General features: G+C 44.7%; 1 protein-coding gene and 1 long non-coding RNA gene across 2 annotated transcripts; one reads left to right on the top strand and one right to left on the bottom strand.

Moving 5' to 3' along the window:
• The first annotated feature begins 23,209 nt into the window (after positions 1-23,209).
• LOC137373248 (ral guanine nucleotide dissociation stimulator-like 1) lies at positions 23,210-100,326 on the top strand. Its single transcript, XM_068038099.1, has 9 exons — positions 23,210-23,298; positions 23,875-24,031; positions 28,374-28,433; positions 28,977-29,153; positions 52,852-53,057; positions 84,842-84,919; positions 96,845-97,205; positions 98,581-98,796; positions 100,132-100,326. Exons 1-9 carry the CDS (start codon positions 23,210-23,212, stop codon positions 100,324-100,326), a joined length of 1,539 nt encoding a protein of 512 aa, XP_067894200.1.
• Positions 100,327-107,479: 7,153 nt separating this feature from the next.
• On the bottom strand, positions 107,480-142,131 carry LOC137373099 (uncharacterized). Its single transcript, XR_010975583.1, has 3 exons — positions 142,007-142,131; positions 113,807-114,035; positions 107,480-109,048 (listed from the first exon to the last, which is right to left on the bottom strand). It is a non-coding gene; the product is annotated as an uncharacterized lncRNA (long non-coding RNA).
• Between the last annotated feature and the right edge of the window lie 2,048 nt (positions 142,132-144,179).

Raw genomic sequence — 144,179 nt, 5'->3', positions numbered from 1 at the left:
ATTTCTTAAAAATATGAAAGCAAGGGGGCGAATGCCAAGCCTATATAGATCCTGCAAAATTGTATAATTGCATCTCCAAGCCCATAAAAATCAAAGCCATCTCTTTTTCATGGCTGTTTTGGGAGCAGCGTCCAGTGGCCTCTTTAAGCAAAACTGGTAAGGCGTCTCTATGCCCAGTAATACCGGGCAGAGTGTCATTACACGTATGCCTGCCCGCTGGTACTAGAAAATTGAGCTGGGTCCTACAAACAGCACAGGGAATCGACTGAAATACTGTTGCAGAGACGTGCACTGGCCCCCTCTTTCAAGACCCTCTTGAAAGTCAGGTCAGGTGGGCCTTAAGGCCATAGGGCTGGATTTTATTCACACGCGGGCGAGAAATGGCGGCCTGCACGTGCAGGCCGTGTGCTGCTATGCCGCCGCGATGTTGTGCACGGTGGCTCATGTAAATGCGCCAGTCGGCCCGTCCTCCACAATCACCTGCAGGGGAGGGGCTCTCCGATGCCGGCAATGCTACAGGGAGGCGGTGGCGTAGTGGTATTGTCACTGGACTAGTAACCCAGAAACCCAGGGTATTGCTCTGGAGACATGGGTTCAAATCCTACCACAGCAGAAAGTGGAATTTGAATTCAATTAATAGATCTGCAATTAAAAAGCTAGTCTAATGATGGCCAGGAAACCATTGTCGATTGTTGTAAAAACCCATCTGGTTCACTAATGTCCTTAAGGGAAGGAAATCTGCTGTCCTTACCTGGTCTGGCCTACATGTGACTCCAGACCCACAGCAATGTGGTTGACTCTTACATGCCCTCTGAAATGGCCTAGCAAGCCAATCAGTTAGGGCAATTAGGGATGGACAATAAATGCTGGCCTGGCCAGTGTCGCCCACATCCCATGAATGAATTTTTTAAAAATGACGTCAGTTGCCTGTGTGAAGGTGCTGCCACATTGGTAAGGGACGGCCAGCACCTTTGGGTCATTTACATTTTTAAAGACGTACCCTCCCCAATGTATCGATTAAAAATCTATTGCCCCTTTCCCACCCCACAGTAACAATTAAATTCAGCATTTGCCCTCTCCCCCCCACCCAAAACATTTCCATTCCACACTTGAACTTTCCCCCACCAAACTGAACAAAGTGCAGAGGAATACCGACCCTCCCCTACACCAGTGATGTAAATCTGACCCTGTCCCCTCACCCGCACTAAAAACATAAGATGCCCCCCTACTCCTCCACGGTGGCACCTGCTTTCCCTAGATGGGAAAGTGAAGGCACGTGATTATTAGACAGAACATGAAATGGGAAATCATTGGGACATTTTAAAAAGGTAATGCATTAATTGTGGGGACTTTAATCTGCATATAGACTGTGACAATCAAATTGGCTACTGTGCTCGAGAAGATGAATTTGTAGAATGCTTTTGTGACAGTTTCTTGAGGCATGTAATGAGCAGGGTTAATAAGTAATAAGTAATAAGTCATAGTAAAAGATCCACTGGGAAATAGTGATCATAATACCATTAAATTTCATGTTTAAATTTGAAAGTGAACACATTTCAATCACAAACAAGGATCTTAAACTTCAAGCCAATTGCAAAGGCATGAAGAGAGAACTGGCTAAGGCTAATTGTGTAAAAAGACTGAAAGGTATGATGGGAAATGAACAGTGGGAAACAGTTAAAGAAACAATTCAAAGGGTGCAACAAAAATACATTCTGTTCAAAAACAAAAACTCATCACCAAAGACTCACTCAGGAAGTTAAGGAGAGTGTTAGACTAAAAGAAGAGGCTTACAATGTTGCAAAAAATAGCAGCAAGTCTGAGGATTGGGAATGTTTTAAAAACCAGCAAAGGTCCACCAAAAAGTTGATAAAAAGGGAAAATAAAGAACATGAGAGTAAACTAGCCAGCAATATAAAAACAGATTGTAAGAGCTTTTATAAGTACATAAAGAGGAAGAGAGTGGTTAAAGTAGACTTTGGTCCCTTAGTGGCAGAGACAGGAGAAATCATCATGGGGAATGAGGAAATGGCAGAGGCGTTGAGCAGATATTTTGTGTCTGTCTTCACAGTAGAAGACACAACGTCCGTACCAGAAATGGACAGTAACCTAGGGGCTAAAATGACTGAGGAAATTAAGGATATTGATATCGGTCGAGAAAAAGTATTGGAGTGACTTGATAGACTAAAATCTGACAAATCCTGGCACAAGATGGCCTACAACCTAGGGTTCTAAAAGAGATAGCTGCAGAGATAGTGGATGCGCTGGCTATGATTTTACAGAATTCCTTATATTCAGGAATGGTCCCATCAGATTGGAAGTTGGCCAATGTTACACCGCTTTTCAAGAAAGGAGGTAGAGAGAAAACAGGGAACTACAGGCCAGTTAACCGAACATCAGTAGTTGGGAAAATGCTGTAAACTATTATTACAGAAGTCTTAACATTGCACTTGGAAAAGCATAGTATGATTAGATCAAGTCAGCATGGTTTTACGAAAGGGAGATCCTGTTTGACAAATTTATTAGTTGTTTGAGGATGTAACTATTAGAGTATTGGGGTAAATTAAGGGAAACCAGTAGGTGTAATAGACCTGGATTTTCAAAAGGCATTTGATAAGGTGCCACATAAAAGGTTAATTGGCAAGATAAGGGCTCATGGTAATAGGGTAATATATTTGTGTGGATACAGGATTGGTTAAACCGGTAAGTGTTGATGTTCAGAAAGACTTGGGGGCACTCGTACAAGGAACGCACAAAGTTAACATGCAGGTGCAGCAGACTTTTAGGAAGGCAAATGGCATGTTGGCCTTTATTGCAAGGGGATTGGAGTACAGGAATAAAGAAGTCTTATTAAAATTGTACAGGGCTTTGGTGAGACCACACCTGGAATACTGTGTGCTGTTTTGGTCTTCACATTTAAGAAAGGATAGACTTGCACTAAATTGGTGCCTGGGATGAGGGGCTTGTCCTATGATGAGAGGCTGAGTAAATTGGGCCTAAATTCTCTGGCGTTTAGAAGAATGACAGGCAATCAAATTGAGACATACAAGATTCTGAAAGGGCTTGAGGGGGTAGAAGCTAAGAGATTGTTCCCACTGGGCAGGGAATCTAGAACATGGGGAAACAGTCTCAGGATATGGGGTCAGTCATTCAGGACTGAGATGAGGAAAAATTACTACACTCAAAGAGTTGTGAATCTTTGGAATTCTCTACTCCAGAGGGTTGTGGATGCTCCATCAATGAATACATTTAAGGCTGTGATAGATAGATTTTTGGTCTTGCAGGGAATCAAGGGATATGGGGAGAGGGCAGAAAAGTGGAATTAAAGCCCAAGATCAGCCATGATCATATTGAATGGCAGAGCAGGCTTGATGGGCCATTTAGTCTACAGTCATAGAGTTTTACAGCACAGAAACAGGCCCTTCGGCCCACCGCATCCATGCTGACCATAATGCCTATCTATACTAATTCCACCTGCCTGCATTAATTCCTTATCCCTCTCTGCCTTGCTCATCCAGATGCCTCTTAAATGTCACTACTGTTCCTGCCTCCACCACCTCCTCAGGCAGCTCATTCCAGATACCCATTATTCTTTGTGTGAAAAATTTACCCCTTTGATCCCCTTTCAACCTCCTCCCTCTCACCTTAAATCTGCGCCCTCTAGTTTTAGTCACCCCTACCATGGGAAATAGACTCTGGCAATCTACCCTATCTATGCCTCTCATAATTTTATACACCTCTATCATGTCCCCTCTCAGCCTCCTTTACTCCAGGGAAAACAGATCCAGCCTATCCAATCTCTCTTTATAACTACTTCTGCTTCTATTTCTTGTGTTCTTAAGTGCCGGCCGCTGCTCTGCATATTGTGGGCCGAAGGTAAGATAGTTGTTTATTGGATTAAAATTTTTGCATTGCCCTTATTTAAATATATTGATCCGGGTCCCGTCGCCCAGCGGCGGGGGGGTGGGGATTGCGGGGTGGGGGCGACCATGGAGCCTCGCTGCCGGCAGGAATATCGCGCTCCGTGGCGGGCTACTGCCGGAACGATCTTCCGCACCCAACCCCACCAACATACCCACCCCTCCCCCTCCCAAATACCCGTCACGGAGTTCAACGTCAGGAGCTCAGTAAAATCCTGACCATAGAGGTATTTACAGTACAGAAGGAGGCCATTTGGCCCATCGAATCCATGCCAACTGTCCACGGAGCTATCCAGTCAGTCCCACTCCCCAGCTCGATCACCCTAGCCCTGTGAGTTTATTTCTCTCAGGTGGCTGTCCAATGTCCTCTTGAAGTCATTGATCGTCCCCACTTCCACCACACTTGTGAACAGCAAGTTCCAGGTCATTACCACCTGCTGTGTAAAAATGTGCTTCCTCATATCCCGCTTGCATCTTTTGCCTAAAACTTTCAATCTGTGTCTCTGAGTCTATCAGTTATTTGTTAATGGGAATAGTTTTTCCCTGTCTAACATATCTAAGACTGTCACAATCTTGCACACTTCGATTAAATCTCCCCTCAATCTCCTTTGTTCTAAGGAGAACAAACTCAGCTTTTCCAACCTAATATTGCACTAAACTTTTCCATCCCTGGAACCATTCTGGTATATCTACTCAGCAGCCTCTCAATGACCCTTACATTCTGCCTGAAGTGTAGCCAGCCAGTGAACTGTCGTTTCCCTATTCTTCAATGTGAATGGGGAGGTTTTAAATGATTACTTTTCATCGGTGTTCACTATAGAGAAGGACGATGTAGGTGTAGGGATCAGAGAGGGGGGATTGTGATATACTTGAAAATATTAACATTGAAAGGAAGGAATGTTTAGCTGTATTAGTGAGCTTAAAAGTGGAGAAATCCTCAGGCCCACATGAGATGTATCCCAGGCTGTTGTGTGAGGCAAGGGAGGAGATAGCAGGGGCTTTGACACAAATTTTCAAATCCTCTCCGGCCACAGGAGAGGTACCAGAGGACTGGAGGACAGTGAATGTGGTACCATTATTCAAGAAGGGTAGCAGGGATAAACCAGGTAATTACGGGCCAGGAAATGAGAGTCTAACATCAGAGGTTGGGAAAATATTGGAAAACATTCTGAGGGACAGGATTAATCTCCACTTGGAGAGGCATGGATTAATCAGGGATAGTCAGCATGGGCTGAAGGGCCTGTTTCTGTGCTGTATAAATCTATGACTCTATGACACCCCAATAACTATACAATTAATTACCTGCCCTTTCCCCCGCCCAAAACACTTACCTTGTGCACCTGACCTTCCCCTCCCAAAGTTCATAAACTGTCAATTTTACCCCTTCCCACCATTCCCTACACCAATGAAAGGACTCTGACCCTGCTCCTCCCCTGCCGCACTGAAAATGTACCTGCTCCCCCCATCCCCATCAGTGTTCCACCTTGGATCCCTGAACGGGAATCCTAAGGCACGGAAGTGCAGGCCACCGGCACCAATATCACTCTGGGACAGACGGCAGGAGTGAGAAGGTAATTTATTTGTTCATTTAATATATTTTACATATTAAAATCTGGCTGACATCACCAAGCAGCGGGGGTGCCTGGGATGGCAGGTGGGCCGCCACGAGGTCTCGTCGCCCCTGGCAATATCGGGCCGGGCCTCCCCGGAGCCGAGGCCTATGGCAGGGCTCTGCCGGAGGCCAACCCCCATTATCCGGGAGTCTGTAAAATTCAGCCCAATAGGGCAGTAATAATGGGGGATTTCAAAAACATGGATATTAACTGGGATAGATTAGAGTGAAATGTGCAGAGGGGGCAGAATTCCTAAAATGCATTCAGCAGAACTTTTGTAGCCAGTACATAGCAAGCTCAGTGAGAGAGGGGGTGGTTCTGAACTTAATTTTAGGTAATGAAACTGGGCAGGCGGAAGGGCTGTCTGTTGGGGAGCACTTTGCTGGAAGTGATCATAATTCAGTTAGATTTAGAGTAGTTGTGGAAAAGGACAAAGACAGGCCAGGAATAAAAGTTCTCAATTGGGGAAAAGCTAATTTTACTTGGCTGAGATGTGATTTAGCTAAAGTGGACTGGAAACAGCTACTTGAAGGTAAATCAATGCCAGATCAGTCAGAGGTTTTCAAGGAAGAGACAGTGAGGGTGCAGAACAAGTATGTTCCCTTAAAGAGAAAGGGTGGGACTAACAAATCCATAATCCCTCGGATCTCAAGGGGTTTAAAGGAGAGGACAAAAAAGGGAAAGTTATGACAGAGACCTCGGTCTCAATACTGCAGAAAACCAAGGGAAGTATAATAAGGGTCGGGGTGAAATTAAAAGAAGAAATTGGAAATCAAAGAGAGGACATGAAAAAATATTGGCAAGTAAAATCCAGGAAAACATAAAGATGTTTTATAAATACACAAAGAGCAAGAGGATGGCTAAAGAATGAGTATGGCCAATTAATGACCATAAGGATAACCTGTGTGTGAGGAGGAGAATGTTGGTAGAGTTCTCAATGAATGCTTCACTCCTGTTTTTACAAAAGAGAGGGACGATACAGACAATGCAATCAGGGAGGAAGAGTGTAAAATATTAGTTGAAATTAACATAGTGACCGAGGAAGTATGAAGGGGTTTAACATCTTTGAAAGTGGATAATTCCCCAGGTCTGGATGAAAGGTATCTGGCCATCATTTTCCAATCCTCTTTCACTACAGGTATGGTGCCTGAGGACTGAAGGGCAGCTAATGTTTATTGTTTAAAAAGGGAGAAAGGGATAGACCATGTAATTATAGGCCAGTCAGCCTAACCTCAGTGGTGGGAAAATTATTGGAAAAAATTCTGAGGGACAGGAAAATCTTCATTTAGAAAGACACAATTTGTTAAGGGAAGGTCATGTCCAACTAACATGATTGAATGTTTTGAAGAGGTAGCAAGGAGGATTGATGAAAGTGCATTTGATGTGGTCTATATGAATTTAACAAGGTTTTTGATAAGGTCCCAAATGACAGATTAGTCTTGAAAGTAAAAGCCCATCGGATCCAAAGCAAGTTGGATCAAAATTGATTCAGAGACAGGAAGTAAAGGGTAATGGTCGGCAGGTGTCTTTATGACTGGTTGGTTGATTCCAGTGGGGTTCCGCAGGGCTCAGTACTAGGTCCTTTGCTTTTTGTGGTATATGTCAATAATTTGGTCTTGAATGTATGGGATATGATTAAGAAGTTTGCAGTTGATACAAAAATTGGCCCTGTGGTTGATAATGAAGAAAATTGTAGACTGCAGGAAAATCTCAACTGGCTAGTCAGGTGAATGGAACAATGGCAAATGAGTTCAGTCGGAGAAGTGTGAGATAATAGATTTGAAGAAGGCTAACAAGGCAAGGGAATACACGATAAATGGTTGGATACTGAGAAATGTAGAGGAACAGAGGGACCTTGGAATGCACATTCACAGATCCCTGAAAGTGGCTGAACGGATAGATAAGGTGGTCAAGAAGGCATATGGGATACTTGCCTTTATTAGCTGAGGTGCAGAATATAAGAGCTGGGAGGTTATGCTGAAACTGTATAAAACACTAGTTAGGCCACAGCTGGAGTACTGTCAGCAGTTATGTTCACCACACTATAGGAAAGATCTGATTGCACTGGTGAGGGTGCAGAGCAGGATGTTGCCTGGGCTGGAGAATTTTAGTTATGAGGAAAAATTGGTTAGGATAGGTTGTTTTCTTTGGAACAGAGGAGGCTGAAGGGAGATCTAATTGAAGTGTATAAAATTCTGAGGTATCTAGATAGAGTGACTAGGAAGGCCCTGTTCCCCTTGATTGGGATGGGCGAGGGGAGTGGTCCATAACCAGGATTTAGGATAGGACTTGGCAGATTTAGAGGGGATTCAAGGGGAAACCTTTGCACCCAGAGGGTGCTGGGGATCTGGACCTCACTGCCTGAAAGGGTGGTAGAGGCAGAAACTCTCATAACATTTAAAAAGCACTTGAATATGCACCTGAAGAACCTACAAGGCTATTGTGGGCTGGCGTGGATATTATGAGTGGAATGGCCTCCTTCTGTGTTGTAGATTTCTATGATTGTTTGAGGCCATTTGGCCTGTCATGTCCATGCCAGCTCTCTTTTTGTAAACAGATTGCTGCTGAGAAAACGTATTTATTTTTTCTTTGACCCATGTGTGTTTGTGTTTATGTGTGTGTGTGTGTGTTTGTGTATGTGTGCTTGACTAATTTAGAAGGGAACTTTCATATTTCAATATGTGTGTTAATGCTTTGTATTTTTACTGAATAAGTATTGTTTTATAACAAATTAATTATTTCGTTGTTTATTAAAAAAACCTGGTTTGTGGATTTTATTCTGAAATAAAAATAGAGTCTTTAATTGGCCACATCAGTGTTTGGGTAAACATTTAAATATAGGGCGGCACAGTGGCGCAGTGGTTAACACCGCAGCCTCACAGCTCCAGCGACCCGGGTTCAATTCTGGGTACTGCCTGTGTGGAGTTTGCAAGTTCTCCCTGTGTCTGCGTGGGTTTTCTCCGGGTGCTCCGGTTTCCTCCCACAAGCCAAAAGACTTGCAGGTTGGTAGGTAAATTGACCATGATAAATTGCCACTAGTATAGGTGGGTGGTAGGGAAATGTAGGGACATGTGGTAGGAATATGGGATGAGTGTAGGATTAGTATAAATGGGCGGTTGATGGTCGGCACAGACTTGGTGGGCCGAAGGGCCTGTTTCAGTGCTGTATCTCTAAACTAAACTAAACATACGTTGTGACCTGTGGAGAAATGGAACAAGAGAAAAACAGTGCACTCCTCCAGCCTCGGTCATAATATATAATTGGGGGCTCTGTGTGGGATAACCCAAAGCCGACAATGTGCAATTATAAGTGGGGTAATAATAATTGAAAAGGGGAAAAGGAAAACACCAGGTTTCCTGTGCATTAGAGTAAAGTTTACATTACCGGAATGGCTTTGTCAGTTGCTACAACCTTTCTGGAGAGGGAAGATTTATTCCTGAGTGATTTAACAATCTTAACCAAGGCTAGGCTAAAAGAATTGGCAGAAAAGTTGGAGTTAGAGTTAAAATCATTTGCGAAGAAAGCAGACTTGTTTTTTATTCGTTTATGGGGATGTGGGCGTCGCTGGCCAGGCCAACATTTATTGCCCATCCATAATTGCCCATGAGAAGGTGTTGGTGAGATTTCTTCTTGAACCATTGCAGTCCATGTGGGGTAGGTACACCCACAGTGCTGTTCGGAAGGCAGCTCCAGAATTTTGACCCAGTGATAGTGAAGGAATGGCAATATCGTCCCAAGTCAGGATGGTGTGTGGCTTGGAGGGGAACTTGCAGGTGGTAGTGTTCCTATGTATCTACTGCCCTTGTCCTTTTAGGTGGCAGACGTCGTGGGTTTGGAAGATGCTGTCTAAGGTGCCTTGGTTTGTTGTTGCAGTGCGTCTTGTAGATGGTACACACTGCTGCCACTGTGCGTCGGAGGAGGAGGGAATGAATGTTGGTGAATGGGGTGCCAGTCAAGCGGGCTGCTTTGTCCTGGATGGTGTTGAGCTGCATGAGTGTTGTTGGAGCTGCAGCCGTCCAGGCAAGTGGGAAGTATTCCATCACACTCCTGACCTGTGCCTTGTTAAGGGTGGACAGCTTTGGGGAGTCAGGAGGTGTGTTACGCGCCACAGGATTCCTAGCCGCTGTCCTGCTCTTGTAGCCACAGTATTTATATGGCTACTCCAGTTCAGTTTCTGGTCCATGGCAACCCAGGTGATAGAGGGGGATTCAGTTATCGTAATGCCATTGGTCATTGCCTGGCACTTGTGTGGCGCGAATGTTACTTGCCATTTATCAGCCCAAGCCTGGATATTGTCCAGGTCTTGTTGCATTTCTACACGGACTGCTTCAGCATCTGAGGAGTCACAAATGGTGCTGAACATTGTGCAATCATCAACGAACATCCCCACTTCTGACCTTATGATTGAAGGAAGGTCATTGATGAAGCAGCTGAAGCCTAGGACAATAGCTGTATAAAATGCTAGTTAGGCCACAGCTGAGTACTGTGTACAGTTCTGGCACCACACTATAGGAAGGATGTGATTGCACTGGAGAGGGTGCAGAGGAGATTCACCAGGATGTTGCCTGGGCTGGAGCATTTCAGCTCTGAAGAGAGACTGAAAAGGTTGGGGTTGTTTTCCTTAGAGCAGAGAAGGCTGAGGGGAGATATGATTGAGGTATACAAAATTAAGAGGGGCATTGATAGGTTAGGTAGGAAGAGATTTTTTCCCTTAGCGGAGCAGTTAATAACCAGGGGGCATAGATTTAAGGTAAGGTTCAGGAGGTTTAGAGGGGATTTGAGGAAAGGTTTTTTCACCCAGAGGGTGGTTTGAATCTGGAACGCACTGCCTGAAGAGGTGATGGAGGCAGGAACCCTCACAACATTTAAGAAGTATTTAGATGAGCACTTGAAATGCCATAGTATACAAGACTACGGGCCAAGTGCTGGAAAATGGGATTAGAATAGGTAGGTGCCTGATGGCCGGCAGACATGATGGGCTGAATGACCTGTTTCTGTGCTGTCGAACTCTATGACTCTAAAATCCTGAGAAACCCCAGCAGTCATGTCCTGGAGCTGAGATGATTGACCCTCAAAAACTACAAGCATCTTCCTTTGCGCTTGGTACGACTCCAACCAGTGGAGAGTTTCCCCCCGCCCCCGATTCCCATTGACTACAGTTTTGTTAGGGCTCCTTGACGTCATACTCTGTCAAATACTGCCTTGATGGTCAAGGTCAGTCACTCTCACCTCACCTCTTGAGTTCAGCTCTTTTGTCCATGCTTGAACAAAGGTTATAATGAGGTCTGGAGCTGACTGGCCCTGGCGGAACCTAAACTGAGCATCACTGAGTAGGTTATTGCTGAGCAAGTGCCGCTTGATAACACTGTCGACGACTCCTTCCATCACTTTACTGATGATCGAGAGTAGACTGATGGGGTGGTAATTGGCCAGATTGGATTTGTCCTACTTTTTGTGTACAGGACATACCTGGGCAATTTTCCACATTGCCGGCTAGATGCCAGTGGTGTAGCTGTACTGGAACAGCTTGGTAAGGGGTACAGCAAGTTCTGGAGGTAATAGCACACCATTTGAAATTGGAATGAGGAAAAGGCAATCCAGATGATAGTTCAGTTGAGTTAATTAGAATTCAGTTGCAGATGAAGCAGATTGAAGAGGAACAAGAAATGAAAAAAAACTTGGGAGCAAGCAGGGTGGCAGGAGAGAGAAAAAGAGAAAGAGAAGAAATGGAGCAAGAAAGGATATTGAAATTAAAAAAGCAAGAACTAAAAAAGGGTGGCCTTGACCCGGATGAAAATTCTAGTGAAGAAAGACCTGACTCCAACCCAGGACGCCACGGAGGGTTCTTGAAATTTTGTACTCGCCCACCCAATGATTGAGGAAAGGGGTACAGAGGCATTTTTATTTCTTTTGAAAAGATAGCTAGAAAGATGAAGTGGCCGAAGGAAAGCTGGACACTGCTCATCCAAAGCAGATGGATGGGCAGAGCTCATGAAGTTTATGCCATGCTTTCTGAGGGGGCTTCTGCAGATTATGAGATGGCAAGAAAGGCTATTCTCGTCGCTTATGAGTTAGTCCCTGAAGCTTACCGGCAGAAATTTCAGAACTTTGGAAACAGCCTGGGCAGAATTATACAGAATTTGAGAGGGTAAAGCAAATTAATTTTGCTCGTCGGATGCGAGCATGAAAGGTCAAGGCCACATATGAGACCCTTAGGGAAATAATTCTCTTGGAAAATTTACAAATTCACTCTCTCCGTTAGTACGAACCCATGTCGAGAACAAGAAGGTTCCAACAGCCAGACAGGCAGCTGAAATCGCTGATGATTTTGAGTTTGTTTACAAGCCCAAAGCCTTTCTCTAGCACCCTCACAAACCTGAGAAGGATAGAAGGTGAAAGGAAGGCAAGTAGCTGGGGACAAGAAGGGACAGCTGGGAATGTCCTCAGACCAGAAAGGAAGATGCCGAAAGTGGAAGTCAGGTTCGAAAGCCCAAGTTTTCACAAGGTGGGACTCCTTCATGCAGGGGTAAACCCATGGGACTCAATGAGGTACAAAGCTAATGCGGAGCAAGGGGCCCTGACAGAGAGTATGACAGATCAGGCTGAAGCTCTGACTGCAACTGTAAGGCCAAGTACAAAAACTGGTGTGAGTGCAGGGGACATGAACAGGATACCTGAGAGGTATAGGGAATTCTTGTCAAAAGAAAAAGAAACACCTTGGGCTGGATTTTATAGAATCTCCGATGCCAGGAATGGTGGCGGAGGGGCCATGATGATCGCAATAGATGAGGCTTGCTACCGACCCCGATGCCGGCAGGCCCCATCCTGATCTGGGCGGCGAGGCCCAATGGCGCCGCCCCCCCAACTCTGGCGACGGGACCCGCATTAAAATATGTAAATTGTTACTTACCGTTCATTAATATGCAGGCCGCAGCGATCCAGGCACCAGGTTGTGATCGTCATTCGAAACTGCAGCACTGGCGTGCCTTCATGTTCACATCTGTAAAAAACTGACGGCATTGAAGCATCAGTCCTTGGAGCAGGCGACGGTGGGTGGGGTTCTCTGATGACCAGGACATAACTCTGCATGAAATGGGGGAAGTAAGTGGGGTTCTCCGATGACCAGGACATAACTCTGCATGAAATGGGGGAAGTAGGTGGGGTTCTCCGATGACCAGGACATAACTCTGCATGAAATGGGGGAAGTGGGTGGGGTTCTCCGATGACCAGGACATAACTCTGCATGAAATGGGGGAAATGGGTGGGGTTCTCCGATGACCAGGACATAACTGCATGAAATGAGGGAGGTGGGTGGGGTTCTCCGATGACCAGGACATAACTCTGCATGAAATAAGGGCTGGGACATAACTCTGCATGAAATAAGGGAGGGATCTTCTAACGTAAAGGGAGTCACGCAACGCACGCTAACATTTGTTGGAGGGGGGTGGTGATGATGGGGGCTGACCCTGCAATTGGCTGTTTGGGGGAGGGGGGGAGCAATAGCACTTCATGACCCCTTTTGTGTGGGGTATGGGCTAGAAATGGTATGGGGTCAAAGGTCATGTGGCCGATGGTTGCATCCTCGCAACATCAATAACATGACCGTGTTCATGCTTCTCCACTTTCATGCAAAGCTAGTATGGCCGATGTCATACCATACAGGTGATGATGGAACGAAAGTCTCTATGACCCTATGACTCGGTTATAAAATTAAAACCTGATCCAACAACAGCCAACCCGAACCGGACCTAAGCCTGAGTCCTTTAATTTTTTTAAATGCCCGACCCGACCCGAAAATAACAAACATATTATTGAAACAGATAAAAATTGTAGATTAAAACAAAAACAATACAAAACAAAACAGTCCAGTCCAGCCCAACCCGACCCGAGCCTGAATGCTGGATGCAGAATACAGACCCGACCTGACCTGACCCGAACCCGATAGATGTAGTCGGATTTGGTCGGGTTCGGGTCGGGTAGCCAGGCTTTAGATGGAATGCAGTTGAAGCACCAAAGTACATCACTGTCAGGCCTGATATTTGCCGTTGATCCACTGAAGGCACCGAGTTCACCTGCAGCGTTCAGATGGGGCTGGTCCATCCTGACTCTCTTGATCCAAGTCCCGTGAGGAGCCAGCAACAGGCAGGTACAGCCCACGTAGCAGCTCATGGAAGGGAGCAACAGCAGCCACCAAGGCACTCTCGAAGCCTCAGAAGATTGCAGGTCGACAGGCCCCATATGATATACCTGCACATGTCAGAGCACCAGTGTCAGAGGCGGCTGTGGATGTCCAGAGATGCTGAATGATGACCTGCAGCCAATGGGTTTTGCTGAACACCTTATGCCTGTGGCCCTCAAAGTCACCACGGCTCTTACCTTCTGAGCTTCTGCAACATTTGTGTTGAGATTTGGCTCTCATTCACAGTACTATTGTCCGTGGGGGTTGGGGGTCCTTCCCCATACTCCACAAAGTCCAGGTTTAAAGTCATGTTGTGGAGGGGGAGGGGATCGTGATCTTACCTCTGCCCCCTTTAATATCTCTTTTCTACGAGAGATATTACTTCCAATGAATCTTCTGCCGTGATGAATGTATTGTAAGTTCCAGCCAAATTGTACATTTCTATAAAGTCTTTCTTTAAACAGTCTATACATTTGCATCCATCATCCCAAATCCCTTCTTACACAATCTTTCCGATTTTTCTCTGTTTACTTTTCCTTTTAACTTGCATGATAATTTTAACACATACAATATTACAATCAATTGTGCAATTACTAGTACATGTGAAGCAATTCGAATCCAGGAAGGGATTTCAGTATTAAACCCAGTATCCCACTCAGGTGGGGTAGTTCTTCTGCTGATCCCATCTCTTGTGTCCCTATTTTTCTGTTCCAGAGTGTAATAATGCTTATGAGAGAGCTCCACTTCCTTTACCAGTTTTGTCAAATGCTCGGGTAATGATGGATATCATACCCAAAATGGACTATGTATTCGTGAAGGTTTGGTAAAGCATCAGTCACTGTTAGATTTACTGAGCTATGGAAGGACTGAGATAGGGATAATCCTTTCCTGTGAAATTGTACCTCGATCTGGGGTTTAAAACAAAAGATCGAGTCGTAAACTGGGCACCATGTGTCATTGTGTATCTATACTGGTAGCAGCACAGTAGGTTCCATTACCCTGATATGCAACCTGGGGAGGAATATGGTTCTGAGCCATCACCTCCATAGCACAGTCGATGGGCTGTGTACTTTCAGACTCAAACCCAATACTGGTCGGTCAGACTCATTGAGGTGATACTGATACAGCACTTCATGTGCGCCCCTTCCCCGACACCCTTTCAGATCAGTGCCAATCATAAGAGTTCCCCCACTTAGCCACATAAACCCTTTGCTCTTCCTTCCACCACTTGTTCTAACACAATTTCACACCCTGCTATCTCCCCATAATCCATCTGTATGTGTTGTTCCCCAATCTTTCCCAATCCCCAAATTCATCACCCTTTGCCTTGTCTGTCTTATGTAACCACTACCACCATCCCACGGGGATGCGTCCCTGACATTCTAGGTCACCTGCCTTCCCTCTGTCACCTGTACCTTGCTGGTTGTGATATATAATTTTGGGCAGGGCACTGATGATTCAACGAATATACCCAGTGTGATTGGAATACTTGGATGAATTTGACCCCAACCTACCCAGCCACCTTCCCTCAAGGAAGTATGTAGCTATCCCATCAGTGACCCATGTCTTACCCCGCTGTGTTACAGTGGGCCTGGCTCGTCCCATATACCCGTAAGTGAAAGACATCTCGGTGCGCCTTTGATCCGTCTGTCCTGCTCCAATCAGGATTATCATCACACTCAACCACAGGGTACTACCCGTCTTGTGTTCCTGGCTCAACTTTGCTTCTGCAGAAAAGGAAAAGAAAAGGAAATAGCACCACTCTGTGAGGAGTCTTCCCTCCACAGGTCAGACTTAGGTTATGTACAAATTTACACTACCTGAGAGATCTGACCCTCTCCACAGGTGAGATTTCCTGTTATGTTACTTTCCACTGTGCCGCAATCACCGTGTCCCCTTTTGTTTTTTCCCAGGTTGGTACTTTTTTGCGGTTCGTAGTCAGTGTGCGAGGAGGTGTCCAGGGCACCTTGGATCGGCGTGAGCGACTACCACTCCTTACCGTCCTGCTCACTAGGTCTTGCCTTTAAATAAATGAAACTCCCTTTTCCAAAATTAAAACCCTTTTATTTAAATTTTTCCCCCAAATTGTCCTATTCCACCCTTTAAATTCCTTTTGGCAAATGATCCTTTGTTCTTCCCACAGTTTTATTTTATATTTTAGAGATACAACACTGAAACAGGCCCCTTTGGCCCACTGAGTCTGTGCCGTTCATCAACCACCCTCATACTAATCCTACATTAATACCATATTCCTACCACATCCCCACCTTCCCTCAATTCCCCTACCACCTACCTACACTAGGGGCAATTTACAATGGCCAATTTACCTATCAACCTGCAAGTCATTGGCTATAGGAGGAAACCGGAGCACCCAGCAGAAACCCACGCGGTCACAGGGAGAACATACAAACTCCGCACAGGCAGTACCCAGAACTAAACCCAGGTTGCTGGAGCTGTGAGGCTGCAGTGCTAACCACTGCGCCATTGTGCTGCCCAAGCCGTCTGAGTTTAAAACACACAGTTTGAGCATGTTTTTTTTTCCAGTCTCTAACTTGCATGTGTGAATTTCTGTCTGGAATAAAATCCCCACAAGTTTAACGAAACAAAATTCCATACGAATTGAAATTTGGATCCGAAATTCCAACTCAAATTTATAACTTCGAACAGCTACTCATTGCCATTACAGTTCCCTTTTAACAAGGTCACAATTCTTATTGTGAAATCCCCTTTAACCCAAAAGTAGTAAAACTTAGACTACAAAGTCACAATTTCAGAAAACAAACTTAAAACATACATCCTCCACACAGAACCTGTATTACACACACACATTCTCCTGCTGGTAACTTCCCACTTGCATTCTCCATTCACACACCTTAAACTTTATCCACTTAAATCAATCAACACATGTTATACAAAGAAACAAAAGAAAATAACTTAAGTTCTGGATTCTAAGGTCTTCTTTCTTCAAGGTCCCCTTTGAAGCAACTGTAAGTAGGAACTCAAGACAAGGTGAATTTTCAAAGTACAACTTCAGACGAAATTTAAACCTAACAGCAGCCTCACACAGCATGGGAGAGAACCCCCTATATCTCTATCTCTCAGAACAATGAAACAATCATTTTTTTCAGTTCAATATCCATGTTATCATAACTTCTTTCTCACTTTTACATCCATTAAAAAACCTCTTGAAACACATTAAACAACCAACTGTTTCAAAATCACATACAAAAACAGATCACAAGGGGTTAAACAACCTTGAAGTGACACAGACTCAGAGAAATCAGAGACATGAATCACGCTTGCTCCCTCTCAGCACAAGAGCACAGCACAATTACAGTTTAACACTTTCAACATCCATTCAGTGACAGACACTGAACACTGGAGCACAGCCACACAAAATCAAACAGGACACTAATAAAACATACAAACAGAAAACTGAACCAACTCACACACACAAGGTTTTCTTTTACTGTTCATGCAGTGTTTTAAAACCTGCCATGTGACTCTTCCGATTAACTTCCTCCAACCATTATCTTTCAATCCGAGCATCTTTCTCTGTCCTTTGCCCATAACCTTAGTTTAGTTTAGAGATACAGCACTGAAACAGGCCCTTCGGCCCGCCGAGTCTGTGCCGACCATCAACCACCCATTTATATACTAATCCTACACTAATCCCATATTCCTACCACATCCCCACCTGTCCTTATATTTCCCTACCACCTACCTGCACTCGGAACAATTTATAATGGCCAATTTACCTATCAACCCGCAAGTCTTTGGCATGTGGGAGGAAACCGGAGCACCCGGAGGAAACCCACGCAGACACAGGGAGAACTTGCAAACTCCACACAGGCAGTACCCAGAATTGAACCCGGGCCGCTGGAGCTGTGAGGCTGCGGTGCTAACCACTGCGCCACTGTGCTGCTGTAATGCGGCCACCAGAAATTTCACTGGATCTTCTGCTTGCTCTTTCTCTGCCTCTACTGCCTGTGATTTCCACCCTGAGGAACTCCCGCTTCCTGATTTCCCCCCTTTCGGAGACTTACACTCCCTACTCCAGTGTCCCGTTTTCCCACAATTGAAACATGACTGGGATCTGTCTGCATTACCCACTTCTTGCTTCCATTCCTTTCCACCACTCACACTTCCCTTTATTTTGAGTACCTTTCCCTTTTGTTTATTCTCCTCCCCCCAGTCAGATTTAAAAGCCAGAGTCAGTTTCCTGAACACACCTGCCTCTGTATTTGTCTCACCCTCAGGGTCAAACCATGATTCTGCCCTTGCCCTGAACCGTGGCAAGCTGTTAGCGACTAGGGTCCTCAACCAATGATTCCTGGGAGCCCCTATCAGCTGCACTTGGGCGAGATTTCGTCCAGCAGCTTTCATTTATATGGGTCATAACCTATCCACAAATGCCTGCAGTGCCTCGCCTGCTAGCTGTCTGGTCTGCTCAAGCTGCAAGAAAGGACTGCTCTGATTATGTCCCAGCACCACGAACATTTCCTCCTTTAAACCGTCCCTGGTTCCCCTTCCCAACTTATTAGCTGCAGACAGACTCTGATACAGCTTCCCATCTCGGGACAACAGGATCAGTTTCTTCATTTCCTCCTCATCACAGTTATGAATTCCTCCTATCTGCTCTATGCTAACGAAATGGACAAAGGCATCCCCTCCAATCTTCAGTTTCGGCACACTGGTTAGTATTTCCCGCAACTGAAGGGTCGCATAGGGGAACACATAATCGCTCTGCAACGGCAGGGGTGGACCGAAGTTTTGCTGTCGCGGGGGCACATTGGTCTCGGTGGTCCTGGTGCCTCAGATGCCGGCTGACACTCTCTATACTGGGTCCCATCATCGGATGCCCTTCTCTCCACATCCCAGTCTATCCCAACTTCCCCTGGTGCCGTAAGACAAGCCATGCCCCTGGTGCTGGATAATCCTGGGTCAGCTTACAAATTTTCTCATTACATGGCCCGTGATCAGCCTCTTCATGTATCCGACTCTGAGCTACCCTGTATGCCACCTTGATATCCTTCAAATGCCCCTCAGCCTTGTCAGCTCTCTCCAAGTTCTTGGCACTTTCCTCATGCTGAGCCTGACCCTCCCTTTTACACTCTGTGACCTGGCACTGTAGGTACGCTATCGTATTCTTGGACATTTCCTCCTGTGCCTTCCTCTCTTGCATTTCCTTACTTAGATCTTCCATTAGCCGATTCACTACAGCCTCTGTCACTCGCCCAGTTCTCTGATTCCCTTTTTCCGATACTAACTGTTTAACCCTTTCTGTGAGAACTTGAATTTGTTTCTGCATAAACGGGAGCCAAATTGCTTTTCCTTTTGATTTCTTGTACTTGCTGCTACCTGTCCACTCTGCTGCCCTCTCCTGGGGACTGCCAGAATGCATCATTTCCAGCACCCATGGGTCAGAAAGGTTTAATTTGCTACACACATACTGAGATACCCTATCCTCCATTGAGGGTTTCTTGCCTATGACCCTGTCCATAATTTTAATTTTGTTCTTAACCTAAAGTCTTGCCATGGTCGCTAAGACATTCCGTTCCCGTACCCCCTTACGACAGTTCTTGGACTTTAGGAATTACAAGAACAAAATTGCACACGACACAGGGTTTGGCTTAACCATGAATTGTTGTTTTATTGAATCCAATAATATCCCTAATACAGACGCCTCTCTGGTTAGTTGAAACAGAAATAAAACAAAACTGTCCTTCGTACAAAGCATTCTGCAGTAACTTAAAATTGACACCTCAATTCCGAGCTGAAGCCCTCAGTGATTTGACCACTGTTCCCAGTTACCCAAAACAAAGTCACTACTACTTGGCTCAAACTTCCCAGTTACCCAAAACAAAGTCACGACGACTTGGCTCAAACTTACAAATTTCAGGCAAAAACACTACGCTTTTGTCCCAAAACCCTCAGACTAAGATCACTACGATTTGGCTGAAAACACTTACAATCACCTACATGGCCGGTCGGTCCCGGTGTTGATTGTAGGTCCTGAGTCAAGATAACCAACTTTGACCCTTCTTCCGACTGCAGCCCCCACAGTACAAACCGCTTGAAGACTTGACTGAAAAACTTACAATCACCCGCATGCTGGTTATTGCCAATGTTGATTGTAGGCCTGGATCTGAGATGACCAGTCCCCATCCTTCTTCATATAACTGCAGTGCCAAACCCTTCGAGGAGGGGATTCCAATCCTACAGTTGTCACCTGCTAACATGCGTCATTAACACAGTAAAAAGTAGAAACACATTTAATGAGAAGTTAACAAAACATGTACGTTGCGCCCGTGATAATCCATATGTGTAAATGTGCCTTTGTTTAGGCGCTTGCAGGTGCCCATTCGCCGTGCAACCTCTGCACCAGCAGCTTGACTGGAAGCAGGCTGCTGTTCAGGACGTCCTTTTGCTTTAGATGACTAGGACGGTCACCCTCTGGGCTCACCAGGCCTGGAGGGCCCCGGCTGCCTGAGTGCGTCCTGCACCAGTGCAGGGCTCTCCTCTGACATCGTAGCTGCTGGAGCTGGACTCACTGGCAGAGGGGCTGAGGAGTCAGTGTCCACATTGGAATCGCCCTGAGGGGAGAGCCCACATATAGATGAATGGCTCTCCTCGTCCCTCTCAAGGCGTGTAGGAACCTCGCTATTCTCCTGACAAAGACCAGGTGCAGAGACAGTGTCCAGGCCACTGGTCCCTCTCTCACCTAGCCACTGCTGCATCCAGCTTATGGCCAAGGCCCTGGTTTTCAGGTCAGCGCGCGTCTATGTGATGTGACTCTCCATGAGGGTCGCCATCCTCTCCATGGAGGAAGCCATGTGTTCATTTGCTCGTCCGTGGCAGCTGTCATGGCCTGGATGGATCATGGCTGCGTATGGCATGTGGCATCTCTGGCAGATGTTGTCTTACCTCTCCCTGCAACTCCAGAGTCCTCTGTGCTGTCGACACCAGAGGGTCATCATCAACCTGGGGCTCAGCATAGGCCTGGCCACCCAAAGTCCTCCGACTGTCAGAGGCCTCAGCTGTCTCAGCTTTAGCCAACAGCTCGGGTGCATGTGTGGAGTTCTCACTAGCTTGTGACCCAGACTCTAGAGCTGAATACATTCCCACTGAGGTGAGTGTCTCTGCATTGGTGGAAGGTGCTGGCACTCTCCGGGACCTCCGATGCCACCTCAGAGCATCGCCCTGCCAGATACAATTGAAGAGCATAGTTTTAGGTTCACTGGTGTACATATCATTAACATGATGGCATTGTGTCCAATAATGACATATTTCTGATAATAACTGCGTTTGTCAAAGAGATGAATGTTCACCCTGGAAGCCAAGCTCCACCTCTGACATTGGACGTCCTGCACGTAGTTTGAGGATCTCTTCTTCAGGCTGGGTCAGTGGTCAGATGTCCGGCACAGCTCCTCCAGTCATGGAGGACTCCCTCACATTGTGTGCACTCTTTGCCTGGAAGAGCAAGGATGCAGATGTTAAACATTGATTTACACTATATGACGCATTGCACAACAGAGCCGCTGCAATAAAAGGCGAGTGACAGTCAGTGTGTCAGACAGACTCAGCCTGTCATGTAGGATCAAGCTCCGGGGCGCAAATGAGGGATTGACTCTTTCACATATGCATACACCCATGTGGCATCAATCCTCCCCGCCCGGCCTCTGTGTTTGACACGACAATGGCACTCACCTGCCACTCCAAACACGGGTCAGATGGGGCCCAAAGAAAAAGTGCCACTTACCTTTGCCGAGCGAATGAGATCGTTCATCCTCTTGCGACACTGGATCCAGTCTCGGTGGGTGATCCAATGGCAGTTTACCTTCTCTGCAATCTCCATCCAGGCTTGCTTGGTCAGGCGGGAGGGCCTCTTCTTGCCATCGCTGGGGAAAAGAACGACACGCCTCATTCACACAGCCTGGAGGAGGCTGAGCAGGGAGGCATCGCTGAACTGTGGGGCCACCCTGAATCATACCACTGACATCTTTCAAAGTTGCAGGGGTGTTGTTGTCAAGATGTTTCTCTGGATTCAGCAGTGTGCAGACAAAATGGTTAGAGTTCACCTTTGTAAATAATGCAGGGCTGGCTGCCATTTAAACCTGGCGCCAGCACCTGATTAGTCGTCAACTGACGCCATTTACGCCATCGTTCAGCCCACCCCCTGTGTCATTGGGACGGGTCAACGCTGCGGCCATGCTAATGAGCTGCCACGCTTGGAATTGCCGATTCCGGCAGGAGGGTTTTAAAATACAGCCCCTTATCCTTCAAGTGATGCATGTAGACCTATAGTAATACTTACGGATACAGGAGCCACCCAAACTCTTTTGTTGGGTAAAGGCATAACATTTCCAACAGGGAGCACACCAAATGCCAAGGTTTTAATGAATGGTATCGGCAGAGAGTATGTACCTGTACCTTTGTATCTGGTGCACCTGGAGTGTGACCAAATGTCTGGAACAGTAATCGTAGGAGTTGTCCATAGTAGTAACTTCTCGAATAGTCACGGAAAGACCAAGTGACGTCAAAGAGACAGAACAGTTGCAGGAAAAGGTTCCAGGAATTTTTCCTTCATGTGTAGTGATCTGAGCAATAGCGAAACAAGTTCCAGTGACGGAGGTCAATTAGCACCACAATATCTGAAACTTTCTTTGAGAATTTAGATAATCCACAGGAAATGCTCCGTAAGTCTTCTCTGAACAAGGCTCAGCAAGCCGATCTCGAGTTAAGTAAAGTGGTACAAATGGCTCCAGATGAAGCTGAAGCAAAGGGAGTTCCAAAAGGCTACTATACTAAAAATGGTGATGATCTTTAGTGTGGCTTTTTCTTTGTCACACTGGAGAGGGAGTGATTGGAAAGGAATCAAAAATTATTAATTGAAGCAAAAAATGTTGTAATCCAAAACATTTTAAGGATTTTCCCGAAGTTTCTGTGCCTGACTTAAATCCTGTTGAGTTCATTAGCATCATATCAATGATGTTTTAGGTTCAAGAAAATGTGCAGAGCAAAAGGGGCTGTGTGTGAACATAAAATTGTTTTTTATTTGTTTTGAGGCGCTTCACATTTAATTACTGTATGTTTGGCTGGAATGTTTACATTCTCCTCGTCTGTTGTCATGCTCACACAAGGGGTAATTATGAACTATAAAGTAAACTGAAGAATTAAATTCCAAAATGGACACACTTTTGCTACAAGACAAAATGGAGTAAGAGGCCAGGTGACCTCTCCTGTACTGAGAATATACTTGGTGACTTCTGGAGACTGAACTCATCGTCACACCTGGACCAGCTTGGAGAAAGCTTGAAATGCAATCAGTCCATTCGATGTTCATGGTACCTATCTTCAAGGATTGGGTTGACCATGACTTCACAGAGACTCCAAACTCCAAGCCAAGATAATAGGTGTGAAATACCACCACTTTATCAAGATGGGCAACATTCAACACCATTGTCTAACAATTGCCACACGTTGAGAGACATTGTATGAACATATCAGGGGAGAGTAGTTTTGGCCACTTGAAAGAAACCAAGCCTCATAAGGTTCTTTATTATAAAAGGGACTTTTATGTGCAGTAAGCCAGAGAGCAGGAGACGGAAAGCCAGCAGCCAGGAGGCTGAGAGATATCAATTCTAGCCAAGAAGAGAACCCTGCCAAATTACGATCTTTAAAACAGAGGCAGAGGCTGAAAAGTGACCCTGAAAATTTCCCATCCAAGAAATTGTGACAGGATTTTATTTAGAGATACAGCATTGAAACAGGCCCTTCGGCCCACCAAGTCTGTGCTGACCAACAAGCACCCATTTATACGAATCCTACATTAACACCATATTCCCTTCCACATCCCCACCATTCTCCTACCACCTACCTATACTAGGGGCAATTTACAATGGCCAATTTACCTATCAACCTGCAAATCTTTGGCTGTGGGAGGAAACTGGAGCACCCGGCAGAAACAAACGCGATCACAGGGAGAACTTGCAAACTCCGCACAAGCAGTACCCAAAACTGAAACCGGGTTGCTGGAGCTGTGAGGCTGCGGTGCTAACCACTGTGCCACTGTGCACCAATGAATTTTGACTGTATCTTAACCAAAGGAGTCAGCAGTAAAGAATTCAACAATGTGAATCTTTCCATGTTCCGACTTCAGTAACCAGGAAAAGGAAAAACTGGCCTGCACGTTTCAACATTTCCTCCCAGGAAAACCATCAAGGGTTCACAGTGAAATCTTTTTAACCTATCGGACTTATCGGGGGAGACGGTGGCGTAGTGGTATTGTCACTGGAGGAGTAACCCAGAGACCCAGGGTATTGCTCTGGGGACATGGGTTCAAATCCCACCACAACAGAAGATGGAATTTGAATTCAATTAATAAATCAGGAATTAAAAGCTAGTCTAATGATGGCTATGAAACCATTGTCGATAGTTGTAAAAACCCAGCTGGTTTGCTAATGTCTTTCAGGGAAGGAAATCTGCTGTCCTTACCTGGTCTGGCCTACATGTGACTCCAGACCCACAGCAATGTGGTTGACTCTTATATGCCCTCTGAAATGGCCTAGAAAGCCATTCAGTTGTATCTAACCGCTACGAAGTCAATAAAAAGGAATGAAACCGGACGGACCACCCGGCATCAACCTCGGAACTGGAACCGACAATGGCAAACCCAGCCCTGTCAACCCTGCAAAGTCCTCCTTACTAACATCTGCGGGTTGTGCCAAAGTTGGGAGAGCTGTCCCACAGACTAGTCAAACAACGGCCTGACATAGTCATACTCACGGAATCATACCTTACATACAAGGTCCCAGGCACTGCCATCACCATCCCCTGGTATGTCCTGTCCCACCGGCAGGACAGACCCAGCAGAGGTGGTGGCACAATGGTATACAGTAGGAAGGGAGTTGCCCTGGGAGCCCTCAACATCGACTCTGGATCCCATGAAGTCTCATGGCATCAGATCAAACATGGACAAGCAAATCTCCTGCTGATTACCACTTACCGCCCTCCCTCAACTGATGACTCAGTACTCCTCCATGTTGAACAATACTTGGAGGAAGCACTGAGGGTGGCAAGAGCACAACATGTATTCTGGGTGGGGGACTTCAATATCCATCACCATAAGTGGCTCGGTAGCACTACTACTGACCGAGCTGGCCGAGTCCTAAAGGACATATCTGCTTGACTGGGTTGCGGCAGGTGGTGAGGGAATCAAAAAGAGGGGAAAACATACTTGACCTTGTCCTCACCAATCTGCCTGCTGCAGATACATCTGTCCATGACAGTATTGGTAGGAGTGACCACCGCACAGTGCTTGTGGAGACGAAGTCCCACCTTCACATTGAGGATACCGTCCATCGTGTTGTGTGGCACTACCACCGTGCTAAATGGGATAGATTTCGAATAGATCTAGCAATGAAAACTGGGCATCCATGAGGCTCTGTGGGCCATCAGCAACAGCAGAATTGTACTCAACCACAATCTGTGACCTCATGGTCTGTCATATCCCCCACTCTACCATTACCATCAAGCCAGGAGACCAACCCTGGTTCAATGAAGAGTGCAGGAGGGTATGCCAGGAGCAGCACCAGGCACACCTCAAAATGAGGTGTCAACCTGGTGAAGCTGCAACACAGGATTATCTGCATGCCAACCTGCATAAGCAGCATGCGATAAACAGAGCTAAGCGATCCCATAACCAACGGATCAGATCTAAGCTCTGCAGTCCTGCCACATCCAGTCATGGATGGTGGTGGACAATTAAACAACTAACTGGAGGACGTGGCTCCACAAATATCCCCATCCTCAACGATGGGGGAGCCCAGCAAATCAGTGCGAAAGATAAGGCTGAAGCATTTGCAACAATCTTCAGCCAGAAGTGCCGATTTGATGATCCATTTCGGCCTCCTCCTAAAGTTCCCAGCATCACAGATGCCAGACTTCAGCCAATTCGATTCACTCCATGTGATATCAAGCAATGACTGAAGGCACTGGGTACTGCAAAAGCTATAGGCCCTGATAATAGTCCGGCAATAGTACTGAAGACCTGTGCTCCAGAATTTGCCACGTGCCTAAGCAAGCTGTTCCAGTACAGCTACAACACTGGCATCGACCCTGCAATGTGAAAAATTGCCCAGGTATTTCCTGTACACAAAAAGCAAGACAAGTCCAACCTGGCCAATTACTGCCCCATCAGCCTCCTCTCATTCATCAGTAAAGTGATGGAAGGTGTCATCAACAGCGCCATCAAGCGGCACTTGCTTAGCAATAACCTGCTCAGTGACGCTCAGTTTGGGTTCCGCCAGGGCCACTCAGTTCCAGACCTCATTACAGCCTTGGTTCAAACATGGACAAAAGAGCTGAACTCAAGAGGTGAGGTGAGAGTGACTGCCCTTGACTTCAAGGCAGCATTTGACCGAGTATGGCATCAAGGAGCTCCAGCAAAATTGAGGTCAATGGGAATCGGGGGAAAGCCCTCCGCTGGATGGAGTCATACCTAGTGCAAAGGAAGATGGTTGTGTTGTTGGAGGTCAAACATCTGAGCTCCAGGACATCACTGCAGGAGTTCCTCAGGGTAGTGTCCTAGGCCCAACCATCTTCAGATGCTTCATCAATGACCTTTCTTCAATCATAAGGTCAGAAGTGGGGATGTTCACTGATGATTTCACAATGTTCAGCACCATTCGTGACTCCTCAGATACTGAAGCAGTCCATGTAGAAATGCAGCAAGACCTGGACACTATCGAGGCTTAGGATGATAAGTGGCAAGTAACATTCGCGCCACACAAGTACCAGGCAATGACCATCTCCAACAAGAGAGAATCTAACCATCTCCCCTTACATTCAATGCCATTACCATCGCTGAATCTCCCACTATCAACATCCTAGGGGCTAACATTGACCAGAAACTGAACTGGAGTAGCCATATAAATACCGTGGCTACAAGAGCAGGTCAGAGGCTAGGAATCCTGAGGTAAGTAACTCACCTCCTGACTCCCCAAAGCATGTCCACCATCTACAAGGCACAAGTCAGTAGTGTGATGGAATACTCTGCACCTGCCTGGATGGGTGCAGCTCCAAAAACACTCAAGAAGCTCGACACCATGCAAGATAAAGCAGCCCACTTGATTGGCACCCCATCTACAAACATTCACTCCCTCCACCACCCACGCACAGTGGCAGCAGTGTGTACCATCTACAAGATGCACTGCAGCAATGCACCAAGGCTCCTCAGACAGCACCTTCCAAACCTGCGATCTCTACCAACTAGAAGGACAAGGGCAGCAAATGCATGGGAACACCACCACCTGCAAGTTACCTTCCAAGTCACACACCATCCTGACTTGGAACTATATCGCCGTTCCTTCACTGTCGCTGGGTCAAAATCCAGGAACTCCCTTCCTAACAGCACTGTGGGTATACCTACCCCAAATGGACTGCAGCGGTTCAAGAAGGCAGCTCACCACCGCCTTCTCAAGGGTAATTAGTGATGGACAATAAATGCTGGCCTGGCCAGCGATGCCCACATCCCATGAATGAATTTTAAAAAATGCATGCTATCCTTTAATCTCTATCTTTTCTTGTGTGTGTGCGTGTATGAATGGGTGAAGTTGCGAATTTTTGGATATTGTTTCAGAAATATTTATGTCTTTTAATCCTGCGGCAAAAACCTGTCATTTGACTGTTAATTTGACCAATAAAATGCTCAGGGTTGAAAATACTTTTGAAAACACTTTGTGTGCAGTCAATTGGGCGGTGAAAAGTGGAAATCATCCCTATCATCTTTCACCTGTCCATACCACCGTAGATGTTTTTCTTTCTTCATAGACTACTGGGTTGTGCAGTGTAGATAGCTCAATTGAGTTGGTCTGATTTTAATTTTTCATGCAAATCTACACAAGCAGCTAATGATGCCTGAAAACCCGCCTCTCTCCAGCACTCCTTCCCTTTGTTCTAATGCTGACAGAACATTCTTTTTCCAGCTCACAATTTACTGGGGTCTAATCTTGCTTCTGAAATTATATGTCGATAAACAGAGTATGCGAAGGAGATGGGCTATTGTGTGGCCAGAACAGCGGTTAGAATTTTTTGCAGAGGACGTGGAAATGGACATTGGAAACAAAGGTTTAAGTTTGAGAATACAAACAGGAAAATCGTTGCTTTACATACAGTGGGAGGATTTGCAGCTGAACTCTGTGCCAGAAATGGACTTGTTCCACTAAGTTACTGTGTTGCTTGGCTTTGGTGTATGTAACAGGATTGCTAAAACTTCAGATCAGAGTGCTTCAACATCATGAAGAGGAAGATAACAAGTGGTTACCTTGGAAGCATAAATGGTAAAAGTTGGTTATGCTTCTCTTTGTGTTCCATTTAAGCATTGGGTCTAAGGGAACCAGTACCAAAGCACCTTCTGGCTAGCATTCCTTGTCACTTAATAAGTTGGCCTTAGTGTAGTGCCATGTCTGAAAAATATTACGTTGTCCTTTCTGCTGACTATAAATTTTAAATGAAATTGATATTCCACAAGTTTTTTTTTCATGCTTGAGCTACAACAAAAATCCTTCATGATCTCATGGGATCCTTAGTAAAGTCTGAGATTAAATTTTTAATTGATTCCTATTGTGCCAACATCAATTCGGCTTAATTTGCTTCTAGCCAAAGGGGAAACTGAAGCAAAAGATTTTCAACATGTGTCCTCGAAATGATGCTGTTTCTGTAATATCCATTTGGTACCAAAATTAAATCAAGATTGAGCCCTCGGGGTTTCCCAACATGTTCTCAGGAAGATGCTGGGTCATGAGTTGGGAGAGGATAGGACACTTTTCTCTCATTGGCATCTTGTACATTCATTCATGTATGTCATACATACTGTGTCGTAGGTAACTAACTCCATATCATCTATCTCAGTTAGTTTAAACACTGATATGCGGATTTATATTGATTCTAAAACTAGAAACTTTTTCAACCTGTTTCACTGTGTGAAGGGATTCTGTGTTCTGGGTGTCAGGAATAACATGCAATGGGGAATGGCAAGTGTGTTGAATGTTTCTTTGCTCAAACTTTGAAATGGGAGCAGTTTGCATTTCTTGTCAATTTAATTAATGTCGCAAAGACTCCCTAAAGTGCTTGAAGTCCCCATGAGCTTTGCTGCGGAATACTTTCCTGCCATTTTGAGAGCAGTACATGGAGTAGACCCAGTTTCTTCAATTCTCCCTCCAGGGGTCTCTAATTAGACACAGCACTGTATTTGAATTCTAGCTGCAAAGTTTCAGCAGCTTCTCCAGAGGGATTTACTCTGTTTTGGGTTTGGTTCTTCCACATCGCAATTCAATCCAAGACAGGGTAAGAGAGGTAAAGGAAGGAGTGGTTTATAATGTTACCTTGAAGGAAGTGCAGATACAACAAGCACCCAACAAGAGTGCAAGATGGTTGGGGGTGAATACAGTTTTATCTCCCTTCTTCCTTTCCTCCTCTGCAATAACTAATTTACATATATAGAAATGCCAATATCAGGATTACGCTGGGACCGAGATAGTTATGATATAGAGATTACATGACAATTGTCCATTCGATAACATCTGGAATACATTTACCCAAATTTGGTAAATAGGGTGTCGAGGACTAAAGCAAGGGAAAGTTGCAGCAAGATGTAACATCAAATGTTAGCAATAAAATTTAAGCTTCGCCATCTTCGGTAAATGCTGTAAATGTACTTGCATTCATCTTGTTGATGCTCTTTACCAATAATTAATTATGGTCATGTTTACATGTGTGTTTTCATATTTAATCTAAAGCAAACTTCAGATACATCCTGTAAGCACTATTGCCCGGACGAGTGATCCCACAGACGCTTGCGTGAAATGTGCCTGTACAAATTATTTGTGGAAACATTTTTGAGCATTTACAGGGACTGGAGATGCTTATTCATAATCAAAGAAAGGCCTTTTTGTTGCCTTTGGATTCAATTTAGATTATTTTGACCTGGAGCTGTTCTTTCTGGTGTTTCAATTTTTTCCACCAAAGTAGTTTCACATCTGATATCTAATTGCAGTTGGAAATGATCTGCTGGGATTCTGGCCCAGCTGTTTACAGTCGGTCATTGCAAATCAGTGCTGATTTTAAGCTCAAATAACCTAACAGTGTAAAAGAAAAAAAACTCAATCAACACAGGACCACAGCCAAGATCTTTGGAATTTGATAAAGTTGCTGGTTATGTGGGCAGTACAAGGTTTGAAAAATAATATCATTGAGGCAATCTAATTTTATTTATTGATGGTTTACTTGCCTTACAGTATACCTAATGCTTTTGAACATGGTAGTTAATGTGCAACAAATTCTCTACATGGAAATCCAAGTTACAGCTGTGATGCAGAAGGGTACTGGGATGAAGGAATATTGAGTTTTCTGATAGTGGATGATCACGACTACATAGGCTTGAGGTTGAATGTTGAACTGGAAAGGCTGTGTTGTGCAGGTCATTTCAGGTTTGTTGGGAACCTTATTTTGCCCACAATACCTACTTCTTTCTCTCTTAACGCCATTGCCATTGAGCTGCTGTTCTCCGAACACCTTCCTCAGACCCATCAGAGCTGGCGTTGCAGATCATTCTCTCATCCAGCATTATCCTTGTCATCATCATGGAACTCCCCAAACAAGTGTCCCTTTGAACCCTCTGTTCTAGTTAACAATTGCCCTATCTCTCACCTTTCATTTCTACCAGAGACTTGAATGTGTTGTTGTCTCCGAACCCTGCCTAACACTCCAGCTTCTTGTTGAATCCCGCCAATCGGATTACTGCTCCACTCACTGAAATAGCCCAAACCAAAGCCATGAACAACATTCTCTGTGCTGTGGCAGCGCATTCTCCCTCCTAGTCCTCCTTGACCTGCTCCCTGACTCTCCTGCAACCTTTGACAAAGTTGACCGTACCATCCTTCTCTATCACCTTTCCTCTGTTCTCCGTATTAGTGCAACTATTTATTCACCACTCTCTCCACTTCTCCACTCCCATTATTATGTCCAACTACTTGCCTGACATTCAGTCTTGCACGAGCCATAATTCCTCCAGCCAGTCATTGACCCCTGTCACTCCATCATCACCCATTCTGTGAACCTCTCAGGTTAGTGTCCTGGCTGTAACCATTGTTGACAACTTTAGAGTCCAGTTCAATCCCATATCCTCTCCATGACAAAGACTGCCTCCACCCCTATCTCAGTCTAACTGCGCTAAAACCCTCATTCATATTTGTTCCCTCCAGACTTAACCAGACAAAATCTTCCGGGCCTGTTTCCTCCAGAAACTTCAGGTTTATCAAACTCTGCTGCATTTATATCCTGATTTTTTCCCAAATATATCAGTGTACAAAACTAATGGTCATTAACCAATTAGCATAAGAATGTGTTTGTTGATAACGCAACCACTGGATGGTGTACTACTCATGCCTGACAAATGTACAGTATCATTGACTGAAATGCCGCTGTCAGTGATGTCAGCTGCCTGTAATAAAGATGGCGCTGCTCAGTCTCACACAGAAAAGTGCATGCACTCCGCAATGGCTTCTCTTCCCCGCTCCCTCCTGCCCAACCGTTCACACTTCCCTCCCACCCAACCACTCGGACAGTCGGTTAGTGGTGATGTCAGATTAATGTTGGCAAGTGTTCTGACACTCGGATGACGTCTGCGATCACTCTGCATTGTCAGGAGACAGTTTGTTAGTGTAAGCTAAGAACTAAAGAGAAACAGGAATAGGTCTTTCAGTCTCTTTGAATTATTCCTCCATACAATTCCATCATGGTTGATCTGTGTCTAATCTCCATTACCTTCCTTGATTCCGTAACACTTGCCTAGGACTGATTTAAACCCAGGATTCTGAGCTGTCACTAAGCCTTTTGCTGGGGTAACACCATAATTTGCTATAAAAAAATAGAATATACAGAGAAACTGATTTTTTTTGTTACAAAAGACTGGAATAGTCAACCTCTAAATTTTCTCCAGATCCAGAAAATCTGAAAGAGGTTGTCATGGACTGAGAGAGATAGGAAGTTTACAAAGTCCGACAGCACAAATATGCAAGTAGTGTAAGTTTTTTGTGTGTTTGTGTGGGGTGGGGGTACAGACTGTGTTATTCTTAATCAAAATAGAGTTTATTCAGCACAGTCAGAATTTACAATGCAATATTTAATAATGGCAGTAGTTATATAGCAGAGTGCAGAGTTTCCTCAGTCTTGCTTCCCGAGCCGCTGTGGCGCAGTCTCCTTTCTTCAAGTGTGCTGCTGATTGTAGTCTGTTTTTTCCTTCGAATCAGTTTGTTTCCATGGTTCTCAACCTCCTTCTTTTATCCTTCTCTGTGGTTTCCTCAAAGTCATATTAGTCCACAATCCAACATAGCTTATATGATTAGTTCAGAGTTGATGTCATTGTCCATACCTTGTCTCTTTCTCTGCCAGCATGTACACACTAACAAATGGTTCCTGTTTATTTTAACAAGTTCTTACAAAAGTTTAAAAGATCAGATTTTTACCAGTAGGGGCACAATTATGGTTGTCATTAGGCATCCTGCCTTATCTCAAAAGCCACTTCTGCTATAACTGTCAAAGCCATTTCTGCAATCGTACTACAGCAGATACTCTCTTTAATAATCTTTGCAATATAGCATACAAATATACATTTCATAGCTTAGCAAACATAATTTCAGATATAAGGTATACAACTTAATCATAATGTAAGGCATTGACACACCTAGTACAAACACCCATTTAGCCCCTCACGCATGCTCAGCCATTCAATGAGATGATGGCTGATCTGTGACTTAACTCCATAGACCTGTCTTTACCCAATATACCTTCACATATCCCTTAATACCTTCAATTAACAAACATCTATCAATCTTAGATTTAAAATTAACAAGTAATCTCGCATCAGTTGCTGTTTGCAGAAGAGAGTTCTGAACTTCTACCATCTTTTTTGTGCAGAAGTGTTTTACTTCTGGAAGGTCTGACCTAATTTTTAGACTATGCCTCTAGTCTTAGGCTCCTCAAGAATGGAGAAGTTGGGACTGTTTTCTTTGGAGAAGAGAAAGTTGAGAGGAGATTTGATAGAGGTATTCAAGATCATGAGGGGTCTGGACAGGGTAGATAGGAAAAACTGTTCCCTTTGGTGGAAGGATCAAGAGCAAGAGGGCACAGATTTAAGGTCATTGGCAAAAGAAGCAAAAGTGACATGAGGAAAAACCTTTTCGCGCAGCAAGTGGTTCGGATCTGGAATGCACTGCCTGAGAGTGTGGTGGAGGCAGGTTCAATTGAGGCATTCAAGAGGGAATTGGATTGTTACCGGAAAAGAAAGAATGTGCAAGGGTATGGGGAGAAGGCCGGAGAGTGGTACTAGATAAATTGCTCTTTCGCAGAGCCAGCACAGACGGCAGGCCGAATGGCCTCCTTCTGTGCTGTCACAATTTTGTGATTCTGTGAACTAGCATTACTGTAAGATTTTCTTCAAAGCATCCATATTAAAATATAGCAACCCATAAATTCTGCAGCAGACTACAACTTGCACAATTTAATTGAAGCTAAACAGTAAAAACAGATTAACATAGCAGTTTATTCACCCCTTAATTCCCACAGTAGTTTCCACTGCCAAATTCTCAGTAGCTTTATTTGTATTCAGGTATCTGCACGGAGTAGAATCAATTGCCCAGGTAAGTGGGAAAACTGCTAGAATGATGCTTGATGGCAAAGGTTTATTCCTTATTTCCCCATAGCTAGTGAAGCTGCCTTGAAATATGAACAGTAGTTTCATGAAATAATGGATCTGAACATAAACAATATTTAATGTAATGTAGCAAGGGCATCGAATGGATTTTGTAAATAAATACTTGCAGCAATCACACTGTTATGGTGCAATTTCTCCTTCCTTTCTATTCCATGTATTTGAAACTTGAACAAGTGCACGATTGGACCTGTCCCAGATTTCCAGCTGTTAAGCCATGTCTTTCAAAAGTTACCCAATCTGATTTACATATTACATTGAATTAATTCGCCCAACTGGTCTATGCTGGTGTTTTTATGCTCCACATGAGCTTCCTCCCACCCTATTTCATCTAACCGTATCAGGTATACCCTTCTGTTCCTTTCTCCCATGTACTTATCCAGCTTCCCCTTAAATCCATCTATGCTATTTGCCTGATCTACCCCAGGTAGTAGTGAGTTCCACATTCTAACCACTTTTGAGTAAAGACATTTTTCCTGAATTCCCTATTAGATTTATTGTTATTCCTCACCAGTTAATTCTTCCATATTTCTTTCATTAATACGAATAGTTGACCTCCACAAATTTAAGTGACTTCTACATGATTCCCCCTGATGATATGGTACTGAGGAACAAATGGTTAATATTACATTGATAATTGGTCATAAAGGGGAAAATTTATATGATGTGATTTCTCGCTCCAGGTTTTGGAACTTCAGCAACAGCTGGCGACACTGTTTGTGAGGATGAGAGCTTCATGGATAGCATGTTTATAGATGTGGTCACCCCACAGCTTAAGAGTATGCAGGGAGAGAGGGAATGGGTGACCACCAGATAGTCAAGAAGAAACAGGCAGGTAGTGCAAGAGACCCCTGAATGTATTTCACTCTCCAAAAGGTATTCAGTTCTGAATACTGAGGAAAGTGATGGTTCATCTGGGGGATGTAGCCAGAGCTAAGGCCATGGCATCACAGGTGGATCAGTTGCACAGGGGGGCACAGGGAAGACTGGAAGAGCGCTAGTGATAGGCAATTTGATAGGGGAGCAGAGAGACATTTCTGTGGCCGCAGACATGAATCTAGGATGGTATGTCACTCCCTGGTGCCAAGGTCAAGGACGTCACTGAGCAGCCGCACAGCTTCCCGAGCATGGAGGTTGAACAGCCAGCAGTCGTGGTCCACGTTGGTACCAACAACGTGGGTAGGAAGACGGATGTGGTCCAGCAGAAAAAGTTTACTGAGCTAGGTAAGAAATTAGAAAGTAGGACCTCAAAAGTAGTCATCTCCAGATTACTCCCAGTGCCACGCGCAAGTGAGTACAGGAAAAGAAGGATAAGACAGATAAATGCGTGGCTGGAAAGTTGGTGCAGGAAGGTTTTAGATTCTTGGGACTGGCTCTGGGGAAGACGGGACCTGTACTGGCCGGACGGGCTGCACCTGAACAGAGCTGGGACTGAGTTCCTTGTGGGATGTTTTGCTAGTGCTGTTGGAGAGAATTTAAACTAGTCTGGCAGGGGGATGGGGACCTGAAGGTAGACTCAGTTGGGACAAAGTCAGAAATGAAAATGGAAGGCAGAAAATTAGTGGATGAATTTGGAAGGCAAAGGAAACAATGTTAAAAAAAGAGTTTGGCAGTGCTCAAGGATATCGACCTCAATGCAAGGAGTATAGCAATAAAACAGACGAGCTGAGGGCACAGATAGACACATGGCAGTATGATATCATAACTATTAATGAAACATGGCTAAAGGAGGGTCAGGAATGGCAGCTCAATGTTTCTGGTTACAGGGTTTTCAGATGCAAAAGGAAGGGGGACAAGAAAGGAGGGGGAGTGGCAATTTGGTTAAGGAAACTATTACAGCTCTGAGGAGGGATGATACGTTGGAAGGTTCATCAAATGAGGCCACCTGGATTGAGCTAAGGAACAAAAATGGGGCAATCACACTACTGGGAGTGTACAATAGACCCCCAAACAGTCAGAGGGAGATAGAAGATCAGACATGTAGGCAAATCTCTGAGAGGTGCAAAATCAATAGTGCAGTAATAGAGTAATAGTAGGGGATTTTAACTTCCCCAATATTAACTGGGATAGTTTAATTGTGAAAGGAATTGAGGGAGAATACTTGGGATGCATTCAGGAGAACTTTTTCCCAGTATGTAGCAAGTTCAACAAGAGGGTGCAGTTTTGGACTTAGTTTTCAGAAATGATGCCGGGTAGGTGGAAGGAGTGGCAGTGGGAGAGCATTTTGGTGGTAGTGATCAGAATTCAGTCAGTTTTAACATAATTATGGAAAAGGACAAGGATAGAACAGGAGTTAAGAGTTCTCAAGGACTCCCACAGCTACCTTGACTACAATTCTTCACACCCTGCCTCCTATAAGGACTCCATTCCATTCTCCCAGTTTCTCTGTCTCCGACACATCTGCTCTGATGATGCTACCTTCCATGACAGCGCTTCTGATATGTCTTCCTTTTTCCTCAACTGAGGATTCCCCCGCCCCACCCGCCACATCTGCGGTTGACAGGGCCCTCAACCATGTCCAGCCCATTTCCGGCACCTCTACCCTCATGCCTTCCCCTCCTTCCCAGAACCATGACAGGGTTCCCCTTGTCCTCACTTTCTAGCCTCAGCCTTGATCCAAAGGATCATCCTCCGCCATTTCCACCACCTCCAGCATGATGCCACTACCAAAGGCATCTTCCCCTCCCTTCCCCTGTCAGCATTCCGAAGGGATTATTCCCTCCGCGACACTCTGGTCCCCTCCTCCATTACTCCCACCACTTCGTCCCCTTCCCACGGCAACTTCCCCTGCAAGCGCAGGAGGTGTAACACCTGCCCATCTCCTCTCTCCTCACTATCCAAGGCCCCAAACATTCCTTTCAGGTGAAGCAGCGATTTACTTGTGCCTCTTCCAATGTAGTATACTGTATTCGCTGCTCACAATGTGGTCTCCTCTACAGCTTAAGAGGGGAGACAAACGCAGAATGGGTGACCGCTTTGCGGAACATCTCCGCTCAGTCCGAAAGCATGACCCTGAGCTTCCGGTTGCTGGCCACTTCAACACCTCCCCCCACCACCCCTGCTCTCATGCTCACATCTCTGTCCTGGAATTGCTGCAGTGTTCCAGTGAACATCAATGCAATCTCGAGGAACAGCATCTCATTTACCGATTAGGCACGCTACAGCCTGCCGGTCTGAACATTGAGTTCAATAATTTCAGAGCATGACGGGCCCCCCATTTTACTTTTATCTTTAGTTATGTTTTCTTTTTTTTGAGTTTATTTTATTTTAGTTTGTTCAGTTTGTTTCTACTGTGCCTACCCACTTTTTTCATGTTTGTGCTGTTCGGTTTTCAGTCCATTAACACTCTATCTGTACCAATGCTTTGTCTTTCAGCACACCATTAACATAGTGTTTGCCTTTGATCCATGACCTTCTGGTCAGCTATTCTGTGACCTTGTTCTATCAATACCTTCCCTTTTGTTATCTCTTGCCCCACCCCCACTTTACTTGCTTAAAATCTTTTACATTTCTTATATCTGCCAGTTCTGAAGAAGGGTCACTGACCTGAAACGTTAACTCTGCTTCTCTCTCCACAGATGCTGCCAAACCTGCTGAATTTTTCCAGCACTTTCTGTTTTTATTTCAGATTTCCAGCATCTGCAGTATTTTGGTTTTATTTTAGTTAAGAGTTCTCAATTGGGGCAAGGCTAATTTTACTAAGCTGAGGAGTGATTTAGCTAAAGCAGACTGGAAACAGTTACTTGAAGGTAAATCAATGTCAGAGCAGTGTGAAGTATTCAAAGGGGAGATTCAAGGGCGGCAGAGTAAATATGTTCCCACAAAGAAAAAGGGTGTGATGGCCAGATCTAAAGTCCCATGGATGTCAAGGAGGTTACAGGGTAAGATAAGGCAAAAAAGGAAAGCTTATGTCCGACACCGAGAAAGTGGAGGAGTGAAATCAAAAAGGAAATTAGGAAAGCAAAGAGAGGGCATGAAAGAATATTGGCAAGCAAAATCAAGGTGAATCCAAAGATGTTTTATCAAATCATTAAGAGTAAAAGGCTAAATAAGGAAAGAGTAGGGCCCATAAAAGATCAAAAAGGTAACCTATGTGTAGGGGTGGAAGATGTTGGTATAGTTCTTCATGAATACTTTGCATCTGTCTTTACAAAAGAGGGGACAATGCAAATATTGTAGTTAAGGAATATGGGTGTTAATTATTGGATGTGATAAACATAGGAAAAAAGGTAGCATTACTGGGATTCGTATCCTTGAAAACGGATAAACCACCAGGGCCGGATGAAATGTATCCCAGGCTGTTAAAAGAGGCCATGGAGGGTCTATCTATCATTTTCCAGTCCTCACTGAATACAGGTGTGGTGCCGGAGGATTGGAGGACTGCTAACATTGTACCGATAGACCAAATAATTACAGGCTAGTCAGTCTAACCTCAGTGGAGGGCCAATTATTGGCATCAATTCTGAGAGACAGGATACACTGTCACTTAAAAAGGCCAAGGATAGTCAGCATGGATTTGTTCCCTGGTCTGGCCTACATGTTTTTTTTTATTCATTCATGGGATGTGGGTGACGCTGGCCAGGCCAGCATTTATTACCCATCCCACTTGCCCTTGAGAAGGTGGTGGTGAGCTGCCTTCTTGAACTGCTGCAGTCCATTTGGGGTAAGTATACATTGCCATTAGGAAGGGAGTTCCAGGATTTTGACCCAGCGACAGCGAAGGAATGGTGATATAGTTCCAAGTCAGGATGGTGTGTGTCTTGGAGGGGAACTTGCAGGTGGTGGTGTTCCCATGTATTTGCTGCCCTTGTCCTTCTAGTTGGTAGAGGTCGCGGGTTTGGAAGGTTCTGTCTAAGGAGCCTTGGTGCATTTCTGCAGTTCATCTTGTAGATGCTACGCACTGCTGCCACTGTGCGTTGGTGGTGGAGGGAGTGAATGTTTGTAGATGGGGTGCCAATCAAGTGGGCTGCTTTGTCTTGGATGGTGTCGAGCGTCTTGAGTGTTTTTGGAGCTGCACCCATCCAGGCAAGTGGAGAGTATTCCATCACAATCCTGACTTGTGCCTTGTAGATGGTGGACAGGCTTTGGGGAGTCAGGAGGTGAGTTACTCGCCTCAGGATTCCTAGCCTCTGACCTGCTCTTGTAGCCATGGTATTTATATGGCTACTCCAGTTCAGTTTCTGGTCAATGGTAGCCCCTAGGATGTTGATAGTGGGGGATTCAGCAATCGTAATGCCGTTGAATGTCAAGGGGAGATGGTTAGATTCTCTCCTGTTGGAGATGGTCATTGTCTGGTACTTGTGTGGCGTGAATGTTACTTGCCACTTATCAGCCCAAGCCTGTCTTTTGTCCAGGTCTTGCTGCATTTCTGCACGGACTGCTTCAGTATCTGAGGAGTCACGAATGGTGCTGAACATTGTGCAATCATCCGCGAACATCCCCACTTCTGACCTTATGATTGAAGAAAGGTCATTGATGAAACAGCTGAAGATGGTTGGGCCTAGGACACTGCCCTGAGGAACTCCTGCAGTGATGTCCTGGAGCTCAGATGATTGACCTCCAACAACCACAACCATCTTCCTTTGCGCTATGTCTGCCTCCAGCCAGTGGAGGGTTTCCCCCCTGATTCCCATTGACCTCACTTTTGCTCGGGCTCCTTGATGCCATACTCGGTCAAATGCTGCCTTGATGTCAAGGGCAGTCACTCTCACCTCACCTCTTGAGTGCAGCTCTTTTGACCATGTTTGAACCAAGTCTGTAATGAGGTCAGGAGCTGAGTGGCCCTGGCGGAACCCAAACTGAGCGTCACTGAGCAGGTTATTGCTAAGCAAGTGCCGCTTGATGGCACTGTTGATGACACCTTCCATCACTTTATTGATGATTGAGAGTAGGCTGATGAGGCAGCAATTGGCCGGGTTGGACTTGTCCTGCTTTTTGTGTACAGGACATACCCGGGCAATTTTCCACATTGCAGGGTAGATGCCAGTGTTGCAGCTGTACTGGAACAGCTTGGCTAGGCACGTGGCAAGTTCTGGAGCACAGGTCTTCAGTACTATTGCCGGAATATTGTCAGGATCCATAGCTTTTGCAGTATCCAGTGCCTTCAGTCGTTTCTTGATATCACGCGGAGTGAATCGAATTGGCTGAAGTCTGGCATCTGTGATGCTGGGGACTTCAGGTGGAGGCCGAGATGGATTATCAAATCAGCACTTCTGATTGAAGATTGTTGCAAATGCTTCAGCCTTATCTTTCGCACTGATGTGCTGGGCTCCCCCATCATTGAGGATGGGGATATTTGTGGAGCCACCTCCTCCAGTTAGTTGTTTAATTGTCCACCACCATTCACGGCTGGATGTGGCAGGACTGCAGAGCTTAGATCTGATCCGTTGGTTATGGGATCGCTTAGCTCTGTCTATTGCATGCTGCTTATGCAATTTGGCACGCAGATAGTCCTGTGTTGCAGCTTCACCAGGTTGACACCTCATTTTGAGGTGTGCCTGGTGCTGCTCCTGGCATGCCCTCCTGCACTCTTCATTGAACCAGGGATGGTCTCCTGGCTTGATGGTAATGGTAGAGTGGGGGATATGCCGGGCCATGAGGTTACAGATTGTGGTTGAGTACAATTCTGCTGCTGCTGATGGCCCACAGCGCCTCATGGATGCCCAGTTTTACATTGCTAGATCTGTTCGAAATCTATCCCATTCAGCAGGGTGATAGTGCCACGCAACACGACGGATGGTATCCTCAATGTGAAGGCGGGAGTTCGTCTCCACAAGGACTGTGCGGTGGTCACTCCTACTAATACTGTCATGGACAGAAGCATTTGCAGCAGGCAGATTGGTGAGGACGAAATCAAGTATGTTTTTCCCTCGTGTTGGTTCCCCCACCACCTGCCGCAGACCCAGTCTAGAAGATATGTCCTTTTGGACTCCGCCAGCTCGGTCAGTAGTGGTGCGACCGAGCCACTCTTGGCGATGGACATTGAAGTCCCCCATCCAGAGTACATTTTGTGCCCTTGCCACCCTCAGTGCTTCCTCCAAGTGGTGTTCAACATGGAGGAGTACTGAGTCATCAGCTGAGGGAGGGCGGTAGGTGGTAATCAGTAGAGGTTACCTTGCCCATATTTGACCTGATGCAATGAGACCTCATGGGGTCCGGAGTCGATGTTGAGGACTCCCAGGGCAGCTCTACTCCCTACTGTATACCACTGTCCCGCCACCTCTGGTGGGTCTGTCCTCCCGGTGGGACAGGACATACCCGGGGATGGTGATGGCAGTGTTTGGGACATTGTCTGTAAGGTATGATTCCGTGAGTATGACCATGTCAGGCTGTTGCTTGACTAGTCTGTGGGACAGCTCTCCCAACTTTGGCACAAGCCCTCAGATGTTAGTAAGGAGGACTTTGCAGGGTCAACAGGGCTGTGTTTGCCGTTGTTGTTTCCGGTGCCGAGGTTGATGCTGGGTGGTCCGCCCGGTTTCATTCCTTTTTATTGACTTTGTAGCGGTTAGGTACAACTGAGGGTTTGCTAGGCCATTTCAGAGGGGATGTAAGAGTTAACCACATTGCTGTGGGTCTGGAGTCACATGTAGGCTTGACCAGGTAAGGACAGCAGATTTCCTTCCCTAAAGGACATTAGTGAACCAGATGGGTTTTTACAACAATCAACAATGGTTTCATGGCCATCATTAGACTAGCTTTTAATTCCAGATTTATTAATTTAATTCAAATTCCACCTTCTGCTGTGGTGAGATTCGCACCCTTGTCCCCAGAGAAATGCCCTGGGTCTCTGGGCTAGTAGTCCAGTGATAATACCACTACGCCACCGCCTACCCCAGACCCACAGCAATGTGGTAGACTCTAAAAAAAATGCTCTCTGAAATGGCCTAGCAAGCCACTCAATTCAAGGGCAATTAGGGATGGGCAATAAATGCTGGCTTAGCCAGCGATGCCCACATTCCATGAACGAATACAAAAAGACATCTTGTCTGACTAACTTGATTGAATTTTTTGAAGATGTAACAAGGAGAATTGATGAGGGTAGTGCAGTTGATGTAGTCTATATAGTGTCATAGAGTTATACAGCACAGAAACAGACCCTTCGGCCCATCGTGTCTGTGCCAGCCATCAAGCACCTTACGATTCTAATCTTTATTTTAGCAAGGCTTTTGACAAGGTCCCACATGGCACACTGGTTAAAAAAAAAGCCCATGGGTTCCCGGGAAATATCGCAAACTGGATACAAAATTGGCTGTGGCAGTAAAACAAATTGTTGACGGGTCTTTTTGTGACTGGAAGGCTGTTTCCAGTGATATTCCACAAGGCTCAGTACCAGGGCCCCTGCTTTCTGTGGTAAATAATTAATGATTTGGACAGAAATGTAGGGACATGATCAAGAAGTTTGCAGATGACACAAAAATTGGCCTGTGGTTGATAGTGAGGAGGATAGCTGAAGACAGCAGGAAGATATCGATGGACTGGTCAGGTGGGCACAAAAGTGACAATTGGAATTCAATCTGGAGAAGTGTGAGGCGATGCCCTTCCTAACAGCACTGTGGAAGTACCTACCCCTCATAGACTGCAATGGTTCAAGAAGGCAGCTTACCACCACCTCTCAAGGGTAATTAGGGATGGGCAATAAATGCTGTCCTAACTAGCCACGCCCACGTCCCATGAATGAATAAAAAAAATTTGGGGAGGTCAAACCAGGCAAAGGAATACACAATTAAAGGGAGAATACTGAAAGGTGTAGAGGAAGTGAGGGAAGCAGTGTTTAAAAAGAGCAGCAGCAGCGGGAAAGAGACTGAGTGAGAGCAGCGGTGCTTAAAAAGAGCAGAGACGGCAGGAAAGAAGGAGACTGAGTGAGAGCGGCGGTGTTTAAAAACAGCAGTGACAGCGGGAAAGAAGGAGACTGAGTGAGACCAGTGGTGTTTAAAAAGTACAGCGACAGCGGGAAAGAAGGAGACTGAGTGAGACCAGCGGTGTTTAAAAAGAGCAGCGGCAGCGGGAAAGAAGGAGACTGAGTGAGAGCAGCGGTGTTTAAAAAGAGCAGCGACAGCGGGAGAGAAGGATACTGAGTGGGATCAGCGGTGTTTGAAAAGTGCAGCGACAGCGGGAGAGAAGGATACTGAGTGAGACCAGCGGTGTTTAAAAAGAGCAGCGGCAGCGGGCAAGAAGGAGACTGAGTGAGACCTGTGGTGTTTAAAAAGAGCAGAGACAGCGGGAAAGAAGGAGACTGAGTAAGACCAGCCAATAGTCCTCTTACCTTCCGGGACAGGAGCAGAGAGGACCTGTGTGAGAGCAGTCAGAGCTCTTCCAGCGCGCCTGAGTTTTGAAAAAAAAAGCCGACAGTGACATCACAGGAGAGCTGCAAGATGATTGGTTGGTGAGTAGCAGCTGTTAGAATATCTCAAAAAAATAAGGGGAAAGTTGTTTTTTTTGTTGAAAATAAAACCTCTGGTGATAAGGTGAGCACTACTAAAGTGTTTTTTTAAGGACTTTATATTGAAGTGGGTAGAGCAAGGCCCCTCGTGTAATTAGTATTTTTTTAATTCAGGGAGTAACTAATTAACCTCAGGGTAAGTCATGACAGGAGATCTCAGCCCCGTGATATGCTCCTCCTGCGCTATGTGGGAAATCAGGGACGCTTCCAGTGTCCCTGGTGACCTTGTGTGCAGCAAGTGTATCTAGCTGCAGCTACTGGCTACCTGCATTGCGGAGCTGGAGCTGCGGGTGGATTCACTGTGGAGCATCCGTGATGCTGAGGAAGTCGTGGATAGCACGTTTAGTGAGGTGGTCACACCGCAGGTAATGGCTGTACAGGCAGAAAAGAGATGGGTGATCACCAGACGGAGTAGTAGGCGTAGGCAGGTAGTGCAGGAGTTCGCTGTGGCCATCCCTCCTCAAACAGATATACTGCTTTGGATACTGTTGGGGGGGGCGGGGATTACCTCCCAGGGGAAAGCAGCACCAGGCAAGCTCGCATCACCACGGAGGGCTCTGCTGCACAGCAGGGGAGGAAAAGGGTTGGAAGAGCTATGGTGATAGTGAATTCTATCGTAAGGGGTGCAGATAGACGTTTCTGTGGCCACAAACGAGACTCCAGGATGGTATGTTGCCTCCCTGGTGCTAGGGTAAAGGATGTCTCGGAGCGGCTGCAGGACATTCTGAAAGGGCAGGGTGAGCAGCCAGAGGTCGTGGTCCAAATTGGTACTAACGACATAGGCAGGAAAAGAGATGATGTCCTGCAAAGTGAATGCAGGGAGTTAGGCAGAAGGTTAAAAAGCAGGACCTCGAGGGTTGTAATCTCAAGATTACTCCCTGTGCCACGTGCTAGTGAGGGTAGGAATAGGGCGATTAGGCAAATGAATGCGTGGCTGAAGAACTGGTGTAGGCGGGAAGGCTTCAGCTACTTGGATCATTGGGATCTCTTCTGGTGCAGAGGTGACCTGTACAAGAAGGACTGGTTGCACCTAAACTGGAGGGGGACCAATATCCTTGCGGGAAGATTTGCTAGCACTACTCCGGACTGTTTAAACTAGTCTTGCAGGGGGGTGGGACCCAAAGTAGCAGTCTCTCAGATAAGATAGTTGAGGCAAATGTAAAGGTTAAAGCAAGCAAGTCAAGTAGGCAGGCCGGACAGGGGCAGGACAGGGAGCGTGAAAGGTCTGGTAGGCTAAACTGCATTTACATTAACGCAAGAAACCTTACAGGTAAGGCAGATAAACTCAGAGAATGGATCGGTACATGGGATTGTGATATTATAGCTATTACAGAAAAGTGGTTGAGAGATGGGCAGGACTGGCAGCTCAATGTTCCGGAGTACCGATCCTTCTGGTGTGACAGACGTGGAGGTAAGAGAGGAGGGGCAGTTGCACTATTGATTAGGGAGGACATCACGGCAGTACTTAGGGAGGATATCCCAGGAGGAATGTCCAGCGAGGCCATATGGGTAGAACTCAGAAATAAGAAAGGGATTCCGGAGAAGGGTCACTGACCCGAAAAGTTAACTCTGCTTCTCTTTCCACAGATGCTGCCAGACCTGCTGAGTGGTTCCAGCATTTCTTGTTTTTATTTCAGATTTCCAGCATCTGCAGTATTTTGCTTTTAATATAATAAGAAAGGGGTGATCACTTTGATGGGATTATACTGTAGGCCCCCCAATAGTCAGAGGGAAGTGGAGGACCATATATATAGGGAAATCACAGATAGGGGTAGGAATTATAGGGTTGTAATAGTAAGTGATTTTAACTTCCCTAATATTGACTGGGACTGCCTTAGTGCTAAGGGATCAGATGGGGAAGAATTTGTTAAGTGTGTGCAGGATAGTTTTCTGAAGCAGTATGTGGATGGCCCTACTAGAAAAGGGGCTACACACGATCTCCTCTTAGGAACTGAGGATGGGCAGGTGGGTGATGTGTCAGTGGGGGAGCACTTTGGGACCAATGACCATAACTCTATTAGCTTCAAGATAGATATGGAAAAGGGCAGGACTGGTCCTCAGGTTGAAGTCCTAAATTGGGGGAAGGCTAATTTTGATGGCATCAGACAGGAACTCTCAAAAGTTGAATGGGAGAGGCTGTTTACAGGTAAAGGGACATCTGGCAAGTGGGAGGCTTTTAAAAGTGAGATAGGAAGAGTTCAGGGCCGGCATGTTCCTGTTAGATGGAAGGGCAAGGCTGGCAATTTTAGGGAACCTTGGTTGACGTGGGATATTGAGGGTCTGGTCAGGACAAAGAAGGAAGCATATGTCAGGTATAGGCAGCTGGGATCGAGCGAGTCCCTCGAGGAGTATAGGGGATGTAGGACTACACTTAATAAGGAAATTAGGAGGGTGAAAAGGGGCCATGAGATTTCCCTGGTAGATAAGATCAAGGAGAATCCTAAAAGATTCTATAAGTATATTAAGAGTAAAAGGGTAGCTAGGGAGAGAGTAGGTCCCATTAAGGATCAGTGTGGCAATCTATGTGTGGAGCCACAGAAAATGGGCGAGGTCTGAAATGAATATTTCTCGTCCGTATTTACCGTGGAGAAGGTCATGGAAGCTAGTGAGTTCAAGGGAGGGAACACCGATATCCTGGAGCATATCAACATTACAAAGGAGGAGGTGCTGGAGGCTTTGAAGCGCATTAAGGTGGATAAATCCCCAGGGCCTGACCAGGTGTATCCTAGGATGCTATGGGAAGCAAGGGAGGAGATTGCTGTGGCCCTGGCACAGATTTTTGTATCATCATTAGCCACGGGTGAGGTACCAGAAGACTGGAGGAAAGCTAATGTTGTGCCTTTATTTAAGAAGGGCAGCAGGGATAAGCCAGGGAACTACAGGCCGGTGAGCCTTACATCAGTGGTGGGAAAGTTATTGGAAGGGATTCTGAGAGACAGGATTTATATGCCTCTGGAGAGGCATGGTCTGATTATGGATAGTCAGCATGGCTTTGTGCGTGGGAAATCATGTCTCACGAATTTGATTGAGTTTTTCGAGGAGGTGACCAAGAGGATTGACGAGAGCAGGGCAATGGACGTTGTCTACATGGCCTTTAGCAAGGCCTTTGACAAGGTCCCGCATGATAGGCTGGTCCAGAAGGTTCGAACACATGGGATCCAGGGTGAGCTCGTAAATTGGATACAAAATTGGCTTGGTGATAGGAGGCAGAGGGTGGTAGTGGAGGGTTGTTTTTCAGATTGGAGGCCAGTTGTGTGCCGCAGGGATCGGTGCTGGGCCCTCTGTTGTTTGTCATATATATTAATGACTTGGATGTGAATGTAAGGGGCATGATTAATAAGTTTGCAGATGACACCGAAATTGGTGGTATAGTGGACAGTGAAGAAGGTTGTCTTTGGTTACAACAGGATATAGATCAACTGGGAAAGTGGGCAAGGGAGTGACAAATAGAATTTAACGCAGACAAGTGTGAAGTGATGCATTTTGGGAAGTTAAACCAGGGCAGGACATATACAGTGAATGGCAGGGCCCTGGGGAGTGTTCTTGCGCAGAGAGACCTTGGGGTGCAAGTACATAGTTCCCTGAAAGTGGCAACACAGGTTTACAGGGTGGTGAAGAAGGCATATGGCATGCTTGCCTTCATCGACCGAGGCACTGGGTACAAGAGTTGGGACATCATGTTACAGTTGTACATAACGTTGGTTAGGCCGCATTTGGAGCACTGTGTGCAGTTCTGGTCACCGCACTACAGGAAAGATGTGATTAAGTTAGAGAAGGTGCAGCAAAGATTCACAAGGATGTGCCCTGGTTTGGAGGGCTTGAGTTATAAAGAGAAACTGGATAGGCTGGGTCTGTTTTCCCTGGAGCGAAGGAGGCTGAGAGGGGTATATAAAATTATGAGAGGCATAGATAGGATAGATAGCCAGAGTCTGTTTCCCATGGTAGGGGTGACTAAAACTAGAGGGCATAGATTTAAGTTGAGAGAGAGGAGGTTTAAAGGGGATCAAAGGGGTAAATGTTTCACACAAAGAATAGTGGGTATCTGGAATGAGCTGCCTGAGGAGGTGGTGGAGGTAGGAACAGTAGTGACATTTAAGAGGCATCTGGACAGGTACTTGAATGAGCAAGGCGTAGAGGGATATGGAATTAATGCAGGCAGGTGGGATTAGTATAGATAGGCATTATGGGTCGGCATGGATGCAGTGGGCTGAAGGGCCTGTTTCTATGCTGTACGACTCTATGACCTTGGAGTGAAAGTCCACAGATCCCTGAAGGTAGCAGGACAGGTCGATATGGTGCTAAAGAAGGCACGTGGAATCCTTTCCTTTATTAACCTAAGGTATAGAATTCAAGAGCAGGCAGGTTATGTTGGAACTGTATAAAACATTAGATCGGCCACAATTGAGTACTGTGTGCAGTTCTGGTCACCTCATTACAGAAAGGATGTAATTGCACTAGAGGGTACAGAGGAGATTTACGAGGATGTTGCCAGGACTGGAAAATTGCAGTTATGAGGAAAGATTGGAAAGGCTGCGGTTGTTCTCCTTGGAGCAGAGAAGGCTGAGGGGAGATCTGACTGAAATGTACAAAATTGTGATGGGCCTGCATAGAGTGGATATGAAGGCCTATTTACCTTAGCAGAGAGATCAGTCACTAGAGGGCATACATTTAAAGTGATTGGTAGAAAGATTAGAAGGGAGATGAGGAAATGTTTTTTCACTAAGAGAATGGTGGGTGTCTGGAACTCACTGCCTGAAAGGGTAGTAGTGGCAGAAACCCTCAACTCATTTAAAAGGTGTCTAGATATGCACCGAAACCTTCAGGGCAACGGACCAAATGCTGGAAGGTGGGATTAGGCTGGGTGGCTCATATTTCAGCTGGTGTAGACACAATGGGCCAAGTGGCCTCTTCCTGTGCCATAAACTTTCTATGATTCTATGAGTGCTCAGGTTGTGTCTGGATTCCAGTAACTCTCTGCATTGGTCACTAATCAGAAAATAGCACAATGCAAAGGGTGCTCTGATTATTTAATAGAAGGCATGTTGAGTATTCAAAACATTAAGCATTTAAAGGGAAACTAAATAAGTACATAAGGGAGAAAGGATTCAAATGAATATTTGTTCACAGCATCCACACATAGCTTGTAGTATAACAATGAGGTGGGAAGGGAGGGCTGGCGTCATTTTTAAAGGGCTTTTCAGCTCTTACATTTCATTTTAATTTTTAAACACACATTGCTTCATTGCTTGAAAATTTATTAACAATAATTAAATAAATGTTCCCAGCCCTTCTTCCCCCCTCCCACCCAATAACCTCATGTTTTATTCCTTGCCCTTTCCTCCCTGCAAAATACTTACCTTGTGCTCCCGACCTTCCCCCCCTCCCCCACCAAAGTTAATAAACTATGAACGTTACCCCTTCCCATCACCCTCGAGATCAACTGGAAACATTTAACCCTGCTCCTGCCCTGAAAACTTACCTGCTCTCCACCCCCCCCCCCCGGCAACCAGTGTTCTGCCTTGGATCTCCAAACGAAAATCCGGAGGCACAGGAGTCCTGGCAACCGACCTAAATATTGCAGTAGGACGGCCGGCAGGAGCTGGTAAGTCTTTAACTTACATTCATTACCATATTTAAATCATGCTCGCATCGCCAAGTGGTGGAGGGGGGCGGTGGTGGCCACCATGAGGCTTCGCTGCCACAAACAATATGGGGCCGGGCCTTCCCGGCTTCGAGGCGGGCCTTTCCTGGAGGCATTTGCCAGGTCCCGCTGCCATGCCCTCCATTGGATTTCACAATGCTGATACTGATACTACTTTTTGTTTTATGATTAGTAATTTTGACTCTTCTGGATTTTGTTTAACAAGAGACTTGATAGCTGTGCATTCAGTTGAATAAGAAAAGATTGCTCTTTGAGTTTGATCCAAATTTTACAGGGATCGCTGAAGAACTGAAACTACTGTCATTGGTGGAAGTCCAGTTATGATAAAAAATTCTATGTTTTGTCTTTATGATGATATTGCTCTTTGTGTGCTCTGCCTGTACGGATTTTTGACAAAGTGGACTGTTGAAGAGTGCATGAAACAGAAAATGCCAGTAAGACACACAACAGGCCTTGGGTGTATCTGTGGTGAGAATGGACAAGTTCATGTCGTGGGTGTGAACCCACCCCGCAGACGTTGACTGATCCGCTGTGTGTTTGCAGCATTTTCTGTTCTTACTCGAAATGTGGTTCATGGTGACTGTTGCATTCCCAGTCCCAAGAAAATTGTAAATCACAACAGCAGATGCCATTTTTTTGCAGCATTTAAATTCTTCTCCTTGAAAGCACAGTTCCCTCTGGCAACCAGAGCTATCCATGGTTCTCCTGATCTGGGTGTGAAGTATTCTGTGTTCGGGTCACACCCCAGATGGTTCCAGTTGGTCCTGGGGATTTCAATCACCCCCTGCACATTATCTTTAGGCGAACTGTCACCATACCCGCCGCGTATAATTTTAGTCATGTACCCAGCTGCAGAAAACACATTTAGTTGAGGAAAAAGTGACTAGAATCGCAAAGGCACTGGGAATTCACATTTTGGTAAAGGAGGGGGTGTAGGACATGTCAAACATGACATCCATGTGCTGTGGAATAAATAACAGCTGGGAGCTAAGTGGTTCACTGGAAGAAAAATTGTATGATCCTGCGTTTCAGCTGACCCTGTGTGATGAAATAGTTTAAACAGAAACTGAGGCTGATTGAAAGTCTACTATGAAATACAAGACTAATTACTCAAGCGTAAAAGTGCAAGTTACAGGAAGAAATGGGCTGGATTTTGTTTCCCCGCTGCCAGGAGTGGTGGTGGGTGTAGAAAATGCATCTGGCACGGATGGGCCACGTGCCACCACACCAAAGCGATCTTCAGCCTGGTGGCTCATTACAATATGCAAGGTGGCCATCCCCCCTCCCCCCCAATCACGTGGTGGAGCCAGCCTTGGCGACACCGTGTATGGCGTCATCTATCTCTGCACAGGCACTGGCGCCATTTTTAAAGAGTTGCCAGCCCTGCTCAGAGACTGCAGAGTTAAACCCCTGTCCCCCACTCTACACCAAAAATAAATGTTTGTCCTGTTTTCCCCCCACACCGAAATTGCAGTTGACCCCTTTTTCCCAACAAGTGCACAAAGTTCATAGTTCACCACTTCCCCCCCCCCACCCCCAAACTGCACAAATTGCTATCTTCACCCTTCCCCGCTCCCCCCAACCTGCCCTGCAACTGCACAAAATGCAGAGGTCATCCCTTCACCAACCATCCCCCCAACCCTCCCCAGCTACATTAAAAATACTGAGTTCCCCCTTCCCACCTTGGTGGCACCGTCTTCAGGAAAGTGAAGGCCGAAGAGTGCCTCCCATCACACAGAAGATCCAGATCCGAGGGTAAGATGGTGGGGAAGTGTATTTAAATAGATACATGAGCTTTATTTAAGTATTTAAAGCAGGGTCTTGTCACCGAGCGGTGGAGGAGCCACCAGGGAGCTTTGCCGCCGCCGGGAAGATCGGGCCCAGCAATGCCGGCATTGGGCTCCATGGCAGGCCGCTACTGCCGCAATCTTTCACCCCCCCAACACCACCCCCCCCCCCCCACCACGGAGCCTGACATCGGAAGCAGAACAAATTCAGCCCAATATGTGTATTACTATTGGCAAGTGATCTGTGATTCATCAGGTGCTGTAAAGCATTTATTGACTTAAGGAAGAGGTATGATTTAATTAAAGCTGTTTTTTTTTGCAGAGGGCGAACTACACTGCAATGCACAATAATTCCTGGTTTAATAAACTGCCTCGAGCTTTCAGGTTTTCAGGACCAGTTCTCCTTTCTTCTTGTTTGTTGGCATCCTTACATCTATGAAAGATGATGGACATACAGCAAACAATCCATTTAAATGGGGCGTCTTCTCTTGGTGCACCTTTGTTGATGGCTCTGAAGGCCATTCCTTAAGAGGCAGGTTCTGCCACAAGTGTTGCAGGTGAAGCTGTCAAGTGATGCTCTGAGTTGTTGTTTTTGACGTTGGCGCCTGTTGCCACGCTACCATAGCAACTAGTCATCATGGTAGTGCACACCAGTCCACAGGATGTGTCGCCATTTCCCTCTTTCACCAACTAGTGACTCAAGAGCGATAGTCAACATTTAGAGCCTTCAATTCACGCTTGCACGTATCCTTGGAGCAGAGCTTTGGGGGCCCCACTGGTCGTCTGGCCCCGGCTACCTCATCATACAGAAGGTCCTTGGGTATGCGACCGTCTTCTATCCTGCGGACTTGTTCAATCTACCGAAGCTGCCTTTGTTTGATTAGTGCCAACACACTTGGGAGCACTGCCTTTGAGAGGATTGATTTTTGTCCTGCCAGGAAATATCCATAAAGCACAACAGACAGTGAAGATGGAAATTATCGAGCTTCTTTTCCTGGTAGATGTAAGTTGCCCATGTTTCACAGCCATACAGCGAGGTGCTGAGAACACAGGCCTTATACACCATGAGCTTGGTCCTATGTGTCAGCTTGGTGTTACTCTATGCGCCTTTCGCAAGTCGGAAAAAGGTGGTAGCTGCTTTCCCTATGCGTGTATCAAGCTCTGCATCAAGGGACAGATTCTCTGTCACTGTGGACCCAAGGTAGCAGAACAGTAGTTTTGTTGAAAGAAACACAAGAAAGTAAGGATGGATTTGAAGTAAATCACAAATTTTGAATTTTCTGTCTTTCTGTTGCTTGCTGACATGGAGGAGCTAGCTGGGAGATGTTGGTGGGCATTACTGTGTGAGAGCTGAACTAACATGAAAAGTCGAGTCATCCCAGGTTAATGGCTGGCTGACTCCAATGTTAATTCCATTTCCACATTATCACCTGCAGTAACTCCCCCTGCAGATCAATTCTCTTGAAATCACTGTTCAATGAAAAAATTAAGGACAATAATAGGATTTTGAAGATGATTGGAATTCAACGTACAGTTTAATGTTGAAATTAAATTCCCCCTTCCTGGATGTACCACAGGCAAACTACCCACTGGTACCACATCCAGGTGTCAGCCTGAATACAGCATTGACAGTCCATTCAACCAGGTGGGGGTGCAGGGGTATTGCAGCAGGTCCAATCCTGCACTTGTCTTATGAAAATGCATACTTTTCAGAGAGAATTGCTGGATTGCAATCACTATGAATTCGAGCTGCTCTTTCTCCCCCTCCCCTTCCCCCGCCATTCCTGAAGTTAATTGTAATACTGCTATTACTGCTCCAACTGAACAGCTTTGAGCCTGGGATATTCTTGTTCTGTGTCAAGAGGGGAGCTGTTTGTTTTTTGTTTTTAAAAGGATAATGTTGACAGTTACTGGGAGTTAACCGAGAGCTGTTGGTGCACTTGAGTACAAAGAAATGCAATCACCTGCAAACCAGTCGTGTGTCTGCAATGTTTCAACTTTAACTGTTAAAGGAGATCATTTCACTAATACATGAAATGACCAGTTCCTTTCCAGTAAGAGTGAAAGGGTCCATATTCTGATGGATTTCCTTCCTATCTCTGTATCCTCCTCCAGCTCTGAAACACACAGGTATGTGATGCTCCTCCAATTCTGGCCTCTTGTGCATCCCTGAATTTCATTGTTGGCGACCATGCTTTCAGCTGCCTTGTCCCAAAGCCCTGGAATTCCCTCACAAAACCTCTCTGCCTCTCCACCTCTCTTCTCCTGTAAGACACTCCTCAAAATCGATCTTTTTAACCAAGCTTTTGGTGATGTGTCCTATTACCTCTTCATGTGGCTTGCTGTCAATTTTTGCCTGTCTCCATTCCTGTGAAGTACCTTGGAATGTTTTTACTATGTCAGAGATGCTATAGAAATGCAAGTTGTTGTTGAGATATCTTTTGTTGCATTGCACAAATTTTTTTTTCAACACCCTGTAGGTGGAAGGAGACCAAGTTCCTCCAGGTCACACCAGCAGTCAGTCAACAAAAAAGATCCGTGCAATAAAGGCCGACACGTTACAACAACTTGGAAACAATTTGTTGACAGCTTCTGGAGACGGTGATTCTAATTACACCAGAATCTGTTTGTTAACGTACCGAGCATTTGCTTCTCCAGAAGCTGTATTGGATCTGCTGCTGGACAGGTGAGAGCAAATAATCTTTGTTTAATGGCAATGACAGGATTCTTCAGTCAGGTTATTTTCATATCATGAATCTACCAATCTGGATAGGAATTACTGAAGACCATCTATTGCAAGTGTCAAAGTTCACTGCTCATGGGCTGGGTGTCCCTCCCAGTTCTCGATAAGAAGGGCAATGCTTTGCTGCTGGAAGCTCTCCTGGTACAATATCATCTAAACACTTCTTCTTTCATTGCTCTTTAGTGAAATGACGTACAGTCCATTCCTTACTGATGCCTTGCAACAAACATTGGTACATTCCTGGCTGTAGACTCAGTTAGACAGAAGTTATTTGAAGGCTAACAAAAGATTGTGCCCACTACATTTGGTCTTTGCACGTATTTACGTTTTTACCCAAATTCGCAATCAATAGACGACTATTCTAGTGTTCAATATGGAAAAATGTTAAAATCTCATATTCTGTGACTTTCTTTTATATTCTCAAGCATTTGTGTAAGATATTTCTTAAAGAGGAAAATTTGTGAATGTTTTGGGCCCATCGAGCTGAATTTTACTGACCCCCCCCCCCCCCTCACAACATCAGGGGTCGTGGCGGGGGTGCAGGGGGCACCAGAAAATCCTTCCGAGACAGTCCCGCCACGGGCCTCGACCCTGGAAAGGTCCTGCCCCATTTTACTGGCAATGGCGAAGCCTCAGGGACCCCGCCGCTCGGCAAAAAAACTGCATCTGTAAATAAATTATAATTAAAGAATTATAACTCATCGTGATGGCTGTCCCATGCCAATATTCCAGCCGGATGCCGGAGGTCCTGCGCCTTCGGAGCGGAGATCCGAGGCATAACACAGCTGTGGAGAGGGGAGGAGTGAAATTTTCAGGGCAGGTGGGAGTTCTAGTGGGAAAACCTCCTACTCTTGGCTGAGGGGATGGTGGGAAGGGAGCGAACTTCAAAGGTAACGAAGTTCAGGGGGGAAAGTTCGGCATCAGAATAAAAGTTTGTTTGGGGGGGGGGTGGGATAAAGCAATTTATATATTGAGTACTCATTGTGGTGGCAGGGGGGTGGGTCGGTGGGCAGGCGGTAGGAGAGAGGATTCAAAGTGAGATTACAATTCTATTTTTATAAAGATGTAAATGACCTGTCAGGCATTTTTGCACTTTAAAAATGGTGCCGGCGCCTGCACGGTGGTGCCGGATACCATTGCTGGCAATGAAGCACCCTCCCCCTCGACATCATCAGGGGTGGGCAGTCCGCCCACTCCATGTTAATGAGCTGCCGTGCAAAGTATCGTGGCGGTTCCACAGCGCACGTCCCACACGTGCACCGCGCACTTTTCGAAGCTTGCTGCCGAGAACAGCGCCGAGCTATTAAAATTCAGCCCAGTGTTTCCTCCTTCATTTCCAGTAGGAAATATTTTCTGTTGCACAACCTTCCTGCAGCCTCATGAATTCAATGATTTGAGTTCTGCGTGGTTCTATAACTCCTCTTGATAACATCCTGTGACGAGCTGGTAGGTTGTATCTTTGCAAAAAGGCACGCCAGTTATTGCCAGCCCCCCACGTCCCACCTCCCGACATCCCCCCCACACCTGTCTCCCCCCAAAGAAGGAGGCACCCAGCATGCTGAGGCACTCCATCTAGTGGTTTACGGTACAATAGAATAAAGTATAACCTCAGAACTCAAATCCACAACCACGTGGCAATGTTTTTGCTTAATCTTTTACAAAATATCTAATTGATCTTGGTCCCATGCCAACGCAATGTTGAGTGCAAATCATACAAAATTTGAAATGTGCAGTGAATAATGATCTGGCACCTGTGTTAAAGTTTAACACAGTAACAGAGGCTTTCAGTGTGAGGCTGTATGTGTCAGTTGGAGCTACCTGCAACAAGTTGTACCCTGGATGTGTAAATGTCTGAGGGGGGGAAGGTTATTTTCAGTAAAAGAGGGCTTTAAAACGGGCTTAAAGACGATCAAAGTGCTGAAATTGAGTGCAAAGAAAGAAGCTTTTATGGGAAATGTGTTGACAAAATCTTGGTTAAATAAAGTCTGCTTATGACTGAAATAGCAAGATACAACAAACAATTCTGCAACTGCAGCAGTTCAAATACATTTTAAACACCATCAGTGATTAGACTTTGGACTGAATTTTCCATGTCTGCCACCGAGATAGGCGGCCGACGTAAACTATGGCTGGCTGCCCGCGTGGATCACTCGACGCAGAGCCGGTGCAATATTAAAGGCAGCGGTCATTTAAATGGCGGGCATTCCATCCTCGACAATGGCATCAGGCGCCACTGTGCAGGCACCGACGCCATTTTTAAAGGGCTTCCTGCACTTCCATTTAATTTAAATATTTAAAGGACAATGATTGTAAAAAATTAAATAACATTATCCTGACCCTCTCCCACCGCCCTGCCAATGACCATGAAATTCATTACCTGCCCTCTCCCCCACCCCACGAAACACTTACCTTGTGCTCCCAACCTTCCCACCTGCAAAGTTTATCAACTTTAAACTTTACCCCTTCCCGTCACCCCCAGACCAATGAAATTAGTTTTACCCCACTCCGCAACCCCCCCCCCCACCCCACCGTCCTGCACTGAGAAATGTACCTGCTCCCCCGCCCCCACCAGTGTACCACCTTATATCACCAGATGGAGATCCAATGGCGCGGGAGTGCCGGAATCCCGCTCCAATATGGACGGACAGCGGGAGTGTTAAGTATTTAATTCATTAATTTTACTAAATTAACATATTTAAATTTTGGTCCCTTTGCTGACTGGTGGGTGGGGGTGGGGGCTGCTGCCACGAGGCCTCACCGCCGCTGGCAATATTGGGCCGGGCTTTCCTGGTGTCGAGGCCTGTGGCGAGCCTCCACCAGAGGTATTTTATGGCCCCACCTGCCATGACCCCCGACGTCAGGGGGCGCTGTGAAATCAGGCCCTTTAGTTTCTCCTTCATCTTTTCCACCCTTTTAATTCTTTACCTTTTTGTGCTCAATTGTAGAATGGTTGCCAGCTTATGTGCTTCACGAATGTGAATTGGGGTCATGGTTCAGAACTCATTCAGGGCACACAAGAATGTTCACTACTGCCGAGCTGATAACCTTCAGTTGATCTTCTCAGGCTTTCGAGGAGTGAACTGTGTTTAGGTAGGAAGAGTTTCCCAACCTGATGATTCTATACTTTAAGATAATTGGCAAAAGAACCACAAGCGATAAAAAATTTTCTTTTAAGCAGCGAGCTGGTGATCTGGAATGCACTGCCTGAAAGAGTGATGGAAACAGAACTAACAGTAACTTCCAAAAGGGAATTGGATCCATTGTTGAAAAGGAAAACATTGTAGATGTGTGGGACAGAGTGAGACTAATTGGTTAGTTGTATCAAAGAGCCGGGCACAAGTACGGTCGGCTGAATGGTCTCCTCCTATACTGTACGATTCTATAATTCTAAGATTGAAAATGATCCATGCTACACCCCACTCCTCTCTCCCCACAAGGTTCTGCACAAATATCTTTTCATGAAGATTTGTGTATCATTGGGCAAACAGGTGCAAGCAGAGTAGGCACATAATCATGTAAAAACTGTGTAAAGTTAATGACATTTCAAGATAGTATTGCAACATGCTAAATAGAAGTTAAAGTGAAAAGTTTTAACAAAACCAGCCAGTTACTGAATCTACAGCGTCAGGGTTTTTAAAAAATGTTTGACAGCCAATTATGGATCAAATGCTTGTTTAAAATGACAATTTATCCTTTATGACCAATTGCAGGTATGGAAAGTGTGACTGTGAGGAATACGGCAAACAAAGGTCTCCTGAAACAAGTGCCGAAATCAGAAAGTAAGTTCAGCCCAATGTGTGACTAAAGTATGCTTCATTCATATCGTTAATATTCTCAATTGCTGTAAATGTAAAACTGTAATTGACATGACAATTGTGAAACGGAAGGGTTGTGAAGAAACTCATGACAGTATTGAAGGAAACTGATCTCCCTTGCAATGTTTGTATTTTTTGGTGCTGTTTGGAAACTGTCTGGCAATGTAATTTTTACAGATGTTTATGAATAAAGTATATTTTGGAAATAAAAAAAAATTCAGAATGAGTAGACTGCCAAAGTCATTTGGCGGAATGCCTCATCACCAGAACTTTCAAACAAGCACCAAGATGTAGCTTGGCTGGTGGTGAGAAGAGCCCTCCCCGTTGGATCCATCCTGCACGCCCGAAATCTCGCCCCCTCGCGCAATGCCCCCGCGGTGGCTGTGGTGGGGAAGAGACGGTCGCCCACCTCCTCCTGGAATGTGTCTTTGCAAAGCAGGTGTGGAAAGAGATGCAGTGGTTTTTGTCGAGGTTCATCCCAAGCAGCTCTGTAACACAGGAGTCTGTGCTCTATGGGCTGTTCCCAGGGACGCACACCGCGACAAATATCAACTGCTGCTGGAGGACTATCAATTCGGTGAAAGACGCCCTTTGGTCTGCCCGAAACCTGCTGGTCTTCCAGCGCAAAGAGTTGTCCACGACCGAATGTTGCAGACTGGCACATTCCAAGGTCCAGGACTACGTGCTGAGGGACGCACTAAAGCTTGGGGTAGCCGCAGCAAAGGCTCAATGGGGAAAGACCACAGTGTAAGGTCCCCCCACCAAGCTGAACTGAGGGGCTGGATCCATGGAAAACCCCTCGAACTGTATCGGGAAAATTTTCATTTGCTGTAAAATGTCAAAATGTAATTGGCATGACAAATGTGAAATGGAAGGGCTGTGAGGCAACTCATGATTGTAATGAAGCAACGGACCTCTTTTGCACGGTTTGCACGGTTTGTATTTTTTGACTTGGTGCTGTTTGAAACTGGTAATGTCATTTTACAGATTTTTATGAATAAAGTATATTTTGCAAATAAAAAAAAAATTCAGAATACAATAATGTGAAAGGAAATTGCTGGAGAGCCAGCAGTTCCTGTAAATTTATGTAGGAACTTCCTCATGAAGGCATCCCATAGCAGTACAGTGAACACCCTGCCAGACCATAGCAATCACATTAAACATTGACTGCCTCTCTAATATTTACATTATTCCGAGAGATCAGAGAATTAAAAAAAAATTGTATCAGCACAAAACATCCAAAACTCTTCAACAGAAAATTGCTTGAATTTCAATATCAAGGTTTTGAGTTGTTTACCTCAAGTTGACAATTCTGGACTATACAGCCAGAGTAAAAGAAATGGGTTTCCCTCCTCCTTCCCCCTTGCTTTTTGTCCATCCGATCTTGCCAAGCCAGTCTCACTGCGGTGTCCTGTGAACTTCTTGTGAAAGTTTGAAAAAATAAATCACCATTTAGTGCAATCATACATCTAGATTGTGACATGTTCCTGGTATCCTGGCTTTGGCAGAACTCCCATTCTGTTGCCACTGAATGTTTTGCATTGTGCCATAATCTAACTTGCCCATCTGGCTCCTGAATTCATGAAGTCAAGTACTTTGTCCAAGTAATGGTTACTCATGTTCAAATTGTGATAGTTAAAAGCTTTCAATGGTATTCGACAGCAGGCAGCATCACATCCATGCAATTCTGCATAAATCATCAGAGATTAACAGGAACCTGGTTAAGTTTTTGCTCTTCACCAAGATTGCTGAGGTCATTTTAGTGCCCTGGATCAGGTCAGTTATCTGAGTAGAAGCTTGGGATTAAACCCAGGATTATTCTGGTGTGTACAGCCGATGAACTAAACTCAGAAATATTAGAGAGGAAGGAAAGAAAATGCATCAAAATATCTTTCCTAGAAACAGCCCATAATTGCAAATATGTATTAAGCTTTGGTGATAATTGGAGGATGTGCATTATGAGGAATGCTTGCTACATTGGTGTTCTCGATCAAACGTTAAGTTGTGTCTGCGATGCGCATTGAATGGGCAGTGCTTCATAAAGAGTTTGAGGTTTTTTGAAAGTTGAGAGAGTTGAACTTAGGGCCAAAGTTTGGGAATCTGTTTCAGTACTTGTGCAGTGGTTCATTCTTTCTTCTTTCCACCCCGACCCCACCATCACCATCACCACCACCCATGCCAATAAATCCTGGCAAATATAAAACAGCCAAATATTAAAGTTATGTTTAACTTAGAATGGTTCTATTTGGGTTCTGAATTTAATTTGGTGTCAGGCAGATATTCCAAGACTGGAAGTGAAGCATGCTGAACTGGACTAGATTAGAGCTTGGAGAGGAGGAATACACCCATGAGACAGCAAGGAAATAATTAGCTGGGATAACTGACATATTAGATTTTATCAAGGTTTGGGTTAAAGGGCTCAAATGTATTTAAACGGTCATAAAACAAATGGTTGTATATAATTTCTGTGTGTGAAATACGGCTGCCATTTTAAATTTTGTTTGAAGGGTCGTTGCTGGCTTCCTCCTCTCTCCCTGATTGTTCCATAGATTTAGATCCTAATCTGTACCTGATTGATTTGAATCGGCATGAAAGCTGGGCCTTAGCATCTGTGGATGGAGATGGAAAAATTGGGAATAGATCCATTGTTGATTTATTGTGTAAGAACTCCTGCTCTCCACAGGATGTGATGTCAAGGAATTGTGGAATGGACACCTTGTGTGCTGTATCATTCAACCATCGAGGCTGCCAAATGCTGACCAGTTGTTTCCATACTACAAAGAAGGAAGAAAAGGAGGAGGGCTGACAGTATTGATTTCAGGAGAATATTACAATACTGGAGAGACAGGATGTCCAAGAGGGGCCAAGGGCAGAATCGATTTGGTTAGAACTAAGAATCAACTGAGCTACCATTACACTGCTGGGTGTATTCTACAGACCACCAAGCAGTGGGAATGATATAGAGGAACCCATTTGCAAGGAAACTACAGAGGGGTGCAAGAATTATACCGTAGTTTTAATGAAGGATTTCAATGATCCTAATATAGGCTGTGATAGAAATAACAAAAAAGGGCAGAGAGTTTCAGGAGTGTGTTCAGGAGAATGTTCTGGAGCAGTATGTTTCCAGTGCAATGAGGAAGAAGGCATTGCTGGATCTGGTTCTAGGGAATGAGGTGGGTCAAGTGGATCAAGTGTCATTCGGGGAACATTCAGGAGACAATGATCATAGTACATAAGTGTTAGGTTAGCTATGGAACAAGACAAGGAACAATCCAGAGTAAAAATAATGAATTGGGGAAGGGCAAATTTCAACAGGGTGAGAATGGATCTGGGGCCCAGTTGAATTGGAACTAAAGATTGGCAGACAAAACCTGTCAACAATGAGTTATTTTATTTATTTATTTTGAGATACAGCACTGAAACAGGCCCTTTGGCCCACCAAGTCTGTGCCGACCAACAAACACCAATTTATACTAATCCTACATTAATCCCATATTCCCTACTATATCCCCACCATTCTCCTACCACCTACCTACACTAGGAGCAATTTACAATGGCCAATTTACCTATCAACCTGCAAGTCTTTGGCTGTGGGAGGAAACCGGAGCACCCGGCGGAAACCCACGCGGTCACAGGGAGAACTTGCAAACTCCGCACCCAGTACCCAGAACTGAACCCTGGTTGCTGGAACTGTGATACTGCAGTGCTAACCACTGCGCCACTGTGCCACCCAAATCTTTAATGAGAATAATGTTCAGATACAATGGAGGTCCATTCCCACAGGGGGCAAGGTAGTTGAAACAAAGCCAGAGCTCCCTGGATGATGAAAGGGACATGGTAAGATGAAGCATATTGCAGGTTGATATACAAGGGAGAACCAGGCTAAATATAGAATGTTCAGTAGGAAAGCGAGAAAAGAAATAAGAGCAACAAAGAGAGCATGAGAAGAGTCTGGCAGCTAAGATAAAGGGGAACCCAAAGTCTTCTATAGACATATAAATAAGAAAAGGGTGCTGAAAGAAGAGGTTGGGCCAATTCGGGATCAAAAAGGAGATTTGCACATGGAGGCAGAGGGCATGACTGAGGTACTAAATAAGGACTTTACATCTGTCTTTATCAAGGAAGATGCTGCCAAAGTAATAGTGAAAGAGGAGGTAGCTGAGATACAGAATGGGCTACAAATTGATAAGGAGGTATTAGAAAGACTTGATAAGTCACCGGGATCAGATCAGATTCATCTGAGGATACTGAGGGAAGTAAGAGTGGAAATTGCGGAGGCACTGGCCATAATTTTCCAATCCTCCCTTGATACAGGAGTGGTGCTGGAGGACTGGAGAACTGCAAACCTTGTACCCTTGTTTAAAAAAGGATGTTGGATAAATACAGCTACCACAGGCCATTCAGTTTAACCTCAGTGGTGGCAAAGCTTTTAGAAACGATAATCCAGGCCAAAATTAACAATCACTTGGACAAATGTGGATGAATTAAGGAAGCCAACATGTATTTGTTGAGACTGAATCACGTTTAACTAACTTGACTGAGTTTTTTGCTGAGGGTACTGCGGTCGATGTGGTGTACATGGACTTTCAAAAGGCGTTTCATAAAATGCTGCAAAACAGGCTTGTCAGTAAAGTTGAAGTCCATGGAATAAAAGGGAAGTGGCAGAATGGATACAAAGTTGGCTGAGTAACAGGAAACAGTCATGGGGAATGATTTTTTTTTTGGGTTGGAGGAAGGTATATACTGGGGTTCCCCAGGGATCTGTATTAGGACCACTGCTTTTCAATCTATATTAATGATCTTGACTTGAGTGCGCAGGACACAATTTTCAAGATTTTCAGATGTCAAAACTTGGAAGTAATGTGAACTGTGAGGAGGATGTTGTTGAACTTCCAGAGGACATAGATAGGCTGGTGGTCAGTCATGTGGCAGATGAAATTTGATACAGACTGTATGAAATTATACTTTTTGGGTAGAATTATTTTCTGCAGCACAACCTTCCTGCAGCCTCATGAATTGAATGATTTAGGTTCTGCATGGTTTTATGACTCCTCTTGATAACATCCTGTGACCAGACAGTAGGTTGTATCTTTGCAGAAAGGGAAGGCAGTTATTGCCAGTCCCCTTATTTACATCCACACTATGCCCCACTCCTGTCAAAATGAATATACCCAGCATGGTGAAGCACTCCATCTGCTGGTTTGGAATAGAACCTTGGAACTCAAATCCACAACCATGTGGCAGTATCTTTGCTTAATTTTTCACAAAATATCTAAATGATCTTGGCCCCATGCCAACGCAGTGTTTAATGTAAATCATGCAAAGTTTGAAATGTTCAGTGAATGGTTTACAACGATGATCAGGTATTATCAGGTATTGAAGTTTAACAGAGTGACAGAGACTTTCAGTGTGAGTCTCTATGTGGAGGTTGGAGCTACCTGCAACAAATTATACCCTGGATGTGTAAATGTCTGAGGGGGAAGGTTATTTTCAATAAAAGAGGGTTTTAAAATGGGCTTAATGACAATCAGAGTTTATGAAACGAGTGCAAAAAAAGAAGCTATTCTGGGAAATCTGTTGTCCAGATCTTGGTTAAATAAATGTCTGCTTAACACTGAAATATGCAAGATACGACAAATCCATTCTGCAGTAACAGAATTGAAAAACATTTTCAACACCATCAGTGATGAGCCTTTGGTTTCTCCCCCTCCTTTTCCACCACTTTGCATTCTTTACCTTCCTGTGCTCTAGATGTTGGTAGATTTGTTTGCCAGTTTATGTGCTTCTCAAATGGTGAATTGGGGTCACTGTTTAGAACTCAGTCAGGGCACAAAAGAATTTTCACCACTGCTGAGCTGATCACCTTCAGTTGATGTGCTCGGATTTTAGAGGAGCAAACAGTATTCAGGGAAAAGAGTTTCCAAATTTTCTTATGATTGTAAAGTTTAAGATAATTGGCAAATGAACCAGAGGAATTGAGAATTTTTCCTTTGAAGGGACTTGGCGAGTTGCTGCAGTGCATCTTGTGTATGGTGCACTCTGTTGCCACTTGCACCGATGGTAGAGGTCGTGAATGTTTATGATGGTGGATGAGGTGCCAATCAAGCGGGCTGCTTTTGTCCTGGATGGCATCGAGCCTCTTGAGTGTTGTTGTTGCTGCACTCATCCAGGCAAAGGGAGACTATTCTCTCACATTCCTGACTAGTGCCTTGTTGATGGTGGTTAGGCCCTGGGGAGTCAGAAGGTGAGTTACTCAGCACAGAATTCCAAGCCTCTGACCTGCTGTAATAGCTGCAGTATTTATACAGCTGGTCCAGTTGAGCTTCTGGTCAATGGTAACCTGAGATCTGAGTGACTGAGGGGGCGGCACAGTGGCGCAGTGGTTAGCACCGCAGCCTCACAGCTCCAGGAACCCGGGTTCAATTCTGGTTACTGCCTGTGCGGAGTTTGCAAGCTCTCCCTGTGACCGCGTCGGTTTTCGCAGGTGCTCCGGTTTCTTCCCACAGCCAAAAACTTGTAGGTGATAGGTAAATTGGCCATTGTAAATTGCCTAATGTAGGTAGGTGGTAGGGAATATGGCATTACTGTCGGGTTAGTATAAATGGGTGGTTGTTGGTCGGCACAGACTCGGTAGGCCAAAGGACTTGTTTCAGTGCTGTATCTCTAAATAAATAAATAAAAACCCTCGACCATCACCCTCTGCCTCCTGCCACGAAGCCAATGTTGGATCCAATTTGCCAAACTGCCCTGGATCCCATGGGCTCTCACCTTCTTAACTAATCTCCCATGCAGGACCTTAGCAAAAGCCTTACTGAAGTCCATGTAGACTACATCAACTGCTTTACCCTCATCTACACATCTAGTCACCTCCTTGAAAAATTCAATCAAGTTTGTTAGACATGATCTCCTCCTGACAAAGCCATGCTAACTATCCTTGATTAATCCCTGCCTCTCCAAGTGGAGATTAATCCTGTCCCTCAGAATTTTTCCAACAGTTTCCCAACCACTGATGTTAGACTCACCGGCCTGTAATTACTTGGATTATCCCTGTTACCCTTCTTGAATAATGGTACCGCATTTGTTGTCCTCCAATCCTCTGATACCTCTCCCGTGGCCAGAGAGGATTTTAAAATCTGTGGCAAAGCCCCTGCTATCTCCTCCCTTGCCTCACATAACAGCCCAGATACATCTCATCTGGGCCTGGGAATTTATCCACTTTTAAGCCTGCGAAAACCCCTAGTACTTCCTCCCATTCATTGCTAATTCGTTCAAGTATATTACAATCCCCCTCCCTGATCTCGACGCCCCTACATCATCCTTCTCCATAGTGAACACAGATGAAAAGTAATCTTTTAAAACCTCACCTACGTTCTCCAGCTCCACACACAGATTGCCACTTTGGTCCCTAATAGGCCCTACTCTTTCCCTGGTTATCCTCTTTCCCTGAATACACTTATAAAACACCTTGCGATTTTCCTTTATCTTGCCCGCCAGTGTTTTTTCATGTCCCCTCTTCACTCTCCTGATTAGTTTTTTAAGTAACCCCCTACACTTTCTATACTCCTCTCGGACCTCCTCTGTTTTCAGCCCTCTGAATCTGCCATAAGCCTCCTTTTTTTCCCTTATCCAATCCTCTAGATTCCTTGACATCCAGGGTTCTCTGGACTTGGTCCTACTCTTCAGCTTTATGGGAACATGTTGGCCTTGAACTCTCACTATTTCCTTTTCGAATGACTCCCACTGGTCTGATGTAGATTTTCCTACAAGTAGCTGCTCCCGGTCCACTTTGGCCAGATCATGTTTTATCATACTGAAATCGGCCTTCCCCCAATTCAGTACCTTTACTTCTGGTCCGTTTTTGTCCTTTTCCATAACTACCTTAAATCTTACAGAGTTATGGTCACTATCCCCAAAATGCTGCCCCACTGACAATTCTACCACTTGTCCGGCTTCATTCCCTAGGATTAGGTCCATACCGCCCCTTCTCTCGCAGGACTTTCTACGTGCTGGCACAAGAAGCTCCCTGTATGCATTTTAAGAATTCCGCCCCTTTTAAGCCTTCAGCACTCAGACTATCCCAGTTAATATTGGGAAAGTTGAAATTCTCTACTATTATTACCCGATTATTTTTACACCTGTCTGGGATTTGCCTACATATCTGCTCCTCTATCTCTCCCTGACTATTAGCAGGCCTGTAGTACACTCCCAGCCAAGTGAAAGCCCCCTTTTTGTTTTTAAGTTTTACCCATATGGACTCAGTTGAGGAACCTTCTAAGATATCATACCTCCTTACCGCAGTAATTGACTCCTTGATCAACGGTGCAATACCACCTCTTCTTTTACACCCTCCCCTGTCACGCCTGAAGATTCTATACCCTGGAATACTGAGCTGCCAGTCCTGCCCTTCCTTCTACCATGTCTCTGTGATAGTAATAATATCATATTCCCATGTGTTAACCAATGCCCTCAATTCATCTGCCTTACTTGTCAGACCCCTTGCGTTAAAATAAATGCAATTCAGCCTTGCATTATTCGCTTGTGCCTTGACAGGTCTATATTTGCTCTGCCTTCCAGACTGACTTATTTTCTCATCTATATTTGGCCGTGCATCACCCTCTACTGTACCTCCACTCTGTATCCCATCCTCCTGCCAAATTAGTTTCAACCCCCTCCTGCTCCACCCCACCACCACCCCCCCCCACCCAAACAGCACTAGTAAAACTCCCTGCAAGGATGTTGGTCCTGTTCCGGTTCAGGTGCAACCCGTCCGACTTGCACAGGTCCCACCTTCGCCAGAAACAGACCCAGTGATCCGGTAAACTAAAGTCCTATCTCCTGCACCATCTCTTCAGCCACGCATTCATCTGCTCTATCCTCCGATTCCTATACTCACCAGCACGTGCCACTTGGAGTAATCCAGAGATTACAACCTTTGAGGTCTTGCTTTTTAATCTGCTACCGAGCTCCCTAAATTCTTGTTGCAGGACCTCATCCCTCTTTCTACCTATGTCGTTGGTACCAATGTGAACCACGACCTCTGACTGTTCACCCTCCCCCTTCAGAATGTCCTGCAGCTGCTCCGCGACATCCTTGACCCTCGCACCAGGGAGGCAACATACCATCCTGGAGGCAGGTTTGCGGCCACAGAAACACCTGTCTCTACCCCTTATGATAGCTCTCCCGCTCTTTTTCCTCCCCTCCTGTGCAGCTGAGACACCCGTGGTGCCACAGACTTGGCTCTTGCTGCATTCCCTGAGAAACTCTCTCCCCCAACTGTATCCAGGCGGAAAATCTGTTAGAGAGAGAGATGGACCCAGGGGACTCCTGCACTACCTAGTTCTTCTACTCTGCCTGGCGGTCACCCATTCCCTTTCTGCCTGAGCAGTCTTTACCTACAGTGTGACCACCTCCCTGTACGTGCTATCCACAAACATCTCAGCCTCGCGGATGCTCGACAGTATCCCCAGCCGCTGCTCCAGAACTAAAGTGCCGATTTTGAGCAGCTGCAGCTGCAGAAAATTCCTGCACTCAAGTTCGCCCTGGACAATGGAAGTCTTCCCGACATCCCACATTGCACAGGAAAAGCACTCCACACTGCCGAGCTGCCCTGTCATGACTTACCCTTAATTTACTCATTTAAATTACTCATAAATTAGAGATTATTTACACTTGGGATCTTGATTCCCTAAAAAATCACTACTTACTAGAAAAAACTGTAGACCTTACCTTTCTCTTTACTTACCTTCCTATTTAGTGATACTCCCTAACAGTGGTTACAGTCCCAATATGGCTGCCACGGGCTGTGAATTTTCCTTGTCCCTCTGGTCTACATCTCAGGTCTGGGTCTTAAATCTCCATCACCCATCTTAAATGGCCACGCGTAGGTGGCAGGTCCTATGTGGGTGCAAGAACCAGGGCCACATCACAACTGAAGTGTAATGTAACCTGTATTCACATGGGAGCCATGACTAGAGAAACTGCAGGACTGTATAAAACACAGCAAAGTGAGAAAAACTGTGTCCTTGTGACTGCAACAGCAAAGAAGGAAGAGGTAAAGCCAAGTACGTTAAAAACATCCAAATCTTTGAAGATCATTGATTCAAAAGAAATCCAAAAGAAGTCAACCAAACAGAATCTGTTTTCAATCAGTGGGCTGTGGAATGTGTTCCAAAATAGACATCAAAATAGATTTATTAACAGTTGTCCTTGAAGGGATCGCTGAGAAAAGTGAAAAATCTCAGCAGAATATATCAAATACAATCCATCATGTAGACGAGGGGATCATTTCAACTGAAGACCATGAGCGACAGAGAGCCATGCAGACCACCTTCGAGCTACTGAAAGCTTACTGGCAGAAACTCAACGTCAGTAACGGTCCATCTGGAAATATTATGGGGACTCTAATTGGACGATTGATGCTGTGCTGTGCAGACAGTTCGCTACCTGTGTGACAGATGGCCCTGGTCTCTGTGGACACCATCCTGTCCATTCAGTTATAATATGAAGGTACCGATCTGGATCAGCAACAGGAGCAGCTAGAGGATCTGAACACACTCAGAGAACAGTTAGACAACGATGACCTTTCAGTCCTCTTGCAAAAATACCATCAGATCGCAAAGGTAATTTCCAAGAATTTTCCCCATAACCAGCTGTGCAACTGCTCCTCATGGTCTTTAAAGGACTGTCTGACCAATACCCCAGCTGTTCCTTTGCAGCCGCTGTGCTCATAAAAATCATTAAAAGGTAAGGCAGCAATCCGTGGGACTAGGTCTCAGAAATACTAGACATGCTGAGGGTTGGGTTGGAGTCAGTTCCTTATGAAGATGTAAAACGTTCAGTTCTATGTATTTTCACCATTTTGGCCTGGCACAATGTAGCAGCAGTTGTGTCCCATCTCCTCATCTCCCCCATCCCATCGGAGAAATTTGTCAGAGAAGTGTGAAGATCAGTGGCCGAAGACACAAAATGTGCAGTCAGGACTATCAAGGAGCTGGTGTACACACCTGGGAAAAGAACCTGCCCCATCAGTGGGACAGAAAACCCTATTCGACTGCTGTATCACTGGTTGCTGTCTGCGGGCTGTGTGAGAATACAACTAATCCTGAGCTGGCAGAGGCAGTTAATACATTATTCCCACTGATATTCAGTATCCTAATTATTCCCTTAACCAGCTGTGTTAATATTTCTCTGCTCGATCGTTCAGATACTGAATTGCAGCAGAGAGATTTTGCAGCCCTATTTCAAACATCATCAAGTTGGGATTTGTGTAAGAAGTGTGTACAGACACTAAAGGTCCTTCCAGGCCAAGCAACAAATGGGGACGTCGTTGAAAACATGAAGAGAAATGGAGGATGGCGCCAAAGGATGAAGCTGAGCCACTTCGACAAGGGGGTCGTTGTGTTGGCCACAGCAATGGCAGAACATGCTGGCTACAGTCTGCCGCATATTGTGAATCAACTGGCTTCTCACATCATTAGGCTCCAAGACTGTCAGGCAGTGACAGTAATCACCTCTTCGGTGAACTGCTGAAAGCTCCACTGGTTTCAGGGCCTTAGCTCACAGACACTGTGGTAAACAGTTTGATAAGGTATTTGCTGTATGTCTCTCCTGTTACCCAGTTGCTGTGTGTCTGGGCCCTGAGAAATATTAACTTTGGAGCTAAAAGACAGTCTTGGAGCGTGATGGACACAATGATTAGCCTGTTGGGGAATGAGCAGAACTCGGAGTTGCTAACGCATGTGGTGCTGTCCTGCCTGAGTAAGAACATAATCCAGCCAATGGCAAACACCATCCAGCTCTTTGTGGATCCAACCCTTATCAGAATTCAGCCATTCTTCAGGGCAAAGTCTGAGAAAGTGCGCGTGGAAGTATTCAACGTGTTGGGGAACTTGACCAAGTGCGGAATTGGAGGGTCCACCTCTTCTGTCTCTCAGCAGGTCCATTCCAACCTGGTGCACTTGTTGTTGCACTTCGATGGATTGGTTGAGGAGATCACCTGATCATGCAGTTTAATACTGTGGATGACCTGCCCAATCATTGGAACTGCGAAGGGATCCTCTTTAACTGAAAGATATTTGGAGGAGCCCAGCTGGAGTTACATGGACTTTCTCAGACGCATTTCATGCCTGTTGGTTCAAGATTTCCCAACGGGTGAATTCCTACGCCACGGATTGTGAATCATTTTTCAACAATGACCAGAAGCAGCTCTGAGATCACGCAAAGGCCTTTTCAACTTTCCTCCTGAGGCAGCCATCATGTTACCGACTCAGCCGGTGGGCCACCGCCACCTGGTGGAAGAACTGTGCAATCAACTGCTGCTGTCGAGTCCCAGGATAAAGCCTACAGAGACCCAGGCCCCGATGCTCCTCCAACTCCTCCTCTTAACATCAAACTGATCCTCCCCTTAACATGATTTGTACATTTGTAAATTATTGTAAATAAATAAATATTTTGTTGCAGTAAATATTCTGTTGTGCCATTGTAATTATTGGTGGATCTTCACACAGTGCAGTTTCTCCTGATGAACACGCACACACACACTCACGCACGACTTTGAAACTCACACCATTTTATCGCAAGTGACACCCTCACTCACGATCTTACAAAAGGGCTCTGAAATATTGGGATTTATGACAGGCATTGAAATACCTCCCTTTCCGAGTCTGCTGCATTCTGTCCTGTCCCCGATTGATCATGTGACCAGAAAGGCTTCATGAACCTCCTGTAGATCCACGGGGAATAGGCCACAGATTTGTCACTACTAAATCCAGGACAAAGATTGCAGTTGACGGCCTGAGCTTGGTCGTGTGAGTGACTGGGAGTCAGAGGGAGGCAGCAGGCTGGGATTTGGTGCATTATGGACAGGGATCTACTGGATCCTTAGTGTTTAAACACAACATTGGTGTCAAATCTCTTAAGAGGAATCAGTTTGCAGCTTTCTCTAGAGCATGAGACTCAATGGCCAGATGACAATCTAATTAGGTTTGATACAAAAACTGAAAAGGAAAGGGGACAGTCAATGATAAATGATCGTTACTGGGGCCAATTTCAATAACTTAAAAAGAGAAGCAGCCCAGATCAATTGGAACGAAAAGATGGCATATAAGACAGTGCAGAAATCATGGGAAATGATTAAACTGGGGATGATTGAGGAACAAACTTCACAGAACAACATTTACAACTGATAGAGAGACTGAGCAATAACACAGAGAGAAATATATTGATAAACAACATACAGACAGGTAAAATCAAACACTTGGAAACTAAAAAAACACATATACAAAATGCATTCACAAATAACACATAGATATAAGTACACCTACAATAATACTCATTTTTTTTGTCTATCCAGACTATTTTGATTGTTCAGTTTAACACAGGCCTCTGTTGGTGGGTGATGCCTGTCGCACACAGAGGCACATGGGGAACGCAGAGGATTGGAGTGCGTGATGTACATAGGCTGTCAACTGTTGGTGGCTGCAGCGATGGCAGGCTGGGGTTTGGGAGAAGATAAACAGTGGAAGGTAAGGGAGCACAACAAAGTTACCCTGGCTGGAGAGATTGCTTTCATAAGGGATGAGATGGGATTGATGGGAGGGATGGAGATGGCATGAGAGGGATAGAAGGAATTGAATGAGGGTGGCATGGGATGGGAATAGCATGGGAATCATGAGAGGGAAGGCATGGGAAAGATAAAATGGCATGGAATTGGTATGGCATGAGATGGAGGGAATGGTAAGGCTGTGTGGCTGAGATGGTGGAATTTTGAGAAGGAGGGGATTTATTATTATTAAAAACTATTCTTGTGCTAAAAATGAAGATTCACCAGATTTGAATGAAAGAGTTTTGGAAAAGCTGCCATGATGGGGAAGCCATGTTGGATCATCCACGCAGCTCTCCTGGCTGAAGATGGTGGTAATTGCTTCAGTTATCTTCAGCCTTGTCTTTTGCACTCTCATGTAGGCTCTGCCATCGTTCAGGATGTGAATGTTCTCTGAGATTCCTCTTGTTGTTTAATTGTCAACCATCATTCACGGCTGAATTCATTGATCGTGCGATCGCTTTGCTGTCTAAAGCATGCTGCTCCCACTGTTCAGTCCTGTGTTGCAGCTTCACAAGTTACAACTCATTTTCAGGTACACCTGGTGTTCCTCCTGGCATATTCTTCTATACTCCTCATTGAACCAGGTTTGGTCTCCTGGCTTGATGGTAAAGGCAAAGTGAGGGATATGCTGGGCCATGAGGTTACAGATTGTGCTGTTGGCCCTGAGCACTTCATGGATGCCCAGTTTTGAGCTGCTAGATGTGTTCTTATTATATCCCATTTCGCACATTGACAGCACTACATAACACAATGGAGGGTGGGACTTTGACTCCACAAGGTCTCCGATCAATGCTGTTATGGACACATGCAACTGCGACAGGTAGACTGATGATGACGAGGTCAAGTAGACTTTTGCCTCACGGTGTTCTCATCACCTGGTGAAGCCCAGACTTGCAACCATATCCTTTAGAACTTGGCCAGTAATGCTGCTACCAAGCTGCTCTTGGTGATGGACATTGATACTTGCCCCTGATTAAGCTGGGAGGATTCAGTCTCCAAAACATGTGGTGCTATGGGATATTTAACACTGACCCCTCTGTTCTATCTCAAAGATGCAAGTTGCTGTTGTCACCAACACCTGCTTCTAAAAACGAGGCCTGTTGCCCAACGCTATTTGCCCTACTTCTCTGCTGCTGTCTCCTCCCTCTCAGGCCCGCCTGAACTTTGGGCCTTGAAGCTTCCAGCTCTACAATCCAAGAAACTGCATTCATGAAAATCAGTTACAGCATCCTTAAAATTATAGTTTTTGTATCTTCATACTTTTCCTTTTGAAGTAATGTGTGGTAGTATAACGCTTTACAGGCTGATTTATAATCCACTAGGCTGCAACAGGAACACGTTTTATGACCGTAACCATCTTTACACCAGCCTGTAGGGTGGTAAATCCAATATGTCACTTAGCTGACATGAAAAAATCTCTGGATAATCAACCCAGAGCCTGAGCTCTGATCTCTATTCATGTGTACAGTTCATTGTGCTAAGGGCAGTGAGGGTTGAAATTGTGGAGGCACTAACCATAGTTTTTCAGTCTTGCTTAGACTCATTGGCGGTTTCAGAGGACTGGAGAATTACAAATGTTTCACCCTTGTTCAAAAAAGGCTCCAAAGATAAGTCCAGCAACTATAGGTCAGTCAGTTTCACTTCGGCGGTGGGTAAACTTCTAGAAATAATAATTCGGGACAAAATTAATTGTCACATGAACAAATGTGGGTTAATTAAGGAAAGCCAGCATGGGTTTCTTAAGGGAAAATCAGGTTTAACTAACTTTCTTGTGTTATTTGAGGAGGAAACAGAGAGGGTTGATGAGGGCAATGCAGTTGATGTGGTGTACACGGACTTCCATAAGGCGTTTGATTCAGTGCCACAGAACAGACTTGTGAGCAAAGTTATAGCTCTTGGAATAAAAGAGAGGTTGTAACATGGATACGGAATTGGCTGAGTGACAGGAAACAAACAGCAGTGGATAATAGATTTTATTTTGGCGAGAGGAAGGTTATCAGTGTTGGGACCCTTGCTTTTCCTGATATGTAATAATGACCTAGACCTTGGTGTACAGGGCACAAAGTCAAAGTCTGCAGATCAGATGAAACTAGGAAGCTTTGTGAACTGTGAGGAGGATAATGTGTAGAACTTCAAAAGGACAATATAAACTAAAGCGTATAATTCTAAAGGGGCTGCAGGAGCAGAGGGAAAGGTCCTCCTCAAAACCTGCCTCATTCGTTAGGTCACAAACACTATTATCTCCTTCCTTAGCTCCATGTTAATTGTTGACTGATTACACTTCTGTGAAGTAGCTTGGGATGTTTTTTTCAACATTAAAAGCACCGTATGAAAGCACTGTTGTTGTTTTTGTCATCGTCCTCATTATGATTCCTCCCTCAACAAATACTATCAAAAAATAAGCGATTGGATCATTCACCATACTGTCTGACATTGGTGGGGAAGATTAGCTGCAATTCGTTTATGTAACAGCAGCCACTGCTTCAATGTGATCTCCTCGACTGCTTTCAATTACCTGAGGGAGTCGGGGAATAATGGTTTTCTGCCTCTCCCAGGAAGTTATATAACTGTGGGGTGCTCTCAAAGCATCTAACCACGATGGACCAGGCATCCTGTGTTTGGGGTAGGCTTGATGGACTAGCTGGTCCTTTCCTGTCCATCAATTTTGTATGTTCATGGGCGGCACAGTGGTTAGCACCGCAGCCCCACAACTCCAGCGACCCGGGTTCGATTCTGGGTACTGCCTGTGCGGAGTTTGCAAGTTCTCCCCTGTGACCTCGTGGGTTTTCGCCGGGTGCTCTGGTTTCCTCCCACAGCCAAAGACTTGCAGGTTGATAGGTCAATTGGCCATTATAAATTAACCCTAGTATAGGTGGAAGGTGGGGATGTGAGAGGGTAATGGGATTAATATAAATGGGTGGTTGATGGTCGGCACAGACTCGGTGGGCCGAAGGGCCTGTTTCAGTGCTGTATCTCTAAATAAATAAATAAATATGTACTCTAGAAGTGATGTGCTTTGAGCTCTTTCACTGACATGATCACACATCATATACATCTTACCTAAAGGTGAAGGAGGTTTATGGTGGACCATCTGGCACTCAATGCCAGTTTTATTGGTGTCTTGGAGATCCTTGTGTAGCATCACCTTCTGTATGAAGTAGCTTCAGTGATGTCACCCCTTACTTCCTGGAATGGCTCTATGGTAAAGATCAGGATGTTGTGAGTTCACACTGACCTTCGAGCTACTAGGCTCCAGGAATTTATGCTGCAAGCGGGTCAATCTGCAGCCACAGTCAGCAGGGTGGCGACCAGATCAATCTGGAGTTTAGGCAACCCCTCTCCTCCAACTTTGACCATGCAACTGACTCCTCGGACTGGATTTTATTTCTGCAGGCGACGTGCCAGAAGACGGGAGGGACAATCCTGCCTCGGCCCTTTATTGGACCCCCATCCGAATTCAACGGTAGGCAAGTTATTAACTTCCTGCTGTCCCCTTTAAGGGACAAGATCCTGGCCTGTGATTGGGTGGAAGCTCAGCACCACAGCAATGCCAGTGGGAGTGGTGGCCATTGCAGGTACTGCAGGAAGCTTGGGACCAGGATTAGCCATGGAGCCCCAGACTGCAGGTAAGTGGGGCTGGCTCACCTTGGCTGGTCAGGCATGCCCCGGGGAGGGGTGTTGGTGTCAGGGCAACCTTTGTTGCTGGGGACCATCCCTGGGCCACAGATTGGCCCCTGCAGCCTTCAGGGAGGACTGGATGGCCTCCCCATATGGCGGAAGCCCCAATCACCACCCCCCACCAGCCGCTGGTTAAATGCCAACTGTGACAGGAGCAGGCCCTTAATTGTCCACTTCGGATCTCAATGGTCACTGGGTGGAAAGACTGTTCTTGGCCTTCCCCCCAACCACTGAAAAAATTGAATGGCATTGGGAAGGCAACGGGCCCTCCACCCAGCAAACATCCCCTCGCTATTTAATGGGCCCCTCCACCTCCCTGCCCATCCCTTGAGGGCTGATAAAGTTCAGCCCCTTCTGTTTCCCCTTTGGTCACATCACCGGGTCTCCCTCTCAAAGATTTCGATGCCACTAATAAAAAAAATGGTTTTCCCAAAATGACAAACAAATTCACAATGGGTTCTATAAATGGTGATTCCTGTCCAAAGCAAGGGGAAGCTGTCATTTACTGTATTAGACTATGGATCTCCAGGATTCAAAATCAGGATAATTGGCAAGTGTGGGCAGCTGCTTGTTTGGCTTCAGAACTTGGTGTTCCACTGCCCTTTTAATGACAGGCCTGTGAAGGACCACTGTGTAGGCCACAACCAACGCTGTCGACAAGAGAAAATATAATTTCATGAAGACCCCCCACCTGCCAAGAATGGGGCTTATTAATGTTGTCATATTAACATTAATTTTAAAGTGTTGCTGGAGTGAAGAAATGACTTGTTTAAAAAGAGATCACCAGACACTTGGCTGCAGGACATTTGCATACTAAGAGACAGTGCTTGGAGAGACAAAAGAATTGCTCACTGATTCAATTAACAGAGATTGGGCTGGGTGACTGCGATCCACATCTTTTTGGTGTAAGATACAGCACAACACCCCGTCCCCTAACCAAAAGCTTTGGAATCCAGAAACTGCAGGAGCAGTTGATCTCAAATAAGGGATTAATCACATGATGAACCTGCTGGCCAAGTTGGGAGTTTTGAATTGTGCACACAGGACAGTGTCCAGCCCCACTGAAGTCGCTTAAACCTCTTTGCCTTACAATTGATCTGATGAAATGTCACAGACCTGAAATGTTAATTCTGCTTCTCTCTCCACAGTTGCTGCCTGATCTGAGTATTTCCAGCACTTTGTTTTTTAATTTCAGATTTCCAGCATCTGCAGTATTTTGCTTTTATGATTCTTCAAGTGTTCTGCTTTCATGTCCCTAATGATAGATTCTAGCAGTTTCCCATGATCTGACACTTGAACATCTTAATTTGGGGGAAATTCTGCTAGAACAGTTTGTCCAACACTCCCATTTCTACATCTCTTGTCATAAATACTTTGAGTGACTGTGGTGTTGTGGATGATTTATGGATGATTTTAATCTGCATATAGACTGGACAATTCAAACTGGCAAGGGTAGCATGGAAGACGAATTTGTAGAGTGCCTCCGGGATTGCTACTTCGAGCAATATGTTGCAGAACCTACCAGGGAACAGGCTATCTTAGATTTGGTATTGTGTAATGAGGCAGGATTAATAAGAGATCTTGTAGTTAAGGATCCTTTGGGGGAAGCGATCATAACATGGTAGAATTTCAAATTCAGCTTGAAGATGAGCAACTCAGGTCTCAAACCAGTGTCTTCAACTTAAGCAAGGGCAATTACAGAGGTATGAAGAAAGAGTTGTCTAAAGCGGGCTGGGAAGATAAACTACAGGGGAAGTCAGTAGATGAGCAGTGGCAGACTTTTAAGCAGATATTTCATAACACTCAGCAAACATTTATTCTAGTCAGAAGGAAGGACTCGAAGAGAACGATGAACCACACATGGATAACAAAGGATGTTAAGGAGAGTATCAAATCAAAAACAAAGGCGTGCAATGCAGCAAAAACGAGTGGTAGGCCAGAGGATTGGGAATTTTTTAGAAACCAGCAGCGGATGACTTAAAAAATAATAAAGGGGGACAAAATTGATTATGTGACTAAATTGGCAAGAAATATAAAAACAAACAGTAAGAGCTTCTACGGGTATATGAAAAGGAACAGAATAGCTAAAGCAAGTGTGGGACCCTTAGAGGATGAGACTGGGGAATTAATAACAGATAACAGGGAAATGGCAGATCATTTAAACCAATATTTTGCATCGGTCTTCACGGTGGAGGACACTATGAACATCCAACAATAATAGATGAACAAGGTGTAAATGGGAGGGAGGAACTTGTAATAATCTCTATCACGAGGGAAAAGGTGCTGGACAAACTGATGGGACTAAAGGCAGACAAGTCATCAGGACCTGATGGCCTGCATCCAATAGTTTTAAAAGAAGTGGCTGCAGAGATAGTGGAGGCATTGGTCATAATATACCAAAACTCACTGGATTCTGGTAGGGTACCAACGGATTGGAAAACCGCTAATGTGACACCCCGATTCAAGTAAGGAGGGAGACAGAAAGCAGGAAACTACAGACCAGTTAGCTTAACATCTGTCACTGGGAAAAAGCTAGAGTCCATTATTAAGGAAGAAATAGCAGGACATTTAGTAAAACATAATGCAATCAAACAGAGTCAACATGGTTTTATGAAAGGGAAATCATGTTTGACAAATTTGTTCGAGTTCTTTGAGGATATAACAAGCAGAGTGGATAAAGGGGAACCGGTAGATGTAGTGTGTTTGGATTTTCAGACGGCACCTTTTGATAAGGTGCCACATAAAAGGTTATTACACAAAATAAGAGCTCAGGGTATTGAGGGTAATGTGTTGGCATCGAACAAAGAACAGTACAGCACAGGAATAGGCCATTCGGCCCTCCAAGCCTGCGCCGATCATGATGCCTGCCGAAACTAACACCTTCTGCACTTCCGGGGCCCATATCCCTCTATTCCCTTCCTATTCATATATTTGTCAAGATGTCTCTTAAACGTCGCTATCGTATCTGCTTCCACCAACTCCACTGGCAGCAAGTTCCAGGCACTCACCACCCTCTGTTCAAAAAACATGCCTCGCACATCACCTCTAAACTTTGCCCCTCGCACCTTAAACCTATGTCCCCGAGTAACTGACTCTTCCACCCTGGGAAAAAGCTTCTGACTATCCACTCTGTCCATGCCGCTCATAACTCTGTAAACCTCTATCATGTCGCCCCTCCACCTCCGTCGTTCCAGTGAAAACAATCCAAGTTTTTCCAACCTCTCCTCATAGCTAATGCCCTCCAGACCAGGCAACATCCTGGTAAACCTAAAATAAAAGCAAAATACTGCAGATGCTGGAAATCTGAAATAAAAACAAGAAATGCTGGAACCACTCAGCAGGTCTGGCAGCATCTGTGGAAAGAAAAGCAGAGTTAACATTTCGGGGCAGTGAGTTCCGATGAAGGGTCACTGACCCGAAACGTTACCTCTGCTTTTCTTTCCACAGATGCTGCCAGACCTGCTGAGTGGTTCCAGCATTCCTTGTTTTTAATCCTGGTAAACTTCCTCTGTACCCTCTCCAAAGCCTCTACGTCCTTCTGGTAGTGTGGCGACCAGAATTGCACACAATATTCTAAGTGTGGCCTAACTAAGGTTCTGTACAGCTGCAACATGACTTGCCAATTTTTATACTCAATGCCCCGACCGATGAAGGCAAGCATGCCGTATGCCTTCTTGACTACCTTATCCACCTGCGTTGCCACTTTCAGTGACCTGTGGACCTGTACGCCCAGATCTCTCTGCCTGTCAATACTCCTAAGGGTTCTGCCATTTACTGTATACCTCCCACCTGCATTAGACCTTCCAAAATGCATTACCTCACATTTGTCCGGATTAAACTCCATCTGCCATTTCTCCGCCCAAGTATCCAACCGATCTATATCCTGCGGTGTCCTCTGACAATCCTCATTATTATCCGCAACTCCACCAACCTTTGTGTCGTCCGCAAACTTACTAATCAGACCAGCTACATTTTCCTCCAAATCATTTATATATACTGCAAACAGCAAAAGTCCCAGCACAGATCCCTGCGGAACACCACTAGTCACATCCCTCCATTCAGAAAAACACCCATCCACTGTTACCCTCTGTCTTCCACGACTGAGCCAGTTCTGTATCCATCTTGCCAGCTCACCTCTGATCCCGTGTGACTTCACCTTTTGCACCAGTCTGCCATGCGGGACCTTGTCAAAGGCTTTACTAAAGTCCATATAGACAACATCCACCGCCCTTCCCTCATCAATCATCTTCGTCACTTCCTCAAAAAACTCAATCAAATTAGTAAGACACGACCCCCCCACCCCTTCACAAAACCATGCTGTCTGTCGCTAATAAGTTTGTTTGTTTCCAAATGGGAGTAAATCCTGTCCCGAAGAATTCTCTCTAATAGTTTCCCTACCACAGACGTAAGGCTCACCGGCCGATAATATCCTGGATTATCCTTACCACCCTTCTTAAACAAAGGAACAACATTGGCTATTCTCCAGTCCTCTGGGACCTCACCTGTAGCCAATGAGGATGCAAAGATTTCTGTCAAGGCCCCAGCAATTTCTTCCCTTGCCTCCCTCAGTATTCTAGGGTAGATCCCATCAGGCCCTGGGGACTTATCTACCTTAATGCTTTGCAAGACACCCAACACCACCTCCTTTTTGATAATGAGGTGACTGAGACTATCTGCACTCCCTTCCCTAGGCTCATCATCCACCAAGTCCTTCTCCTTGGTGAATACTGATGCAAAGTACTCATTTAGCACCTCACCCATTTCCTCTGGCTCCACGCATAGATTCCCATCTCTGTCCTTGAGTGGGCCAACCCTTTCCCTGGTTACCCTCTTGCTCTTTATCTATGTATAAAAAGCTTTGGGATTTTCCTTAATCCTGTTTGCCAATGACTTTTTATGACCCCTTTTAGCCCTCCTAACTCCTTGCTTAAGTTCCTTCCTACTGTCTTTATATTTCTCAAGTGCTTCATCTGTTCCTAGCCTTCCAGCCCTTACAAATGCTTCCTTTTTCTTTTTGACTGGGCTCACAATATCCCATGTTATCCAAGCTTCCCGAAACTTGCCAAAGTTGTCTTTCTTCCTCACAGGAACATGCTGGTCCTGGATTCTAATCGATTGAAGATTGGCTAACACCCAGAAGGCAGTGAGTCGGGATCAATGGGTCTTTTTCAGGTTGGAAAGCAGTAACTAGTGGGGTGCCACAAGGATTGGTCCTAGGGCCTCAACTATTTACTATCTATATTAATGACTTAGAGGAAGGGACAGAGTGTAGTGTATCCAAATTTGCTGAAGAAACAAAAATAGCTGGGAAGACATGTTGTGATGAGGACATAAAGAATCTGCAAAGGAATATAGATAGGTTAAGTGAGTGGGCAAAAACTTGGCAGATGATGTTCAATGTGGGAAATTGTGAGGTAATTTACTTTGGTAGGAAGAATAAAAAGGCAGATTATTATTTTGATGGAGAAAGACTACAAAATACTGCAGTGCAGAGGGATTTGGGTGTTCCTGTGCATGAAACACAAAAGGTTAGCATGCAGGTGCAGCAAGTAATTAGGAAGGCAAATAGAATTTTGGCCTCTATTGCAAGGGGTTAGAGTTTAAAAATCGGGAAGTCTTGTTACAACTGTACAAGGTGTTGGTGAGACCACACCTGGAGTACTGTGTACAGTTTTAGTCCCCGTATTTAAGGAAGGATATACTAGCATTGGAGGCATTTCAGAAAAGGTTCACTAGGCTGATTCCTGGGATGAAGGGGTTGTCTTATCAAGAACGGCAAAACAGATTAGGCCTTTATTCATTGGAGTTTAGAAGAATGAGAGGTGATCTTATAGAAGCATATAAGATTTTAAGGGGGCTTGACAGGGTAAATGTTGAGAAGATGTTTCCAATAGTGCGGGAATCTCGAACGAGGGGACATATTTACAGAATAACGGGGCACACATTTAAAACTGAGATGCAAAGGAATTTCTTCTCTCAGAGGGTGGTGAATCTCTGGAATTCTCTGCCTCAGAGTTGTGGAGGCTAGATCACAAAATGTATTTAAGGAGGGGGTAGATAGATTTTTGAAATCTTGGGGAGTTAAGAGTTAGGCGGAGCAGGCCCGGAAGAGGATTGAGGCCTGGAACAGATCAGCCATGATCTTATTGAATGGCGGGGCAGGCTTGAGGGACTGAATGGCCTACTCCTGCTCCTATTTCTTATGCTCTTATTCAGAACAAACAGCTGCTCAGTCCAAATATGGCTGCCAAGGGCTGTGAATTTGCAATGTCCCTATGGTCTGCAGAGGCAAAGCCAAGTGCGTAAAAACATCCAAATCTTTGAAAATCACCTATTCGAAAGAAATCCAAAAGAGGTCAATCAAACAAAAGCTGATTTCAATCAGTGGGCTGTGGAATGAGTATAAAATGGACATCAAAGTAGATTTATTCACAACTGTCCTTGAAGAGATCGCTGAGAAAAATGAAAATTCTCAGCAGAATATATCAAATACAATCCATCATGCAGAGGAGGGGATCATTTCAACTGAAGACCATGAGCGACAGAGAGCCATGCAGACCACCTTAGAGCTTCTGAAAGTTTACTTGCAGAAGCTCAACGTCAGTAACCTTGCGTCTGGAAATATTATGGGGACTCTAATTGGACGATTGATGCTGCGCTGTGCAGATAGTTCGCTACCTGTGTGACAGATGGCCCTGGTCTCTGTGGACACCATCCTGTCCATTCAGTTATAATATGAAGGTGCTGATCTGGATCAGTAACAGGAGCAGCTAGAGGATCTGAACACACTCAGAGAACAGTTAGACAACAATGACCTTTCAGTCCTCTTGCAAAAATGCCATCAGATCGCAAAGGTAATTTCCAAGAATTTTCCCCATAACCAGCTGTGCAACTTGCTCCTCATGGTCTTTAAAGGACTGTCTGACCAACACCCCAGCTGTTCCTTTGCAGCCGCTGTGCTCGTAAAAATCATCATTAAAGGTGAGGCAGTGATCCACGGGACCAAGTCTCAGAAATACACGCTGAGGGTTAAGTTGGAGTCAGTTCCGTATAAAGATGTAAAACGTTCAGTTCTATGTATTTTCACCATTTTGGCCTGGCACAATATAGCAGCAGTGTGTCCCATCTCCTCATCTCCTCCATCCCTTCGGAGAAATTTGTCAGAGACATGTGGAGATCAGTGGCCGAACACACAAAATGTGCAGTCAGGACTATCAAGGAGCTGGTGTACACACTTGGGAAAAGCACCTGCCCCATCAGTGGGACAGAAAAACGTATTCAACCGCTGTATCACTGGTTGCTGTCTGCGGGCTGTGTGAGATTATCACTAAGCCTGTGTTGGCAGAGGTGGTGAATACATTATTTCCACTGATATTCAGTATCCTAATTATGTCCTTAACCAGCTGCGTTAATATTTCTCTGCTCGATCATTCAGATACTGAATCGCAGCAGAGAGATTTCGCAGCCCTATTTCAAACATCATCAAGTTGGGATTTGTGTAAGAAGTGTGTACAGACACTAAAGGTCCTTCGAAGCAAAGCAACAAATGGGGACATCGTTGAAAACATGAATACAAATGGAGGATCGTGCAAAATGATGAAGCTGAGCCACTTCGACAAGGGGGTCGTTCTGTTGGCCACAGCAATGGCAGAACATGCTGGCTACAGTCTGCCTCATATCGTGAACCAATTGGCTTCTCACATCATGAGGCTCCAAGACTGTCAGACAGTTACAGTAATCACATTCTTTAGAGAACTGCTAATAGCTTCAGGGCAGCAGCTCACAGACACTGTGGTAAACGGTTTGATAAGGTATGTCTCTCCTGTTACCCAGTTGCTGTGTGTCTGAGCCCTGAGAAATATTAACTCTGGAGCTAAAAGACGGTCTTGGAGCGTGATGGACACAATGATTAGACTGTTGGGGAATGAGCAGAACTCGGAGTTGCTAACGCATGTGGTGCTGTCCTGCCTGAGTAAGAACATAATCCAGTCAATGGCAAACACCATCCAGCTCTTTGTGGATCCAAATCTTACCAGAATTCAGCCACTCTTCAGGGCAGAGTCTGAGAAAGTGCGGGTGGAAGTATTCAACGTGTTGGGGAGCTTGACCAAGTGCGGAATTGGAGGGTCCACATCTTTCTTCTCCCAGCAGGTCCATTCCAACCTGGTGCACTTGTTGTTGCACTTGGATGGATTGAGGAGATCACCTGATCATGCAGTTTAACACTGTGGATGATCTTCCGACTTATTGGATCTGCGAAGGGTTCTTGTTTAATTGAAAGATATCTAGATGACCCCAACTGGAGTTACATGGACTCCCTCATGACGCATGTCATGCCAGTTGGCTCAAGAATTCCCAACGGGTGAATGTCTTCGCCATGGATTGTGAATCATTTTTCAACAATGACCAGGAGCAGCTCTGAGATCAGGCAAAGGCCTTTTCAACTTTCCTCCTGAGGCAGCCAGCATGTTACCGACTCAGCCGGTGGGCCACCTGGTGGAAGAACTTTTTTTTATTTCCAAAATGTACTTTATTCATAAAAATCTGTAAAAATTACATTCCCAAACAGTTTAAAACAGCATCAAGTCAAAAAATACAGAGTGCAAAGGTGATCAGTTTCCTTCTATACAATTATGAGTTGCCTCACAACCCTTCCATTTCATTGTCATGCCATATACATTTTTACATTTACAGCACACAAAATGTTCCCAATACAGTTCGAGGGGTTTCCCATGGATCCAGCCCCTCAGTTCAGCTTGGTGGGGGGGACCTTACACTGTGGTCTTTCCCCATTGAGCCTTTGCTGTGGCTGCCCCAAGCTTTAGTGCGACCCTCAGCACGTAGTCCTGGACCTTGGAATGTGCCAGTCTGCAACATTCGGTCATGGACAACCCTTTGCACTGGAAGACCAGCAAGTTTCGGGCAGACCAAAGGGCGTCTTTCACCAAATTGATAGTCCTCCAGCAGCAGTTGATGTTTGTCTCGGCATGCGTCCCTGGGAACAGCCCGTCGAGCACAGACTCCTGTGTTACAGAGCTGCTTGGGATGAACCTCGACAAAAACCACTGCATCTCTTTACACACCTGCTTTGCAAAGACACATTCCAGGAGGAGGTGGGCAACCGTCTCTTCCCCACCACAGCCACCGCGGGGACATTGTGCAGAGGGGGCGAGACTTCGGGCGTGTATGAAGGATCTGACGGGAGGGATCTTCTCACCACCAGCCAAGCTATATCTTGGTGCTTGTTTGAAAGTTCTGGTGATGAAAGAACTGCGCAATCAACTGCTGTTGTCGAGTCCCAGAATAAAGCCTAGAGAGAGACCCAGGCCCCGACCCTCCTCCAGCTCCTCCTCTTAACATCAAACTGATCCTCCACTCAACATGATTTCTACATTTGTAAATTATTGTAAATAAATAAATATTTTGTTGCAATAAGTATTCAGTTGTGCCATTGTAATTATTGGTGGATCTCCAAACAGTGCTGTTTCTCCTGATGAACTCACACAAACTCACGCACAGACACCACACATTGTAACACACGCCATTTTATTGCAAGTGACACCCTCACTCACGATCTTCCAAAAGGGCTCTGAAATATTGGGTTTTTTGACAGACATTGAAATACCTACCTTTCCTAGTCTGCTGCATTCTGTCCAGCCCCCGATGGATCATATGACCAGAAAGGCTTCAGCATGTACGTGAAGCCTCCTGCAGATACTGGAGGAACGGGCCACCGACTTGTCAGTATAAAATCCAGGACAAAGATTGCAGACATTGTAGTAACAGAAATATTAGATACGAAAAGCACAGTGAGAGAGGAAGTACCAGAGGGTCTGACATCCTTGAGGGTGGATAAATCACCAGGGCCAGATGGATTGCATTCCAAGTTGTTAAAGGAAGACAGGGAGGAAATAACGGATGCGCTGAGGATCATCTTCAAATCCTCACCGGATACGGGTGAGGTGCCACAGGATTGGAGGTCTGTGAATGTTATTACCACTAGATAAAAAGGATGCGAGGGATAGGCCAAATAATTATAGGCTGGTCAGTGTGACCTCAGTGGTGGGTAAATTATTAGAATCAATTTTGAGGGATAGGATAAACTGCCACTTAGAAAGGCATGGATCAATCAGATATAGTCAGCATGGATTTGCTGAGGGAAGGTCATGTCTTGCTAACTTGATTCAGGTTTTGGAAGTAAAAAGGATAGATGTGGGTAATGCAGTGGATGTGGTCTACATGGGTTTTATTAAGGCATTTGACAAGGTCCCGCATGGCAGTCTTGTCAGAAAATGAAAGCTCATGGGATACAGGGGAATGTGGCAGGTTGGATCCAAAATTGGCTCAGTGAGAGGAAACAAAGGATAGTAGTCAACGGGTGTTTTTGCGAATGGAAAGTGGTTTCCAGTGGTGTTCCACAGGGCTCAGCGTTGGGACCATTGCTGTTTGCGGTATATATTAATGATTTGGACTTAAATGTGGGAGGCATGATTGGGAAATTTGCTGATGCACAAAAATTGGCCTTGTAGTTGATAGTGAAGAGGATAACTATTTTTTAATGAGTGATAGCCAAATCTGGATGCAAGTGCTTCTTGAAAATGACTTCATTTGTGCTTTATGACCAATTGCAGGCGTGGAAACCTGGACAGTCCAAACTGTGAAGAACATGGAAAACTAAGATCTCAAGAAATGAGCGGCGTATTCAGAAAGTACGTTCGATCTAATGTGTGCCTAAATTATGCTTCATGCAGATTCCAACAATGTGAAAAGAAATTGTTGGACAGCGGGCAGTTCCTGTAAAGTTATGTAGGAACTTCTTTCCCACAAAAGCATCCCATAGTAGTGCGGCGAACACCATTCCAGACCATAACAATCACATTAAAGAAGCCGCTTGACTACCTCTCTAATATTTGCATTATTCCTCGAGATCAGAGAGGTCAAAGAAGAATTGTGTCGACGCAAAAGTCAAAAGTGATAAGTCACCAGGACAAGATCAGATTCATCCGAGGATACTAAAGGAAGTAAGGGTCGAAATTGCAGAGGCACTGGCCATAATCTTTCAGTCCTCCTTAGATACAGGGTGGTTATGGAGGACTAGAGAATTGCAAATGTTATACCTTATGTTCAGAGAAGGGTGTAAGGATATGCGCATCAACTACAGACCAGTTAGTTTAACCTCAGTGGTGGGAAAGCTTTTAGAAAAGAAGGTCTGTGGCAAAATTAACAGTCACTTGGACAAATGTTGATTCATTTAGGAAAGCCAGCACATGTTTAATCATGTTTGTCTTGAATTTTTTTGATGAGGTCAGGGGTTGATGAGGGTAACGTGGTCCATATGGTGTACATGGGTTTCAAAAAGATATTTGATAATGTTCCACATAACAAATTTGTCAGCAAAGTTGAAGACCATGGAAGAAAAGGGACAGTGACAGCACGGATTTGAAGTTGGTTGAGTGACAGGAAACAGACAGTAGTGATGAATAGTTTTTTTCTGGACTAGAGGAAAATATATAGTGAGGTTCCCCAGGGATCCATATTGGGACATTGCTTTTCTTGATCTATATTAATGACTTTGACTTGGGTGTGCAGAGCACATTTTCAAAATTTGCATTTGGGACAAAACTTGGAAGTATTATGAACTCGAGGAGGATAATGATAGACTTCAAGAGGACATAGTCAAGCTGGTGGAATCAGTGGACTTGTGGCAGATGAAATTTAATGCAGCAAATCAGTTTTGGTAGCAAGTGTTTTCTTTTGCACAACCATCCTGCAGCCTCATGAATTCAATGATTTGCATTCTGCACGGTTCTATAACACCTCTAGATAACACCCTGTAGCTAGCTGGTAAGTTGTATCTTTGCAGCAAGGCAAGCCAGTTATAGTCAGCCGCTTTAACTCCATCTCCCTTCAACCACCCCTCCCCCAATAAAGGAGACGCTCAGCATGGTAAACCACTTCATCTGGTGGTTTGGGAAAGAAATGAAAAAAGCATACACATTGAACTCCTCCTTTTCCACCTCTTTTCATTCTTTCCATTCTTTGCTTTTCTGTGCTCTGGATGTTGGTGGAATTGTTTGCCAGTGTATGTGCTTCAAGAATGGTTAATTGGGGTCGCTGTTCAAAACTCAGTTAGGGCACACAAGAATTTTCACCACTGCTCAGCTGATAACTTTTTGGCCATAGCAATTACATTAAAGGAGATGATTGATTGCCTCTCGAATATTTGCCCTACATTCCTGGAGATTAGAGAGGTTTTTATCATACAAATTGTATCAACACAAACATCCAAAACTCTTCAGTGGAAAATTGCTCCTCCTTCAATATCAAGCTCTTGAATTTTTTTTACCTTAGATTGACATTGCTGGACTCTGCAGTCAGGGTAAAATATTGAAGAATTGGGCTCCTCTCCTCCTTCCCCCTCTCTTTATGCCCCACTCCACCACTCAATCTCACTATGAGGTCTAGCAAACTTCCTTTCAAAGTTTGAAGAAAAATGTAAATCATCATCTAGGTGCAGTCATACATCTGGAGCGTGACCTGTTCTTGGTAGACATTCAACTCTGTGTTGCCATTGAATGTTTTGCATTGTGTCACAATCTAACTTGCCCAGCTGACTCCTGAATTCATGGCTTCAAGTACATCCCCCAAGTGGTTATTATTCATGTCAAATCCTGATAGATAAATGCTTTCAAGAGCAGGCAGTTTCGCATCCATGCAATTCTGCGGAAGCCATCAAAGATAAACAGGAACCCTAGTTAAGTTTATCCCCCCACCCAGATGCTGAGGTCATTTTACTGCTCTGGATCAAACATGTTAACTCAGGAGAGATATGGGATGAAACCCAGGATTATTCTGCTTTGTGCTGCTTTTTAACTAAACTCGGAGCTCTCAGAGGGGAAGCAAAGATAAAGCATCAAAACATCGTTTCAACAAAACATCCCATAATTGCTAATGTGAAATTAAGCTCGGTGAAATTGGGGGCTGTGCATTATAAGAAATGCTTGCTACACTGGTGCACTACATCAAACAATACATTGAGTTGTGTCCGCAATAAGGATTGTGTCGTAATGGTCATAAAGAGCTTGAGTATTTTTTAAAGAGATAAGGGAGTTGACCCCTCACCCACTTTAGATGTGCAAAGCTAGTCCAGGAGACTACATTAGTCCTAATTAACATTACAAGGTACCTGTCTCTTGTACTGGGAGGTATGCAGTGATGAAGTCCATACAGGGGCCAAAATACCACCATTTCCTAATTAAGGAAAGTCTAATTCATGTTAAAATACTGTGCTAGTTGGGCATGTTGTTTGGCAAATTAACTTCCACTTTAATCCAAGTTTCATGGGTGGAGGGAGGTTTGAAGCTGCTGCTTTTGTTTTAAACAGCAGAGTGGTTTTCAACATGTGAATATTGTGTTTATTCAAACAAATCTCAACAGCAACAACAACTGGCATTTATGTAGTTTCTTTAATGTAGTAAAACGTTCTAAGAAGCTTCAGAGGAGCATTATTTAACAAAGTTTGGCACCGAGCAACAGTAGGTTGCATTAGAGTAGATGCCCAAAAGCACAGTCAAAGAGGTAGGTTTTAAGGAGAGTCTTAAAGGAGGAGAGCGAGGCAGAGATTTAGAGGGGAATTTTATAGTGGCGGCGGAGGTCACGATGTCCAGAAAAATGGATGATGTGATCCCCACGTTGTCTCTGCTCCAGAAGGCTCACTGAATGTAGTGTCAATCAGGCACATACATGGACAGTGGCGGGATTTCTACAGGAGCAAGGACCTTGTCATTGAGAATCTCACATTGGAGAGCTGCCAGCCAATCAGATGCCAGAAACTGCAGCACCACTGTGGAGACCGAGGAGGGTCGCTGGACCCAGGCCACAGGTAGGTCAGAGTGGGAGGCGGGGCAGGGGGGGTGGGTGGAGAGTCGGGTCGGTAGCAAGGGCTTGGGAGAGGGGGATGGTTGGCTCTCAGCACACCCCACTCCCCCGCCCTTTCCCGATGTAGTGTCCCTTGTATAGGCACTAAGTGCCTTTACACTCCAGATCTGGGAAGCAGCCCCCACGGTTTGCTGTGTCGTGCTTCTCATGCAGCAACAGGGTCGCCTGTCGCATGGCCAATTGCGGCTGCAACGGGAAGAGACCCTTAACTGGGGGTTAACTGCCCAGTTAAGGGCCTCAATTGGTGGCGGTGGCAGGGGGGGGCGGTGGTGAGGGAGGCTGTTCATAGGCCTTCTTGCCCTGGACTAAATTTTGACAGAGGCGGGATGGTAGCGGCAACCCCTGCCCCACCACCATCACAGCATATTTTATGTTCTCCCCACCTCCAAACCTGCCGCAGGGTAGATCATAAAATTCCCCCCTTCGGGTGGAGTTTCCAGAGCTCAGGGTCTTGGCATCTGAAGGCCCGGCTGCCATTGGTGAAACAATTAAAATCAGAGATGCTCAAGAGGCCACAATCGGAGGAAAGTAAGCAAAGTGCATCCATGCATAATTAACCTGAACTCCAGAATACTACAATTACACTATCCAAGATTGCACTTTCTCCAGTTCTATCACATCCTTACACTTTCTCCAGTGCCACCACCATCCAAGAGTACTTTCAGTGTCTACTTAAGAAGTGATGGTTTCAGAGACTGAAAGAATGATAATGAATCATGAAAGTAAATAATATAGTACAGTGCAGCTGATTGAAGATTTCAGATGACTCCGTAGGGATATAATTTTGTTGATGTGTAATGTGGGAAAATGTGGATTTGTCCACATTGGCAGGTAGAATAGAAATGCAGTATTATTATTATTTAAATGGAGAGACTGCAGAACTCTGTGGTACAGTAGGATCTGTCTATCCTGGTAGATGATTCACAAAAAGTATGCACGTTGAGCAAGTGATCAGGAAGGAAAATGGAATGTTGTCATTTATTGCAAGGGGAATGGAATATAAATGTCAGGAAGTTTTGCTACAGTTGTACAGGGCATTGGTGAGATCACACCGAGGGTACTGCGTAACATTTTGGTCCCCTTACTTAAGGATAAAACTGCATTAGAAGCAGTTCAGAGAAGGTTCACGTGACTGATTTCTGGGATGAAGTGGGTCTCTTATGAGGAAAGGTTGGACAGTTTGGCATTGTATCCATTGAAGTTTCAAACTTTGAAACATATAAGATCCTGAGGGGACTTGACAGGAGGGATGCTGAAAGGATGTTTCCCCTTTGTCAGAGTGACCAGAACTAGGGGAAACAGTTTAAAAATTAGGGGTCTCCCATTTAAGACGGAGATGAGAAATCTTCCCCAGAGAGCAGTGGAGGCAGGGTCATTGAATATTTGTGAGGCAGAGTGAGATAGATTCTTGATCAACAAGTAGAGTTAAGACCAAAATCAGATCAGTCATGATCTTATCAAATGTGGAGCAGGCTCAAGGGGCCAAATCGCCTACTCCTGCTCCTAATTCGGATGTTTGTATGTATGCATTGGAGATAGAGATTTCAGTTCTGTGGGACTACAGAAGAGTGCTTTGGGCCAAATTTTCTAGACAGTACAGATTAAATTCTATGCATTGTGAGTCAGCGGAGTAGAGCCTCTTTAACTCAGTAATTTATTCCCACCTGAGATTTTGTTAATGGGGTATCTTCTCGTCGTGGCGATCTTTTGAACTGATTTTTCTTTTTAAACTTTTTCTGGAGTGTCACTGGTTGACTGTTTATTCAAGTCTATGTAATGTGTCCTCCTAAGCAGTATGAAAATGGTTAAGGAAGAGAGGCTTCCTTGACATAACAAATGAACTTTGGCTTCTTCTTCAGGTCATGTTTCCACTGTGTTTCAACCTAGAGATGCTGTTTTCTTTAACAAACATAACTACCCACCACCCCCCCAAACAAAATTAAAAATTTCCTTGGCCTTGCCCTTCTATTTCTGCAGCCTCCTCAAGCCCAATACTGGAATTTCTGTGCCTCACAGCGACTGAAACAACACCACTGACCACCTCCAGGCGCGTATCCATTGTCTCTCTAGATAAGGAGGCCCAAAAGAAGAAGTTTCCTTTATCCTTCCATTAGCAGCCGTGCCTTCAGCTCTCTGGGCCCTAAGTTCTGAAAATCCCACTCTAAGCTTCTCTCCTTTTTTAAAGACACTCCATAAAACCTGCATCTTTGACCAAGCTTTTGGTAATGCAGCTATCTTCACTGAACTGAAAACTACTGATGTTTGCAAAAATTATAGTACTTCATTTCCTAAGCTGTATGTTTTTACAGCCAATATGATTCAGCACCCTTAAAAATATGGCCCATCAAGGTTTTGGAACTGATGTAAAATAGCTTTTATCCCTGGATTTAACTATGCCAACTGACTTGAATGTTGCTGCACTGAAGTCAGATGATGTAAAGACAGTCCCTCCAGTACAAAATATTTCTACGAATATGAGGCTTTTACTGCATGTGACACTGCAGTGCACTGCAACCTGACCACCCACACCCCACCACACCCCCTGCCAGCTAGGTTAGTCGGAAAGGAATCGGTTGTCTCCACAGAGCCCATGTTGGTCAACAGAATATGGAATTGCTGTGCAATAAGATTAGATTTGTTATATGTGCAGCTTTTAAAATGCATGTTCATCTATACCCAGTATTGGCAAGGGTCTGCAGAAGTGAAACCATGTGTTGCTGGAACAGCACTGTCAGTCTCACTAAGTCTCAATTGTTGTGTGAAAAAACTTTTGCTTTTGGAGCTTATTCTTGACAAAATATAAAGTTCCTGTAACATACCCCCTCCATAAACTTCATCTCATCTAGAACTCTGTCCATATCCTAATTTGCATCAAGTCCCATCACTCCTGTGTTCACCGACCTACATTGTCTCCTGGTCTCCACCAACTCTGGCCTGTTGTGCATCTCCCACTTCCTTTGCCCCACCATTAGTATGGTCTTCAGTTGTCTCGGCCATAAGCTTAAAAATCCACCCCACAAACATCTCCACCTCTCTCCTTTAAGAAGCTCATGAAAAATCAATCTCTGGCCAAGCTTTTGGTCACCTATTATAATATCTTCATCTTTGTCTTGGTATCAGGTTTCGTGTGATTAACCTCCTGTGACGTGCCATGGGATGTTTTATTGTGTTAAAGGTTAGGGTTTCAATATTGTAATAGCTTCACTGTACAACTGATCGTTTGTTCTGCTTATTTTTTATGACAAGACCAATTAAACTGCCTAGTCAGTAATGCTATATGGTCACCAGTACTAAACAGGGAGCTGAAAGTGAGTGAGTGGCAAGCTGACTATATTGGAGCATCTCATTAGATATCCTTAACTATACCTGACTGTCCTCTATTATAGGAGTGTCCTTGAAGGTCGAGGCCAACGGAGCCATCATCCATCCCCCTACAGCTTCGCAATTGGAGAAAGTTGAGGCTTCCTGATCTATGCGGGGCAGCCGGAGTTTGTCACACCTGTGGCAAATCTGGTCACATGGCAACCAAAGCACAGTCGTCTGCAAGAACTGCAAGAAGGAAGGCCATCAGACCAAGGACTGAAAACAGAATAAGTGCAGCAACCTGTGCTCTGGGGCAGGTCAGCTCTACAAAACCTGCCCCAAACATTGCCTCAGTTATGCTCAGGCGGCAAGGTCCAAGGAAAGGCCGGGAGAAGGAACAGTGAATACGTCTGGTGCTGGGAAGGAGACAAGCAATCCTCTCCACAGTGAGGAAAGTCTACCTGGGAAGGAGAAGAAAGGGGAGGCAGCTGCAAGCAGCGACCCAACACCTACCCCGTGCCCGGAAGCCGGGCAGACAGAATCAATACAGGAGGAGGCAGCAGATGGACAAACTGGTCAGTGGCAAATGGTACAAAGGAAAACCACAAAGAAGAAACCTCCAAAAAAGGAAAAGGCCAGCACCCAAACCAGTGACAAGAGGAGGTTACTGTCTGAGACAGACTATGGCAGCTCCCCCGCATTGGACGAGGAAGGGCTGGAACGATGGCACCTGCAAAAGAAACGGCAGAACTCAAAGCAGCTGGAAGATAAAGCCCCCCAGCTCCAGGGTACTGGAAGCTGTGATGGGCCCAGTGTGTCCCAAATCCAGTGAGATGCCCAGCGCATCCAAGCTCCGGGACACCGAGAGCAATGAAGCATCTGGCGCACTGCAGCTCCAGGAAGCCAGGAGCAGCAATGTCTTCGAGGAGGAACGGAGGGGAAAAACAACAACAGCAGAGGACAGCCCAAGCCTTGCTGCCGAGAAGACCCCCCGATGACACCCCAGCGGAACAAGACCCCCCCCCCCCCACAATGTGTAACCAGGAGGGGTTTCAGAGCCCGACAAATGTGAAACAGCTTGTGTACACTATTGGTATGCAGGAACATACCCAAGGACAAGGACTAACAAGGACACCTGGTATGGGAAGCAACACCCAACTTTAAAATGGATACAAAGATTGCTTTGATTTACGCAATGTGTTTCGACTTGGGACTACCTCGCCAAGGTCAAAGCTGACCTGCTGTTTCTGCGGGAGTATGGAATACCGCACCTCGGCACCTAGAGGCAATGGTCGCGATAGTGGTCACAAGGGTCATCAATCTGGTCGGGGGAAATGATTCCCATTCCTCTGGCCTTAGTATTCTGCTGTGGGGAAGCAATTTCATCATCTCCGAAGTTAAGGAGGTGGTGGGCAGTCGACTCCTCGTAGCAGATATAATGTACAATACTGCTCTGCTCTGGGTGGTCAAGGTTTACACCCTGGCTCAATGCAGCGAGCGGCTGACCATTTTCCACCAGCTCCCACTGCTGCTGACAACATCCAGACTGGTCATTCTAGGTGGTGGCTTCAACTGCATTATTAACGCAGCTGGAAGATCCAGCAAGGACCACAGCAAATTGGACGCTACGTCTAGATTCCTAATGGAAACAGTAAAAGAAGCCAAGCTGCACCACATCTTTAGCAACTCTGCAGATGGAGTGCAGCGTAGATACACCTGGTCAAGACTGGACGGGTCTGCCTGTTCCAGAATTGACTTCCTGTTTGTGTCCCGTGCTTTCATGGTCAGATCCACCAACGTCAAGCCTGTGTTCTTCTCTGACCACTGCCTCTTACTGGCCGACTGTCACTTACAAGACGACCAGCAGGCTAGCAGGGGAACATGGAAGCTCAATGTTATACTGCTCACCCCAGAAAATGTTGAGGAACTCAAAAGGAATTACAAACGTTGGACAACCATGAAACCCCTCTTTGAGTCTCCAGTGCATTGGCGGGAGGCGATCAAGGAGAATATCAAGAAGTTCTTTACCTTCAAAGGTGTTCAGAAAACGAGAGACACACAGAGGGAAATGTCCTGACTTCAAAAAAGAATGCAAAATCTGGTGTGGCTGCAGTCGATGGGGGTTGAGGTCAAGGAGGATCTCCAAGAGGTGAAGAGCCGGCAGGCCTCGCTCTTTGCCACGGAGGCTCCAAGATCATCTTCCGGTCCAGAGTCCGTTCCGTTCAGCAGGATGAGACGTGCTTGCGTTTTTTTCTTCCAAAAGGTACAGAGAGCTCTGTGATCAGCAGCCTGAAAGAAGAGAATGGCTCGGTAACATCTTCGCAGTCTGACATACAAAGAATTAGCAAATCCTTTTATGCTGGGCTGTATGACGTGAAGCCCGGGGACAGGACGGCCTCCCAGTCCTTCCTGTCATCTATCATGGAGGTCTTAGATGTCAGCATGCGGGAGAGCCTGGACAAACTGGCAAAGGCCATCAGGTCCTTCGAGACGAGTAAAACTCCCAGAAGCGACGGCTTACCGGTTGAGTTGTATTCGGCTCTGTGGGACTGGATCGGCCCAGACCTGCTGGAAGTATACGAGAGTATGCTTCTGACCAGCAGCATGTCAGAATCCATGAGGAAAGGCATTATCACCCTCATTAACAAGTGGAAGGGGTAGAGGCGGAGATCAGAAATTGGTGGCTCATCTCACTGCTGAATGGTGACTGCAAGATCCTGTCCAAAGTCATCATCAGTCGGGTCAAGTCTGCTCTGGAGTTGGTGATCCATCCTGACCAGACCTGTACTGTACCTGGCAGGAAGATCTCTGATAGTCTCCTGCTACTCAGGGATACAATTGCCTATGTACATAACAGGAGGGTGGACACCTGCCTTATCAGCTTGGAGCAGGAGAAGGCGTTTAACAGGATATTGCACACATATATGATGGACGTGCTCTCCAAAATGGGGCTTGGGGAGGGAATCCGCAATTAGTTCAAACTGCTCTGCACAAACAGCAGTAGTGCAGTCTCAATCAATGGGTGGGAATCAGAAAGTTTTCCCGATCCAATCTGGAGTCAGGCAGGGCTGTCCTCTCTCCTCTGTCTTCTTTGTTTGCTGTATAGAACCCTTTTCTGAGTCCATTAGGAAGGATGTGGGCATTAGAGGAATGACAATCCCAGGCAGCGGAGGCACTCGGGTCAAAACCTCCCTGTACACGGACGACGTTGCTGTCTTCTGCTCGGATCCACTGTCCGTTCGCAGATTAATGAGCATCTGTGTCCAGTTCAAACTGGTCTCGGGAGTCAAAGTAAACAGCGGCAAGTGCGAGGCCATGTTCTTTGGGAACTGGGCCGACCGATCCTTTGTCCCGTTCACCGTCAGGTCAGACTACCTGAAGGTGCTGGGGATATGGTTCGGAAGGGCTGGGGTGTGCTCCAAAACTTGGAATGAGCGAGTAGCCAGGGTACACCATAAACTCAGCTTCTGGGAGCAGCGATCTCTCTCCGCCGTGGGTAAGAACCTGGTCATTGGATCCGAGGCGCTCACGCTGTTGCTGTATGTGGCGCAGGTCTGGCCCATACCTCACTCCTGCACCGTGGCGGTCACCTGAGCCATTTTACGCTTCATTTGGAGATGCTAAATGGACCGTGTCCGGAGGGACACAATGTTCAAACCTCTGCATTAGGGCGGAAAAAACATACCCAACGTCGCCCTCAGCCTGATGATCACCTTTGTGTGCGGCTGCATCAAGCTGTGTGTAGAGCCCCAGTATGAAAACACCAAGTGTCATTATGTGCTGAGGTTCTATCTATCCCCGGTGTTGCGAAGTATGGGTCTGGTCACATTGCCGCAGAATGCGGCATCCAGTTGGACCGTGCCGTATCACCTATCGTTCGTGGAAAAGGTTGTGCAGAAAAACACCTTTGACTACCAATCCATCAGGCAGTGGTCTTCACAGAATGTCCTCAAGGCCCGACTGGATAAGGAGATGGTGGATCCTGTCGGACGGTTCCCCGAGCAGACTGCCAAAGTCATTTGGCAGAATCCCTCATCACCAGAACTTTCAAGCAAGCACCAAGACGTAGCTTGGCAGGTGGTGAGAAGGGCCCTCCCCGTCAGATCCTTCCTCTGCACGCTGCCCTCGAGGTGGCGGTGGTGGGGAAGAGACTGTTGCCCACCTCTTTCTGGAATGTGCCTTTGCAAGCAGATGTAGTAGGAGATGCAGTGGTTTTTGTCGAGGTTCAAACCAAGCAGCTCTGTGCTCTACAGGCTGTTCCTAGGGACACACACCGAGATAAACATCAACTGCTTTTGGAGGACTATCGATTCGATGAAAGACGTTCTTTGGTCTGCCTGAAACTTGCTGGTCTTCCAGCGCAAAGAGTTGTCCACGACCAAATGTTGCAGATTGGCACATTCCATGGTCCAGGACTATGTGCTGAGGGACGCACTAAAGCTTGGGGCAGCCGCCTCAAAGAATCAATGGGGAAAGACCACTGTGGAAGGTCCTCCTGCCATAGTGAACTGAGGTGCTGGACCCATGGAAAACCGCTCAGGCTGTATACACTGAATATGGCTGAGCTGTAAAATGTACATGGCATGTAAAATGGAATGGAAGCAACTGACTCCTATATTGAAGAAAACTGATTTCCTTTACACTTTTTGGAATGTCAACTTAGTGCTGCTTTGAACTGCTTTGTAAGGTATTTTTTTTACAGATTTTTATGAATAAAGTATATTTTTGAGAAAAAATTATAGGAGTGTCCAAGCCTTGGCGATTTAGCCCTCAGAGCCCAAGCAACCAAGTCATCTTTATACTTGTATTTTTTATTTGCTTGGTTCGTCCTGTTGGAATTTTGGTGAAGGTTTGTAAAGATCTTTTTATAACCCACTTCTGCCTGACTGTTGGAAAAAGCCAAATCCGAACACAAAGACCTGTTTGTATAAGTATCTTCAAATGCATGCAAAATAATTTTATATAAGCCGAGGCTCATATATGTGACTGCCAAAGATGAAAACTTGGGAACGCCATCACCTCCAAGTCCCCTTCCAAGTCAAACACCATCATGATTTGGACATATTCTGCCATTCCTTCAGCCTCATTGGGTCAAAATCCTGGAGCTCCCTACCTGATGGCACTGTGGGAGTACCTTCACCACATGGACTGCTGCAGTTCAAGAAAGTAGCTCAGCACCACCCTCTCAGGGGAACTAGGAATGGGCAATAAAGACTGGCCTTGCTAGTGACACCCTTATCCCAAGAATAAATTATAAATAAACAGCCTTAATTTATTGAGTTTAAAATTACAACATTAGAAGCTTCCAAATTACCAGTTGGGATTTTATTTCTAAACATTTTTACTTCCCCTGACAAACAGTTACTGACTCTGTCTTGCATGTATATTTCCAGCGCAATAGCCTCGATTCTGCAAGCCTGGCTGGACCAGTTTTCTGAAAACTTCAACATTCCAAATTACACATGCCTGCAGAAGATTCTCAAACACCTGAGGCAGACGATGCCAGGCTCAGAACTGGAGAAACAGGCCCAGAAACTCCTCGAACAATTTCAGCAGCAAGAAGTGGCAGAACAGGAGCTGGACAGTAAGATTAATCTTTGTGTCGCAATGAAAAAAGTTGTTTCAATTTTAAAAGCTATGGAGGTGGAGGGTGGGACTGGGGGAGATATGTTCCCCTTTTTTGATGATGGCTGCAATTGCAATTCTGGAGCTTATTTTCAATTCATCATTGAGAAGTTATATTACACCATGCAGGTAGAGTAACATAAGAGCCAGAAACACTCTTACTCCAAATTCCATTCCTTCAAAAGAGAATCTGTTTTTTTGCTGTATTGCAAATCTCACCAGTCAGCTTTTGATGTAACATTTAAACTATTGTAGCAGGACAAAGGAACCAGTTAGAAGAGTTTTTTTAAATGACCAGTTATTACAGTGTGGAATGCTTTACCTCAAATAACGTCATTTAAGAGGGAATTGGATAATCATTTGAACAATATAACAGGATCTGGGGAGCAGGACAGGAAAATGAGATTGCAGTTGATGGATCCAGTTGAGAGTAAGGACCAGCACAGGCAACTTTGGCCAATTGATTGCCTTCTGTGTTGTAATTTCTGTGTTTCAAAGTGAAGCATCTTTATAAATAGCTTGAATTGCTGCCAGTTAAACTGTTAATTCCAGGGCTCAATGGTAACTCACAGGTATTGAGTATTTGAATCACTATGAAAGATAAGATGGTTTAATTATGCAATGGATTGTGATGGAATTAATTAAATTGGTGGAATGACGTTTTGCCACTTAGTTCACCAGTGATCTTTTAGACCAGTGTTGTGTAATGGAAATCACCAACGTGCCATACATTTGGCTCCGACAGAACCATTTTAGCCATCTGTACTAATTTTCACAAAAAACATCACAGTATTGCAGAATTACGAATTGGATTTGTCAGCACAAATGAAAGAATCAATTCTGAATGGAATAGTGATGCGCCCAAGCATTCATTTAGGCATGATGTATAAAACTTTTCGTTTTGAATGGCAATCTGAAGTAAACTAATTCAAGACACCCACTGAATAGCCATGAGTTCCTGGAGAGTTTGCCACTCTGTCCACTGGTTTTGAAGTTCAGTTGTATTTCCTTTTGGATTTTTGAAATTACTTCAGAATTTATAGTTTAGCTAAGTTGATTAGAAATGAATCACGGAGCGAGTGTTGTACTGATGTTGATTGGAAGAGGGAGTCGGGAAACCGGCCGGAAGATGACAGCAGGACGGTCGACAGAAGCAGGTGGGTAATTAATTCATTAAATAACATATTTAAATCCTGTTCCCATCGCTGAGCGGCAAGGGGGCCACCACGAGGCCTCACCGGCATAATATGGGGCGGGGCCTTTCTGGCATTGAGGCCCACAGGCATTTTCTGGGCCCTCCCGCCACGACCGCTGATGTTGCGAGGGCTGGTAAAATCCAGCCCATGGACACTGGCAAACCATGTCTTTCAGTTTTAATTGTACCATTGCAAAGCAGCAAGGCTAATTGACCCTTAAATGGATAATTTTTGTCGTTACTTCAGTGTTTAAGTGGTCCATGGTACTGGAAACATCATTAATCTTTGTCTTTTTCACATTTGATCAGGAACTGTTCAACAAAGTAGTGGTCCACCACTGCCTGGGGTGCATCTGGTCTCAGCGGCACAAAAAGAAAAATCAGCACCTGGCATCTACCATCCGGGCCATGGTCATACAATTTAATATCATCACAAAATGTATGATCAGCACCATCCTCAAAGACGTCAAGCTGAAGCCAGACAAGAAAGCCAGGGTGATCGAGAAGTGGATCACTATTGCTGTGGTACTGCATTGTTTATCGATTAGCCTATGTGAAAGGCCAAAGCCCACAGTACGGGAAGCCACCAAGGTGGAAGAGAGTCTGTAAGTCAAGACCAAGCAGCTCAGGAATGGGTGATTAGATGTTAAGCTCAGGTTTTGAAAACTTATTAGATTGTAGGGGAGAGAAGATCTCAGGAAGGGAGGTTTATGAGGAAGAAGAGTCTGAATGCTTCTATAGTATGTTGAATCCTGGCACTATTTCCATTGGGCTAAGAGCTTATAGAGTAAATCAATCTAATTTGTGTTTATTCTCAATAAGCACCTAGTATATGCTAGAAATGGTATCCCTTAGCCTCAAATAATGGAGTAAACCGGATAACACACCCCTTCTTAATTCTCAGAGCCTATTACTGAAGTTGTTGTGCTGGCTCTTATGCATTAGAAATCCCACGGTCACATTGCAGTCAGGCATCACTTAATTATACAAAACATGTGGCTTCGATGTGTCTGTTTTTTTAACTGAAATGCTTCAATGATCATCTTATATTTTAAAAAAGACAAAGCCATTGCTGGCTGGGCTCTGGTTCAACACCTCTAAGCCATGTCTAAACCAAGACTTTATAACTATTGATATCCCTGAGGGAAAATAAAGCAGCAACATGTCTGAGGAGGAATAGATTGGCATTACATAGCTAACATTTCATGCCTCAGATAATGCTTGCATTTGAAGATGAACATTTCAAACATATCTAATATTCTATGTGGAGGGGAAAAGTAAATTAATTTCAGGATTTTAATTGTACTTCAAAGATGAACTTGCCTATTAGGCATTGCATAGTAAACCCTGGCTACCCGACCCGAACCGGGTCTATATTCTGTGTCCAGCATTCGGACTTGGGTCAGGTTGGGCTGGACTGTACTGGCTCCATATTTTATAAATAAATGCATTATTACATTTTAGCAAGTATTTTTTCCACTTCTCAATGTTCAAATGACTCCTATAATTACTTCCGATTACCGTGGATTCCACAGTAATCAGAAGTAATCTTCCATCCAACGTTAACAAGGCATGAAACGTGCAGTCTGCACTCTGCAGTGAGCATGTGAGCATCCCTACGTCATCGCGTTTATGCTGTAATTAATACAACCAAAAGTGATTCTACAGTACACTAAGTATGGAGGCCATTGATGTAAAATGAATGCTGTCTACGGGAGAATGTTTAGTAGTGGGAAGTTCTGTAGCCGGAGAAGATAAATCTTCCATCTGGAAACATTTTGACACTGTTGTTTGCCGTGATCGTAAAGGTTCCAGTGAATTTCAATGCAAATCTTGCAAACTTTTACTCAAATATGACAGCAAAAAGATGGGAAATTCATCTTTGCAGTGACGCAAGTTATGTTGTACATAACTTCGTTTGTACATTCAAGCTCACAAGAAATCAGAAATTACAGACGAATGAGCACAAGAGCTCATCAATGTGGGTGCTACATACGGTCGAGTATCAGCAACCACTATGTTACCAAATCCAAGTACAGTTTCAAGGTGTTCTGATGTGGTCAAAGAAAAGAGAAAACAACTAATTTCTCAGATTATTGACACACTGAAGGCTGTGAATGTGGGAATGACAACTGACATATGGACGGACAAATACTGTAAAATCCATTATATGTTGCTAATTTGTTATTACATCACAGCAGATTTTAAACTTAATGCCAAAGTTTTCACAACAGCAATGTTTCCACTGGAGGACGCCAAAACTGGTGGAAACATCAGGCATAAGATTTTAAAGCTGCTCGTGAACACTTTTAAATTCGACCCAGCAAATTTAAATAAGTTAGTCTGGGTGACAGATCAGGGTGTTAATATAGTGCTCGCTCTTAGGCCATATCGAAGTCTGGATTGTCAGGACCACGTATATAACACAGTCCTTCAACATTCACTTGATCCAAAGGAATTAGCTTCTGAAGCTCTGGATGTTGTAGAAACCATACGTCATGCCAAAGCCTTGGTGATATATGTTTAACAGTCTGGTCTTGCTGCACAGTTGTCTAAAACAGCAAATCCAATGGGAGAAACGAGGTATCTGACACTGAATTCAATTCAGGATATTTATCATGAGCTGCACGAGAAACTGGAACAGCCTGGGGAAAACTACAGGCTGGAAAACGTCACCCCCGATGTCTTGCAGTTTTTGGTTGATTTCCTCCAACCATTTTATGAAGCTCAGAGGGAACTCGAGGGAGACCAGTATCCTACACTGAATCTGGTAATTCCGTGGTTTGAGAAATGACTCTGTATGCCACTTTCTTCAGATACTCCAATGCAAGCAGTTGTCAAGCAACGGCAAAGAGAGTGGCTTCTGAAGAAAGTTGAAGTAAATGATGTGCACAAGAGAGCAACATTTCTCTGAACTAAATTTAATCAGCTGCGAATGTTGTCTGGCCATGATAGGGAAGAAGTTCATTCTGAAGTGCGCTGACTGATCAACAACTTTAAAACAGAAGACCCTGTGAAGCAAACGAAAGTGGTTGATGATGAACCTACAGCTGACCGAATTTGCTGAGTGGGAGAATGTTCATGAAGAAGTGAACACAAATGATGAAGTGCAGCAGTCCACAGCACAGAGGCCTGCTGTGCTGGCGATGCAAAAACGAGCATGACCTGTTGGGCTGGCGGAAGGAATACAGTGTTGCATACCCTAAATTGGCCATGCTGGCTAGAAGTATACTTTGCATTCCGGCGAGCAGTAGCAGCAGAGAGAAGAACTTCAGTGTAGTTGGAAGGACAATTGACCAGCGGAGGACTGCCCTTAAGCCTTCTACCCTGTTGACTCTATCCTTTTCTAACATGACAATTTATGAGACCTTTTTTCTTTTTTTTTTGCTCGGTCTGTAACTGAGACTACCTACTTGCTATATCTGTAACTGAGACTATGAAATCAAATGTTCCCTAACTGTCTCTTGCCAGGTGAGAGTAGGCAATTTGTCTTCTTTTTAATCTACGTCTTGGCGCTTTTTTTCTGTTTTAATAACATGTCTGATATTATTAAATTTATTGCGACATTCCTGTCTGGTATTAAAAAAAATTAAAGGACACAGGCTCCAGTTGGGTTTGGTTTGGCTTTGATCGGATCGGGCCCAGGTCGGGTTTAAATGTTATACCTGAGCAGGCCTTTATTGCATAGTGTAGTTTGTTTACCACCTCCCCACCCCCTCCAACTCAGCTGGAATTCATTAATGTTTCCATTTCATTCTCCATTTTCTCCCTTCCAGTCTAAATTCTTGCTGCTGTATGATCCCATGCCCAAATGACTGCCCTCCAACATTTTGTGCTGAATGTTAGCATGCTAATCACTTGTGAAAAGGTGGACGAGACAGAGGAATCACATCTGAAGCCAGGTCTGTCCTTGTCATATATCTGAATACATGCACCTTCCCACAGGTATGATTGGAAAGAGGTCAGGAGTGGGAATTCTGACTGACTTATTTCTCTCGCTGCCTGCATTGGCCAAGGACATGGAGGACACTCCTGCTGCTGTCCTTGCTGATATCAGCTAACTCAGTATCAACAGTTTTATTTTAATCCAAACGTAGCTCATAAAATTTTCTGATTTTTGTATGCTTTTCATTAGATGGTTATCTTGTGCTGCCAGTCCTGCCCGTCTGCTCTTTATGCCAGAAATTACAATTTATTATTCAGCAGCCAAATGTAATGAGAAGGAAGGCTTCCCCCTCCCCTCTTTCCCCCCCACCACCCTACCCACCAACCTCTCCCCAAAAGAGTCTGTGTCTCGATCATGCTCAATTTGAAGCCCCCTTCGGTGTCAATCACCAAAGCTGTAGGCCATCTGTCAAAAGTTGACAGACGATGAACTGAATAGGTTGTTAAAGCAGCAAAATAAGTGAACAAACTTTGAGTTGGCAAGAAGTGTGAAAATGTTTTTTTCCATGAATCTGATTTTAATGCTGTTATTTTCACAGCTGACCTATTTGGTAGAACAGTTCAAAAGTCTGAGGTATCAGGAAACTAGCAGTCACTGATATTTACAAATAACTCTCTTCTTTTCCAAATAGAAATCCAGAATAATGAAGAATTTCTCCTCACTCCGGGCCATTGTTGCAGCCCTGCAGTCCAGTCCAATCTATAAATTGAAGACGACTTGGGCTGCTGTGTCAAAGTAAGTTCCTTTTCCTAAATAGCCATGTAATGTTTGTCATAAAAATGTGATGAGTTGCAGATTCTACCCTGAGCTTCCTTGCTCAGTGAGCTTCAGATTCTAGATGTGTTGGCAGGGCTACCAGAGACACTATGGTGCACCTCTAACAACTGGCTCATTGCCAGAAGTCTGTCATTATTTGGCTCAAGAATGAGGGTTACTGGGCAGTTTTCTTCAATAGAATAATAAAACTGTTCAGCAACTTAAACTTTAAACTATTGCGTTCCAAAATTGATCTGCTGTAACTGGCCATAAAATACTCTCTCTGTGGATATGTTGTGTGCAGTGATGTACGATGGTGGTTTGTATAGGATGCTAAAAGCACAGACGAGACAATCTTTTATCTGCTGTGGAAGAGCGCTAAACTCTTTAAAGCAACTTCCTGTAGTTTAATCCCTTTGCCACATACAATTTGATCCTGTCTGCATTTTTAGGTTTCTTGGAAGTTTCTCTTGCTGCCAGGAGATTTACCAAAGGCTAGCTCATGCCCTGCATTGCATTTAGTTATGAGAAATTCTTAAACCCTTCCCAACCCCCCATTATCTCTGTTGTCTGTTACATGTCTGAGTCTTTGACAGCCATTGATTAATCTGCCTCTATTCTCTCATGATTAATTTGTCTCATTCTCTTGATTCGCAGCAGCATGGGATTGTTCGAGGAGCTTGAGGAACAATGCTGCCATCGAATTGATTATCATCTGGGTGAAGAGGTAAGATGCTGCACTTGGTCCAGTTTATCCATATTCATCGGGTGTTCAGTGTTTAAAAATAATACCTGCAATGTGTTAAATTGGTGGCTGACTGCATATGGGTGTTGTCAATCGATCAGGCAGCTGGGGAAATGTGCATTGTGTACTAGGTAAACATATTCTAACTTGGGTACGCTGACAATGATGCAAACTCAGTCATAAACACAGAAAGAGAATCTAATCTTTGAAATCTGAACTCTTTGACAAAGTTTAAAGTGGGACTTGTGCCAATGATTTTTCCTTTTGCTTTGCGTGGTGTGAGGGCCTTTTAATTGAGAACTAGCATTTTATCCAGGCAATGGGGGTCTCGACTTCCAAGATCTTCTCAACCTTCTTTCAAGAGAATAACCCCAGATTCTCCAATCTATCCACATAACTGAAATTCCCCCATCCCTGGAACCATTCGCCTAAATCTTTCCTCACACCCGCCATCACCCACCCCCCTGCCCCACCAATCGTCATTGCTACCACCAGGCTGTTGTTCAGTGCTTGGCTCCATAAAGAGAATTTTTTTTACCTCCTCTAGGCTTCCCTTTTTTAAACATGTTAATTTAAATCAATCAAGTGAATAAACTGTTCAATAGGATTTTATAAAGAATGATTGGGATGAATAACCAACACAGTCGTTATGAACATCAAGAAAAATCTTCCATTCGTATAATGGCTTCTCTGCCAGTTATAGCAAGTGTTCAGTGTGTTTTGTGAGTTTTAGAAAACATTAAGCAACTGAAACACTCAACCAAGTCCTCTGCATAAGGTATAGAATCTGGCATCATTATCGCCACTCTAAGATACCATCATTTTTGGTTCCCTATCCCCAAGTGCACTAAACTTAAAAGTGCTAATTTTCAAATCTTTACAGCCTTATTCCGCCTATTTCGTGAAACTTCCTGCTTCCACTCCCAATCATTGCTTCAATTCCTTCAGCCCAACTTTGGAACTCCTTAATTTCCTGACCGCCTCCACTTCTCTCCAGCTTGAAAACCTTCTGAAATCCCATCTTTGCAACCAAGTTTTCAGTCATCTCTCCTAACTCATCATGCTCATTGTCCATTCGTTTTTATCTATTTCATTCCTCCATTTGCAAAGTGACTAATTAATCCTGATATTGGTTAGTTATAAAAATCTTTGTGCCAAATTGCCACAACACTGCTCATTGTTACAGGCAGAAAATAGTCAAAGCATGGGTTTTCTGTCTAATTCCTAATTGATTTTAAATGTAGCTTTTTGTTCCGTATTTGAAAAGGACTGAATGTAGTATTTTTGTTGGAAGGATTTGAATCTGAGTTCTAAAAACATTAGTCTGTCAGATGCTCAGTTTTTCTGAACTCTAAGACAACAATGGGAAATTACGTATCTCTGAAATACATTCGTAGGCTGGATGGAAACCTTTGGTAGGCCAATTCTGGCCCGTGGGCCGTATGGGGGAGGCGGTGGCATAGTGGAATGTCACTGGACCAGTAATCCAGATGCCTAGGCTAATCATCTGAGGACATGGGTTTGAATCCCACCATGGCAGATGAGGAAATTTGAATCCAATTCATAAATCTAGAATTAAAAGTTAATCTGCTGGTGACCATGAAATCATTGTCAATTGTTGTAAAAATCCATCTTATTCACTAATATCCTTTCGGGAAGGAAATCTGCCATCCTTACCTGGTCTGATCTACATGTGACTCTTAAATGCCTTCAGTGGGCAATTAGGGATCAGCAATAAATGCTGGCCGAGCCAGCGAAGCCTACATCCCATTAACAAATAAATAAAAATGTTGGACAATCCTGATCTGGACCCGAAATAGATAATTTGGAGAGCCATCACAGGTGCAGAAGGCTAAATAGTTCCTAGGATGGGAGGATTGTCCTATGCGCAGAGATTGAGTAGACCTATACTGTCTTGAGTTTAGAAGAATGAGAAGTGATATCATTGAAACACAAGATTCTGAGAGGGTTTGGGAGCATAGGTGCTGAGAGGCTGTTTTTCCCCTGGTTGGGGAGTCGAATGCCCTGGGGCATAGTCACAGAATAAGGGGTCAGCCATTTAGAACTGAGATGAAGAGAAATTTTTTCACTGCATGTTGTGAATCTTTGGAATTCTCAACCCCAGAAAGTTGTGGATGTTCAGTTGCTGAGTATATTCAAAGCTGAGATCAATAGCGGCACAGTGGTTAGCACCGCAGCCTCACAGCTTCAGCGACCTGGGTTCAATTCTGGGTACTGCCTGTGTGGAGTTTGCAAGTTCTCCCTGTGTCTGCGTGGGTTTCCTCCAGGTGCTCCGGTTTCCTCCCACAGCCAAAAGACTTGCAGGTTAATAGGTAAATTGTCCATTATAAATTGCCCCGAGTATAGGTAGGTGGTAGGGGAATATAGGGACAGGTGAGGATGTGGTAGGAATATGGGATTAGTGTAGGATTAGTATAAATGGGTGGTTAATGGTCGGCACAGACTCAGTGGGCCGAAGGGCCTGTTTCAGTGCTGTATCTCTAAATCAAATTAAATCAATATATTTTTGGACTCCGAGAGAATCCAGGGATGTGAAGATCAGGCAGGAAAGTGGAGTTGAGGTCTGAGATCAGCCATGACCCTATTGAATGGCAGAGCAAGCTCCTGGGGCTGATACGTTATCTTATGTTTTTCTGAACGCCCTTCTTCTGTATTGTAAAATTATACAAAACTAGCTGAGTTCCTGATAGCTGTCCATTAGCTCCTGCTGGAAAGTTGCATATCTGAGTATCAGATGAGGAGCCAAATGAACTCAGCGGTGATGCCCTCTAATGGAATAGGCTACAAACAGTCATCACCTAGGTTACCAAATGAAGGATGGCCTCTGGTTCTAACAAGTTCCAGCTATTAATTCAGTCAAACCTTTTAGGAGATGAGGAGAAAAAGAAAAAAAAAAGGATAGCAGACAATCTAATGTTTTGCCTGTATTTACAAATAAGTGAACTGCCTGTAGTTTAGGGTTGAAAGAGAGACAATATTGTATTTGACCAATGCTGTTTATGTGCATTCTCTTTGTATATAACTGAAGTGTTCACAATAAGTAAGAATGGTTAATGCTATTTATAACAGTAACACGTGGAAGAGCTCCTAACTTTCAATGACAAAGTTCCCCTTAGATTGAGATGGTTCATACAGTATAAACCAGGAATTGAACTTTGATAAAAGCAAAATACTGCGGATGCTGGAAATCTGAAACAAAAACAAGAAATGCTGGATTCACTCAGCAGGTCTGGCAGCATCTGTGGAAAGAGAAGCAGAGTTAACGTTTCGGGTCAGTGACCCTTCTTCGGAACTGACAAATATTAGAAAAGTCACAGATTATAAACAAGTGAGGTGGGGGTTGGGCAAGAGATAACAAAGGAGAAGGTGCAGATTGGACCAGGCCACATAGCTGACCAAAAGGTCACGGAGCAAAGGCAAACAATATGTTAATGGTGTGTTGAAAGACAAAGCATTAGTACAGATTAGGTGAACTTAGATTGAACTTTGAACTTTTTTGATCTATATGGATCTAGTTTTGTATGCCAGAACAAGAAGGGTTCCGAAGAAGGGTCACTGACCCGAAACGTTAACTCTGCTTCTCTTTCTACAGATGCTGCCAAACCTGCTGAGTGGTTCCAGCATTTCTTATTTTTATTTCAGATTTCCAGCATCCGCAGTATTTTGCTTTTAGTTTTGTATGCCATTGTATCATTCTGTATTAAATGTTCTATAGTTACAGATTGATTTTGTTACATATCAAAGGGAACAAGTTAATTATGGGTAGTATGTTTAGGAAATGTGGCAATTAACGTATTCAAAATGTGTTGAACAAATTTGCCTCTGTTTTATAGGATGTGATGCAAGGAATTGTGCCTTACCTGGGCACATTCCTCACAGATCTCACGATGGTGGACACTGCACTTCCAGATTATGTTGTCAGTCTATTTGTTTTACCACATGTTGGGATTCCTGCTTGGCTGATGGTTGCAATAGTTACCATATCAATGCAGGTTTCTTGAAGATGAGAATAAAAAAGTGACAATGAAATAACTACTGAGATTGATCAAAGGCATACATGTGAAAAAGTACACGCATGGCAATGGTAATTTAGTACTTTGCACTGTGAATCAAACACTGTAAATGAAGATGCATGCAAGTTACTATGCAGCGAGCCATGAATATAACGCTATTTTTTCTGTTTCCTGAAAATGTTGCATAAATTGCACACTTTTATTGTGTCCAGGTCATTTTCTGTTAATGGGACATCACGCACCATTTCATTCTCAAATAGTTGCTGACTTATGTAATCAACTTGGTGTTAATGAATTTGACTGCAGAGAAGGACCAGTCTATTGTACAAAATAATGATTTGGCAGTGGGTGTCTTACACCTTTGGTGTCGTATACATGATTGAGTTTTGCCACATACTAATTTGGAACCAAGTTTACAGGGCTTGTATTTCACTCGTGACCATTTTTGTGCACAATCGAACCTTTCTACAAATTGAATTTTTTTTTTGTCCTTGTTTGTCTCCTTACGGGTGCTTTGATTAACTTTGAAAAGAGATGCAGGGTTAGTATGAATTGCTACATTTTGGAAAACTTTCAAAGTTGTTTGTGGGGACAACATGCCCCTAAATGTTATTGGGCTTTCTTTTTCACTTGGGTGGTGGAGGTGACCAAAACTCAGGGCCATAAGTATAAGATAGTCCCCAATAAATCCAATTAAGAATTCAGGAGAAACCTCTTTACCCAGAGAATGGCTCGAGTACAGAACTTGCTACTGCAGGGAGTAGTTGCGATGAATAGCGCAGATGTCTTTCAGGAGAAGCTACACAAGTGCATGGGAGAGAAGGAAACAGAACGATATTCAGATAAGGTCAGATGAAGTAAGGTGGAGGAAATATAAACACTGGCACAGACCAGATGGGGGAAATAGCATTTTTCTGTTGTTAATTTGATGTAATTTACCTTCCAGTAGTCACTGCTAGGTACAGCCTACACCCGATGTTGATACGTGAATTAAATTTCTACTTAATTATGTCTAGGTGTGACTGGAAGTTTTTCATTAATCATGAAAGTGGATGGCTAATTTCTCAATATTTCACACAGTATTTTCCTTCAGAAGATAGACATCAGTTACATTCATGACATGTCAGAGATTCCAAGAGGGAGTGCAGCTCTTAGGTTAACACTGGTGATGGGCATTTTTCCTTCATATTTCTCACATTGCTGGTACCAACCTTTCAAACATGCATTTATTGCCATGGTTACTGTTGAGGATATCTGTAGTAATTTCATTTCATGTCACAGCATTCTGCAGAGAACCTGAAAATAATAACATGATAGGAATTTGACCATGTGGAAAGTAGTGACATTTCATTTTTGAAAGTGTAACGTGAGTTCCAATTTTAGCCTAGCCCAGGAATGGAGTGGGTTCTGGTCAGATGCAGTTCAGCGACTCAAGTCAGCTAATACCCCGAAAAGCTATATTGTGTGAAGGGTGCAAATCTGGAGTTCGTTGTGGACTTAACGAATCGAATAATTCAGAATTTATCAGCATTATTCTGGTTTCTTTATTGTAATTCAAATAGGATTTTTCAAAAAATGCATTCACTGTTTTCTTTTACTGAAATCACCTTGGCTATGAAGCAGGAAAACTGGATAGGGTCTCCAGCTCCTAGTGTGCTAACCAGTGACACCTTCACCACCACCTTTTCTCATGAAAAGCGAATATCAAAACAAAATTGAAGACAGGATCAGACATCATGGCTGTGATTCTCTCATGCTTGAAAATCCTGTCAACTCTCACTGTCCGGACTCCGCTAGGCAGAATCCTTCATTTGCTGAGGACTCCCAGTGCCTGTGGAATGCTATTCCGGTCAGAATTTAAACAAACTTTCTCTGGATACAAATGTCACTGGCAAAGCTGGCATTTATTTTGCATCCCTTATTGCCCTGAGAAGATGCAGGGGACAGGCCCTATCCTTGAGCTGCTGCTGTTATTTTGATGATAGTGCTTCCCCCAACAGTATTGGGTTGGGAATTTCAGGATTCGGACCCAACAATAAAGGAAGGATGGTGTTTGGCAATGTTTTGCAGTGATTACACAATACCATCATTTAGTCTTCTGTTGTGACCAGGTGAGAAAGGGGTCTAGGGTTCCCTTTCAGACTTCACCAGGTCTTAACAGGGTTTAATTTTAAACACACCATGATTTTAGTTCACCCTTGGTGAATCCTTGTTCACTGCTTTCCAATTATAAGACAAAGAAACCAACACAAACAGGCTTTCTTAGGTTTAAAGAAGAAAAATTGAAATTTATTAAACTTAAACTCTAATTCGGTTGACACCTACGGATATATACTGCATGCTTGCATGCATACGCAATACACACATGCAAATAGAGACAAAAAAGAGAAGAAAACTGAAGTGGAAAAGTCTGAGGCAATATCTGATGAGTTGTTGTTACGGTTCTTCGAGCTCACTGCAGAATCCTTGACTGTAGGTAGATCTTGCTTTTTGTTGGGACCCAGTATTCTTAAACCTTGTTTGCTGGAGGAGGCTCTTCTCCCTTGGGGTTCATGTGTCTTCAGTGGATTCAGAGGCTTGTGAAAAAGAGATGGGAGCAGACAGGAGAGAGATCTTCTCAGTCCAAGAGCAACAGACCTTCTGCCCAATCCGTTTGTATAAATCAGACCAGTGAGAGTCATTCAAAAAGGAAATAGTGAGAGATCAGGGCCAACATGTTCCCGCAAAGGTAAAGGATAGGACCAACAAGTCCAGGGAACCCTGGATGTCAAGGGATATAGACGATTGTTTAAGGAAAAAAAAGGAGGCTGATGGCAGATTCAGAGCGCTGAAAACAGCGGAGGCCCTGGAGGAGTATAGGAAGTGTAGAGGGGTACTTAAAAAAGTAATTAGGAGAGCGAGAAGCGGACATGATAGAACACTGGAGGGCAAGATAAAGGAAAATCCCGAGGCGTTTTATAAGTATATTAAGGGCAAGAGGGTAACCAGGGAAAGAGTAGGGCCCATTAGGGACCATAGTGGCAATCTGTGTGTGGAGCCGGAGGACACAGCTGTGGTTTTAAATGATTATCTTTCATCTCTATTCACTTTGGAGAAGGACGATGTAGGTGTAGAGATCAGGGAAGGGGATTGTGATATACTTTAACAAATTAGCATTGAAAGGGAGGAAGTATTAGGTGTTTTAGCATGCTTAAAAGTGATAAATCCCCAGGCCCAGATGAGATGTATCCCAGGCTGTTAAGTGAGGCAATGGTGGAGACAGCAGGGGCTCTGACTCAAATTTTCAGAGGACTGGAGTACAGCAAATGTGGTACTATTATTCAAGAAGGGTAGCAGAGATAAACCATGTAATTACAGGTCAGTGATTCTAACATCAGTGATAGGCAAACTATTGGAAAATATTCTGAGGGACAGGATTAATCTCCACTTGGAGAGGCAGAGATTAATCAAGGATAGTCAGCATGGCTTTGTCAGGGGGAGACCATGTCTGACAAAACTTAATTGAATTTTTCGAGGAGGTGACTAGATGTGTAGATGAGAATAAAGCAGTTGATGTAGTCTACATGGACTTCAGTAAGGCTTTTGGGAGATTGGTAAAGAAGGTAAGAGCCCATGGGATCCAGGGCAATTTGGCAAATTAGATACAAAATTGGCTTTGTGGCAGGAGGCAGAGGGTGATGGTCAAGGGTTGCTTTTGCGATTGGAAGCCTGTGACCAGTGGTGTACTACAGGGATCAGTGCTGGGACCCTTGCTGTTTGTAGTGTACATTAATGATTTAGACGTGAATATAGGAAGTATGATCAGTAGTTCACAGATGACACAAAAATTGGTGGCGTTGTAAATAGTGAGGAGGAAGGCCTTAGAATACGGGACAATATAGATGGGCTGGTAAGATGGGCAGAGCAGTGGCAAATGGAATTGAATCCTGAGAAGTGTGAGGAATTTTGGGAGGATTAACAAGGCAAGGGAATAAGCAATGGATGGTAGGACCCTAGGAAGTACAGAGGGTCAGAGGGACCTTGGTGCAGTTGTCCATAGAAGGCAGCAGCACAGGTAGATAAGGTGGTTAGGAAGGCATACAGGATACTTACCTTTATTAGCTGAGGCATAGAATATAAGAGCAGAGAGGTTATGATGGAGCTGTATAAAACACTAGCTGGGCCTCAGCTGGAGTACTGTGTACTGTTCTGGGCAACACACTGCAGGAAGGATGTGATTGCACTGGCGAGGGTGCAGAGGAGATTCACCAGGATGTTGCCTGGGCTGGAGCATTTCAGCTATGAACAGAGACTGGATAGGCTAGGGTTGTTTTCCTTACAGCAGAGAAGACTGAGGGGGGAACCTGACTGAGGTGTACAATATTATGAGGGGCATTGATAGGATAGATAGGAAGAAACTTTTTCCCTTAGTGGAGGGGTCAGTAACCAGGGGGCATAGATTTAAGGTAAGGGGCTGGAGGTTTATCGGGGATTTGAGGAAAATGTTTTTTAACCAGAGGGTGGTTGGAATCGGGAACACAGTGCCCGAGGTGTGGTAGAGGCAGGAACCCTCACAACATTTAAGAAGTATTTAGATGAGCACTTGAAATGCCATAGCATACAAGGCTACTGGCCAAGTGGTGGAAAATGGGATTAGAATAGATAGGTGCTTGATGGCCGGTGCAGACACGATGGGCCAAATGGCCTGTTTCTGTGCTGTATAACTCTGACTCTATGACTTTAAATTCAAAAACTCAGGTTTCCCGGCAGGTTAGTCATGTGACTAGCTGATTTGACCATGTCCGTTTGTATATTTGGTCATCTTAGCAATCAACCTGGAATGTGAGCTCCCTCACCTTCAATGGCTGGTGATCAAAAGTCCATTGTGGGTTGAATGGGTCAGGGAGTGGCTGCTTTGTCCTTCGAAACACTGTCTGTTAATATGCAAATATCTTCTTCAGCCACGGCTGATGAGTTTAACATGTCCTTTCTCAACCATACTAACAGATTAAATTCAATGTTCTTGACAAAATTAATGTGCCTCATTCTTGGCAGGTGGGGACCTAGCATGAAACTTCACTACTGGTATCAGCAAAAGTGACCATATAGCTGTTGGATCAGAGTAAAAACCCAATTGGTTTACTAAAGTTCTTTAGGAAAAGAAACCTGACATTCTTACCTGACCTGGCCCATGCAGGGTCAACCCTTAACAGCCCTCTGAAGAAGCTTAGCAAGCCACTCAATTCTATCAAACTGTGACAAAAAGGCGGCCAGCACCGATCTTCTCAGGGATAACTGGGGACAGGGAATAAATTCTGGCCTTGCCAGCAATACTCATATCCCGAGAATGGATGAAAAAAACATTTTTTTTCAGCTATTCAGCCTATCCAACAATGGTGCAAACCCACAAACTTTTCTCCTGTGATTTGTTCTACCATCTGAACCTTGTAGCAAATTACAGTCCTCTTACTCCTAGCCATTCATATTTCTAGATCTGGATTACAGTTATATGCTTCATCCAATTAAAACTATCAGAACGAATGTGTAAATAACAATGTACATTTCCTCTGCTTTTCAGTGTTGGTGATCCTGGACAATGCCAATATGTTTTATGGTCGGCATCCTGCAAATTTTGGCTTTGTTCTGAGAAATCAAAACTCAGACAAACAGGTTAAGCTGCAAACTCAGTCATGCTTGACACTACCCAAAGCATCCAAAAAGGGAACAGTGAATGCACTGACAAAGCAAGATTACACTATGAGGAGAGTAACCTTTCATGCAGTTGTGATGACTATTCAGTATTGAAAACCCTGGAATATATGTGAATAAATCACCTTGGCAGAATTCTACGTAAATTACTCGACAACATGGAGAGCATTAACCGAACCCCAAACTCTAATGCAATGCTTGTCTGCTGTTGATATGTTTTGCACATCAGCCTTTTCAAAACAAGGCTGGGCTTTATACAGGATGGAGGATTGAACCGTCACCAGTGTCTGCAGGCTAGCCACAGACTTGATGAAGATTGTGTGCTTGTGAATCAGTTGAAAGAGAAAATAAACCTTTGTTACGTACGATTGTGTCGACAAATTGCGATTGAATTGGCTCGGGTTCTTCCATGGTCCTTTGTAACAAGTGAACCGTCTGCCATCCAGTCACTGGCTAGACGATGAATACTTCAACAAAAGTGTTTCGATTGGCCTTTGAATGCTTCAGCAGACTTTTCCTGCCTTCTCTCTTATTATTCCAGTGGTTTAATCTCTTCTGCATGCACTGAATCAGACTTGCCTTCAACGAAGGACAACTGCAAGAAATTAGGAAAAAGTTTATCATTGCCATTGATGTTGCACTTGATTTGAATTCATGTTCAGCTTTATATTGAACTCTTATTTTGTATATTGTTATGAGTCCATATTTATTGTTTACACTTGGAATCTATCTTTTAAAACTGAAGGGCTGAACTTTGGGTGTTTTTTTTGAAAGGCAGTTCAACAAAAGGTTGACCAGTAAACAAGTTCTTACTGGAAAGCATGTGAATACACAAACAGACATGGCCAAACCAGCTAGTCATATGTAAATAGCTTGAGTTCGCTGCTCATAACCACTCACATCTGCATGTTTCATGCATTGAGAGATCACCTACCTGAACCAGACAACCTGACCATTATTGAAAGCCGTATCCTGGAAATCAAGCCCAGTGATTGGGTAACAGCAGCGTTGCCATGTTTTTCCATCAGCTGATCAGAACAGAGTAACAAAGCCACACACACTTCAATAGTCCAGATGCTCTTTACAAAATATTATTGTGAACTATTTTCATTCATCATCTGCAAGGTCTTTTTTTCTTCTTCGAGGCACAGGGTTATACTGCACAGAAACAGGCCCTTTGGCCCCTCGTATCTGTGCCGGCCATCAAGCACTAAACTATTCTAATCCCATTTTCTAGCACTTGGCACCAGCCTGGAATGCTATGGCGTTTCAAGTGCTCATATAAATACTTCTTAAATGTTATGAGGGTTCCTGCCTCTACCACCTCTTCAGGCAGTGCATTCCAGATTCCAACCACCCTATGAGTGAAATCTTTTTTCCTCAAATCCCCTCTAATCCTCCTGCCCTTTCCCTTAAATCTATTCCCCCTGGTTATTGACCCCCCCGGCTAAGGGAAAAAAGTTTCTTCCTATCTAACCTATCAATGCCCCTCATAATTTTGCGTACCTCAATCATGTCCCCCCTCAGCCTTCTCTGCTCTAAGGAAAACAACCCTAGCCTTTTCAGTCTCTCTTCATAGCTGAAATGCTCCAGCCCAGGCAACATCCTGGTAAATCTCCTCTGCACCCTCTCCAGGGCAATCACATCCTTCCTATAGTGTGGTGCCCAGAATTGTACACAGTACTCCAGTTGTGGCCTGACTCGCATTTTGTACAGCTTCCTGATTTGTACCAATGTTCACCACAAAGTTTTTTTAAAAAATGTATTTCTCGTCATCGAGAAAATGACAGTGGGCATATCCAAAGAATATCTGGTGCGGTCAGTATGATTTTCAATCCCGCCCAACCCTCTTGCACCACCACCACCACCCGCCCCCCATCCCAACCCCTCCATTTTAGTCTAAGAGTCAAAAGGTTATTCACCCAAGTGGTGATCTGAACAATCTGATTTCAAACTTCTTGTGTGACCAGATTCCACATTCCCTATTTTGTAATGTCTGCCCCCAGCCCATGCTGAAATGTCTGGCTTAATTTGCTGTTGCCTTTGGCATCTCCTCAATTTTCCTTGTATCCCCATCTACTCTCCTTCCCCATATCTATGTGTATCTATCTATCTCTTATCACCACTCGCTTGATCAGATTCAAAGTTGGTGTTCCGAAGGCTGCTATAATTCGAATCCCTAAGCTCTAACCAAACTAAAGTTTTTCAAAAGGTTTGAAACAATCTTTCCACTCAAGAAATCCAAATGAGTGACCTTTTCTACGATTGGAATAAAGTATTTTAAATACGACCAATTATTAATAAGTGAATAAGTTGATTTTGCTTTGAATTTGTAACATTGTATTCTTCTTCTCACTCTCTCCCTCTAAATGCATCTCTCTTATCTTGATTAAATTTATGAATGTGGAATTGTGGTAGCAGTTTTGCTGACCTTGGGGTCTACAGCTCTTTGCTTTAATGACTCGTTTGTCTGCAGCAACCCACACAGACGTTATCAACGGGCAAATGTGGTATCTGGAGTACGCACTAACTTAAGGAAAATAATAGCTTATTATGTACAGCCTCATGCGAAGCTGACCTCGGATTCTACATGGTGTATAGTCACGAAGGCCGTCCTGTGTCCATCTTGTAGTTTTGTAACTAATTGGGAAACTGTCAGCTCGGCATCTGTTGTACTATATAAATCCGCGGAGATCTGGAGCGCTTTGGAGTAGCACCGGACCGTGATTAGGAAAGGTGTGCTCCCCATGATATCATGCAATAAAATTTGTTAATGCTCAAGGTCTGAGCCCGGAGAATTTCTTTGACAATTAAATTTCTTCCCAAGTTAGGGAAAGACGCTGTGACAAGACGGAACGCCAGGAATAGTAAAACAATTAAGGTGACCTTGAGGGATTGACAACGGCGCCAGCGCTAGTTTGTCTTTGTTTGGTTTGTTGTTCATTTCTCCACAGATCATAGATCCGCGCTTCGGAACTGAGGAAGTGATTAAAGGGTCCGAAGATGGGGTCGATGAGTTCTAAACGTAAGAAAGAAGGGCCGCCCCCGGGGACAAGTAAACCATGTCCCACTGAGAAAGGCGGCCCACGTCCATTTGCCCCCTCGAGGAAGACGCAGAAGCGCCACGGTAAATACGTGCAATGTAAAACGAAGGTAGGAGACCCCCTGGTTCCGCCAGGGTCACCGGCCGTTATTGTTTGGAAGGAGACAGGCGACAGTAGATATGTTATCCCTTTCACCTCCGATCTATACGAGTGGTCCCACGGCAACTGGCCTTATGGAGGCTCCTTTAAATTGGAAAAGGTTGATTACTGGAGGACGTGTGTTGAGAGTGGGTGCGGCGACCCCTCCTGGGATAATGCTTACATGCTCCGGTGTTTAGATAAATTTAAAGAATTGCGAAAGGCCATCAGCCCCCTAAGCCTGAAGAAAGAAGAAAATCATTGACAAAGTTTATGGCAGAGTGAAATAAAAGACTATGTTTTAGAGTAAAAACAAGTTACTGTGTCTTTGATTCAAATGTGTGAATGTTGGAAGTGTCCACGAATGAATTGAATGTCTGGGATGTACAGCTTGTGTTCTGTACAAATTGTGTTCTGTAGAACTGACTGTTAACTCTTTGTTGTCTGGCTTTAATGTTGAAAGCATCAGTCTATTAAGTTGTTTGGAATTGAATGAGTGTGAAAAGTGATTGTTGAGTGTGTTCATTTCGATTTAAGATTGTGCACCCAGGAATGGGATATAAACTTGAATTATATTTTAAGTTAAAGTTTTATTATTTTAAAAGTTGGTTTTGCAACTGTGAAAAGGCAATGAACAATTTTCTAAGAAATAAGCTTCAGCCTTGAAGGTCTGAAGATGTTTGGCAGAAATCCAATTTGAAGTTGACAACTCCTGCTTTAATTGGAGTTCCAGTTTAAAATCTGTTCTAGTTTCTGGAGTTTAAATTAAAGACATGTTTTATTGACTGTTCAGGAGCAAATGTCAGGAATTGGATATTGGTTTAAGAGAGAGATGGATAAACAAAGGAGATATAGGAAAGATTCTGTCTGTTTAAAAAGCTGGTGTTAAATCTTTTGTTATAAGAATGTTAAATAACTTTTTCTTTAGTTTTTGGTTTTATTAGTCATTTGAAAAGGCGCCTGAAGAACAAGAAAAATGACGTAATTTACCTATCTTTTAAAATAAACACGTGCTATTCTGTTCTGTGTGTAGTTAATAAGTATTATAAGTTAATAAGTCTGAATTAAATTAATACTGTTAAGGTTAATTGACCTGTTAAGTTGAAAAACTGGAAATTTAATTTGTGGCCACAATGAACTTTCAAGTTTATTATGTCAAGTTTTGGAGGAGCCTTCAGTTCCGGACACAAGGCTCGTTCATATAACATTGGCAGTTTTGGTTTTTAAATATTTATTGCAGTGAATTGGAATTTGGAATCATCTTTGTTATAAAAAAAAATCCTGGCATTAGAAACCTCTTACAAAAGATGCTAAAAATTTGAAAACAATTGCAGTTTGATCTAAAATGCTGTCTTTCCTGAAGGAGATGTTTTCCTTCGAAGTTGATAATGTTACTAATGATTTTGTTGTTTTCAAATCCTAAGGATAGAAAAAAAGTTTAAAATGGACAGTAGTTCTTTTCGATCAGAAAAGAAAGGTTACGTAAAGGTGACGCAGCTGAGAATGTTTTGCTCCGCCCCCTTGGAGACAAACAAAGAACTTAACCCTGCTGCAGCTTTTTGCATTGCTGAGAGTAAAATTTATACATATTGGACATTGTTAAATTTTAAATTTCTAAATTGACAGATACAAGTGTGCAAATTAACCCATTGGGCTCAGGGACAGAGCCACAATGGATTCTTTGTGGGTTTTTTTTTTAAAGCAGGTGACGGCAGGTTCCAAGGCCATGTGAGAACTGATGGCACAGCAAGAGATCCAGCAGCTTTGAGAATTTAAGAATTTAATTGCAGACATCAAATGCCATAGCATCTTTATCAATGAGACAAAGTGCTTGAGAAGGAGAGATAGTTGCAAGCACTTCTGTCTTTAATGTACAAAAAGTACAACCAAGTCTGGGCATAAGAAATTGGAATCAATAAACAAAATTTAATTGATATGAGTGGTTATTTAAAGCACTCAAAGGGAAATTTATCTGATATTTAAGAGGACAATCAAAGTTTTAGAAAATAAAAACAAAACAGTCTAAGTGGTTTACTGTGTTGGATATTAGCATTGGGTTCTTTAAGTTTACGTTCCAGGGACAACAGTTCACCTGGACGTGTCTCTCCCAGGGATTTTATAATAATTGATCGATATTCCACCTTCCTCCAGAAGGTCAGAGTGAAAGTTAAGCTGAAAAAGGCACAGATAATGAAGGAAAAGGTTTCTTATTTGGGAATAGTAGTAACACAGGGAAAGCATGAGATAGAGCAAAAGTGAGTGCAGACAATCCTCGAACTCCCCCTAGCGCAAGATATTAAAGTTCTAAAACAAAAGAGGACAGTTCCTATTCCAGGTTGTGAGATTAAACAGACAAAAAGCACCAACCCCCACGATTACCCCCACATCCGAATTACCGACGAGTAAGGTTACGACCCAGAAGTCACAAGTGACTGGTCTCCCTTGCCCTGCCTTAACTGCAGGACCAGAAAATGGATTTGCGATAATAAAAACTAATAAAATTGTATATGATAATATAAAGCTTGAGTTGGTACCGGTATTATTGAATATCTCAGATTGGAGGCAAATTGATGCAGGACAGGTGCCAGTTTGGATCAATGACACCCAGTTGGAGGACTTAGCTAGTCACACAAATGATAAAATTACCAGGTGCCAACTCAGAAAACTTAAGGTATGGAAAGGTCAGGAGTGTGTAAATACAGGATCTATGAGTATTGGAGTAGTGTTGGGAATACCTGTAATTCTGAGATAAGTTAGGGATGCAAATATACAAAGTAGAAAATATAGGAGTGATGAGGGGAAAAGATTACATAAAATACTATGATATATTACCCTATGTTATGGAAATGTTATGGAAATTGGAAAAGAGGTAATTGGAACAACATTGTCCATTGTCTGAGTGTAGTCTGGAAAACCAGGTGGTCATATGTCCTCATCCTATAAATAAAATGGCAGAATCAAAATGTGGATTTAATGCCACTGTAAATTGCAACATGGAGACTAGGAAAGCATTGTCAGGGTTAACCCATGTGGCCTATATGGAAAAGGGGAGATATTGCTTAACCACCACAGTGAAGGAGTACCAGTATGGACATAAACGGACTTGGCTGGTGAGCAACAGTACATTTTGGTTCAACCCACAAATACCAACCCGAGTAGGGAAGATGGAGTTGGTAGAGATACATAAACAAAAGACAGAAACGATAACTGTGACAGAAAGTATTAAGGAGGATTTGACAAATTACCTGCGGGACTATGAATATACTATTCAGCCATTGCCCACAGGCTTGGGTAGAGAGAGACAGCAGCTAGAAGTCATTGCTGTAGTGTACTACAATCTGGAACAACAGTCGAAGATGCTACAAGATGAGATTGACGAGATAAATGGCAGGAGGACTTATAGAACTGGGGGTCAGACGTGCAGATACACCCCTGGTTTAGAATTGGGTATCATGGTATTATATGTGACCTACTTAATTTGGCAACGTTCGAAATTAATTAGGCGATGTAAGAGGATGTATGAACACAGGTTGGACAGCTACCCGAAAAGCAATTAGTGTTCGAACTTGCTCTGTCAAAGGACGAACAATTAGTTATGCCATAAAAGGGTAATTGTATAACCTTTTCATATATACTTAAAATGAATTAATGAATGATCAACGTACTCTAAGAATGGAATTGTATTATGTTTGCACAATCGATTATGTAACAGTGATGCTTAAATGAAATTGTAATTGTACAAGTGTACCACCTTTTATGTTGTAAACAAGTAATTGAAGCCCCTGCAAAACTTATGCCTTTACAGAGTTCCCGCAGGCCCCTCTTGTGGCACAAGCAGGCAACGTATTGAGTGCGACCCCTCCGGGTGTTGAAGGCTGTTTCTAGACAAATAGAGACCATCAAAGGCACCTAGGTGGGATCAAGGGAAGGATTCTTAAAAGTGTTTTGAAGAATCAATGGGGGGACTGTGAGAACAGAATTTTATGGGGACATTTAAGATGAAATAATTATAATCAATCATGTATTGCTAACAAGCTAGCTTCAGTGCTGCAGGGAGGGACAGCTTATCAGAAATGACTTCATAACTTCAGGGCTGCAGAGGCAACTTGGCCTTGCAGCTGGTACAGCGCAATAGCAGAGAGAGACATTGTGCTTCAGCAACACTCTTCTTATCTCATCACCCAGACATGACACATTCCTAAGGAACAGTTAGTGTGAGAAACATACTGACCAGGCAAACCCACGCCCCTTGTCCGAGGGTAGCTCAGCCTAACGTTCCCAGGGAGATAGGGGAATAAGAAACTGCTTGAGGAGAGGATGACAAGACAGTAAGTACCCCAATTAGACCCTGAGAACTATCCTTCTGATTCCGAGCCTCCACCGCCAGATAATCCCCCAGGACCTGCTCCTTTGATCTTATGATCAAAAACGAGGGATTGTGGTAGCAGTTTTGCTGACCTTGGGGTCTACAGCTCTTTGCTTTAACGACTCGTTTGTCTGCAGCAACCTGCTAAGCAAAACCGCAACCCACACAGACGTTATCAACGGGCGAATGTGGTATCTGGAGTACGCACTAACTTAAGGAAAATAATAGCTTGTTATATACAGCCTTATGCGAAGCTGACCTCGGATTCTACATGGTGTATAGTCACGAAGGCCGTCCTGTGTCTATCTTGTAGTTTTGTAACTAATTGGGAAACTGTCAGCTCGGCATCTGTTGTACTATATAAATCCGCGGAGATCTGGAGCGCTTTGGAGTAGCACCGGACCGTGATTAGGAAAGGTGTGCTCCCCATGATATCATGCAATAAAATTTGTTAATGCTCAAGGTCTGAGTCCGGAGAATTTCTTCGACAATCAAATTTCTTCAACAGGTGTGCTTTGGTCTAGATTTCCATGTTTTATACAATGGAGGCATTTTATTGGTGCTAGAATAATGGAATTCTGTGTTGGTGTTCCTATAATGGTGGAGTAGTTCCCAGACTTTCAATGAATTAATTTGGCATGTTCTGTTGTGTTAAGAAACAAAATTGTATTGTTGGCTGATTTTGCTGCTTCATGACATCCTGAAACATTTTATAACTAATGGATTGCTTTCAAATCGCAGCCATTTATGTAGGCAGATGTGGCTGTCAATTTGTGTCGGCTTGAATTATATGCTGAACTCCATACAGAGGATTCAACCCACAAAAAAATGCTACCAACAGTCCCAAACTGACATTAAGACAACATCATTGTTTGTAAAACTGAGCTCTTAATCTGTGATCTATCATCCCAATAAATTTAAAAATAGTAAATGCAAGAAAAGTTACTGCCCTTAGAAAGGACTCACTATTGTCTCGTTAAAAATCTTCAGCACAATAAATACTAAAAGTAGAACTGAGATTACTACCCTCCAGTGTTAGAATTAGCAGATATCCAAACAATCCTAAAGTGGAATCATTAAATGCAAATTTGTTTTTGTTCAGTAATGTATGACATAATATTAGTATTTACAGACCTCTGAGCTCAGACATCCTCATCCAGAGGATTGAAGTTGATAGCTGCAGTGGCGATCCATGTGACACATCCTGCTCCATATGGAAATGAGGCAATGAATTTATTAGGTAGTGAAGGTAACCCATGACAGGTGATGTAGGTGAGTTCTCAGCATTTCCACAATGAGTACATACCCATCATCTATGTTCGATAGTGGGGCTCGCCAAGAGTTACAATTACAAATTAAGATAAAGGTTATTTTTTCAATCCTCAGGCTAGGCCTGGCTGTATTCAGGTTTTTATCTATGTATTGGATATTTCTCTGCTATAAATTCTTTTAAACATTTGATGAGTAGAATTTCATAAACAGAATTAAATATTCAGACAATTAGGCTCGATTGACCTGCAAAAGACTTGAAGAACAATTCTTTTCAATAAAAATGGCAAACAACCTCTCTGGTTATTGAAATAATGGAATAAAGTGGTTTAGAAAACATCAGACTTTCATTGGCAGGCCATTAATTATTGAAACGACCATTCTCTTGAATGACACCACCTTAATTTTTTTTGAATACATGCAATTTGCAACAGGCAGAGCATTCAGTTCATAAAGCAGTGAGTTGGTTTGGACCTTGTAGAGATTAGGTGAAACGAAGGAATGAAGAATTATGAACCAAAAATAGTCTGGAAGAGGACAGAAATGTGGCGGTGTAGATGCCTCATTTATAAAAGGTGGCTAAAACAGCGAGAGCTGAGAACACAAATATTTCTCAGTGAAGGACTGAAATGTAAATTAAACTCACTACAGCTAAGGCAGATTCCACATGTTTTGCATCTATTTACAGTTGCTTGTCATGAAATATATTGCATGGTAAGGACCAATAGTCTTGTGACTGAAACTGACTCAAGTAAATTTCATATACTGGATGGACTCCTGAAGATTTCACCTGCTTGAGATTTCCAAATTGGTAACACGAGGATCGCTGTACTGCAGGCAAGATTGTGAACTGTAAAATACATCTTTCCAGTCTCTAACTGGAGTTCAGAATTGTTATGAATGATCAGCAGTATTCTGCTACAGATTTATTATGTGCTAGAAGCTCAGTGCTGAGGAAGATGAAATTGGAATATAAACCTGAATCTTCTTGATTTTTGTCTAATTCCAGATACATGGTGTTGAATTTTCAATTGCCTCTGAGGCACATACAGGTGCAGGCGGCATTGAAAATAGCATGCTCGATGGCATCACTAGATCACAACATCTCTGGAACGCAACATGATTTTCAAAGGGAGGGCTGGAGGAGAGCAGGCAACCCTCAAATTAACTGACTGTTGAGCTCATTGTGAAGCTCATTAACAAGCTTTTGAGCAGCTGTTTTAGATTTTCAATTGGGGGGCATGGGGAAAACTGAGGGTCTGAGATATGTTAGGGTGCAGTTGTCATGAATACAGCGGGGAGTCTCGAATGCTAATAGAGTGCTAATGGTCAACAAATTTAAGATGGAGATTTATGCTTGGCTTTTCAACCAGTGGCACAGAGTTGCCATCGCTGGTACCGAGGGGCTTGCATTTGTGAGCAGAGTGGTTGGACTTCTGAGAGGGACGTGAGGTTTCTGGCATCAACTGGGCATCAGAGGTTGTTAGAGGAAGCCTGGTGAATGAATAAGTTGTAGCTGATGGAGTTGTGATGGGAACAGGCTACTCTGACACTGGACAATGTAACGAGGAGGAGTTTCAGCAGGATGCATCCTCCTGGTCTGGAGGAGGCCAGAGGAGCTGCAGTGGGAAGAAGGCACTACCCAAGACATCAGCAGTACCTCGCAAGAGTCAGCCGGCTGCAAATGACAGAGTGCCAGTACTGTAGGAAGCTGCGTCTATCCAGGTAGATGGATGTTTGCACTCTGGTCCACAATGACCTGAGACTTCACGGCCCCCATGGCAGTCCCCTACCTGAATTCCTCAAACTATTATTCATCTGGGTCTTTCAAACGATCAGCTGTGCAGCTGGAGGCATCTCATCATGCTATCAGGCAGGACATGGATGCCCTATTCTGGGGGCTGGTGTAGTGGTGGCGGTGGGAGAGACATTACATGCATTTTGAGACAGATGGGCCAACGCAGGCAAAGAGGACATTAGGGTTTGGTGCCATCTATGGATTCTTCAGATCCAGTGGGTCATCGATTGCACCCATAACACTATCAAGGCACCAACCAGCCAGCCAGCCAGATGCCTGAACAGAAATGTCTTCCACTCAATGAATGTCCAGATAGTCTATGACCACAGAAAATGCATCTTTCAGGTCTGCGCCTGGTTCCCAGGCAGGTGTCGTGATGCCTTCATTCTTCCAGAGTCCCAGGTGCCATACCTCTCAAACCAACATCCAGGCTCTGTGGGTGGCTGCTGGGAGATAAGGGTTTTAACTTCTGAAAAGGTTGTGCCTATTGTGTGCACACTTTTAAGAGGTGTGGCTATGTTATCATGCCAGCAGAATAAGAGTTGTGATGCAACACAGCATGTGACTTCTGGGTTGGGACAGACTTAAGTAACAGGACAGTGAAGACCTGTGTGTACATGCAGAACATTCCTCAAATAAAGAATCCATGTTACTGCACTGCTGATCCCATCTTGAGTGGTCAGTGCTTTGAGCACAGTAGCATAGAGGCGAAGAGAACATGCAACAACTCCTGCGCCCATTCAGAACCCAGCCACGGATGCAGAGAGGCACTACAACCAAAACCATTTCCTGGCATGAACCTGCATTGAACAGACTATTGTTACCTTGAAGATGCGCTTCCGTTACCTTGACCACTCCGGTGGTGCCCTCAAGTATGAACCAGCCAGGTAGAGGCCTGCTCAGATTGGGAAAAAGGAACCCGACCCGAACCCAACCCAAGTCCCCCCGATTTAGCCCCAGGCCCGACCCGACTCGAACCTGACCTGACCATCCCCTTACTTACCATCCTGACACCGAACCTGCAAGAAGCTGCAGTACAAGTGCGATGACGTCATCGTGACATCACTCGCTCACTGCGCAGACTCAGTTTCATCCCAGACTCCCAGTTCAGGTAAGTTTTTTAATTTCAGTACTTAACAGCAGAGCATTTACCATGTGTGTCCGGCCCAACCCGACCTGACTCGACCTGAACTCAGCCCTACCCGACCAGAGTCTGAAAGACGGACCCTGAAGATGGGCCCGGCCCAACCCGAACCCCACACATGTTGTCGGGTCCCGTTGGGTTCGGGTCAGGTAGCAGGCCTCTACAGCCGGGGGGGTCTCATATGGTGGTCATTTGCCGTGCGCTGACAATATGAGAATACAAAAAAACCTGAGCTGGATGAAGAGAAGCTGGAACGCCACTCTTCCCCAGTGGAGATGATGAGGACGAGCAGAACGATAAAGGGGGAGCTCCAGAGGAGCCTGGCGCCCAGGCATTGGAGGAAGACCATCCCAGGTCTCACAGCAATTGGAGGCTTGCATGGCTGCAAGGGCCATGCTAATTCAGCAATGTTTCACTTGAGTTGCTCTCAGCCTTTTGCCAGATGACTTTGTAACTCACCTTCCATCAGAGAGAAATTATAGAACATACAGACACATCTGAATAATACCATTGCTCCCCAAACAGATTGTTATTGATGGAGACCCCATTTTCAATCTCCCACTACACAGACTGTGGCACTGCAGAAAACCCAGCCCCACTGACCACTGTCCCTTAACTCCATGACCTTTTTGACATCAAGCAATAACAACATGCAAGTCTGATCGTAGGCATAAGCAATTATTATCAAACAAAAAGTTAATGAACATATGACATGAAATAAAAAGGATGGGAGCTAAAAAAGATGGAATTGGCTCAGTGACAGGAAACAAAGAGTAATGGTTAAGGGATGTTTTTCGGGCTGGAGAAAGGTTTGCAGTGGAGTTCCCCAGGGGTCAGTGTTGTGACCCTTGATTTTCCTGATATATATTAATGAACAAGGCCTTGAAGTACAGGGAACAATTCCAAAGTCTGCAGATGATACAAATCATGGAAGCATTGTGAACTATGAAGAGGATGGTGTAGAACTGCAAAAGGATATAGACAAGTTCGTGGAATGGGCAGATAGGTGGCAGATGAAGTTCAATACAGAGAAATGTGAAATGATTCATTTTGGTCGGAAGAACATGGAGACACAATATAAAATAAAGGGTATAATTCTAAAGGGGGTGCAGGAGCAGAGGGACCTAGGTGTATATGTGCATAAGTCACTGAAGGTGGCAGGACAGGTCGAAAGAGCGGTTAATAAACCATACGGTATCCTGGGTTTTATTAATAGGGGCACCGAGTGCAAGAGCAAGGAAGTTATGTTGAACTTGTATAAGACACTAGTTCGGCCTCAGCTAGAGTACTGCATCCACTTCTGGGCGCCACACTTCTGAGCGCATTGGAGAGAAGACAGAAAAGTTTCACAAGAATGATTCCTGGGATGAGGAATTTCAATTTTGAAGACTGATTGGAGAAGTTGGGACTGTTTTCCCTGGAGAAGAGAAGGCTGAGAGGAGACTTGATAGAGGTATTCAAAATCATGAGGAGTCCAGACAGGGTAGATAGGGGAAAACTGTTCCTACTTGTGAAAGGATGGAGAATGAGGTGGATCGGATTTAAAGTAATGGGGAAGAGAAGAAAAGACAACGAGGAGAAACTTTTTCACACAGCGAGTGGTTGAGATCTGGAATGCGCTGCCTAAGAGTGTGATGGAGGCAGGTTCAATTGAAGCATTCAAAAGGGAATTAGACTGTTATATGAAAAGGAAGAATGTGCAGGGTTACGGGGAGAAGATGGGGAAATGGCTCTAGGTGAATTTCACTTTCGGAGAGCCGGTGCCGACACAATGGGTCAAATGCTCTCCTTCTGCACTGTAACAATTCTGTGAAACTGAGAAAACATCACTCACGTGACCCATTAAGTGCATCTTCCAGTCTGGCAGCTTGCGTTCTCGTCCACTACAGGATGCTCCCGCTGTGGCTGAGGGTGAGATGGGGGGGAGCCTGCTCCCTTGCCTCTGCTCATGGCTGAGATGCCTGTGGCTTCCGTTCTCATTGTGGAGATGCCTGTGGGGTTCCTCGATAGTTTGCTGGGCCTCTATCCTTGCATGGGTAGCCTCTGTCACAGGGCCTTGCAGCATGGATGGTTTCTCAGGTCAGAGGGACGAGAAGGTGAGGGATGATGCCAGCACCCCTGAGAGGTAGCCCCCTCATCAGCTTCTTCGACTGCCTCAGCCCTTCCAGTGCACTTGCATGATGGATAAGGCCACCAGGTGAACGCAGCTGGCATCCACCGCCAAGCTTTCCTGCGCCATCAGCAACAGTGAGAAGTCAATGATACAGAGTGTGTCACTCCTTCTGTACATGTCAGCACCCTGCTCCTGCACCCACTCAGAGTAGTGCTGCATTATGGCTCTCCAAGAGGTTGGCACTCTCTCACAGGTGGAGCTCATGCACTCAAAACCCCAAGTAATAATAGGTACACAATGTGCTGCATGGATTCCTCCATCATCTGCTCCAGTAAAACCGGCCTTGTTTCTAACACCCAAGGCCCAGCATCTTCACCCAGCGGAGCTTGACTGTGTCTGTGCTCCATCCCCTGATGGGGATTGCCCACAGCTGACTAAGCCTCAATATCCTCCTACTGCTCATTGTGATGTGCAGTTCACCCAGTGCTCCATGTTCTAAGCTAAACTGAACCCACCAGGGTGTGTGTCTGTGGGTCGAAGGTGCAGAGGAATGATGTGACGGTGCACCTGGAACATCTCTCCCTGCCGGAGGAGGGGCAGCGCCAACATTCTGCTCCCCCTCCACTACTGGCCCTGTGGGATGCACAAGATGGTGATGAGAACTCAGGCTAGTCGGCAGGGACCTGAGCACAACCAAACCCATAGATTATAGCAGTTGTGAAGCCACAGCACGCACCTGTCCAAGACTTCTCCCTTGAATGATGTGCTCTCTTCTACAGGATAATGAGGGAAAGATTTATGAGTCGGCTACCCTCCCTCACCTATTCCAGAATGACATCCACATGAGAAGTCAGCCTCCTCAGTGATGCCCCCTTTACAATCATCCCATATTCAACTGGCCACTTGATCTGAAAAAGATAGGGAGAACTATAGACTCTCAGTCTGCTCAGCTCATGTGGAATACTGGTGCTTACAGATAGAGACTTGTCACCCGGGTGTCACTGGCCACTCACCTTTCCAGACCTTATTAAATCATTGAATCGCTTTCTGCACTGGACTCCTAATCCTTCTGGTGACTCCCCGGCTGCTGACCTCAGTCACCACCTCCATCCATGCCCTCTGTTTCTCGAGGTGGATTTCTTCTTCTGGATGCCAGGAACAAAACATCTCTCATGTCGGACACTGCATCAGTTAAACCTCAAGGGAGGCATTTAAAAATCGTGCTGATGTCCGGGGACGCCTGCCAGTGCCAGCACTGATCCTCAAGGTCCCTGCTGGTCCATTGCTTCAATGAATGGCAAGCCGTTCGCCTTTACAAAAGGCCCTCTGTTACTGGGTCCGGCCTCCAGGCCACTCCGGCGCCACTAACTGGATGGCAAACTCACCCACTGGCCCAATTAGGCCCTTTCTCTTTACAGCTGTTGCAAAGAAATAGAAGGAATTAAAAAAAACTTGGATTGAGATGCGAAGATGGAAGTCCTTTGTTTTGGTGAGGTGTCCCAAAGTCGAATAGGTGGCTGCCACTAGGAATCTTTCCCGGTGCTGCTGATGAACAGTCTGCTTGGATAGGCAAAGAATTTCAACTCTCCAAGGCTTTACATGGTGTTTCAGCAGGTGTGCAGTATCAGGGGGTTCAGTTCTAACATATTCAATGCGAAGTCCTTTTAAAGATGCAAGCTTGCTACAAACATCCAGGATGTCTTCAGGAGGCAAGAGTACAACTTCATACAGGTATCAGGCAGCCCCCACCTGCCAACAATGAGGCACATTGGTTTTGTCATATATACATTGATTTTGAACTGTTGCTGGAATGCGGAAATGACTTGAACAGATCAGCCGTGACTGGAAAGGACATTTGCATACAAACAGACAGTGCTTGTGTCAACAAAGGACCATTTCCTGACACATTTAACCCACAATGGATGTTGATCACGAGACAGTGATGGGGTGGGGAAGCGCATCCCAGGGCCTACTGGGATGATGCAATCCACAGGGGCCAGGACTGGTTGGACCAGCTGATCACATGACTAACTGGCTGTTCCAGGGTTTTTTGAACTAACCACAGATAGTTTGAACTCAGAATGTCCGTTTGCTCCTGGACTAAGAAGATCTCTCCTGTTTGCTCCCATCTCTTTCTCACAAGTCTCTGAATCCACTGAAGACACATAACCCCCAAGAGAGAAAAGTCTTCTACAGCGCACAAGTTTTAAGAGGAGTACTGGGCCCCAACGAAAAGCAAGACCTACCTACAATCAAGGATGCTACAGTGAGCTGAAAGAACCATAAGAAAAACTCTTCATATATAGCCTCAAACATTTCCACTTTATTTTTCTTCTCTTTTTACATGTGTGTATCGCGTATACATGCTAGCGTGGACACGTCGTGTATCTGTAAGCTTCAACCAAATTAAAGTTTAAATTTAATAAATTTCAACCTTTCTCCTTTAAACCTAAGAAACCTGTTTGTGCTGGTTTCTTTGCCTTATAATTGGAAAGTAGTGAACATGGATTCACCAAGGGGGAGCTAAAAACATGGTGTGTTTAAAATTAAACCCTGTTACGTTAAGATCAGGTGAAGGCTGAGAGGGATCCCGAGACACCTTTCTCATCTGGTCGTAACACAGGCTTTTGCTTTTCAAGAGCAGGGATTCTTCAAAGACAGGTAACAGTGGTCTGGATTTTCTTCTGATCCTGGCATATCTTCTGATAAGTCGATATCCAACTGCTCCTTTTAGTCCAAAAACAGCTGATTTTTTACAGTTCAAAGTGAAACTAATTTTTTCCAGACAAGTCCCATGATAATTAAATTCTGTCTTGTCAAAACACAAAAATAGCTCTCAAGTCAAATACCCTAATGTTGAATTGAAATCATATATTTTCCAGTAAAAACTTGTTTATTGGTCCACCTTTAAAAAAAAACACCCATAGTTCAACCTCTTCAGTTTTAAAATATAGATTCCAAGTTTTAACAAAACCTACAGAAACTCTCACAATACCTCCACCCTTGACTAAATGAAATGCCATTTTTGAATGCCTTTCATTGAAATGTATAAAAAAACAGAAGTTGAAAACATTCTAAAACACATTTTCCACACACATCCCCCATTCCCGATTTACTTGTGGTTAATACAATTACGTTTTGTGCCATCTTTGCTCATATAACTCAGTTAGATTTGTGATAAAGCACCGACAATAACATTATTTTTGCACAAAATTTAGACAATCTTTAAGTGATAGGGCTGCAACAGTAAACTCCAATGGAATATTCTGACATTCTGGGTTATAAATTCTCCACAAAGGTTAGTGGGTTATGATCAGTACATGCCAGCGTTTCTCTGTAATCATGGCAAATGCAGATTTCGAAATGTTTAAGAGCCAATAATAGACCCAACATTTATTTTTCCATGGTGGAATATCTTTTTTGATGTTGATTTATTTTTTTGAAAAGTATCCCACTGGTCGTTCTATGCCCAATTGATCATCTTGTAACAGGACTGCACCAACCCCCTGGTCACTAGCATTAATTGCTACCTTGAAAGGCTTCGTGAAATTTGGAGCAGCCAACACTGGTTCATTAAAGTGGCCTTGAGCTTTTCAAAAGATGCCTGGCACTCCCCTGACCACCCTACTTTGGTTTTCTTTTTCTGTAGCAAATCTATTAATGGAGCAGCTACAGTGCTGAAATTTGGTACAAACTTCCAGTAGAAACCACACATCCCCAAAAACCTCTTGGTTTCTTGCTTAGACTTAGGGGTAGTGAACTCCACCAAGGCTTGTACTTTCACCTTTCTTGGCAACACTTGTCTTTGTCTAACTATATCCCAAGGTAGGTCACTCTCACTTTTGTGAATTCACTTCCAGCCAAATTTACCACTAAAATGAGCTTCTTGTAACTTTTTTAAACCGAGTTTCTAGCTGTTTTAAGTGTTCCTTCCAAGAATAGACTGTATACCAGCACATCATCAGAATTAACTACAGTTAGGAACACTGACTACCACTTGTCTCATTAGTCTCTCAAAGGTTGCCAAAGCATTTTTTAGCCCGAATAGTATCACTCGGCACTGGGAAAGATCGTCTGGTGTGACAAAAGCTGATATTTCTTTAGCTTGGGGTGTTAAAGGAACTTGCCAGTATCCCTTTAACAAATCTATCTTTGTATGTTAAGATGCCTCTGCTTGTTAAAAAAAGGTCTTTGATCTGGGTTCTTTGTTGTCCTGGTAACCAAGACCCTTGTCTTTAAGTGGAGTTGATGTAAGGTCACCTGATTTCTCGAATTCCATTTTAAGCAACATTAAAACCAGTTTTTAAAACAGTCATGCTACAAAGTCCAGCGTTCAAAACAAGCCTCACACACTCCTCCATTCACCACCACCCTTCACTCACGTAACAAAATTCTCGATCAAGGACTCCTACCTTTCATAAACTTCACCTCACCCTCACACACAGTTTCAAGCCTCACATTCACACCTGACAGCTTGCACACACTGCCAGGTATTCATCAATGACAGGTGCATTGCACCACACTCACTGAAACACTTCCCTCTCTCTTGCATGACAAGGTGGTGGTATAACTAGACTGCAGCAGCTAACCGGCGGGTGTAGGCTCGGCTGTTTGTCCCCACCTTGATGGAGGAGACAGTGCTTGCAATTATTGGAGTAGCCGTAACTAATATCATGGCCAGAGATGGGGCTGAAATAATAGCAGATGTTCCCACTTAATCCACCTTCAGACATCCCACTTCCCCCTCATCCCACAATCTCTTCTGATTTACAAGTCACAGATAGGGTAAATATGCACCACTTGCTTTCCTTCTCAATCTCCTACCCTTGTGCCTTTCTCCTTTCAGCTACCCAAGAACGGTCACCTGGCCAGACAATGTTATGGGCGTGTCAAGTCCAAGAGCAGCAAGAAACTGATGACAATGAAATATTGTCACTCAATATCACATTCGCAGCCACTAACTCAGATATTGATCAGAGGTGAGATCTGCATGTGGTGAGACACCAGCCACAAGGGAAAGGATAGCACAAGTACCAATGCGCTGTCGGGCAAGGTCACATACGAGTTCTGTTGCAGAGGACTCAGATGAGGACTTTGATGGGGCAGAGTACAGACAAAGGCTGTTGGTTCAGCACAATGAAATACTTGGTGCCTTTTCAGGCCCGTCAGAAAGCCTGCGGTCGCTAAAGGCCTGCTTGTGTCTGCAAATGAAACCCGACTCGAGCCAAACAGAACTACATCTGACCCGAGCACAACCTGAGTCCTTCGATTTTTTCCCGCGCCCGACCCGACCACCGGAATAAAGTTGTTTATATTAAAGAGGTTGTGCTCTACCTTGGATGAGATCGACACTGCAGACCAGTGCGGAGTCCAAATGCACATACCCCACCTTGGCGTCCTGGCTGTCACTGTGTCCGACCCAGCCCGAGCCCGAATGCCGGATTCGGAAGAGCAACCCAACCCGACCCCGACATGTCATCAGGTTGGTTGGGTTCGGGTTGGGTAGCGGTCACGGTCAAGGAACACGGAGGAGCCGGTTCCAACTTGGCAACTTCCAGCACCCAATAACAGTGGATGTTAGAAGGAAATTTCTACTTATTTTTTATTCGTTCATGGGATGTGGGCATCGTTGGCTCGGCCAGCATTTATTGCCCATCCCTAAGTGCCCTTGAGAAGGTGGTGGTGAGCTTCCTTCTTGAAATGCTACAGTCTTTGGGGTGTAGGTACACCCACTGTGCTGTTAGGAAGGGAGTTCCAGGGTTTTGACCCAGTGACAGTGGAGGAACGGTGATATAGCTCCAAGTCAGGATGGTGTGTATCTTGGAGAAGAATTTGCAGGTGGTGGTGTTCCCATGCATCTGCTACCCTTGTCTTTCCAGGTTGCAGTTTTGGAATGTGTCAAAGGAGCCTTGGTGAGTTGCAGCAGTGCATCTTGCTGACACTGTGCGTTGGTGGTGAAGGGGGTGAATGTTGTTGTTGGTGGATGAGGTGCCAGTCAAGTGGGTTGCTTTGTCCTGGATGGTGTCGAGCTTCTTGAGTGTTGTTGGAGCTGCTCCCATCCAAGCAAGTGGAAAGTATTGCATCACACTCCTGACTTCTGCCTTGTAGTTGGTGGGCAGGCATTGGGGGGACAGGTCAGTTAATCGCCGCAGAACTCCCTGCCTCTGACCTGCTCTTGTAGCTGCAGTATTTATGTGGCTGATCCAGTTTTTTGTCAATGGTAACCCCAGGATGTCAATAGTGGGAGATTCAGTGATGGCAATGTCATTGAACACCAAAGGGAGATAGTTGGAGATGGTCATTGCTTGGCACTTAAGTGGCAAGTAACATTGGCACTAAACATCAGTCCAAGCCTGGATGTTGTGCAGGTCTTGCTGCATATGGACACGGTCTGCTTCAGTATCTGAGGAGATGCAAATGGTACTGAACACTGTGCAATCATCAGTGAACATCCCCACTTCTGACCTTATGATGGAAGAAAGGTCATTGATGAAGTAGCTGAAGATGGTTGGGCCTGGAGCACTACCCTGAGGAACTCCTGCAGTCTTGTTATGGAGCTGAGATGAAATGATCATCCAATAACCATCTTCTTTCATGCTAGGTATGACACCAACCAGCCAAGAGCTTTCCCCCCACCCGATTCCCATTGTCTTCAGTTTTGTTAGGGCTCCTTGATGCCATACTCGGTCAAATGCTGCCTTGATGTCAAGGGCAGTCACTCTCACCTCACCTCGTGTTCAGTTCTTTCGTCCATGTTTGAACCAAGGCTGTAATGAGGTCTGGAGCCGAGTGGTCCTGGCGGAACCCAAACTGAGCATCACTGAGCAGGTTATTGCGAAGCAAGTGCCGCTTGAAAGCACTACCGACGACACCTTCCGTCGCTTGACTGATGAGATGGTAATTGGCCGGGTTCCTCCTCCTGTGTTTTGTGTATAGGACATACGTGGGCAATTTTCCACATTGCCAGGTAGATGCCAGTGTTGTAGCCGTACTGGAAAAGTTTGGCTGGGGGCGCGGCAAGTTCTGGAGTTCAGGTCTTCAGTACTATTGCTGGAATGTTGTCAGGGCCCATAGCCTTTGCAGTATCCAGCGCCTGCAGCCATTTCTTCATATCCCGTGGAGTGAATCAAATTGGTTAAAGACTGGCATCTATGATGCTGGGGAATTCAGGAGGCCGAAATGGTTCATGGGTCATGCAATTTTCAATAATGGCCCTTTTTTAACTTCTAGTTTGTTTCAGCCCCAGGTTTTATTGAAGAAGAATCCATGTTTATATAGCACCTATCATGGCTTCAGATACTCAAACTGCTAAAAATATAAGGGATCTCCCATTTAAGATGGGGGTGAGGTGAATTTTTTTCTCTGAGGGTTGTTAATCCGTGGAATTCACTTCTTCAGAGAGCAGTTCAGGCAGGGTCATTGAATATATTCAGGATAAAGTTAGATAGATTTTTGATAGACAAAGGAGGCAAGTGTTATGAAGGGCAGACAGGAAAGCAGAGGTGTGGCCACATTCAATCAGCCATGATCTTATCAAATGACCTACTTCTGCTCCTAATTTCATGTATGTTCCTTTGTACGTATGTATGTCTTTTCACCATTGACACTCCACCAGTGCCCTTGCTGTTGCCTGTCCGTCAGCCAGCCCAGATTGCCACTTCCCATACTGAGATAGTGCAGTGTGAAACTGGGCCTTCTAGATTCAGATACTCGAGAGTGTCCTCCAAGGCCATCTGCAGTCTCCCCCAGTCAAGGTTGCAGCCACATTGGGAGCACTGCATAGGAGCACTGGGACAGTCTAAGCACCTGCAATACAGGCACCAAAGGAATGCACAAGGGTGATCACTTGACTTTTGTTTGGAATATTAGATGTTTTGCTTGATATGGTCAGTTTGCAATGGTTCTGTGGTGGCTTTTATTTCCTCATTGCTTCCAAGAGGACACAGATGGTCACTAAGGTGTGGGAGTGTTGGTGAATGGGGAATTGGGATTATGCTCACTGGTACCTCAGTCCATGAGGTGATAACAGACAGCCTGGCTGGAAAGGGGATGTGTTTGCCTCCTGCCTTCCTCCTCCTCAGCCGCTCGCCTGATCCCTGGTGGAAAGGGCTGTGCCCTCATGATGTTGAGGTTGTACAGGATACAGCAGACCATGACTAATCGTGACACATGCTACAACGAGGGCTCCTCCAAAGTGGTCCAGGCAGCGGAGCCACTTCTTGAAGAACCCAATCACTTTATGACGTTTCAGATAGCAAACATGGCTTTTCTTTATGTGCAGGCTGCCCATAGTGATAGGTGATTCAATAGACAGGGGAACAGACAGACGTTTCTGGAGCCGCAGACGTGAATCCAGGATGGGTTGTTGCCTCCCTTGTGCCAAGGTCAAGGATGTCACTGAGCGGCTGCAGGGCATCCTGAAGGGGGAGGGGGAACAGCCAGCCGTCATGCTCCACATTGGAACCAACAACATAGGTAGAAAAAGGGATGTGGTCCTGCAGTCAGAATTTAGGGAGCTAGATAAGAAATTAGAAAACTGGACCGCAAAAGTAATAATCTCCGGATTACTCCCAGTGCCATGCATAAGTGAGTACAGAATAGAAGGATAAGACAAATGAATGTGTGGCTGGAGAGATGCTGCATGAGGGAGGGTTTTAGATTCCTGGGACATTGGGACCGGCTCTGGGGAAAGATGGGACCTGAACATGCCGGAGGGGTTGCACCTGAAAAGAGCCGGGACGGAGTTCCTTGAGGGATGTTTTGCTAGTCATGTTGGGGTGGGTTTAAACTAGTTTGGCAGGGGAATGGGGACCTGAGGGTAGACTCAACTGGGACAAAATCAGAAATGAAGGCTGAAAATTAATGGACGAGTCTGGAAGACAGAGGAAACAAAGGTGAGAAAATAAAAAAGAGTTTTGCAGTGCTCAGGGGTATCTATTTTAATGCAAGCAGTATAGAAAATAAAGCTGATGGCACAGATAAACACATGGTAGTAAGATATCCTAGCTATTACAGAAACTGCTATGCCTATGCTGGGACGAGGGAGCAGTACCCCAGGACATGCGCGATGCCAATATCATCACCCTCTATAAAAACAAAGGTGATCGCGGTGACTGCAGCAACTACCGTGGAATCTCCCTGCTCAGCATAGTGGGGAAAGTCTTTGCTCGAGTCGCTCTAAACAGGCTCCAGAAGCTGGCCGAGCGCATCTACCCTGAGGCACAGTGTGACTTTCGTGCAGAGAGATCGACCGTTGACATGCTGTTCTCCCTTCATCAGATACAGGAGAAATGCCGTGAACAACAGATGCCCCTCTACATTGCTTTCACTGATCTCACCAAAGCCTTTGACCTCGTCAGCAGACGTGGTGTCTTCAGACTACTAGAAAAGATTGGATGCCCACCAAAGCTACGAAGTATCATCACCTTATTCCATGACAATATGAAAGGCACAATTCAACATGGTGACTCCTCATCAGAGCCCTTTCCTATCCTGAGTGACGTGAAACAGGGCTGCGTTCTTGCACCCACACTTTTTGGGATTTTCTTCTCCCTGCTGCTTTCACATGCGTTCAAGTCTTTTGAAGAAGGAATTTTCCTCCACACAAGATCAGGGGGCAGGTTGTTCAACCTTGCCTGTCTAACAGCGAAGTCCAAAGTACGGAAAGTCCTCATCAGGGAACTCCTCTTTGCTGACGATGCTGCTTTAACATCTCACACTGAAGAGTGCCTGCAGAGTCTCATCGACAGGTTTGCGGCTGCCTGCAATGAATTTGGCCTAACCATCAGCCTCAAGAAAACGAACATCATGGGGCAGGACGTCAGAAATGCTCCATCCATCAATATTGGCGACCACGCTCTGGGAGTGGTTCAAGAGTTCACCTACCTAGGCTCAACTATCACCAGTAACCTGTCTCTAGATGCAGAAATCAACAAGCCCATGGGAAAGGCTTCCACTGCTATGTCCAGAATGGCCAAGAGAGTGTGGGAAAATGGCACACTGACACGGAACACAAAAGTCCGAGTGTATCAGGCCTGTGTCCTCAGTACCTTGCTCTACAGCAGCGAGGTCTGGACAACGTATGTCAGCCAAGAGCGACATCTCAACTCATTCCATCTTCGCTGCCTCCGGAGAATACTTGGCATCAGGTGGCAGGACCGTATCTCCAACACAGAAGTCCTCGAGGCGGCCAACATCCCCAGCTTCTTCACACTACTGAGTCAGCGGCGCTTGAGATGGCTTGGCCATGTGAGCCGCATGGAAGATGGCAGGATCCCCAAAGACACATTGTACAGCGAGCTCACCACTGGTTTCAGACCCACCGGCCGTCCATGTCTCCGCTTTCAAGACGTCTGCAAACGCGACATGAAATCCTATGACATTGATCACAAGTCGTGGGAATCAGTTGCCAGCATTCGCCAGAGCTGGCGGGCAGCCATAAAGACGGGGCGAAAGTGTGGCGAGTCGAAGAGACTTAGTAGTTGGCAGGAAAAAAGACAGAGGTGCAAGGGGAGAGCCCACTGACCACCTCCAGGCGCTTATCCATTGTCTCTCGAGATAATGAGGCCAAAGAAAAGAAGACAGAAGCATGGCTTAAGGAGGGACAGGAATGGCATTTCAACGAGCCTGGTTACAGGATTTTCAGGTGCAATGGGGAGGAGGAATAAGAAAGGAGAGAAGTATCAATTTTGGTCAAGGAAACTATTACAGCTGTGAGGAGGGATGATATGTTGGAAGGTTCATCAAATGAAGCCATATGGATTCAGCTGAGGAACAAAAACAGGGCAATCATACTGCTGGAATGGAACTATAGACCCCCAAACAGTCAGAGGGAGATACAAGAGCAGATATGCAGGCAAGTCTCTGAGAAATGCAAGAACAATAGGGCAGTAATAGTAGGGGATTTTAACTACCCCAATATTAACTGGGATAGTTTTACTGTGAAAGGAATTGAGGGAGCAGAATTCTTGAGGTGCATTCAGGAGAACCTTTTTTGTCCAGTGTGTAGCAAGTCCAACAAGAGAGGGCGCAGTTTTAGACTTAGTTTTGGGATATGAAGATGGGCAGGTGGAAGGGGTGGCAGTGGGAGAGCATTTTGGTGGTAGTGATCATAATTCAGTCAGTTTTATAACTATGGAAAAGGACAGAGAAAGAAGAGGAGTTAGAGTTCTCAATTGGGGAAAGGACAATTTTACTAAACTGAGGAGTGATTTTGTGAAAGTGGACTGGAAACAGCTACTTGAAGGTAAATTAGTGTCAGAACAGTGGGAAGCATTCAAAGGGGAGATTCAAGGGGTTCAGAGTAAACATGTTACCACAAAGAAAAAAGGATGAGACGGCTAAAACTAGAGCCCTATGGATGTCAAGGGGCTTACAGGGTATAATAAGGCAGAAAAGGAAAGCTTATGTCCGACACCGAGAACTCAATACTATAGAAAGGCAAGAGGAGTACAGAAAGCGGAGGGGTGAAATCAAAAAGGAAATTAGGAAAGCAAAGCAAGGGCACGAAAGAATATTGGCAAGCAAAATCAAGGTGAACCCAAAGATAATTTATCAATACATTATGGGTAAGAGGATAACTAAGGAGAGAGTAGGACCCATAAAAGACCAAAAAGGTAACCTATGCGTAGGGGCAGAAAATGTTGGTATGGTTCTTAATGAATACTTTGCGTCTGTCTTCACAAAAGAGGGGGACGATGCAGATATTGCAGTTGAGGAGGAGTGTGAAGTATTGGATATGATAAACCGAGGGAGAGAGGAAGAATTAATGGGATTAGCATCCTTGAAAGTTGATAAATCACCAGGTCCAGATAAAATGTACTCTAGGCTGTGAAAAGAAGCAAGAGAGGAAATAGTAGAAGGCTTGACCATCATTTTCCAGTCCTCACTAGATACAGATGTCGCGTCGGAGAATTGGAGAACTGCTAACGTTGTACCTCCATTTAAAAACGGAGACAAGGATAGACTGAATACTTACAGCCAAGCCAGTCAGTCTAACCTCAGCAGTGGGAAAACCATTGGAATGTATTCTGAGAGGCAGGATAAACTGTCACTTAGAGGGGCACAAATTAACCAAGGATAATCAGCATGGATTTGTTAAGGGAAGATCTTGTTTGACCAACTTGATCAAATTTTTTGAAGTAGTAACAAGGAAGATAGATAAGGGTGCTGCAGCTGGTGTGGTCTACATGGATTTTAGCAAGGCTTTTGACAAGGTCCCACATGGCAGACTGGTTAAAAAAATAAAGTCCTATGGGATCCAGGGAAATGCAACAAGGTGGATACCAAATTGGTACAGTGGCAGGAAACAAAGGGTAATTATTGACATGTTTTAGGTACTGAGGGCTGTTTCCAGTGATGTTCCGCAGGGCTCAGGACTGGGTCCCCTGCTTTTTGTGTCTATTAATAATTTGAACGTGAAGATAGGGGGCATAATCAAGAAGTTTGCAGACGACACAAAGATTTGCCATGTGGTAGATAGCGAGGAGGATAGACTCAAAAGGAGTCTGGATATACACCTCAAGTGCAGTAATCTGCAGGGCTACGGACCAAACGTTGGAAGGTGGGATTAGAATAGGTGGATTGTTTTTCGGCCGGCACAAAGACGATGGGCCAAGTGGCCTCTTTCTGTGCCTTAAACGTCGATGATTTTACGTGTGCATGGGACGCACACCAATGGCATAACCCAGGTGGTCAGTGGATAGCCCTGATGGCCCAGCAGCCATCCTCTGGTTTGACATGGTGGCTCAGCAGTTTGGCACAGAATAAAGACATCTTAACTGCTGCCAGGATACCAGCTATTTACCAACATGATCTACTGAGCATGGTTGCATCCCAACTGCACATTCAGAAAGTGGAACCCTTTATGATTGTGGTTCATCTCTGCATTTCGACACGACACTCACAAAGCAATGTGTGTGCAATAAATGGCACCTGCACCATAGGGATCCCAGCTATCCTGGTGAAGCTATGTGCATGCTTCGCTGCTTCTCTCTGGTCAGAGACAATGTAATGTACTCCCCTCTCCTGATATAAAGAGTGTCCATCACTTCACTCCTGCAGCAACCAACAGCCAAACTGGGAGATGTTAAGAAATGCTGCCTGCTTCAGTCTGAAAGTATCCTCACACAATGAAATTCAGGGCCATGGTCACCTTCAAAGCCACTAACAGCACCATTCTTGTCCTGCTCTGAGGCTGCAGGTCTGGTTGCAAGAGGTGGCAGACTTCCGTGAGCACCTCCTTTGTAAAGCAGAGACATCACACACACTGATCCTGGCTGAGGTTGAAGTAAGAAAAATGCTTCCAGAAGACCCCAGGTTGATAAGGCCTCCTACTGAGAGCCCTTCTTCCCCCTCCTCCTCTGCCCTCTTGCAGCAGCTTGTCTTCCTCCATGTTGCCTCTGCTCATTCTCCCAGTCATGCTGCAGACCAAGGAGGATGGAAACTTACTGAACCCATGACCGGGAGCCAGTGGTCTGATCAGAACCCTTGAAGTCAGAACCAAGACCTTCACCACGTGCAACACCAGTCCCCGTCGACTTCACCAACTTTAAATGGCAGTAAAAACTCACCTCTACAAACTCAGACAGAGCCAGTAGAAATCAGTCAGTAACTAACCTGAGCATAGGTGACAATCACTTTAAACAGAGCTGATGGGAGATTCCTTCCTGCTGCTAAACACATATTCAGCTGTGTGTTTAAGACAGGGCATTCCGCCAAGCAGCGAGGTTGGAAATGGCAGCGCTGGTGTCAAATCAGCATCACACACTGACTGACGTCATGATCTGCCTACTCTCCATACTTGTGGTGCATGCTTCTAACGCACACGCTATTGCCCTCATCAAAATGGTTTCTGGAAGAGGCTGTGCCAGAGGTGAGCATGGGTCGTGGTCACTTGTTTGGCAGCAAAACAGACCCTGTAGTGTGAAAACTACAGGCACTATGGAACCAAATTTCTGGCCAGTGTGAGCCAGGAGCACATGGATGAGGAGGACAGTACGATAAGCAACATGAATAAACAGCCTGTACAAAATACTGGAGCTGTTCTGTGAAACTTGCAGAATACATCTTTATTTTCTATCACTTCAAGCAGGAGCCTCGAACCGATGCACAAGTTGCCAAGTGCCATCCATTAGCAGCGATGAGCTTTCATTTTAGTTTATAAATATGGAGAGTTTTGAGCTGTCACTCTTTGAAAATAAACTCAGATGAATGTTTAAACAGGTTTGCAACTTGTTTCCCTCCCTGACATTTTCCCATTGCTTTACAACCGTTGCTACATCTTCTTGATGTTCCAATATAATCCAGGTCAGATAGGTCTTTATAGAATAGAGGATTCAGAGGAGCAGTGCTTGTCATGACATTTCACTGGAGTGGAAGTGAAGTTGTGCATTATCTATAGAATAAAGGTCTTACTGTAGAGGTGATGAGCGTCAAAAACTGAGTCAATATTGTAAATGACATAAGAGCTGTAAGTAAATTCTACTGAGAGCCTTGTGATAGAGACTATGTTATCATTTCCTACACATAACACATCCCTTCTAGAACTTTCAAGCCCCGAGTTTAACCGGAGGGACAGCCAGGAATCTCCTCACTCCGGGCCCGATGATTTTATCACCGGATTAGTATTTGGCAGAGGTTCTGCTCCTCCGGGCCCACAAAGATTCCAGTGAAAACTTCAATCAAAATACTTGCCATGGCCTTTTCTGTCCACTCTGCTGACTCTCATTCGATCTGACTGTGAGCTTTGAGCCCTCACTGACCTCCTGATATTCTGAATGAATATTGTACCCAGTTGCTCAGCCTAAACGACTGACACTGAACACGTCTGCGGCTCCGGCTCTGGGAAGCCTCCCTCTCAGTCACGTGGTCGGGCCCTTGAAGTGACCGTTAGTGGCCGGTCACGTGGGAACATTTAAACCGGCTGAGCACTGAAGCAAAGCGCTGGGCAGCTGTAAAATCAAATAGTGTCTGACAAAATAAACCTTACAGCTACCCTGCCTTCATTAAAAAGGCTGTTTGACTTTCCTGATCGATATTTGAGGAGGAAAAGAGGCTGGAAAGACACTTTTGTCATGATGATGTTGCAGGCTTGTGGCACAGTGCTGATGTGATCTACCTCAGAGTGTTAAAATAAAGCTCAGCCAACACTTTATCGGATGAAGACATTTAATTTCTCTTGTTCCATTTTAAAGGCACATTTTCTTGCATCAATTGCCTTGGTGAATGAGATTTCTGAAAATATTTGGAAGTCATCTAAAATATGGCTGTAAAGATTTAAAGGAGGGAACAAGCATTGAGTGAGATGGCTGTGCAAAGCAGACGACTCAGTTGGGATTATCCAGTGTCCTCCACTCCACATCGTGGTCGGCTCGCTGAACATTCTTTAACCATTCCCACAGTATCTCTGTTGTGTTATCAACGTTGTGGTCCATGTCAAGCCTGTGGAAAGATGCAGATAAAATCATCATTGGATAAGTAAAGTCAACCGGAGTCTGCAGCCACACCCGACCTCACAGACAAAATGAAAAGAAGCTGAGCCAGTTGCTGCTGACTGCACTGCTTCAAAGGTCAGAAAGCTGGATGGGTTGGGGTGTTGGAGATCCAGATCATTGCTGAGTAGATTTGAGAGGAGAAAAAGCTTGCAATATGGTCTGATCTTCTAAAAGTAAAAGAAAAGTGCTCTCTTCATAATCTTAACACCGTTTTCGTCTTTGAGTCTTCAGAAATCTCACCGCAGCCAACATGTTGCATGTTCCTTGAACCTCTGTGTCTGTATAGACTGTACACAAAGACTGTCACTCAAGATGAGATCAGTAATGCAGTATTGTGGGTTCTTTGTTAATTACTGAGAGAGCAGCAAATACATTGAGATAGTAACTGTACACGTGTATCATCAAGACTGACCAACACTCAATCACATGTTGTGTTACATTATAACTCTTACATAACTAACATGATCTTGTAGCCACACATCTGAATGGTGTACACACACAACAGTTACCTGACAATCACACATGAATGATTCATTGTCGAAAATAAGTACAAAGAAATATTTAAAAAGAAGATGTTTTGATTTTGTTCATGGGATGTGGATGTTGCTGGCTGGCCAGCATTTATTGCCCATCACTAATTGCCTCGAGAAGGTGATGGTGAGCTGCCTTCTTGAACTGCTGCAGCCCATGTGGAGTAGGTGCACCCCCAGTGCTGTTAGAACAAAGAACAGTACAGCACAGGAACAGGCCATTCGGCCCTCCAAGCCTGCGCCAATCTTGATGCCTGCCAAAACTAACACCTTCTGCACTTCCGGGGTCCGTATCCCTCTATTCCCATCCGATTCATGTATTTGTCAAGATGCCTCTTAAACGTCTCTCTGGTACCTGCTTCCACCACCTCCCCCGGAAACAAGTTCCATGCACTCACCACCCTCTGTGTAAAGAACTTTCCTCGCACATCCCCTCTAAACTTTGCCCCTCTCACCTTAAACCTATGTCTCCTAGTAACTGACTCTTCCAACCTGGGAAAAAGATTCTGACTATCCACTCTGTCCATGCCGCTTATCACTTTGTCAACCTCTATCATGTCGCCCCTCCACCTCCGTCGTTCCAGTGAAAACAATCTGAGTTTATCCAACCTCTCCTCATAGCTAATGCCCTCCAGACCAGGCAACATCCTGGTAAACCTCTTCTGTACCCTCTCCAAAGCCTCCACGTCCTTCTGGTAGTGTGGCGACCAGAATTGCACGCAATATTCTAAGTGTGGCGTAACTAAAGTTCTGTACAGCTGCAGCATGACTTGCCGATTTTTATATTCTATGCCCCGACGGATGAAGGCAAGCATGCCGTATGCCTTCTTGACTACCTTATCC

Source organism: Heterodontus francisci, chromosome 8, assembly GCF_036365525.1.
Source record: "Heterodontus francisci isolate sHetFra1 chromosome 8, sHetFra1.hap1, whole genome shotgun sequence".
Lineage (NCBI taxonomy): Eukaryota > Metazoa > Chordata > Chondrichthyes > Heterodontiformes > Heterodontidae > Heterodontus > Heterodontus francisci.
This window is presented reverse-complemented; position numbering and strand designations above follow the sequence as displayed.

Excerpts from the sequence above, each read along its gene's own strand:
- LOC137373248 (XM_068038099.1), top strand. The coding sequence starts at position 23,210 with ATGAACATATCAGGGGAGAGTAGTTTTGGCCACTTGAAAGAAACCAAG. Across the intron at positions 97,206-98,580 it reads AGTTATATTACACCATGCAG|GAACTGTTCAACAAAGTAGT; the intron begins GTAGAGTAACAT and ends ACATTTGATCAG. Across the intron at positions 98,797-100,131 it reads AGTGGATCACTATTGCTGTG|CAAAAAGATGGGAAATTCAT; the intron begins GTACTGCATTGT and ends CAAATATGACAG.